This window comes from Rana temporaria, chromosome 1, assembly GCF_905171775.1.
Source record: "Rana temporaria chromosome 1, aRanTem1.1, whole genome shotgun sequence".
In the NCBI taxonomy this organism is placed as follows: Eukaryota; Metazoa; Chordata; class Amphibia; order Anura; family Ranidae; genus Rana; species Rana temporaria.
In genome coordinates, this window is record NC_053489.1 from 70,401,586 (window position 1) to 70,545,764 (window position 144,179).

Here is a 144,179-nt window from a genome sequence, read left to right on the forward strand (position 1 = left end):
GGTTGTTACAGCATTTAGACACTTTATAAAATTGAAATTGACTGGGGCCATCTTAAGTGTGGGCATCATGAAGCCAGACTGTATGACTTCCTGGATTTCAGCTTTGCAGATCTCGCACATGCTCAGTGCTGCACAAGCAGTGTAATAGGTTTCAGATCAGGTTTCAGCACCTGTACTGTCCAAGTCACATGATTCTTCGAGACTGGGGAGTGCACAGACTCCTGGAAAGATACACCCACTACATTCCCAGGAGTCTGTGCGGTGTAGGTTAGGAAGCTTAAGCACCTAGGTGCAGGAAGTGGGAAGATTAACTATTCTGCCTAGCAACAACACTTTGAAGGCATCTAAACAAAGTTTTTTTTTCTTAAAGGACTAATGACATTTTTTTAAAACTACTGATGTAATGTTATATTTATGGGTGGAACTCCACTTTAAGTGTTCAGTGATGTGAAGTGTCTGTGCCCCTCAAACATCCAATCAACTGCAAGGGAATTTGAAAAAAAAAAATAGCTTTTCTTGCATGGTTGTATGCTTGAGCACAGATGCACTTTAAAGGCAGACATGTAAAACACACCAGCTTTGCATCTATTAAAGGAATAAATAAATATATTGCAAATGCAACCATTATAATGTATATGTTTACATTTATCTAGATTTCAACCTCCAGTAATCCCCTAATCCCCTGCACAACAGCACTTAGACGGAGACAAAGAGGGGCAGTATTTGGAGCCAATCAGTTGCCATCCAGTCACATGTGCTGCCAAGGAGTATGCTGACAGAAGGAGAGAGCAGAGAGATGTCCTTATCAGTCTATTACTGTTCCTTCACTGTCCAGGCTGTGTGTGCTTATCTTTATTTCACGGTACTTCACACTTTAGTATACCGGGCTTTTAAAAATACTTTGTGAAGTGATCCTAAAATGAACATGTGCTGAAGTGTTTGGCACTCCGTTGTGCATGCCCTTTACGTGTTTTTTAACATTAATGGATGTAAAAGTTCCAGGAACTTGTCAGAATCTGCAGGTTTTTAAGCGAGAATATTTTCTAACATAACTGACTCTTGTTTGGATTATCCCATAGAGGAATACTGCCAAATGTCACCTGCAAGCCCCATGATGCATTTCCTTTGCAGTGAATTCTATATACTAGTTATGAATGTGACAAGCGGCGGCGGCGGCGGCCATAACGTAGGCTCTCTACATTCCACTCCACAGACATCCCCTTCATTCATAAGCTATTTCCACATTTGATTTCTCTTTTTCTAAAACAATCCACAAAGTCTGATATCAAACAGCACAACTAATGTCGGCGGATTCTTCCATACAACCTGCCTTTGTGAAGGGCTAACCGCAATTAAATACCAACGCAAATTCAGCAGGTGTCAGATTCAAACCTCGCCAAAACAATGACATGGTGTCTGACTTTATCATTTTTTAGCAAAATTAATTGTATAACATAAAAACAGTGACTGGATCAAACATTGCACTTTGTAAAGCCCAATTCCAGCCAAAACTCAACCCTCTGTAGAGCTTTTATTGCTCGCTGCGTCCCCATTGAGGAGACCAGGAAATATCAATTCAACTTCCCCAACAGATACACAGCTATATATAGATATATACAGTGGAACCTTGGATTACGAGCATAATCCGTTCCAGGAGAATGCTTGTAATCCAAAGCACTCGCATATCAAAGCGTGTTTCTCCATAGAAGTTAATGGAAACTAAGCTAATACATTTCTATGGCATGCAATACCGCATGTGGCCAGAGGTGGGGGGGGGGGGCGCTGAAGAGCCTCTGAAATACTCTCGGACAGCTTGGCTTATCTCTGAAACCTTCGGAAAGGTTCGGGAACTGAGTATTTCCAAGTGATTGCGAGTATTTCCAAATGGCTCCGAAATGTTCCGAGTGTCACCGGCACCCCCACGCCTCTGGCCAAATGTGGTACTGCACCCCCCATTAGCTTGAATTTTTTTTGTTTTGCGAGACAACACTCGCAAACCGATTCAGAATAAAAAAAAATAAAAAGTTGCTTGTTATTCAAAACGCTTGTTAACCGCGTTACTCGTAAACCAAGGTTCCACTATATCTATCTATAGATCTATAGATATAGATCTATCTATATATATATCTATATCTATATATATATATATATATAGTATAGTATTTTATAGTATAGTATAGTATTTTATATATATCTATATATATATATATATATATATATATATATATCTATATATAGATATATATCTATATATATATATATCTATATATATATATATATATATATATATATATATATATATATATATATATATATATATATATATATAGATAGATATATATATATATATAGATATATATCTATATAGATATATATATATATATATATATATATATATATATATATATATATATATATATATATATATATATATATATATATATATATATATATATATATATAGAGAGAGAGAGAGAGAGAGAGAGATATAGAGATATATATATATATATATATATATATATATATATATATATAGATATATAGATATATATAAAATACTAGGTGTGTATATATATATATATATATATATAGATATATCTATAGATATATCTATATATAGATATAGATCTATATCTATATATAGATATATATACTGTATTTACACACTATATTACCAAAAGTATTGGGACACCTGTCTCATTATTCCCACATGAACGTTAATGGCATCCCAGTCTTAGTCCGTAGGGTTCAATATTCAGTTGGCCCAACCTTTGCAGCTATAACAGCTATAGGAGGGTGTCTATGGGAACGTATGACCATTCTTTCAGAAGCGCATTTGTGAGGTCAGGCACTGATGTTGGACAAGAAGGCCTGGCTCACAATCTCCGCTCTAATTTATCCGAAAAGTGTTCTATTGAGTTGAGGTCAGGACTCTGTGCCGACCAGTCAAGTTCTTTCACCCCAAACTTGCTCATTCATGTCTTTAGGGACCTTGCTTTGTGCACTGGTACGCAGTCATGTTGGAACAGGAAGGGTTATCCTCAAACTGTTCCCACAAAGTTGGGAGCATAAAATTGTCCAAAATGTCTTGGTATTCTGATGCCTTAGGAGTTCCCTTCACTGGAACTAAAGGGCCAAGCCCAACCCCTGAAAAACAACCCCACACCATAATCCCCCCTCCACCAAATGATTTGGACCGGTGCATAAAATAAGGTCCATAAAGACATGGATGAGCGAGTTTGGGGTGGAGGAACTTGACTGGCCTGTGCAGAGTCCTGATATCAACCCGATAGAACACCTTTGGGGTGAATTAGAGAGGAGATTGCGAGCCAGGCCTTCTTGTTATACATCAATGCCTGATACCACAAATGCACTTCTGGAAGAATGGTCAAATATCCCATAGACACACTCCTAAACCTTGCAGACAGCCTTCCCAGAAGAGTTGAAGGGAGGGCCAACTCAATATTGAACCCTACAGACTAAAGCCCCATACACACTATCAGTTTTCCTGCAGGTTTTCTCTTCAGATTTACCAAAACCATGTAGTGCAAGGGCCTGCCTGATTGCATACAAATTGAAACTCTTGAGGTTTGACCTCATATTAGATGGTTTTGGTAAACCTCAAGAGAAAACCTGCAGGAAAACTGACTGGCCCGGATTCAGAAAGGAGTTGGGTCGGCGTATCTCCAGATACGCCGTCGTAACTCCGAATGCGGTCCGTCGCATCTCGGCGCCTGATTTATAGAATCAGATACGCCTCAATGTTGCCTAGATACGAGCGGTGTAAGTCTCCTACGCCGTCATATCTAAGGGTGCATATTTACGCTGTCCGCTAGGTGGCGCTTCCGTTGATTTCCGCGTAGAATATGCAAATGAGCTAGATATGCCGATTCAGAAACGTATGTGCGCCTGGCGCATTTATTTACGTCGTTTACATAAGGCTTTTTCCGGCGTAAAGTTACCCCTGCTATATGAGGCGTAGCCAATGTTAAGTATGGACGTCAGGCCAGCGTCGAATTTTGCGTTGTTTACGTCGTTTGCGTAAGCCGTACGCGAATAGGGCTGTGGGTAAGTTACGTTCACGTCTAAAGCAATGACTATTTGCGGCGTAATTTGGAGCATGCACACTGGGATACTTTCACGGACGTAACGTCAATTACGTGGGGTCACGACTGTTCAGCATACAACACGCCCCCTACCAGCCTATTTTGAATTAGGCAAGCTTACGCCGGCCCATATACGCTACGCCGCCGTAACTTTGGCCGCAAGTTCTTTCTGAATACAGGACTTGCCTCTCAAAGTTACGGCGGCGTGGCGTATATTAGATACGCTACGCCCGCCTAAAGATAGGCATTTGTTTCTGAATCTGGGCCACAGTGTGTATGGGTCTTAAGACTGGGATGCCATTAAAGTTCATTTATATAAGTTAAGTTATTTATTTATGAATGTATTTATTTATTTTCAGCAGGGGGGGAGGAATTACAACATGTCATTTGTCTTATTGCTTGTATGAGATCCCCTGTAAAGTTCTGTCCAGATGTCGGATAGAATAGTAAATGATAAAAATGTCCCCAAAAAGGATTCAGACTGGATTTAAAACCCCCATGAGAGTTTTACAACTCCTGCAAGGAAAAAGAAGTAAATTAATTATCGATGTCCCTGCCCTCGATTAATAGCTGTCCAATAGACAGGAAGAAAGGGGAAATCTCCCCAATGGGGACACGAGCACTAAAAATAGTTTTGGTTAAAATTGGGCCTTAAGTCCAGTTAAATGGCATCAGATGTGTATGTTTGTATGAAGCCTAAGATTAGCATGGCAATAATAACATTGAATAAAAAAAGTATGTAAAATATGGTAGTGAATGGACACAAATGTATTAACAGCTGTCTTACAATATTGATGCCACAAGATATGTTAAACTTAGGTCTGCAACTAGTAAATTCTCTCTCCAGTCTTAATAGCCATGTATGATAATGGTCTGCTCTAAAGTATTTTATGGCAATTCATTTAAGTATTCCAGACTTTTGATACATGTATTTTTCTGATTCAAACTCTTTGCTGATACTGTATGATAGCAATTTTAATTTTATAGTTATTGGTACAATAAGTGAACCTGTTAAACAAAGCTAAGCTTATACATTTCCTCTTAAAGTTGTTAAAATGACAAACTGTGTGCTTACGGTCAAATGTAACACATTTGTAACCTTTTTTTGTACTATAATGGTATTCTCTTCTCCTTGTTTTGTTATATTCAGGGATGGAGGGCATATGGGAATAAAATGGAGGATTTGAAAAGAAAGTGGCTTTCAGATTATTTCTTGTGCATTTTATAAATTGTTTGCGGTTTAGGAGCAGAGAAATGTACCATGGGCTATGGGTGCTGTAACCACAGGTAGGAGCAGAGATACATTGCCCACGTCCCTTTTGAAGATCTCCACTCAATCATAGAGTTAGTACAACCCACCTGTGTACAGAAAAAATATAAGGTGGTCTACAATTATCTACTGTTGTTTAAAGGGGAGTTCCACCCACAATTTCACTTTTTAAACATAAATACCCCTGTAATACACAAGCTTAATGTAGTCTAGTAAAGTTAGTCTGTAAACTAAGGTCCGTTTTGTTAGGTTGTTAAAGCATTTAGTTAGTTTATAATCAAGAAATAGACCATGGCCATCTTAAGTGTGGGCATCATGAAGCCAGACTGTATGACTTTCTGGATTTTAGCCTTGCAGATCTTGCACATGCTCAGTGCTGCACAAGCGATGTAATAGGTTTCAGTCAAGTTTCCATAGCAACGGGAGTGTCAGAGGAAGTTGCCGCCCCTTTTCTATGCAAATAGGCTATTTGCAAGGACTACTGGGATACACGATGCCTATCCCAGAAACCCTTGCGAATAGCCTTGTGACTTAATAGCCTAGGCTAATAAGGAGGAGGAAGTAATGAAGGACTACAAAATAAAAGTATTTACAAGCAACAAAATAAATAAAAATTGTCCATTCTGAACACTATGAGATTAGGGCATGCAGCACAGACAAACATAAAAAAATGGGTGGAACTCCACTTTAAGAAAATATGGTATAATAACAACTGCAGCCTGACACTATCCATCCTTGGGTGTCAGAGAGAGCTCCGCCACCTGCATACACCATAGTCTGGTGTGGATTTTAGCAGCCACTATGGAACAGACTTCTATGGCCTATAGTTCTCTTTTTCCTCGACGGGAGTCTCAATTTCCTCCTCGTGTTCCTCGTCGGGCTGGTTTTCGACGAGAAACTCAAGCGTGTGTATGCTAAGAAACCCGAGCTTGCTCAGAATAAAGTATGAGACGGGAGTAAAAGTAGCGTTTGTAATGTAGATAACACTTTTTTCACGCTGTAACAGACTGAAAAGTGCAAATCGTCTCTAACCAAACTTTCACTTAACACGCAGTAACATGAGATTAGCAAAAGCAGCCTCAAGGGTTGTGCCAGTGGAATCGAACTTCCCCTGCCGTTGTATGTGTTGTACGTCACTGCGTTTGAGAACGAGGAGATTTTGTCTTGACCGTGTGTACGCAAGGCAAGCTTGTCGAGTTCCTCGACAAGCCTAACAAGGAACTCGTCGAGGAAAACGATGTGTCTTTTCCGACGAGGTCCTCAGTCGTGTGTACGAGGCCTTGGAAAACTGAAGGCCAGCTGTACATCCAGGCACAGATACAGCCTAATATTGTACAGCCATGCTAAATGTGACAGCTGCCCTCTCAAGCCTCGTACACACGACCAGTTTTCCAGCCAGGAAAACTGCCAAGAGAGCTTTTGGCCAGGGAAAACCAGCTGTGTGTATGCGCCCTCGCAGTTTTCCCGACAGGAAAACTGCCAGGAATCCTGGCGGGAAAATAGAGAACCTGCTCTCTATTATCCCGCCGGATTCCCGGCAGTTTTAAACCCGGCAGTTTTCCTATGGGGAAACACTGAGAGGGAGCATATACATGGACGGGATTCCCGGCCAACGCTCTCCCCGCAGTTTTCCAGACAGGAAAACCTCTCGTTTGTACACAGGGAAAGTTACAGAGAAGGTTCTCGGTTTTCCCGTCGGGATTCCCGGTCGTGTGTACAGGGCTTTAGGCTGGTTGATTAAAAAACAGTAGCCACCAGCTTTTAAACCATCAGTGACGTATCTACACACAGCCAGTATAAACAAAGGGACAGGGATGGTGGCTAACACATAAAAAAAAAAACAGGCTCTTCATGTCTGGTATGGGTTTCAACGGGTTCCCCATGCAAAAAAAAAAAAAAATTGCCAAACCTTCATCTAAGCATATATCCTGGCTGGCCAGTAAAGGATAAAGGATGAGTGTATGACCCCCACCCCCCGAACCATACTAGGTCAGGTCCTCAACATAGGGGAGATTTGTTCCTGGGGGGAACCCCCTTGGAAAAGCACCATGTCCCTATATTGATTAGGACAAAAGCCTCTTCCACACAACTCTAGCCTGGTTGTTGTAGGGTCTGTGGGGATTCGGTGTGGGGAGGGGGGGGGGCTTAATAGAATCTGGAAGCCCTGTTAAAAAATAAGGGGGCCCCAGAAATAGTGTTTGCTCCCGAAATCTATACCAAACCCACCTCTGAGCATGCATCCTGGCTGACCAGTAATGGGTAGGGGATGAGTGTGTTCCCCCCTTCCTCCTGAACCATACTAAACCACATGCCCTCAACATGGGGGAGCAGGCCGGTGCAAGGATTTTTGCCAACTCAGGCAAAGGTGTATTTTGCTGCCCCCCGGCACGCACATGCGCACACACACACCATACATTATGGGCTAGATTCAGTAAGAAGTTACGTCGGCGTATCTGTTGATACACCGCGTAACTTCTAGGATGCGCCGGCGTATCTTTTTTCTGTATTCAGAAAGCAAGATACGCCGGAATTTTGCTAAGATACGACCGACGTAAGTCTCTTACGCCGTCGTATCTTAGGTGGCGCTTTCATTGATTTCGGCATAGAATATGCAAATGAGCTAGATATGCCGATTCAGAAACGTACGTGCACCCGGCGGATTTTTTTACGTCGTTTACGCAAGGCTTTTTCCAGCGTAAGGTTACTCCTGCTATATGAGGAGTATCCAATGTTAAGTATGGACGTCGGGACAGCGTCAAATTTTGCGTCGTTTACGTCGTTTGCGTAAGTCGTTCGCGAATAGGGCTTTGCATAAATTACGTTCACGTCGAAAGCATTGACTATTTGCGACGTGATTAGGAGCATGCGCACTGGGATACGTTCACGGACGGCGCATGCGCCGTTCGTTAGAGACATCATTTACGTGGGGTCATATTTTATTTACATAAAACACGCCCACCTCTTCACAATTTGAATTTGGCGCACTTACGCCGGCAGATTTACGCTACGCCGCCGTAACTTAAGGAGCAGGTTTTTTGTGAATCCAGCCCCAGCCTCACTAAATTACGGCGGCGTAGCGTATCTGAGATACGCTACGCCCGCACAAACTTACGGCGGGCTATCTGAATCTAGCCCTATATATGTATATATATATCTTCCTCTATAGATGCCGTTATTCTGCATTGCGCTGTATAATGTACTATTGCTGGGATTTGTAGTCCTCTATAGCTGGTGGTATTCTCCATTGCGCTGTATAATGATTATACTGCGTAATGCAGATTACCACTGACCAGTTAAAGAGGAACTACAAATCTCAGCAATAATAAATTATACAGCGCAATGGAGAATACCAGCAGCTATAGAGGAGCAACAAATCCCAGCAATACATTATATAAAATGTAATACAGAAAACCAGCAGTTACAGAGGACTACAAATCCCAGCAGTGCAGTGTGCCATTTTCATTGCCGTCGCCTCCAGCTGCCTGCTGGTGTGGGTCCGGTCCGTCCGTTGCTCCGCCTCCTGCAACCCTGGATCCTTCACATCATGCGACTGAGCGGCCAGGGGAACCAGGGGTGGAGCAACTTACGTCACTCACTGATGCAGGACGTAGCAGAGTATGTCTTCTGTTCTGTCCCCATCTCCTATGCTCTGTCTCTGTGTAGATTCTCTGACAGCCCCCCCCCCCATCATATCTCTTTACCCCTTGCTCTATCTCTCCTTCTCTGTCTTCTTTTCCCCATGTGTTCACCCTACAGAGGATCTCCATATAAATGCAGCAAGCAGTATAATAAGCAGCACACACAGTCACACATAAATAGGTATTTAATAAATGCCCTCCTACCTTACACAGAGCTTCTTCACCTGTAACCTTCCAGTTCCTGTGTCTGCTGGCCCTGCCCCCTGCTCTTACTTGGCTCCTCCCATCGGTCCCCTCATGTAGGCGTTGCCGCCGCATAGCCAAGGACGAGACAGACAGTGAGACTGTCTGTCAGTGTCCACACACTGAGATCGACAGAGTGACTCACTGCACAGGTCAGCGCTGCTGCCGGGACCAGGGGGGGGGGGACTCGTCATGACTCCTTCAGATGCCGCCCGCAGCGGCAGCACACAGACACACTCTACGATCGGGCGGGCGACTGCAGAGGCATATCTGGTGAAAATTGCACCTATGGCAAGCACTAAATCTGCGCCCTGTCAAAACATTTGAAACCCATCTTTCAGATAGTACTGTCAGTATATACGGGTATATAGGGAGAACAGTAGGTTAGTGGTTGGCACTTGCCTCACTTGATTTGAATCTGGACCAGGAAGCTATCTGCATAGAGTTTGCATGTTCTCTTGGTGTGGGTATGCTTCAGGTACCCCAGTTTCCTGGCATACTCCAAAGCTATGTTAGTAGGTGATGGTCCCCTGTCTGTATGAGGTCTTTATGTACATGTGTGATCACATTCTGCATGCCACCCCCCATGTCCGAAAAATGATCCAAGATGAGCGTTGGCCCAAAATCCGCCAAGAGCTGGACAGGACTGAATGGTTACTGCTTATCATAATCACTCACTGGTTGTTAGAGGTTACTGCACATTATTACTGCTCACTGATTGGTTGTTAGAGGTTACTGCACATTATTACTGCTCACTGATGGGTTGCTATGGGTTACTGCTCATTATCCAGGGGGTGGGGTGGTTGGAAGCTGGCAGAGGGGTACAAGTGGGATGAAGATGACAGGGGGATTGGAAGCTGGCAGAGGGGTACAGGAGGGATGAAGATGACAGTGGGGTGGTAAGAAGCTGGCAGAGGGGTACAGGTGGGATGAAGAGGACCGGCCGGGGGGAAGCTGGCAGAGGGACACAGGTGGGATGAAGAGGACAGGGGAGGGTTGGAAGCTGGCAGGGGGGTACAGGTGGGATACAGATGACAGGGGGGTGGTAGGAAGCTGGCAGAGGGGTACAGGTGGGATGAAGAGGACCGGCCGGGGGGAAGCTGGCAGAGGGACACAGGTGGGATGAAGAGGACAGGGGAGGGTTGGAAGCTGGCAGGGGGGTACAGGTGGGATACAGATGACAGGGGGGTGGTAGGAAGCTGGCAGAGGGATACAGGTGGGATAAAGATGACAGGGGGAATTGGAAGCTGGCAGAGAGGTACAGGAGGGATGAAGATGACAGGGGGTGGTAGGAATCTGGCAGAGGGGTACAAGAGGGATGAAGATGACAGGGGTGGTAGAAAGATGGCAGAGGGGTACAGGAGGGATGAAGATGACAGGGGGTTTAGGAAGCTTGCAGAGGGGTACAGGTGGAATGAAGATGACCAGGCGGTGGTAGGAAGCTGACAGAGGGGTACAGGCGGGATGAAAATGAGAGGAGGGTTTTAGGAAGCTTGCAGAGGGGTACAGATGAAGATGACCGAGGGGGTTGTAGAAAGCTGGCAGAGGTGTACAGGTGGGATGAAGATGACCGGGGGTGGTAGAAAGCTGGCAGAGGTGTACAGGTGGGATGAAGATGATCGGGGGGGTGGTAGGAAGCTGGCAGAGGGGTACAGGTGGGATAAAGATGACAAGATGACAGGGGGGTGAAAGCTGGCAGAGAGGTACAGGTGGGATGAAGATGATGGGGGGGAAGCTGGCAGAGGGGTACAGGTGGGATTAAGATGACAGGGGGGTGGTAGGAAGCTGGCAGAGGTGTAAAGGTCGGATGAAGATGACCGGAGGGTGGTAGGAAGCTGGCAGAGCGGTACAGGTGGGATGAAGATGACAAGGGGGGTTGGAAGCTGGCAGAGGTGTATACGTGGTGGGATGAAGATGACATGAGGGGGTGGAAGCTGGCAGAGGGGTACAGGTGGGATGAAGATGATGGGGGGTTAGTTGGCAGAGAGGGGTACAGGTGGGGTGAAGATGACAGGAGGGGTTGGAAGCTGGCAGAGGGTTATAGGTGGTGGGATGAAGATGACAGAGGGGGTGGAAGCTGGCAGAGGGGTACAGGTGGGATGAAGATGATTGGGGTTAGAAGCTGGCAGAGGAAGATGACCGGGGGAGGGGGTGGTGGAATGCCAGTAACAGGGGGATGATAATGATGATGACTGGTGGTCAGTAGGTGGCATCATGTACATATCAGGGCTGTGTGTGTGGGGGCAGCTGGCATCTGTGATTTTTTAGGGCGCCCTCGGTCAGGAAGGTGACGTCACAGGATGTGTCTGGGTCGGGCAGCACCATTCGTCATGCTGTACCTTAGCTACAGACAGGCTCTCCGATGATCGGCAGGCACCAGCTCTGTCAGGATCCTCCGATACAGAGACCATCCGGCGTCCGTCCTGGAGAGTGGATAAGGGAGGTGTTCAGCCGCCATTCTCTGCACATTGCAGGAGATCCGTAGAGCCCCTCAGAAGGGGAGGAGCCGGAGGAGGGGAGTACATGGAGCCACGCTGTGACCCTAGGACCTCGGGAAGTGAATAACTGGTCAGTCGGCCCCCTCTCTGGGGAAAACTATTTGCAGGTATAAACACGGCCCTGGGGACAATGACCAGGGGACATTCGCTCCCACTCCTCCTGTGCTGTCATTAGACTGTGAGCCACTCACGAGCGGTGCACCCCCTTCATTTTTTGCCCATGGCACTTGCCATATGTGCCATACCCTGAATACGCCACTGGGCGACTGTCCTGGCCTATTTTCCACCCTGTTCCCTGGCGCCGCTGGCACCGTAAGGCAAGTGCCCATGTTGCCTTGTGCTAGCGCCGGCCCTGTGGGGGAGTACATTGCTGGGGGATCCCAACTCCCAAGACCAACTGCATGCGACAACAGAAATCCACTGCATTTATAGAAAATTACAGCGGCTGCAGATTGAAAAGGAAATGTAATTTTTAATAACATTCAATTACAATATGACTTGTTTCGCAATTGTACACGCTATATTATTTTTTCTTTATTTGTTATTTTGTTTTACCGGCTGTGTATATACATATATATATATAGATATATCTATATATATACAGTTGCAATAAAAAGTATGTGAACCCTTTTGGAATGATATGGCATTCTGCACAAATTGGTCATAAAATGTGATCTGATCTTCATCTAAGTCACAATAGACAATCACAGTCTGCTTAAACTAATAACACACAAAGAATTAAATGTTATCATGTTTTTATTGAACACACCATGTTAACATTTACAGTGCAGGTGGAAAAAGTATGTGAACCCTTGGATTTAATAACTGGTTGAACTTCCTTTGGCAGCAATACCTTTAACCAAACGTTTCCTGTAGTTGCAGATCAGACGTGCCCAACGGTCAGGAGTAATTCTTGACCATTCCTCTTTACAGAACTGTTTCAGTTCAGCAATATTCTTGGGATGTCTGGTGTGAATCGCTTTCTTGAGGTCATGCCACAGCATCTCAATTGGGTTGAGGTCAGGACTCTGAGTGGGCCACTCCAGAAGGCGTATTTTCTTCTGTTTAAGCCATTCTGTTGTTGATTTACTTCTATGCTTTGGGTTGTTGTCCTGTTGCAACACCCATCTTATGTTGAGCTTCAGCTGGTGGATAGGTGGCCTTGGATGTCTGGTGGATGTCAAGGCTGAGTTGACAAGAGGGCTTCCCCTACACGTCTTGACCTGTTTACTTTGGGTTGAGGACAGTGTATAACAGGGCATAAAGTGTCATGGGTGCCTGAAGGAAATCCATGTAGGGAGTTATAGAATCAGAAACCAGGTTTGGATTCAGGGACTCGCCAAGGTCAGTATCGGGCAAGCAGAGCAGATATACCAGAATAGCAAGCAGGAGGCAAGGTTGGGTCACAAGCTGGAGTCAGCAATAGGGGTTCAGAAACAAGCAGAGTAAACAAGCCAGGCCAGGATACAGACATAAGCATGGAATCAGGTCACAGGCGACCACTCTGCAATGATACTGAGTCCTGCAAAGCTTTAAATAGGCTGCTCGGTGCCAAACTTCATTCAAATGTGCATGCAAGCTCAAGAGCATGCTAATGCGCACGTGCATGTGCATGTACAGATGCACGCACAGTCCTAATTCTGTGAATTGTTCTGCACAAATGCACATTTCTTTGAGTATGGGCGTGAACTCGGTTTTCCTGACACTTTCCCTATCAACACTAGCCCTACTCTACCAAATTCAATTTCACCTCCAAAAGGTAATGGACTAGAAGTTAATATACAGTATATATATATATATATATATATATATATATATATATATATATTATATATATATATATATATATATATATATATATATATATATATATATATATATATATTTTCAGTAACAGAATCTCACAAAAGTGAGTATACCCCTTACATTTTTGTAAATATTTTATTACATCTTTTCATGTGATAACACTGAAGTTATTACACTTTTCTACAATGTAAAGTAGTAAGGGTACAGCTTGTATAACAGTGTAAATGTGCTGTCCCCTCAAAATAACTCAACACACAGCCATTAATGTCTAAACTGCTGGCAACAAAAGTGAGTACATCCCTAAGTGAAAATATTTTGTGTGGCCACCATTATTTTTCCAGCACTGCCTTAACCCTCTTGGGCATGGAGTTAACCAGAGCTTCACAGGTTGCCACTGGAGTCCTCTTCCACTGCTCCATGATGATATCACAGAGCTGGTGGGTGTTAGAGACCTTGTGCTTTCCCCCCTTCCATTTGAGGATGCCCCACAGATGCTCAATAGGGTTTAGGTCTGGAAACATTCTTGGCCAGTCCATCACCTTTACCCTCAGCTTCTTTAGCAAGACAGTGGTCATCTTGAAGGTGTGTTTGGGGTTGTTATCATGTTGGAATACTGCCCTGTGGCCCAGTCTCTGAAGGGAGAGGATCATGCTCTGCTTCAGTATGTCACAGTACATGTTGGCATTCATCATTCCCTCAATGAACTGTAGCTCCCCAGTGTCGGCAGCACTCATGCAGTCCCAGACCATGACACTCCCACCACCATGCTTGACTGTAGGCAAAACCTGCTTTTCTTTGTACTCCTCACCTGGTTGCAGCCACACACGCTTGACATGATCTGAACCAAATACATTTATCTTGGTCTCATCAGACCACATGGCATGTTTCCAGTAATCCATGTCCTTAGTCTGCTAGTCTTCAGCAAACTGTTTGCGGGCTTTCTTGTGCATCATCTTTAGAAGAGGCAACCATGCAGACTAATTTGATGCAGTGTGCGGCGTATGGTCTGAGCACTGACAGGCTGACCCCCAACCACTTCAACCTCTGCAGCAATGCTGGCAGCACTCGTACGTCTATTTCCCAAAGACAACCTCTGGATATGATGCTGAGCACGTGCACTCAATTTCTTTGGTCAACCATGGCGAGACCTGTTCTTAGTGGAACATGTCCTGTTAAACCGCTGTATGATCTTGGCCATCGTGCTGCAGCTCAGTTTCAGGGTCTTGGCAATCTTCTGATAGCGTAGGCCATCTTTGTGTAGAGCGACAATTCTTTTTCAGACCTTTGGGGAATTGTAGTAGCCCATTGAGTTTTGAAAATAACCATGCTCCCTGATATTCGCATGGTTGCAATTTGTGTAACTCAGGGAACATGCTTTGGTTAAAAGTTTATTATCCATGTAAATGTTTAGATTATGATGCAGTATCACTTGTGATATACAATGTAAATCTTTTGAAAGTTTGTAAACTTTTCGATAAAAATGTATAAAAAGAAAGTTCTGGTAGGTAATACAACCTAGGGTCCAACGAAATAATGACTTGTATGTACTTGGCCTGTAAAATTAATATCTTCTATGTGGAATGAACTGCATATTGCAGCAGGTGTTACCTAAATAACAGAAGGTTAAGGTCGCCCACCACTTCGTCCCAAACTAATCTCATTATTAAATCTCATTATCATAACAATACAGTATTCTCTGTTCCTGCTCTAACATCAGTTTTTTTTTTAAGATCCTGAGCAAATACTGAGGATATGAACTAGTTTATTATTACTCCTGCAATAACTCTAGAATTAAATTGAATTTCTTTTTTACTGGAATTGTGGGTTTTCTGGGTCAAAAACTATAAAACTTATTCCTGGTTTATCACAGCTGCATACATTTAAAGATATGATTCCTGCCACTTCTCTGCCTCCAAATCATATAAATTTACAACCTTTTATATGATTGTTTCTCTTGCTACATATTGCTAAGGCCGCATTTCTCACTTGGGTCATAAAATGTTGAAAGGTATAGTAGCGATATGCAGTGTGGATTTCCTTGCACCTTCTTGTTGATAGATGCTAGCAAAGAAGAGGTGAAGTAATTTCCTGCAGCTGTTAATCAAGCTAATGCGGCCATGTCATAGTGCTATCTATAGGCTTTTCCCTACCAGCCACAATCTCACTGGCTGAGCTGGCTGCTATGAAACCGCTTACGTACGTGTTGTGACTCCAGCCTTATCATAAGTCACCGGGAAGGGTATATTTCATGCTGGCTCACTTTATCCGGCTTATGTGCAATACATCATTTTGCAATAAGGCAAAGCCAGGATTTCACTCATCCGCGGGATGTCTGCAGAATCAACTTTGTTGTATTTATTACCTTTGGGCCTTTAAATCTAAAACAATACGTTGCTTAATGTATGTGAACATTTTCAGCTAGCCATGCATGGATTTAGTCCTTACCTATGCAGCTTTTTAGCCACAAGCCCCAGCATGCCCCACTGGCCAGAGACTCTGGACCCCCCCACTGGCCAGGGACTCCGGGCCCCCCCACTGACCAGGGACTCCGGGCCCCCCCACTGGCCAGGGACTCCGGGCCCCCCCACTGATCAGGGACTCCGGGCCCCCCCACTGGCCAGAGACTCTGGGCCCCCCACTGGCCAAAGACGTCGGGACCCCCCATTGGCCAGAGACTCCGGGCCTTATTTAATAAACCATATGTGTATATGCCATCATATTAATGCATCCATGGTGCAAATGTTTTTCTCACATATGAAACCAAGCAAAAAGAATAGTAAGTTGCCTAGCTTATGTTAAAATAAAAACAACTTTCACTCAAATGTTTACCTTCTCTTTCAGCATTGACGCACTGCTCTGCATCCCCTCTTCTAGGTTGAACCATGCCCTGCTAATGTAGGAATTATTTTCCTAGTGAGTTCTACCTGCCTTTGTGTCTTTCATTTTAGTAAATCAAGCTCAATGAACAATTTCTATAAAGCCATGCATGCTCCTAATAGAAAAACAGTACGAAAAAAAAACCCCTATTTACCCCATTCCTGACCAGGCCATTTTGTATGATACTGCACTGCGTCATTTTAATAGACAATTACACAGTCATGTGACACAAATAAATAAATACAAATATATGTATTCACCTGGAATCCACTCCGTCAGAGTGGATTCCAGGTGAGACGCTTTACTATAAGTTAGGGGGGTGATGCAGTGGCCGCCCGTGCCCCTTGATGAAGTGAGTCTTTCACGAAACTAGTCGGGCAGAACGAGCGGCACACTGGCATTACCCCCTGGACTGCTCAACAATTTCCCAACTGACGGGTCTGTTTGTCTGTATCCGGCCGGTACAGCGGACTTAAGGCTTCTTTTTTACTGCAAAAGTAGTCTGGGGTCCCCTGTAATAAGGGACCAACGAGATCTGAGAAGGAGATCGGTGTGCTCTTTCGGTGGAGGTCTTTTTCTGTTGGATGGTCACTCAACATCAATACCATATATGTACATCACTCAAGATTACACCATTTAAGATTTTCTTTCACATGGGTGGAGGAGAATTGTTTTTTCTTCCTCTTTTTTCTACAGACAATTTTGTTTCATTTTACTTTTTTGTGTTTTGCTTTTTGATTGTTTGATTCATGGGCCCTCTTTTGTTGTAAAGTGTTTGGCTTCGCATTTTTGAGGACTTGTGTAACATCATACAACATTGTATCACGTGACATAAGGACTTCCATATGTTTTTAGGAATTCATCACTGTTTATTTCAGAATTTATATATAAATGTTTATTTGTCAATTATCACACTATTCATGCACAGTGTTTTATGAGTTTTAGCGCGATTCTTTCTTTTTCTCTATGTGTCAGTGTTAACCAGGGAACGCACACCCTGTGCGTCCCCTGGTTAACTATTTGGAAGCCGATTAGAGCCAACAGGCTGGCTCTGATAGACACTTCCAAAAACCAACCAACTGCTGTTATTCAGATGACTGGCGCTCACCAGGGGGCCGCCATCTGAATAGTGGGTGGCAGCTGCGCTGGCGACAATACATAGATTCATGCAATGCATGAATCTGTGTATTGTTGACTTCAGTGACGGTGCAGAAGAGAAGAAGGGAGCTTATTGGAAAGGTTGCTGACCATGTTTGTTGCATTTCAAGGAGAGTGCCTATTGAACTTTGAGGCTCCAAGGACAATGGGATATTTGGTTGGTTAGGTAGACTGTGCTGTGTCAAAGGAAAAAATTAATCTTATGGTCTCAAGACCCCTTTCACACTAGGGCCGCCTCCACGTTAGCGCTAAAGCGCCACTCATTTTAGCGGTGCTTTACCGCTGTTTAGGGGGCGCTTTTTGGATGCTAGTGGGGCGCTTTTAACCCCAAAGAAGGGGTTTAAAGTGCCTGTGTTGCAGTGCTTCCGAATCGCTTTTCATGCGATTTGAAAGCACTGCCACGTTATTTCAATGGGCATGAAGTTTTGGGAGTGCTAAATACAGTGCTCCCAAACCACCCAAAGATGCTCTTGCAGACTTTTCCTAAAGTCCCGCAAGCGCACCGCCCCAGTGTGAAAAGACACACTGAAATGAATGGTAGTCGGTTTTCAGGTGGTATATAGAGGCTATTTCTACCGCTAAAATGCTTTTATCATGTAAATATTAGATAGATAGCTAGTTAGGATATAGAATGATTACTCATTGCATTTAAAAAAAATTCACTACTATTGTGTTTGGTATGACACATAATTGTAAATACAGCCTCATCTTTGTTTCTCTCATGTGAAGTATTACTTGTAATTGTACATCTGTTATGTTCACCCACATTTGTTATTAAATGTTCATCTTTCCCCCTCCCTATACACTTTTGCCAGGACATCCACTCTCAGGATTGAGAATATATATGTTTTTTGTTTGCAAACTCAGAGACATAGTTTCCTTGGCAGGGGGAAATTGTAGCACCCTGGTTCTAAATAGGGCTGCTGATAAATTATTGTGCTAGGTGATAATAACTAGCCTGGGTCATTAATAGTTTGAGCCACTGATCTCTGTCCTAAGTCTGAGTTTAATTGGTAGTCTTTTTCTTCTGTAAATAGGTGGCACTGTTGCCTTTGGCATTAACATGGTCTCTGGTTCCATTTGTACGCGGACGACGTCCAGTTGGTAGCCGATGATCTAACTTACCCTGACATGCCCTTAAGATTGGCCAATTGTCTGCGCGACATTTACCACTGGATGACCATCAACAAACTGTGCCTCAATGGTAACAAAACAGAGGTCATGATAGTTGGAAAAGGCAAGACCGACTTTCTTCAAAATTGGCCCACTGAGTTGGGCTTGACACCAAATCCGAAAGATAAGGTGACGGTCCTGGGGGTTATCCTGGACGAAAAACTAAGTATGATTCCCCAGGTTAGACAATCGGTTTCGAGAGCCTCCCATTTTCTACGACTTATCCGCAAGGCAAAACATCTCCTGACCCAAGACCAGAGGAAAGACTTAGTCCAGGCACTAATTATTTCTCGCCTTGACTTTTCAAATGGAGTCCTACTAGGCATTCCAATGAAATGGTCTAAGAAACTGCAGCTGGTGCAGAATCAAGCAGCCAGGCTTATCTACAATCTCCAAAAGCAAGACCATATCAGCCCTGTGCTCAAAGAACTTCACTGGCTCCCTGTTACAAAACGGGCGGATTTTAAAATCCTTTGTCTGATCTACAGGGGCTACCACCGGCTGGGCCCACAGTTCCTATCAGATCTGACTCCACACTATATACCTAGACGCTGTCTTCGCTCAGCCGACAAAGCTCTACTCATTTGCAATACTGACAGGCTAATTTCTATAGGAGGAAAACGGATTGGCTCCGCGGGGGCGACTCTCTGGAACCAAATCCCGCTTAACATTCGCATCTCCCGAAGCCTATATGCGTTCAGGAAGAAGCTGAAGACCTGGCTATTCTGCCAAGCATTTCAATCCTAGGCCAATTTTTCTTCGCTGATTTCTTTTTTTTTTTTTGTTTCTCTCCCTTCTCTTTTATTTATGCTCCCCTCGCCAGAACATCCGGGCTATTTTGTCACAAAGCGCTTTGGCACCACTGACCGGTGGTATATGCGCGCTTCCCAAATAAATAGTAATAAATAATAAATAGGAGGCTGGATTACAGAGAATTCAGGTGATGGGTAAATAAGTTGTCTCAGCCAATTAGCAGGAGTTTCTTTTGGCCGCTGTTCAGGCTATTTATTTTGGAGGAGTCAGGTGATCAGGGTTCTTCTGCACTGACTGTCTTTGAAATTGCCCCAGCCCCTGTTCAAATCCAATCCGGGGACAGACTTGGTCCGGTGACAGTGTCCTCAATCTGGGGACTGTCCCCCGGAAACCGGGGATGTCTGGTCACCCTACTCTTGGCTGTTCCTGTTCTCCTGGAGACTTGCCTGGCAGTGTTCTCCTGCTGTCCTCCTTTCTCCCAGTGCCACCTGGCCAAGACACCTCCATGAGTTTTGAGAAGGTCCCATCTGCACTCGACCCCAACCCCAGGGTTATTGGGGAGCTCCCTCAAAGGCCACGACAGCCTAACACTCCATCTCCAGCTTCCACCCCTACTCTCCTCCCCAGCTGGGCTGACGCAGCGTATTTGAGGGGGGCCTGCCTATTGCCAACCCAAGTTGGGGATTGGTCAGGGCCCTCAGAATACTTCAGCCAGCTCCTTACTTCCCCTCCTATTTTTCTACAAGGTTCCATTACATTCTAGAAATAGGGGGGTCTCAGTCAGTGGTGGCCCATACATTAGGAGCACCCGGGCGCCCTCTATCTACGGACCCGGGCACCCTATCCACGCCACCCATATATGTATAATAGATAGATTCATGCATAATATAAATCTATTCACAGCCGCCGTGGCCATTTCCTATTCATTCGTTCAGGCCCTCTCAGGATGCCAGGCGCCTGAATTACAGCAGAGGTGTTTTTTTTTTTAAGTGCCTGATTAGAGTCATAGGCTCTAATAGGCTTCAAAATAAGGTGAGCTTGTGGTGCAGAGCATTGTGCCATGAGCCCACGCAGGTTTTACAACAATGAAAATTCACTGTTGAAACACTGATCCTCAAATCAGAAGCGGGTGTAAGACCAGTTTTCCGATTGGCCGAAAAAAGAAGACTCCCAATTGGCTACCGAGGAGGAGAGAGGAAACGGAAGCCGCCGCTACCATGATGACCCATCAAGAGCAGAGGAACGGGAGGCTGTCGCTAAGCGGTGAAGCCACTGGTGAAGCGATGGGGTGAGGGCTACTAACGGGGGTGTCGGTGGCATTCTTTTTGCCACCCCTGCCCCCCCCCCAAAAAAAATACCACTGGTCTCAGTGATGCTGCCTGTGAGTCATCCAGCTCTCCCTAGATTTCTGTCAAAACCCAGGGATGACACAGACAGGCTTGACTGCTTAACCAAGCCTACATAAAGTTACTGGGGTAGATTCAGGTACCGCTGCGCACTCCTTACGGAGGCGCAGCGTCCCGTTTTTGCCCTGCGCCCCCGCAAATTAACTGCGCTACGCTTCATTCACGAAGCAGTAGCCACGTAATTTGCGTGGGCGCTCCTCAAAAATGCCTGGCGTAAGGGCGCCTAATGTAAATGATCCCGTAGGGGGCGGGAATCATTTAAATTAGGCGCGTTCCCGCGCCGAGCGTAGCGCGCATGCTCCGTCGGGAAGCTTTCCCGAAGTGCATTGCGGCAAATGACGTCGCAAGGACGTCATTTGCTTCAAAGTGAACGTGAATGGCGTCCAGCGCCATTCACGATTCACTTACGCAAACAACGTAAATTTCAATTTTCGCGACGCGGGAACGATGGGTATGCGTAAAACCCGACGTACGCAAGCGACGTAAACTGCGTACGCAGGGCTCGCGTAGGGTTGTGAATCGGCGTTAGTATGCCATTTGCATACTATACGCCATGGGTCTTCAAACTATGGCCCTCCAGGTGTTCAGGAACTACAATTCCCATCATGCCTAGTTATGTCTGTGAATGTCAGAGTTTTACAATGCCTCATGGGAAGTGTAGTTCCGTAACAGCTGGAGGGCCGTAGTTTGAGGATCCCTGCTATACGCTGACCACAACGGGAACGCCCCCTAGCGGCCAACGTAAGAATGCAGCCTACGATATGACTGGCATAAGAGCCTTATGCTAGTCATATCTTAGGCTGCCGTCGGCGTAACGAGGTTCCTGAATCAGGAGCATTCGTAACGCCGGCGCAAGTAAGCAATTGCGCTGTGTAACTATGGTTACGCAGACGCAATTGCTTCTTGAATCTAGGCCTCTTACTCTAAACACACCAAAACTATCTTCAGTTCTAGCACTAGAGGGTGCTACATATTTTTTTAATATAGTTGCAAACTGAAATCCACAATCGGACTCAGAGACCCAGCTCATACAGCCTTCCTAGCTAAAGAGGTCTACATATTCAGGGCAGGCGACAAGTCAAATTGCTGACTTTATGTGTGTCGCCATAATTAGTATAATAGAGCTCTGGGCGATCAGACGACAGAGTTATAATACACAAGAGAAAATCATAGAGTTTAATACTCATCACAATGTAAAATAATGACGATGGCATTGAGGGACAGGGCAAAGGAGATCATTATAGTGTTAAACTATGAAGAAACAGCAAGCACACCTTGTTGAGCTGGAGAACGCCAATTCACACAACATCGTTTATGCTGATTCCGATAAGGCTGCGGCAACGCGCTTTAAGAGCAAACGTTTTACATTAGAGCAGAAGCCGGCAGGGTGTTGATAGCAGAGGAAGGATTGAAGTAGGCTCCTTTCTTTTCATTCTTCTGCATCATGTTACCCACCTGCAGCTTCGAAACCTCTAGCCTCTCACTACCAGCCACTTGCATTACCAAAGGCAGTAATTGGACAGCTATGTGATCAATAGTGTCTGAACAGCTTGGCCCGTTCACAGGCTGCATTGTGTCTGATTCAGCTAAATCCCCAGTAATCAATATACTATTTCTTTCTCCTTTTTTTTATTTTAGTATGAATTCTTAACAACATGATTGCAGGCATAATCATGAAACGTCAAAATATTTCCTGGTTGTTACGACCTTATGTAAGTTATGTCTGATTGCGATAAAAGTATTATTTTATTGGTATGCCATTAAAGCACATAGAACATTGTGAACACATTCACATAATAGTTTATAGTGTGTTTTAGGCATTATTTCACAGTTAAGTACTATGGCGTTTTCAAAAATGTTTTTGATAAATAAAGACCAACCTAAGTATATGCACATCTCATAACTGAGGGGTCGCTGTGGTTCTGAAACCACTGTAGTCATGCCAATTCTAATCCTAACTACTCTTAAAAATGCTCACTCCCCCCTTGTAACACCTATGGTGGGTGCAGTGGTGTATATTGGTTTTGTGCTGCCCTATGAAAGATCAAAAACTGGCACCCCCCCCCCCCCCAGCCGCTCTTTAATATTACACACGCCTGTGCAATGGCGACAAACAATGTCAATTTTACTCTACTACTATTTACTATTTAAAAGTCTTTACAGGTTATCACTTTAACCACTTAAGACCTGGACCTAAAGGACCTGGCCGGTTTTTGCGATTCGGCACTGCGTCGTTTTAACTGACAGTTGCGCGGTCGTGCGACGTGGCTCCCAAACAAAATTGGCGTCCTTTTTTTCCCACAAATAGAGCTTTCTTTTGGTGGTATTTGATCACCTCTGCGGTTTTTATTTTTTGCGCTATAAACAAAAATAGAGCGACAATTTTGAAAAAAAAATCAATATTTTTTACTTTTTGCTATAATAAATATCCCCCAAAAAAATATAAAAAAAATGTTTTCCTCACTTTAGGCCGATACGTATTCTTCTACCTATTTTTGTTAAAAAAAAATCGCAATAAGCGTTTATCGATTGGTTTGTGCAAACATTTTTTTTTTCTTTTTTTTTTTTTCTTTAAAGTGTATTTTGTGCGTGTACTCGAGAGAGGAGCCGGACTTGGGAGTAGGCAGGCCTCCCCCAGAGGCAATCTGCCACCTTTCTCCATGCCCCAGGTGGCAATGGCGGGTGTATGAGGGGGTCCTCCCACACAGCCCGCCCTACCTGCTCCACTTTGAAACCCAACGGGGCAGAGGGACTCCCTATAAGGGAGTGAGAGGATCTAGCCCGCTCAACCAGCCACGTTAGTCCTTCGCCTCCCTTTTTTTTTTGAGACCGCGTGGTCAAAGTGCATGCATGTTAACCCAATTTCGAGTGCGTGTAAATGTGGTGGTTTTTGTGGGAGGGGGGTGGGCGTACTAAGCGCAGGCTTACCTCGCATAGCACACCCACCGGGAGCCGGGCTGAAACCACCAAACTCAATTCACATGTAGCCGAGACCGGGATCCGAACCCCTAGCTGCAGAGGTGAATGGCTTGTCAGCGCAATCGCGTTGAGCCACCGCAGCTCCCTGTGTGAAAAATGTATAGCGTTTACAAAATAGGAGATAGTTTTATTGCATTTTTATATATATATATATTTTTTTTACTACTAATGGCGGCGATCAGCGATTTTTTGCGCGACTGCGACATTATGGCGGACACTTCGGACAATTATGACACATTTTTGGGACCATTGTCATTTTCACAGCAAAAGATGCATTAAAAATCCATTGTTTACTGTGAAAATGACAATTGCAGTTTGGGAGTTAACCACAAGGGGGCGCTGAAGGAGTTAAGTGTGACCTCATTTGTGTTTCTAACTGGGAACACACGATCGATGACGGAGCCACAGTGAAAACGAGGAAGGTGTGTTTACACACAGCTCTCCCCGTTTTTCAGCTCCGGGGACCGATCGCGGGACTCCAGCGGCGATCAGGTCCGTGGGTCCCGCGGTCACAGAGCTTCGGACCGGGCAGTGGGCGCACGCCCGCGACCCACGGCTGGGCACTTAAAGGGGATGTACCTGTACGTGCTTGTGCCCAGCCGTGCCATTCTGCCGACGTATATGTGCAGGAGGCGGTCCTTAAGCGGTTAAATTTACAAAGGAGGTCTGGTGCTAGAATTACTGCCCAAGATCTGACATTCGCAGTGATACCTCACATGCGTGGGACAATCGCTATTTGCGTGCGTGCGTGATGATCGACGTGCGCATTCGGACGGGAGCACTTTACTTTTTTTTTGTTATTCATTTATACATTTTTTTTTACACTGTTGCTTTAATTATTTTTATCACTTTTATTGCTGTCACAAGGAATGTAAACATTATTGTGACAGGTACTCTTTATGGAGGGATCTGGGGTCCAAAAGACCCCAAAACCCTCCTCTGCCCTTAAAAGCATTGAAAGCACCAAGATCAGTATTTTTGAATGCTTTTTCGATTTTTCAAAACTGGCGCAGATGGTTCCTGAATAAACCGGACTTGATGTCATGTCATTGTTTCGAGTTTACTGTTTCGAACAGCCAAGAAAAGTCAATCCCGGAAGACGTGCCGGCTGGTTGCTTGGGTCTACTGAGAGCTGCAGAAGGTGACGGGAGGGGGGGAACATCCCCTCCTGCTGTTTGTAATAGCAATTGAGCAGCTAGAAAGCCGCTCTGATTGCTATTACAATAGGGCTGACTACCGGCTCTAAAAAAAAATGATACTAGGGTGATACCTGCAGCTGCAGCTATCACCTCAGTATAGACACCCCCCTTAAAAATTCCGCCTCAGGCAAACGCCTGGTTTGCCTTGTAATAAATACGCTGACTAACTTATGTAGGAAAGATGTATATATCTACTGTATATTCACATGATCCAGCTCCCCTGTTTCAGCCAGAGGTGGCTGCAGGGGAGAGCAGGGAGAGCCGACAGTGGTGGGTTAATAAAGCCTATGATTGACATTACTGCTCCAGGCTTTACTAGTGTTTTCCTGAATCCCCCCCTGCAGCCGGTCGCTGGTTGACACAGGGGAAGACAAATAGGTTACATGTCTTTCTTACACAGGTTAGCCAGCCCCTGTGCTAAGAGGAGTAGGGAGCATTATTAAGAGTAGTAAGGGCTATCTCACAATTCTACTTTAAGGGTCTCAATAGGCTTCCCCTCTGCACCCTGATCAGAGGGTCCCTTGCTCGGCACTGCCACCATGCACTAAATGCCTTTTTTTCCTACTCTGATTGGACAAAGTGGAGATTGGAATGTCACCATCCCTCCTCTTCACCTTGTCCAATCAGAGAATTATTTTTGTTCATTAACAAAACACAGGACAGGACCTTATTGGGATTTTTTTTACCAAAAATATGTTGCAGAATACATATTGGCCTAAATTTATGAAGAAATGTGTGTGTTTTTTTGTTTATAGCACAAAAAAGTGATCAAAAAGAAAGCTCTATTTGTTGGAAAAAAGTGACCCAAACTTTATTTGGGTACAGTGTTGCATGACTGCGCAAATGTCAGCCGCTCACTGTATCACTCTGCCCCTCGGCCCGCGTCACTGGATGTGATCGACAGCGGTGCCAGCTGCGCTGCTCTCAATCCATCCGCTCTAGCCAATCAGCGGCGAAGAGGATCTCAGGATTTTCGAGGGGTCAGGTAAGTAAAACGGGGGCTCAGGGGGGGCCGGCATCATCAGATGTTTTTTCACCTTAATGCATAGATTGCATTAAGGTGAAAACATTTTTTCCTTTTAACTCCTTTAACCACTTAAGGACCGCCTAATGCCGATATACATCGGCAGAATGGCACGGCTGGGCACAAGCACGTACCTGTACGTCCTCTTTAAGTGCCCAGCCGTGGGTCGCGCGCCCACGACCCGGTCCAAAGCTCCGTGAGCTGTGAGCTGTAAAAATGTGTCAAAATTGTCCGATGTGTCCGCCATAATGTCGCAGTCACGAAAAAAATCGCTGGTCGCCGCCATTAGTCGTAAAAAAATAATTATTAATAAAAATGCAATAAAACTATCCCCTATTTTGTAAACGCTATAAATTTTGCGTAAACCAATCGATAAACGCTTATTGCAATTTTTTTAACCAAAAATAGGTAGAAGAATACATATCAGCCTAAACTGAGGAAAAAAATAAGTTTTTTTATATATTTTTGGGGGATATTTATTGTAGCAAAAAGTAAAAAATGTTGCATTCTTTTCAAAATTGTCGCTCTATTTTTGTTTATAGCGCAAACAAAAAAAAACGCAGAGGTGATCAAATACCACCAAAAGAAAGCTCTATTTGTGGGGAAAAAAGGACGCCAATTTTGTTTGGGAGCCACGTCGCACGACCGCGCAATTGTCAGTTAAAATGACGCAGTGCCGAATCCCAAAAAGGGGCCTGGTCCTTTACCTGCATATTGGTCCGGGTCTTAAGTGGTTAAACTTGTCACACACAGCTTGATTTTCTCTGGTTCAGCCCTAAGAGCATGGTTGGAAAAATATGCACTGCTGGTTACTGTATTTAGACAGCCATTACCAATACAATGGTGCTGCCAAACAATGACTGCATCAGATAGGATCATCCATTTAGAGTTTTCAACCCAACTTTACCACCCAACCAACTTTGACAGGCTAGGTGGCTCTTGCAGGGCCACCAACTGTTTGCATTCCCTAGCTGATTCAGCAGGAATTGACAAAAATGTGAACCAGTTATAGCCAGCCTTAAAGCAGAAGTAAACCCATCCATAAAACAGTTTAATTCTCGGCACGTGCAGGAAATGTAACACTCCCATTGGTTGTGTTCTCAAATAAACTGTCAAACCATCCAATGGCTGTTGTCATAACTGATCACATGTGCAGCATCATGGCAGTTGTAGATTAACTACTTAAGCCCCGGAAGATTTGGCTGCCCAATGACTGGGCCATTGTTTGCGATTCGTCACTGCGTCGCTTTAACTGACAATTGCGTGGCCGTGCGACGTTGTACCCAAACAATTTTTTTTTTACCACAAATAGAGCTTTCTTTTGGTGGTATTTGATAATCTCTGCGGTTTTTATTTTTTGCTCTATAAACAAAAAAAGAGCGACAATTTCGAAAAAAAATGCAATATTTTCTACTTTTTGCTATAATAAATATTCCCAAAAAATATATATAAAAACGATTTTTTTCCTCAGTTTAGGCCGATATGTATTCTTCTACATATTTTTGGTAAAAAAAATATCGCAATAAGCGTATATTAATTGGTTTGCGCAAAAGTTATAGCGTCTACAAAATAGGGGATAGATTTATGGCATTTTTTAAATATTTTTTTTACTAGTAATGGCGGCGATCTGCAATTTTTATTGTGACTGCGACATTATGGCAGACACATCACACACTTTTGATGCTATTTTGGGACCATTGTCATTTATATAGCGATCGGTGCTATAATAATGCACTGATTACTGTGTAAATCGCACTGGCAGGGAAGGTATTAAACACTAGGGGGTGATGAAGAAAAAAAAAAGAGTATCTCCCCCTATATGGGACTTTAAAGGCCAAAGAAAGTGTTGAAATATAAAAAGGTTTAATAGAAACAGGTACACACAATGGCACTTGGTAGTAGTACACGTCACAAGCGCCTAATGTACATAAAAAAAGACAAGTAAACAAATACAAAACAGTAAAACAGCACATACGCCACACTAGGTGTTACAACTAGACAGAAAACTCTCCTATTGGATGATAGATAAATGCCCGAGGCGTTTCTGGAAATAGACCGTCAGGGGCCACAAATGAAGAGTAGTACAGTCGTGGTTCTTTTTTTCACACGAACCAAGTCATTTCATGGGTATAGACCCTCCCTGGCTGCCTGCATATACAAAGAAAGGATGTGCGTCTGAGTGTTCCTCAAGCCCAGAGGGACGGGGAATCAGTGGGCCCAGGTCCTTCCGGGGTTCACGTCCTGCCCAGGTCCCGGTCCAAAAGACCCTGGATCCCTATCGGAGTCTAAATAGACCTATTTGGATCTTTTTTTTTTTAAAGTGTATTTTTGGGCGTGTACTCGAGAGAGGAGCCGGACTGCAGGAGTTGGGAGTAGGCAGGCCTCCCCCAGAGGCAATCTGCCACCTTTCTCCATGCCCCGGGTGGCAATGGGCGGGTGTGTGAGGGGGTCCTCCCACACAGCCCGCCCTACCTGCTCCGCTTTGAAGCCCAACGGGGCAGAGGGACTCCCTAGAAGGGAGTGAGAGGATTTGCCTGCTCAACCAGCCCCGTTAGTCCTTCGCCTCTCTTTTTTAGAGACCGCGTGGTCAAAGTGCGTGCATGTTAACCCAATTTCGAGTGCGTGTAAGTGTGGTGGTTTTTGTGGGAGGGGGGTGGGCGTACTAAGCACAGGCTTACCTCGCATAGCACACCCACCGGGAGCCAGGCTGAGACCACCAAACTCAATTCACATGTAGCCGAGACCGGGATCCGAACCCCTAGCTGCAGAGGTGAATGGCTTGTCAGCGCAGTGCCAATCGCGTTGAGCCACCGCAGCTCCGACCTATTAGGATCTTAAGGTTCAAAGCAGCAGGGTCAAGGTGTGGCGTTTCCCTCAGTGTATAGGTGCCTGCGGGGGATGAAGGGGTTAAATGTGTCCTAGGCAGTGATTCTAACTGTGGGGGGCTGGGCTACAAGTGACAGTAATCACTGCTCCCAATGACAGGGAGCAGTAGATCTCTGTCCTGTCACTAGGCAGAACAGGGAAATGCCTTGTTTACATAGGCATCTCCCTGTTCTCCAGCTCCATGACATGATCGCGGGACACCGGCGGACATCTAGTCCGCTGGACCCGCGGTCACACTCACAGAGCACGCGGCGATGGCCCGCTATGCCGCAATTTAAAGGGGACATACAGGTATATCTCTTTTCTCAGCCGCGCCATTCTGCCGACGTATATCGGTCGGCAAGCGGTTAAACAGAGGCAAAGATGGCAGCTTCCTTGACTGAAAACGATAGGGGGGGTTACCACTGCATGTAGACAAAAACAATAACATTTAACAAAGGTAAAAACCTATATTTTATGGAAAAACTCACAAGCTTTCTATGATGCACATTGCTTCAACAAATGAAATATCATCCCTTTAGAGTTTATATCTACTTTATCTATGCCCAGAGACCTCCACCAATGCTGTGTATGTCAGGTCATTACAGATAAGCAGACAATTTATTTAGTACCTATAAGAAAATATGTGGCTTGTATATTGAAACATGTTTCTATAAGTTTTTCCATTCACAAAGTATTGTAGTAGGAAGCAGTACTCATAGCATGCAGTGATTTGTAGCGTACGGTTCCAATCACACGTATTATATATACACCTTTCATGTGATTTCATGCTCTTTTTTTTTATCTTTCATCTGTGTTCTTGTGATGAAATAATCTATAAGAATAGGGAGATGATGAAGCTGAATAGAAGAGCTCAGTGATTGACCATTGCAGTGGCCAAAATTTTAGAGTATCAATCAACTAACTGCGGCGAGGTTTTGTGCGCGGGACCAACTGTTGATTGATGAGCACTCACTGACCCCGCGATGCGACACAGCACACTGCGCATCTACCAGCCGCTGCACTGGAAACAGAAGACTTGAGAATAAAGTCTATCTATCTTTTGTTCTATATCTCCGATGATTCTATTCAGTTATTAGTCATATTTATTCCGTGACTATGGAAGTTATTTTAAACCACAAATTTCTTTATTTAAAATTTTACATTTTTCACACTCAAGTTAAAATCAGCTTTTTTTTATCAGAAAATACATCAGAACCCCCAAAGATTATATATATATTTTTTAAAGCAGATTTCTCATAAGCACAAATTTTGGAGAGCTGGAGTCTGATAAATGTCGTTCACACTGCTTTATTTGGTAAATAATAGGCAATCTGGGTCATTAAAATGGATGTAAACCCAAATTTTTCTTTTCCTGCTGTCACAATGTAGAGTAAAAAATTTCCTATCATCTGTGCCCAGTCTTGCCACAAAGAGTTAATCCAGCTCTGAGCAATCCTCTTTTATTTTTTCAGTGAAATAAACAGACAAACAGGAGAAAAGCTTTGTCCGTTCCTCCCCTTTGCTGTGAATGACAGGTTATTTACATATCTCCTGCACTAGCCTGGAGACAGGCATTATTTTTAATTCCCATCCCCACTCCTTTTCTAAAGTCATGTGGTTACTTTTCTGGATTTTGACTGGATGTTAGTGATCCTAGCAGAATTTAGTGTAAGGAATACACAGGGCAAAATGCACGTTGACAATGGGAGTGTAGAGGTGGGCGGAGAGCCTACTGACATCACGACTCCACCCACCGAGCTCCATACAACAACAGACCCACCCACAGAATCTGCAGTTTTTTAGTTCTTATAACAGACAGAGGGGAGACATTTGACAGGTAAGGATACATGCAGGAGCCATCTATATCCTTATAGATCAGCACTATTAGGTGGATTCAGATAGGTTTACGCCGGCGTATCAGTAGTCGTAACTCTGAATCTACGCCGTCGTAAATTTAAGCGTATTCTGGAAACCAGATGCGCTTAAATTAGGCTAAGATACGAGCGGCGTAAGTCTCCTACGCCATCATATCTTAGGGTGCATATTTACGCTGGCCGCTAGGTGGCGCTTCCGTTGAGTTCGGCGTAGAATATGCAAATGACTAGATACGCCGATTCACGAACGTACGTGCGCCCGTCGCAATTAGTTACAGCGTTTACGTTAGAGATACGCCGGTGTAAAGATAAAGCTGCTCCCTAGGTGGCACAGCCCATGCAAGGTATGGACGTCGGAACAGGCCTATCTTTTTACGTTGTTTGCGTAAGTCATATGCGAATCGGGCTGGACGTAATTTACGTTCACGTCAAAACAGTGTACTTTGGAGCAATGCACACTGGGATATGTCCACGGACGGCGCATGCGCCGCTCGTAAAAAACGTCAATCACGTCGGGTCACGAGTAATTTACATAAAACACGCCCCCTCATCCTCATTTAAATTAGGCGCGCTTACGCCGGACCATTTACGCTACGCCGCCGTAACTTAGGAGGCAAGTGCTTTGTGAATACAGCACTTGCCTCTCTGACTTACGTCGGCGTAACGTATATGCGATACGCTATGCCGCCGCAAAAGTGAGCCGCCCTACCTGAATCCAGCTATATGGCAGTAGTTTAGAAAAGATGAGAGTGGCTTTACATCCACTTTAAAAAAGTTCTTTGATTGGAGAAAGTGGAAAGGTGGGGTGGTGATGTCATGCTCTCCACCTTGACCAATCAGAGAACGCTTGTTTGCTTATTTATACTTTAAAGCGGAGGTTCACCCAAATAACATCTATATCAGACCAACTTCTTTATACTTCTAACATGTGCAGTCCGCATTTTATTTTATTTTTTTACGCTGTACATACCGTATAATCTATATTTGCAATCTGGCTTCCGGGTACTTCTCCCAGCGGGAGTAGGCGTTTCTATGCTGAGGAGGCATGTCACCTGGGAGGTCGCCCAGATGATTGACGTCCTTTCAGAAAAAGTTCTCCCCGGCGGATAAGGCCCCGCCCCCCGTATTGCGTAGGCACGTCACGAGTCACGCCGTTTCCGAAAGAAGCCGAACATGAAGAAGCTCTATACCGTGCCTGCACAGTCAGCTCTACACGGCTCCTAGTCGGTGCGCAGGCACCGTATAGAGCCGACTCGCAGCTCTGCGTGTTCGGCTTGTTTCGGAAACGCCGTGACTCGTGACGCGCCTACGCAATACGGGGGGCCGGGCCTTATCCACCTCCCAGAGGACATTCCTCCTCAGCATAGAAATGCCTACTCCCGCGGGGAGAAGTACCCAGAAGTCAGATTACAAATAGAGATTATACGGTATGTACAGCGTAAAAAAAAAAAATGCGGACTGTACATGTTAGAAGTATAAAGAAGTTGATCTAATATAGATGTTATTTGGGTGAACCTCCGCTTTAACAACGATTAATTCCTTTTCAACATTGGATCTTAACCCACCTGGCGGTATTCCCAAGTCTGACTCGGGGTGAGATTTTTGGGCTGCGATTGGTAACCCCAAGTCAGACTCGGGCTCGCCTCGCTGAATCCACAGGCTTGGTTTACTTACCTTGTCCCTGGATCCAGCGATGCCACCGCGCTGTGTGAGCGAGCGGGACCTCGCTCGATTCACACAGTGCCTCTGTGTGCCGCCGATCTCCGTTCCCTGCGACGTTACGACGCACGGGAGCGGAGAACGGCGCCAAATTCAAAAAGGTAAACAAACACATTACATACAGTATACTGTAATCTTATAGATTACAGTACTGTATGTAAAAAATACACACCCCCCTTGTCCCTAGTGGTCTGCCCAGTGTCCTACATGTACTTTTATATAATAAAAACTGTTCTTTCTGCCTGCAAACTGTAGATTGTCCATAGCAACCAAAAGTGTTCCTTTATGTCAAAAATGGTTTTAGAGCAGCTAGAAAACAGCGATAATAAATTATAATCACTTGCAGAATAGAGCGATAGTGATTTGTGGGGAAATTCGTCATAAAAGTAATGACAGCGACAATTCTGCAACTGAGCAAATTTCAGTGTTTTTGAGTTGATTACATTATTGAATAATTTTTATTATAATTATATTATTATTTGTTATAATTATTTATAATTATTTATTATATTATAATTTATCATTTTGTTTTAAAAAAAATTCATACCCGGGATGCCTACTAGACTCTTGTTTGGTCAGATTTAAGTGAGTTATTCCTAAGAATTACAGGCCTACAGTATAAAACGCCAAATTTCCTTGCAAATAATGGTACCGCTTTCAGCACCTTTTTTCTGAAATAATCATACCGCCAGGGAGGTTAAAGTAATTTTGAAATGATACAAAAGAAACAGTATCATAAAACAGTAAGGACATATGGGACAATGGTGCATTAGTAGTTAAATGGTCATAAAAGGATGTACAAGTCATCAAAGGTACAGAGCAAACAAACGTCAGGACATTAACAATTGAATATCATGTCATGAGGGGTACAGACGGCTGCAGGAACTCCATCATATGTCCTCGGATGGGAAGGGTGATATCTCAGTCATGTGCAAAAAACAACAAGGATATGGACAGCCGCACTCCAGTAACTTGAAAAAGACGTGCCCTTTATTGGGTACAGGAAAAAATACACTACAGGTATCAGCACACAGTGGGATAAACAGCTGACGCGTTTCGCATTGAGTGTCAATGCTTAATCATAGCTATAGCTATGATTAAGCATTGACACTCAATGCGAAACGCGTCAGCTGTTTATCCCACTGTGTGCTGATACCTGTAGTGTATTTTTTCCTGTACCCAATAAAGGGCACGTCTTTTTCAAGTTACTGGAGTGCGGCTGTCCATATCCTTGTTGTTTTTTGCACATCCAGTGCATTGCCAGCACCCATCTGCTTCTGAGTGGACATCAATTACCCTAGTGAGCTCACCTGGAGCGGCAGCTTTCTTACCTGTTTGATATCTCAGTCATCTCTGCAGGTCCCACCCGTATCCCACTGCTCCCGTCTTTACCTCACGCTCTCCCGTGCGATTACAGAGTCCAGTATGAATGCGACCGACAGCATCCAGATCCTGGAACACAGTGGGAGGAACTGATGTTGTTTCTCCCACATGTGACATCAGAAACTGGAAGTGACCAGGATTGAGTAATCCAGTACTGGCTTGTGAAAGCATCAGATCTCTGGAGGCCAAAGGAGAGATATGGGGGGTTATTTATGAAAGGCAAATCCACTTTGCTCTACAAGTGCACTTGGAAGTGCAGTCGTTGTAGATCTGAGGGGAAGATCTGAAATGAGGGGAAGCTCTGCAGATTTTATCATCCAATCATGTGCAAGCTAAAATGCTGTTTTTTTTTTTTCCTTGCATGTCCCTCTCAGATCTACAGCGACTGCACTTCCAAGTGCACTTGCAATGCACTTGTAGTGCAAAGTGGATTTGCCTTTAGTAAATAACCATGGTGTCTCATAGACCTCAGATCTTGTGGTAAAGAGGACCTGTCACGGCCCATGCAATCACAAGGGATGTTGTTGATCCCTTGTAAGAGCAATGAAGTTGATAAAACAAAATTAAAGGTACAGGGCCCAGATTCACGTAGGAGATACGACGGCGTATCTCCAGATACGCCGTCGTATCTCTGAGTCTGAGCCGTCGTATCTTGGCGCCTGATTCAAATAATTTAGATACGCCAGAATTTGTATAAGATATGACCAGCGTAAGTCTCCTACGCCGTCGTATCTTAACTGCATATTTACGCTGGCCGCCAGGGGCGTGTACGCTGATTTACGCTTAGAAATATGTAAATCAGCTAGATATGCCAATTCACGAACGTACGCCCGGCCGTCGCATTACAGACACACCGTTTACGTTAGGCTTTTCCCGGCGTAAAGTTACCCCTGCTATATGAGGCATAGATGAGGCGTACCAATGTTAAGTATGGACGTCAGAACAGTGTCGAATTTTTCACGTTTTACGTAGTTTGCGTAAGTCGTTCGCGAATAGGGCTGTGCGTCGAAAGCATTGGCTTCTTGCGGGTTAATTTGGAGCATGCGCACTGGGATACTTCATGGACGGCGCATGCGCCGTTCGTAAAAAGCGTCATTTACGTGGGGTCGCATTAAATTTACATAACACACACCCACATCTTCCACATTTGAATTAGGTGGGCTTACGCCAGCCTATTTACGCTACGCCGCCGCAACTTTGGTTTGAGAATACTGCACTTGCCTGTCAAAGTTGCGGAGGTGTAACGTAAATAGGATACGTTACGCCCGCACAAAAATACGCGCTTCTACGTGAATCCGGGCCACAGTGTTAAAAAAAATGTAAATGAAATAAATAATAAAAGAAAAAAAAAACATTTAAAGCACTCTCGTTCCTGTGCTCATGTGCAAACCCTGGGGCGTATACTGTAGGTCCCACACGCATATGTAAATGGCAACTGTACCACACATGTGAATATCACTGTGAACGTCAGAGCAAGAGCAATCATTTTAGTGCCAGACCTCCTGTGTAACTCTAAACTGGTAACCTGTAAAAGCTTTTAAAACGTCACCTATGGAAATTGTTAGGTAAATAAATAATCCTACAGAATTACTATATGAATTACTGATGTGAAGGTAATAACTAAAGGAGGAGAATGGAAGAATAATAAGCAAATACATGCCTCTAAAATTTCAAATAGTAGTATAAACCTAACTCTATACAACTGCCTCCTATTTGCCCCTACCATTGGGCTTCCCACCCATAATATGAGGCTAATCCACACAATTTGTGTAGCAATTCATTGGTTGATAGCATTCCACTGGAAATCTCCATCAGTTCCTCTAGCACATTTGAAAACTAAAATTAACAATATAAATCTTATGGAAAAAATATTTCACACACTACAGAATACTAATCATTTATATGATAAAAAATGGGACTCTTGGTTTAAACCAGGCATGTCCAAAGTCTGTCCCGTGGGCCAAATGCAGCCCATGTTTTGGTTTAATGCGACCCCACTGGTAATTTGGACATATACATATCTTGTGTGGCCCCCAACGAATCCCAGAGCACCGCATGGCACTCTGGGATTCGTTGGGGGGGCCACAAAAGATATATACCATATTTACCATTCTGGCAGCCTCGGAGGGGACAGGGAGGGGGGTGGGACAAGTGCTGTCAGATAACATACAGGAGAATCTCCTGTTTACTTGGCGGCCTCTGTAATAGGAAGGCCACCAAGAAAACAGGAGATTCTTCTGTATGTAATCCGTTGGCACTCGTCCCACCCTCCTCCCTGTCCCCTCTGAGGCTGTAGATGGGCATTGATCCAGCTGTACTGATGGCAATAGTGAGGCTGCATTCAAAGGATGCATTCATGGCAATGGTGAGGCTGCATTCATGGCAATGGTGAGGCTGCATTCATGGCAATGGTGAGGCTGCATTCATGGGTACTGACCCTTATTTTGCTTCACAGTTCATTATTTAAAATTGTATTTTTTTCCTGAAACTTCCCTCTTAAAATGAAGGCAAAAGTGAGGCTGCATTCAGAGGATGCATTTATGGCAATGGTGAAGCTGCATTCATGGCAATGGTGAGGCTGCATTCAGGCAATGGTGAGGCTGCATTCATGGGCACTGACCCTTATTTTGCTTCACAGTTCATTATTTAAAATTGTATTTTTTTCCTGAAACGTCCCTCTTAAAATGAAGGTGCGTGTTATACTGTACGCTGATAAATACGGTATATCCAAATAACACGCCTGAGCTCATCCTTAGACTCTTCACCACACACAGCCACAAAGGCAAGAGAATTCTCGTTGGGCAGCGTATTCGTTAATTTGCATTTAATTTTAATGGTTCAAAAAATGTCAGGCAAAATAGTCAGCCCTCACGCATGTTCACTTCATCAAATCTGGCCCTCTTTGAAAAAAGTTTGGACACCCCTGGTTTAAACATTCCAAACTCTTTTTTAATCCTGATTGATATTACTAGTTACAGAAGACTGACGAGTATTATATGTTGTGTTAATGTATAACAAGCAGCATAATGGTTATATTTATTGTGTTCATAGACTAAAACAAAGTATATCTACCTTATGTTATTACATAATATCTTTTGATTTTTCTTAGGCTGCATTCACACCTGAGCGTTTTGTCGCCTGAAGCGCGACGCTCAAATATGCTAGAGGGGAAAAAATACATTATACCCTATGGAGATGGTTCACATCTGCACGCCGATACGCCTGGCGCCGAACGACTGAAGCTCAAACAAGTTCCGGACCCTTTTTTGTCGCGCGTATCGGGCGGTTTGGGCGTATTTGAGCGTTTCCATCTCCCATAGAAAGTAATGGAAACGCTTGATTCAAGCGACTTGCGCGACAACGAGCGTTTGCGTTTTGTCGCTTTAATCAATAGAACTTTTCACCCAGGCAGAAGATTAAAAAAATCTACCAACATAGCAACAAGTGATGAAAAGATTATCATTTTTCCTATTGGCTAAAATAAAAAACGTCGAAGTACAAAAACGTTGGACGACGCTGTATGCAAAAGCGCAAATAAGCATGAATACGCGTGACAAAACGCCAGAAAAAAACGCCCGAAAAAACGACCGACGCTCAGGTGTGAATGCAGCCTTATATGCAAATTGCTTGTATTATATTTATCTAAGCATATGTCAACTCTTTTTGTACCACCTTTTTGTACGCAATAAAAATAGTTTGTAAACAAAAACAAAAATAGAATAATAAGCGAATACAAAAATGCAAGATTGAGATTAATTCGTTAACGGTGTAACGAATGCTGACTTTACAAAGTAAACGTTCAATTAGCTTAGTAAATAATGTGAAGCTGCGTTCATTTTAATTATTCAATCATAAGCAAGCAACAATTCTATTTATTTTATTTCCCTAACACATGATTGGGCATGCAAAGTAAAAAGCTTCACCAAGCTGAACAACCTTGCAATATAAACATTCTCTACCTTAAATATATCAAACCCATGGATTGAATCGTTGAAGTTGAAGTTCATTCGCTGATTCTTCAAGTTTGATTATGAAATACCTAATAAATAAATACACATTTAATTTTTTTACCCTCATGTGATGTTTTGCCCAAAACATGTTGTGAGCAGACATGCACTGCACAGGGAGCTGAATTGGCACTTGTTGTTCTTTGGCAGTAAAGAATTCTTCACTTTATTGCCCTGCTACGTATATTACCCAATGAAGGTGACATGTCTTTTTCTGTCCAGAAGAACAGTCAAACAAAAGGAATGACCAGCCTTTTTGACCCTGTAAAAGGAAAACAGCTCTGGGTCAAGATCCCCTTCTCCATCTGCCAGGATCTGGCCTTATAATACAAGGTCTGACCTTTTGTGCATTTCTTAACCTCCATCTGATCAGATTGTTTTCCAAATCCTTTCTAGGACAACTGTTCTCCTACTAGTGACAAATGCCATTCCTTCAGTCCTGGATAGGGTTCAAGGACCTTTTATTGATATGTGGAAGACATTTGACCTTGTGAACTGCCAACTGCTCCTGGGATGCATAACACCTAATGAAAGTCTATGATATAGGAGAGCCTGTTTGCCACTGAGGTCAGCCAACATAAAGACACCTAATGAACAGGGATGGTCTACTACATCACACATACAATAGGGGATTTAATCATATCAGATGTCACCCACTTATGTGCTATACTGATCTCAGCCTGAAGCCTCAGCCTTCCAAACCTGTGCAATTCACATTGAGTATACGATGACACCAAATCCAAAGTCAGAGGGAATCTTCAGGGGAAAAAAACTGCATATGAAACACATCAGATCCAGTTATCTAGAAAGATAAAGTTATAAGCAGTTACAAGGTAGGGAAGGGTTTAAAAGGATTATAACGGTGCCAGGCAAACTACACAGTAGAAGCAATACAAAAGAAGACAATAGTTTATTAATTGCAATTAGTTAGACAGAAACATAATAAGGAGTGTACATCAGAAGAGGATTATAACAAGTTTTCCCGACATGTTTCGCCAAGTCTTTGGCTTCTTCAGGGGAGTAAGGTTCTTAAAGCGGAGGTTCGCCGGTAATATGCTGTTTTTACCCTTAGATGTATGCTCATTTAGTCTAGGGGAATCGGCTAGTTGTTTTAAAATCCGAGCATTACTTACCGTTGTAGAGGGCGATCTTCTCTGCCACTTCCAGGTATGGGCTGCGGGACTGGGCGTTCCTTCTTGATTGACAGTCTTCCGACAGGCTTCCGAAAGGCTTCCAATGGTCGAATCCATCGCGTCACGATTTTCCGAAAGTAGCCGAACGTCGGTGCGCAGGCGCAGTATAGAGCCGCACCGACGTTCGGCTTCTTTCGGCTACTCGTGACGCGATGGATGCGACCGTCGGAAGCCTTTCAGAAGCCTGTCGGAAGACTGTCAATCAAGAAGGAACGCCCACTCCCGAAGACCCATACCCGGAAGTGGCGGAGAAGATCGCCCTCTACAACGGTAAGTAATGCTCGGATTTTAAAACAACTAGCCGATTTCCCTAGACTAAATGAGCATACATCTAAGGGTAAAAGAGCAAAAACAGCATTTATGGGTGAACTCCCGCTTTAAGTAAGTAAGAAGTAAGTAAGAACCTTACTCCCCTGAAGAAGCCAAAGACTTGGCGAAACATGTCGGGAAAACTTGTTATAATCCTCTTCTGATGTACACTCCTTATTATGTTTATGTCTAACTAATTGCAATTAATAAACTATTGTCTTCTTTTATATTGCTTCTACTGTGTAATTTGCATGGCACCGTTATAATCCCTCTAAAACCTTCCCTACCTTGTAACTACTGTATGGGATGAGGTGCCGTATCCCCTAGAGGACGCACCAAACACTCCCACTATAAAGTTATAAGAAATTGCCACTTCTCCTCTAAAACTCACAAATGGCCCCTCCTTATACTGCCTTCCAAACCTCCCTGTTAGCCAGTAAAGCAAAACAGCACATGCAAGGACCAATAAGCAAGATGGGAAGGCTGGAAGAGGTGGGTCCAAGCTTGAATTTTACAGGAAATGTCCAGTTGTACATATAACCTCAGCTGCTTGTATCTCTTTTCAAATGATTGCAATGGCATTTGATAAATAAAGTTAAAATGTTGATTAGCTTTGTATAGAATGTGGAAGCCAGCACGCATTGTAACAATAATGGCAATATCAAGAGTTTCCTTGACTGAAAATATGGATAGTTTGTTGAATTGTATACTCAACCCAAGGTTGCATTATTCAGCTCCATACTAGCTTGTATGTGTCTCCTACATCCAGGATCATGCCATGTTATACTTCGCAAGAAAGTGGTTACAGATCTGATCATGTGATGGATGAAATTACTCTATTGCCAAAAAAAGAGATCCTTGCAATCAAGGAAGTAGTGGTGAAATGCATCAAGGAGAGGCAATATGAATGCAGTTGTATAATTTACAGCTAGATGAAAACGTTTTTGGAAGAGTAGATATTGGTGTGTGGCTTCCATTCCTCAGTGTCCTTCAATGGAGACGGGCTTATTGACCTTGCACCCTGGTCATCCCATGACTGAGAGAGGCGCTGATTGGGAGCGGAGCTGTGTGTTTGGGATGGTTTAACAATGCATTGTAAAACACACATCAATGTATTTGTGATACTGCTCCCAAAAGGTACTCTTTGGAGTGAGTGGGTCATCTTCATAGTTCATAGCCTAGCAACCCAACAGCTGATTTCATTAATGACTCATTAATGAAATCAGCTGTTGGGTTGCTAGGCTATGAACTATGAAGATAAATGGATATCTGCTTGCAGCAGACATTTTTTCCCAACCGGGCAGCCTGTAAGGCTGTAATACAGTGTTCCAATTGTCTGGTATTCTTGATTGCTCTACATGGGGCATGAGCATACAGATAATCCATTCAGGAGGGCAATTTAAGGTAATTTATAATGGTTTGTAAGGGTGCAATGGCCTCCTTTCTTTACTTGAGCCTGTTATTACACCAAAGAAACAGTCCCTTATTGCAGGAGGGTAACTACCATGAGGCAAACAAGGTGTTTGCCTTGAGCGAGATTTTTCAGGGGGGTGCCGCCGCCCTCAGGCAGGAGGACAGAGGAGGATCTTTAACCAACTCCCATTATTTCTGTGGTTGTACCGGAATAATGCTTGCAGCTGCAGATATAACCCCAGTACTATTTTATAGAGCCGGTGGTTGGTTCTTTTGTAATAGCAGTCGGAGTTACTAGCCTCTCGATTGCTATTACAAACAGCAGGAAGGGACTTCCCCCCTCTTTCCGCCTTCCGCGGCTCTCTAGGGCTCTCTCGTTCCACCGGTAGACCGAGCGATCAGCTGGCTGGACAGCCCAGCAAAGCCGGGATCGGCTGTTCATAACAGTAAACCATAAGCAATAACATGACATCACTTCCTGTTTACTTGGAAACCATCTGCACCAGTTTTTTTTAAATGTAAAGCATTCAAAAATACAGATCTTTGAGTTGTAAATGCTTTTAAATGCTTTAAGGGCTCGTATAGATCCCAGGTCTCTCCATAAAGAGTACCTGTCACATGTTTACATTCCTTGTGACAGCAATAAAAGTGGCAAAAAAAAATTAAAGCAACAGTGTAAAAGAAAAAAAATATATATATTTAAAAAAAAAATGCAAGTGCCCCCGTCCTCCCGTGCTCACACGCTAAGGCGAACGCACGTGTCAGTCAGGTACGCAATCAAACACCGATCATCCCACACACTGCAAATCTTAGATCATGGGCAGCATTCACTGTGAATGGCTGCAGCTTTCCTATGAGACCCTGAGACAAGAATGATATACTGTGATCTGAGTAGGACAATTTTAGAGTGGGGGGGTGCCCGAATTTAGTCTTGCCTAGTGCAGCACAAAACCAAATACACCACTGCCTCAGAGCCCATTCACATAGGGGCAACACGACTACTAGCATGACTTTGGGAGGCAACTTGGACACGACTTGAGTATGAATCATCAGGCAACTTACAAGGCAACTTCAAGTCGCCTCCAGGACAGGAGGCTTCCCAGTGGCCAATCAAACAATAATCAGCTCTGTGGGAGGGAGGGGGAGGGAGGAGTTTGCCTGAGAAATGTATGTTATCTTCCTGTATTGTTGCTTCAGTTAAGACAGTGATCCGACTCCTGAGGCGGTTTCCATTGAAATCAATGGGTACAAGTTGCCTAGAAGTCAGATTGAAGTGGTACAGGAACCTTTTCTGAAGTCCGAGCGACTTCAGTAGTGTACATTAAGAAGGCTCCCATTCACTTCCATTCATTTTCTCAACCGCACGACTTGGGGCAACTTGGGGCGACTTGAAGTCGGATCCCAGGTCGCCCCAGTGTGAACCGGCTCTCACTGGCCTTATTATTGTATAAATAGATAAAACACACACCTAAATAACGGTGCACAAACAACAACCAAACACACAGATTTAAAAAAAAAACACAACTATAATAAATGTGCTAAACTACCCTTAATACACCCCTCAGAAAACCTTTAAATCAAGAAAAAAAGTAGACTTTTTTCTAAGCAAAACTGAGATTTCCACTTTGGCGAAATGGTGAAAATTGGTAGCGTCAAGATAAAATAAATTTAGCTAAAATCAATCTGCTCATCCCTAGTATAAATAGCTACTCTGTTCAGTGCCATTCCAAACTCCGCTCTTCCTTCTCGTTCTAGAGTTTGACAGGTGCCAGATTAAAGAGCCCATCCTCACTCTGTTGTAACACAATGGGGTTGATTTACTACAGACAAATCCACTTGGAAGTGCAGTCGCTGTAGATTCGAAGGGGACATGCAAGGAAGATAAAAAACTGCATTTTAGCTTGTACATGTGTAGCACTACCCTCGAAGGAGCTGCTGGTTTAGATTTGGGCCTGCACTCTGCCTGTCAACTCCAGAAATTTGGCTCTAGCCCCCACTGGTACAACTGCACAAAATATGGATGCGGAACTCAATGGCAAAGGAACCACAGCAATACCACACTGCAATATGTAAATTATTATTACCTTGGCATTGGTCACCTGGTTTTCAGCTGCAACAGATAGAGTCCCACACAAGGTATAACTTAACCAATTGTAAGAAGGTTTACTGTACTTCAGAAAAGTTGAACAATGGTTATACAAATACAGTAAACTTTACAGTTACACAGATCCCTGCATAAGTCAATAGAACATGACTGGTTCCAAACCTCTATATCACAAACCTAATTTCTATAACCTGGGTCAAATGTAAAGGAGTGTATGGTGGAGGAATCTCCCAATGCTATGATACCGGCACTTGCACACCTCTCCGCCAAGTCACACACACACTTATTAAAACAGCAGAATAACAGGTACAATGTGAACAATCACATCAACATTAAAACCCGTATAGCTATATGGCTCCCTCTAATGGACAGTTCGACCTGGTGAGTGTCCCCCTGCAATGAACTTTCAAAAAGGAGCAAGAAAGATGGTGACTGTTCCTTTAAGTCTCTTGGTCTTCTGCTAGCTCAGTTGGTGCATGTGATTGTATTCCAACAATGGGTAAAGGAAAAAAGTGATCATTGTAAATGTACGGAAGAACCGCTAGGTCTCTCAGGCCGCTATACAACTCTCAGGTGCAATGGTTCCCTGACTATAGTGCTCAGGGCCGCCATCAGGCGGGTACAGGCACTACACCTGTAAGGGGCCCGGAGGTCCGGTAGGCCTCCTTCCAGCTGGAAAATGGCATCCCGAGAGAGCGAGCTGAGGCCTTCCTTCCCCTTATATCAGGTCACCCAGCAGGCTGTGTGTGGCTCATTGCATTCTGGTAGCACAGTAGCATTATGGGTTTATAGTCTTGCCTGTGTACCAGTCTATGGGGCCGTTTGGTAGTTAAAGGAAATCTGTATCTTTAGTATAATGAAAAAAAAAATGGTTCTTTACTTAACGCTCCCATCAGAGAGCACCCTGTTTAGTAAAATACTTACCTTTCATTGCTCTTTTGATAATCTTCACTGTGCAACCCTGCCTGGCATCACACAACCTGTGCAACCAAACATCCTCATTGGTCCTCTTCTTTTCTGTGCATGTGTACTGTAGCACTATTCATTACTAGGAGTAAGTCATACACCTCTAGATGACTGAAGGTTGTTATGAGTATGGCTCACCCATAGGAATAAATGGAGTCATGGTACGTATACACAGTAAGGCCTGGTACACACGATAGGATTGATCCGCGGATACGGTCCGCCGGACCGTATCCGCGGATAAATCCTCTGAGGATTTTGATCCGATGGAGTGTACACACCATCGGATCAAAATCTGCGCCGAATTCCCATCGCGGTGACGTGTCGCGCCGTCGCCACGATGATGACGCGGCGACGTGCGCGACGCTGTCATATAAGGATATCCACGCATGCGTCGAATCATTACGACGCATGCGAGGGATGGGTTCGGACGGATCGTTCCGGTGAGTCTGTACAGACCACCGGATCGATCCGCTGGAGCCGATTCCAGCGGATAGATTTGTTAGCATGTCTACAAATTTTTATCTGCTGGAAATCGGAAATATCCGCGGATAAATATCCGCTGGAACGTACACACCAGGGGATCTATCCGCTGAAACCGATCCGCTGAGATTTTTCAGCGGATGGATCCTCTCGTGTGTATGGGGCCTTAGAAGAAGATTGGAGGGGACAGGGCTGTCTTAATAAAAGGGCACACCTGGGCACTGCCCAGGGGCCCCAGCTGCATGGGGGCCCCTGCACTTTCCCCAAAGTAGCTGGTCCTTGAGCCCATGCTGCCCCGAAATTGGGGGCCCCGTGATGGCACTGAGAGTGAATGATACACAGGGGAGGCAGGCTGGCAGTGGTGCACCGTGCTGTGCAGAACGATACCTATTATTTCACAGCCAGCAGGAAGGGGCAGGGCCAGAGCGCCAGTGATGCTCTGACCTTCCCCCCCCCCCCCCATGCAGCTTGAATAATCGAGACTCGAAGGAAGGGATGTAGAGAGGCCACAGTGTAGAGGGTATCAGGGATGTAGTGGGGTCACAATACAAGGAGTATCTTATGGTATATGGTTACAGTGCTGGGGGGAATATCTAGGGTGTAGAGGGGTCAGAGTGCTGGGGGGATATCTGGGGTGTAGAGGGGTCAGAGTGCTGGGGGGATATCTGGGGTGTAGAGGGGTCAGAGTGCTGGGGGGGGGATATCAGGGGTGTAGAGGGGTCAGAGTGCTGGGGGGATATCAGGGGTGTAGAGGGGTCAGAGTGCTGGGGGGGGGGGGATATCAGGGGTGTAGAGGGGTCAGAGTGCTGGGGGGATATCTGGGGTGTAGAGGGGTCAGAGTGCTGGGGGGATATCTGGGGTGTAGAGGGGTCAGAGTGCATTTAAAATAACCAGGATGTCTTCCTGTCACTCCTCATCCACTTGCTGAGAATGTAATGCAATGTAATGTAAAGCAAGAAAACAACCTCTTATAGCACAATATGCTTAAAAAATCTGTATCTTACGTATTTTCCACAATAAAATCGCATTAAAAGATGCACAGAGCGGTTTCCTGAGCAGGCAATCTCCAATCACCAGTGTCTCGGCAATCAGGTTTATCCCACCCCTCATGACATTATTGACCCAAAATGGCCACATACCCAGCTCATCACTAACCACCACCAATATAAGGATCAACCTCCCAGTGACCCTCAATAGACTGATATTAGCAGGGGGTCCCTGAGACCTGAAAATTAGTTCATGGGTTCCCCTGGGGTTAAAAGGTTGAGAAAGGTTGATCTAAACTGTGTATGTCAGAAGGCTGTGGAGGAGAGAGGGGGGCAGATAAACAGGTACAGCTTATGTATGATAATTGAATTAATCCTTATATCTCCTGAGGCTAGTCACTTCAGTGAGCTTATGTCAGGGTTTATTATCAATTTAGTTACTGAGGGCCAGATTCACAAAGGATTTACGACGGCGTATCTCCATGTACGCCGTCGTAAGTCCGAATGTGCGCCGTCGTATCTATGCGACTGATTCATAGAATCATATACGCCTCACTGTTGCCAAGATACGAGCGGCGTAAGTTTCCTACACCGTCGTATCTTGGGGTGCATATTTACGCTGGCTGCTAGGGGCGCTTCCGTATATTTCCGCGTCGAATATGCAAATGAGCTAGATACGCCGATTCACGAACGTACTTACGCCCGGCGTATTAAAATACGCTGTTTACGTAAGGCGTACGACCGGCGTAACTTTACCCCTCATAAAGCAGGGGTAAGTCATGTTAAGGTATGGACGTCGGATACGTCGGAACAGCGTCGTATTTTACGTCGTTTGCGTAAGTCGTACGTAAATGGGGATGGGCGTAGGTTACGTTCACGTCGACTAAGCATTGAGCCGGCGTAATTTACGGAGAAAATTTGACGTGATACTGATCATGCGCACGCATTCGCCATTCGTTAGGCGCGTCATTTACGTGGGGTCACGATTCATTTCCATACAACACGCCCCCTACCAGCCTAGTTTGAATTACGCGAGCTTACGCCGGCCCATTTACGCTACGCCGCTGCAACTTACGGAGCAAGTGCTTTGTGCATACTGCACTTGCCTGTCTAAGTTGCGGCGGCGTAGCGTAAATAGGATACGCTATGCCCAACTAAAGATACGCCATTGTATCTGAATCTGGCCCTATGATTGTTAGTTCCATCTAGTGGCTATGATGTGGTATTTTCCTAATTCACTTTATACTTATGAATGCACATTTTCGCAGGATGAATAGCTCAGCAATTTTTTTTATAAATACACCCCATCTTTATGATTCTACAATGTCGTACGGATTATTTATTTAATTACAGGCCTGACAAACCCAAGCCAGAAGCATTTGTTTAATTCTTTTATATGTGGTTTAAAAAGCGAAAAAAGGCTCTGGTAACAGAAGGTGAATATACACAGAAGACTTGCGTTCCCCGGTGGCATGTTGCAATATCCCATGAACGCCGCCGCCGCGCTGGTTACATCTGCACAGAGTCGGACATTGTATGTGAGCTGAGAACAGCTGGCTGATACTATAAAATAAACATATCAGACTTTTCTACATTCTCACTCACCAGTGCGCTAAAACAACGTTTTCTGTGCCAAGTGAGAATCTGTTCTTTCATACATTCTAATTCCGACTATCTTTAATTATTCTAAATATTTATCAGAACTGGGGCTGACCATAAAGATAATTCCGAGTGCTTTTTGTTTTCAGTGCTTTCTCCATATGTGGATGGCTTTTCTGGGCATAGTGGACTAGTCATCATGGCTTCCTGGCAGATCTCAGATAAGCATTAAAGGGGTTGTAAGGGAATTATTTTTCCTAAATAGTTTCCTTTACCTCAGTGCAGTCCTCCTTCACTTACCTCATCCTTCCATTTCGCTTTTAAATGTCTTATTACTTCTGAGAAATCCTCACTTCCTGTTCTTCTGTCTGTAACTACACACCGTAATGCGAGGCTTTCTCCCTGGTGTGGAGTGTCGTGCTCGCCCCCTCCCTTGGACTACAGGAGAGTCAGGACGCCCACTAACACACAGCTCCTTTCTCTACCTGCAACGTAGAGAGCGTCCTGACTCTCCTGTAGTCCAAGGGAGGGGGCGAGCACGACACTCCACACCAGGGAGAAAGCCTTGCATTACGGTGTGTAGTTACAGACAGAAGAAAAGGAAGTGAGGATTTCTCAGAAGAAATAAGACATTTAAAAGCGAAATCGAAGGATGAGGTAAGTGAAGGAGGACTGCACTAAGGTAAAGGAAGCTATTTAGGGGAAAAAAATTGTACCTTTACAACCCCTTTAACATGTTAAAGTGTAGGCAAACCCATAATGAGTTTTTTGTTCAGTTTAAAAAAAAGTGATAGTAAACCCTTATTATTTTTATTTCTATTATTATTATTATTATTATTATTATTATTATTATTATTAGGGTTGTCCCGATACCACTTTTTTAGGACTGAGTACAAGTACCGATACTTTTTTTCATGTACTCGCCGATACCGAATACCGATACTTTTTTTAAAATGTGTTCCCAAATCCAGCCATGTCCCCCCACATATGCAGCCATGTCCCCCCACATATGCAGCCATGTCCCCCCACATATGCAGCCATGTCCCCCACATATTGCAGCCATGTCCCCCACATATTGCAGCCATGTCCCCCCCACATATTGCAGCCATGTCCCCCCATATATCCAGCCATGTCCCCCACATATCCAGCCATGTCCCCCACATATCCAGCCATGTCCCCCCATATATCCAGCCATATCCCCCCATATATCCAGCCATGTCCCCCACATATATTCAGCCATGTCCCCCACATATATCCAGCCATGTCCCCCCCATATATCCAGCCATGTCCCCCATATATGTCCCCCCATATATCCCCCATGTCCCCCATACCTAGATGATGCCGCCGCCGCTGCCGCGCTAATCATCGTGCAGGGAACATTACAGCTTTTGTTTGAATAGCTGTGTTCCCCGCCGCGCCGTGTATAGACACTCCCCCTTGCTCGGGATTGGACAGATTACCGGTCCAATCCCGAGCAAGGGGGAGTGTCTATACGGGGCGCGGCGGGGAACACAGCTATTCAAACGAAAGCTGTAATGTTCCCCGCACGCAGATTAGCGCGGCAGCGGCGGCGGCAGCTTTGCGGTATGCAGCGGCGGCGGTGGTGGGTTTGCGGCGTGTTTCCGCGGCGGGGGGGGGGGAACAAGTATTCGGCCAGGCATCGGGGGCATTTGCGGGAGTATAAGTACTCCCGCAAATACTCGGTATCGGTCCCGATACCGATACTGGTATCGGTATCGGGACAACCCTAATTATTATTATAATTTTTTAATATTTTTTAACTTTCTTTTCCTATGGCTGGTCCTCCAGGTCCCTCTTCCAACCAGTGCCGGGACAAGACCATCCAGCGCTCAGGGCAAAAGTACCAAACTACCCCCACTTCCCTTAGGCCTCGTACACACGACCGAGTTTCTCGGCAAAAACCAGCAAGAAACTTGCTGGGAGATATTTTTTTGCCGAGGAAACCGGTCGTGTGTACATTTTCGTCGAGGAAACTGTCGAGAAACTCGACGAGCCAAAAAGAGAGCATGTTCTCTATTTCCTTGACTGGAATGGAGAAAATTGGCTCGTCGAGTTCCTCGACAGCCTAACAAGGAACTCGACGAGGAAAACGATGTGTTTCGCCCGTCGAGTTCCTCGGTCGTGTGTACGAGGCTTGAGGGTTAGGATCAGGGCACCAATCTTCCTGCAATATACCATTGCGCCCAGGGCCGTTGTTCCTCCTGCCCACCCCTTGTCCCAGCCCTGCTTCCCACTGCCTGTTTGTGCTTGTAGAACACATGCATGGGTGTCTCCTTGGCAGATAGCTATCTATAGAGACACCCATGCGTACTCCTCGCTGCCAGTGCTGTGTGCGTTCATAGACACACACAGTGCTGGCAGTGGCAAGTCACACCCCTGCTCTTTCATTTTCCAGCAATTTGACTGACTGCAGCAGAAGCCTAATGCCGCGTACACACGATCAGTCCATCCGATGAAAACGGACCGATGGACCGTTTTCATTGGTTAACCGATGAAGCTAACTGATGGTTCGTCACGCCTACACACCATAGGTTAAAAAAACTATCGCGTCAGAACGCGGTCACGTAAAACACAACGATGTGATGTGCTGAAAAAAAAGAAGTTCAATGCTTCCAAGCATGCGTCGACTTGATTCTGAGCATGCGCAGATTTTTAACCGATGGTTGTGCCTACTAACGATCGGTTTTTAACTATCGGTTAGGAATCCATTGGTTAAATTTAAAGCAAGTTGGCTTTTTTTTAACCGATGGTTAAATAACCGATGGCGCCCACACATGATCGGTTTTGACCGATGAAAACGGTCCATCAGACCATTCTCATTGGTTTAACTGATCGTGTGTACGCGGCATTACACTCAATTGTTCTTGATACCCTCCCCCTTCGAACATTCCAATAAAACAATAACAATCTCCTGCGATTGGGTGTTTTAGCTATACACGGGTGGTGTAATCCACTCTTTGGATTCAGGCAAAGCCTATAGAGTCTTGCAGCCCTCCTTGGAACAATGGTTATTCTTTGGAACTAGAAAAAGGAAAAAGGAGGGCGCACCGACCTAGTGCAATACCAGTGGTAAAATATTTTCTTTACAAACATAAAAGCAATATATATACTCACAAACAAGCAAGAAACAAGGCTTATCAATTGATCGGACTGTGTCCCTTGGCACCTGCAGACTGGACCTGATGTTGAGGGGATCTGATGGCACCCCAAACAGCTGACGCGTTTCAAGTGCGTACCCTTTTCCTCAGAGCTTAGAGGGTCAATGATTCCCATAGACACACTCCTAAACCTTGTGGACAGCCTTCCCAGAAGAGTTGAAGCTGTTGTAGCTGCAAAATGTGGGCCAACTCAATATTGAACCCTACGGACTTAGGCTGGGATGTCATTAAAGTTCATGTGTGTATAAAGGCAGGCGTCCCAATACTTTGGGTAACATAGTGTATGCATAGGTGTGCTCAGCCCATTGCATTAGGGTGTGCACCCCAAAGCTCAAACCTATTTGCATGTGTATATACAGTATACTGATGGTGTCAGCAGAGCGGTGGACGGTGTCAGTAGGGCAGAGATTGGTGTCAGTAGGGCAGTGGACAGTGTTAGTAGTTTTTTATTTTTATTATATATTTATTTTATTTTAGGAGCCCCATTAGGGAGCTTTGGTGTATTTCTGTGCATTACTGCATGTTTAAAGCAGTATATTCCAGTGTGTTACTGCACATTTAATGCAGCATATTTCTGTGCATTAGTGCATGTTTAACGTTGTATATTTCGGTGTGTTATGTGCCATTTAATGCTGTATTTTTCTGTGCGTTACTGCATGTTTAACACAGCATATTTTGATGCAATCTGCACCACACAGGGTGATTAGGGTGTGCCCAGGCACACCTGGCACACCCTGTGCGCACGCCTATGAGTGTATGTGAAATGCTCCATAAATTGACAGCGCTATATAAGTAATATAAGAATAATGCACTATCCCTGTACCAGGCTCAATCCTGCCTTATCATCCTGTTAATAAACTTTGGATTAGAGACTGCAATTGGCCATTTCATCATTATGCAGGTATGGGCAGATGATGTCACCATCAGAAAATAGCATGCAGTTATTGTACATGGAGACAGAAAGAGGCTGCAGGAGATCACAATACTGGGATGCAGCAAGAGATAATAAAAAGGGAAAAAAAATGTATTTATTTAAATAAAAAATATTTAAAAAGTAAAAAAAAAAACAAATGGCAAATGCTTATAATAACACTGCTTTAATCAAATTTAATGTTCTTTCATTTGCGTTTTATATCTGCTGTCAAGTCTTTTTTTTTTCAACTACTGAAAATGCATGAACTAATGCATAGTGTACAATGTTTAACCACTTACCCCCCAGACCATATTGCTGCCCAAAGACCAGAGTACTTTTTGCAATTCGGGACTGCGTCGCTTTAACAGACAATTGCGTGGTCGTGCGACGTGGCTCCCAAACAAAATTGGCGTCCTTTTTTTCCCACAAATAGAGCTTACTTTTGGTGGTATTTGATCACCTCTGCGGTTTTTAGTTTTTGCGCTATAAACAAAAATAGAGAGCCAATTTTGAAAAAAATGAATATTTTTTACATTTTGCTATAATAAATATCCCCCAAAAATATATAAAAAAACATTTTTTTTCCTCAGTTTAGGCCGATACGCTTTCTTCTACATATTTTTCGTAAAAAAAAATCGCAATAAGCGTTTATTGATTGGTTTGCGCAAAAGTTATAGCGTTTACAAAATAGGGGGTATTTTTATGTCATTTTTATTATATTTTTTTTTACTAGTAATGGCGGCGATCAGCGATTTTTTTTCCGGTATTGCGACATTATGGCGGACACTTCGGACACTTTTGACACATTTTTGGGACCATTGGCATTTTTATAGCGATCAGTGCTATAAAAATGCATTGGATTACTATAAAAATGCCACTGGCAGTGAAGGGGTTAACACTAGGGGGCGGGGAAGGGGTTAAGTATGCCTGGGTGTGTTCTTACTGTGGGGGGGGGTGGCCTCACTAGGGGAAACACTGATCCTCGGTTCATACATTGTATGAACCGAAGATCAGCATTTCCCCTGCTGACAGGACCAGGAGCTGTGTGTTTACACACACCGCTCCCCGCTCTGTAACGAGCGATCGCGTGTGCCCGGCGGCGATCGCGCCCGCCGGGCACACGCACGGGAGTCGGGGGCGAGCGGGGGGCGCGCGCGCACCCCTAGTGGCGGCTGGGAGAGAGGACGTCATATTACGTGCTCTCGCCCAGCAGAGCCACCTTGTGGACGTATAACGACGGTGCGCGGTCGGCAAGTGGTTAAGCAACCTCCTATAGATTAACTAACAATGTAGTCTAAGCACCTACCTAAACAGTGCATTCAATGGGCCAGATTCACAGAAGAAATACGCCGGAGTATCTACTGATACTCCGGCGTATTTTCAAATTTGCCGCGTCGTATCTTAATTTGTAATTCACAAACAAGATACGACGGCTTTTGGCTAGGATCCGACAGGCTTACGGCTTCGCCGGACGCCTTTACGTTACACCGCCGTAAGTTTACACGCAAGTGCTTGGTGAATCAGGCACTTGCGCTGAAAACTTGCGGCGGTGTAACGTATAGACGATACGTTACGCCGCCGCAGTTATATGTGAATCTGGCCCAATGTATTTACAATCAGTTAGGCCTCATACACATGATAGGTTAACCAGAGGACAACGGTCTGAAGGACAGGTTTCATCGGTCAAAACCGATCGTGTGTGGGCCCCATCGGTTATTTATCCATAGGTTAAAAAAAGCCAACTTGCTTTAAATTTAACCGATGGATTCCTAACCGATGGGAAAAAAACTATCGTTAGTAGGCACAACCATCGGTTAAAAATCCACGCATGCTCAGAATCAAGTCGACGCATGCTTGGAAGCATTGAACTTCATTTTTTTCAGCACGTCGTTGTGTTTTACGTCACCGCGTTCTGACATGATCGGTTTTTTAACCGATGGTGTGTAGGCGCGACGGACCATCAGTCAGCTTCATCGGTTAACCGATGAAAACGGTCCATCAGACCTTTCTCATCGGATGGACTGATCGTGTGTACAAGGCTTTAGGCTCTTTCACTACCATAGGCATGCGCATAGGGTGTGCCAGGTGTGCCGGGGGGCACACCCTAATCACCCACTGTGGCACAGATACCCCCGTTTGGACCCCTGATTTTTCCCCAGAGCCCCCTAATAGGGATCCTAAAAACTATTGTAAAAAAAAAATAAAAAATAAAAAATAAACAAACAATAGAAATAAAAACGACTGACAACGTCCACTGCCCTACTGACACAAATTTCTGCCCTACTGACACTGTCGGTATACAGTATATACAAACACACACACACACACACACACACACACACACACACACACACGTGTTTGAGTTTTGGGGTGCACACCCTAATGCCATAGGCTGTACACCTATGCTCACTGCACAGTCAATCTAAGGAGGATTGTACAGACTCCATTGTGTGTGATCAGCTTATACTGCAATAACTGGATTGCTGAGTAGGACGGAGGAACCTTTAAATGCACAAAATAAAATCAGAAAATGTTCGCTGTTCTGTCTCTGAAAAGCCACAAGGGACACCATGAGACCACGTGAAGCCTTTGCAGCAATTACCTGCACAGCGCTCTAAGCCACTTTTGTCCACTAGGTGGCGCTCTTGCACTGGGTTTAAAGCTGCTGTGCTAATACTGGTTTTAATCTGTATTAATAAATATATTTTCAATTAATATTTTCATAAAAGCAAAGAAAGAGAACACATGGGTTACCTTTTTGCACTCAAAACCTGTCTGTGCCGTATCTTATTTTATTTATTTATTTTTGCATTTAATAGTCTAATGTTTTGTTTTTAAACTTGTATTTTACCCACAAGTGCCAGAGTGCCTTATAATTCACAGAGGAGGCAGCCATGCCCCTTAATGAAGATGGCACTTCAAACAAATGAGATAATTCTGATAATCTCTAGCTACATTCCTTCTGATAAATACATATAGAAAAAGCAGGGTATACCTCTGGAAGTATGCAAATAATGGACACTCCAAGAGAATTATTACATAGCTCTTGACAGATCTCCTTTCAAGAGTCTGTATATAAATATATACTAGCTATTGACAGCAAAAAAAAATATATAAATAAATAAAAGATATTTTCCTCCTAAGCTAATTCTGTCCTCTGCAATTCTGAAATGAAAAAAAAAAGGAAATAAAAAAAAAAAAAGAGGAAAGGATAAAACAGTGTTTAAATGAATTTGAATAAGCCTTGGAGGACCTTCTCCACATTAATCTTGTGTAATTAGAGATATCACACTTGGCAATGTAACAATCAGCAAAGTAGAAAGCTGTATGCAAATTGGGCTCCTCTCAGTCGTTGCATCCAGCTTGTATCTGACGCTGTTTGGACTGCATCTATTTTCCCCCTTCCTTTTTAATGATATGGTGCAATGGGTAACTTAAAATTAATTACAAGGTTCTTCACTAAAAATGGGGGAGGCAGTGCTATTAAAAGTGGTTAGGGTTCAGAGAGCCACCTGCGTTTGGCACTACTCCTCTGTAAATGGCAAAGCAACAATGCGTCCCCCTTCTCATGGAAGAGGCACTTCTAGCCCCAGGCACATTGGAGTCTACTGTATACTGTATGGAGAGGGGGCATGAAACCAAGTCCCTGGACTGGCACAACCAGCCACTGCAAGGTACAGTATGATGGGCACTGAATGAAGCCATTGTGCAGAAATATTTTTTATAAGCCAGAAATATGAACAAATAAATGTCTTGTCTTTTTTCAGTTTTTTTTCCTTTTTTTAAATAATTTACTTTACGTTTTTTTTTTTATTATTATTTATTGTTATCTCTACTATTATATTGTTCATTTTTTTGTATACAATGTATCATATAGTCAAAATAAATGCATAAAACGTTATAGTTTCTCTTTCATATTTAGTTACATAGTTGGTAAGGATGAATAAAGACAACAGCCCATCCAGTTCAACCTGTGTAGGCGTGTGTATATTTTTATTTCTTCTTATTATTTTATATTTGTATGTACCCATTTAACAAAAAAATCAAATGGTTGCAAACAACCTGTTCTTCTCTTTTTTTTTTGCAGTTTGTCTTTTTCATTTATTTATTTTTTGCACTGTTTGTCTTTTACATTTTATTTTGTTTTCATTTTATATAGCTGCAAATAAGATTATACTTTTAAGACTTATTTTTCTTTTAAGCATTACTATAATTATTTATTTTTTGTTATTATTATTGTTGTGGTTATTATTTTGATTATTATCATTAGTAGTAGTAGTGGTAGCATTGCTGCAAACAAATAATTATTATTATAATAATAGCAAAACACAAATGATTACTATTCTTCTTCGTGTTCCCTTTCTTCTCCTTCTTCTGCTTCTTCAGTTATCATCATCATTATTATTATATTATCACAAAAAAAATATTATTATTGGTGGTAGTTGTAGCAGCAACAGTATAGTTCTTGGTGTTACTGTTATTATTTCTTCGTTTTCCCTTTCTTCTCCTTCTTCTGCTTCTTCTTCAGTTATCATCATCATCATCATTATTATATTATCACAAAAAATATTATTATTATTGGTGGTAGTTGTAGCAGCAGTATAGTTCTTGGTGTTACTGTTATTATTTCTTCGTTTTCCCTTTCTTCTCCTTCTTCAGTTATCATCATCATCACCATCATCATCATCATCATCATCATCATCATCATTATTATATTATCACAAAAAATATTATTATTATTATTGGTGGTAGTTGTAGCAGCAGTATAGTTCTTGGTGTTACTGTTATTATTTGTATTATTGTAACTATTATTATTTTAACCTAACCCCCCCCCCCCCCCATAAAAAAAAACAACAACAACAAAAACCCCCATCAGATTACAGTTTAAATAAATTATTAGTGCATAACTTAATGCACCCTGAAGGTGATGATAGAATAAATTGTGATTGAACGTGCTTATACAAATGAAGGCATATTTTTGAGATACTGGCCATAAAGAAATTTCCCAGTAAATGAAGGAAAGCACTTAAACTTTAATGACATGTATACAAAGAATATTCATTTTTTTTTTAAAACTGAAGTGGATAGGGTTTACTTTGCAGTCAGTTAATTTAAACAGTATCTATCTGTTTGAGATAGTTGCTAGGTATATCTGAACTGGTGAGTTTGAAAGTTGGAACAAAGCTTTTGATTTATTCCCCCCTCTATCAGTGATTAATGTACGTTAATTAGCTAATCTGAAATCTATTATTTACAGCTAAGGCAGACAAGGGGAGAGCTCAGCACCCATCTCTGGGGTCAACTTTAAAATCACCAAACCTGTAGAAATCTTAAATGACCCGTTTTTTTTTACATAAATATAAATCGACATTTATTGATGTTGGTATTAAAAAAAATAATAATAATGTTTTAGCAGGTCTCTACCAATTCTTATTAAAATGTTAAAAACAGGCACATATAATATTGTAATGTCACAAGAATAATGAATTAAAACAAAATAAGTAGGATACTGTCTGTACATTTTGCACAAAGAAAATTGACTAATATTATGATATATATATATATTATTATTATTAATAAACAGGATTTATATAGCGCCAACAGTTTGCGCAGCGCTTTACACATATATATATATATATATATATATATATATATATATATATATATATATATATATATATATCATAATATTAGTCAATTTTCTTTGACATCTAAATTTGGAACAAAAACTATATATATATATATATATATATATATATATATATATATATATAAAGCGCTGCGCAAACTGTTGGCGCTACATAAATCCTGTTTAATAATAATAATAATAATAATATATATATATATATATATATATATATATATATATATATATATATATATATATATATATATATATATATATATAAAAACTATATATATATATATATATATATATATATATATATATATATATCATATTAGTAAATTTTCTTTGACATCTAAATTTAGAACAAAAACTATATATATATATATATATATATATATATATATATATATATATATATATATATATATATATATATATAGTTTTTGTTCTAAATTTAGTTGTTAATATTTAACGCATTATATCTAACAGCAAGCTTTTATTAAATCATATTTTTAAATAAATTATTAAAGGCTTGTATGTAAACAGTGGCGTTTGCAAGACATATAATACATTTTTTAGTAGAGGCAGAAAGTGTGTGCCTAAGTGTCATTTTATTCCCTCAAATCAACAAATAAAATAAAAATAAAAATTGCAATCTTGGGTTTTTTTTTTTTATGTACTATACAGTGTTCCTCTGAATACCCTTCAGTGACCCCTGCCAACTCAGCAGATGCTATAAATTAACCCTTGAGCCGTATATTAGGAGCCCATTCTCTGCTTACTGTAACCCTCCCAACTGTCACAAACCCATAAAACCCCCCATACAGAAAAAGGGGCCCTTTTCACATTTTCAAACAAGCACTCTGGCCCTGAATTAATACATTTGGGGGGGGGGGGGGGGCTGTTAAATATGGATTACCCCAGAGAGGGACACCTATGAAATCTGCCAGAATTTAAATATGGTCAAACTTGAGGAGCTTAAGAATTTCCCTGGAATGTTAAGAAATACACGAAAAATAAATAAATAAATAAATAAAATAAAATAAATGGCATCTGTTTAATTTGTGCAATAAATACACCGGATCGTTGGGATTTTGCCTGAACAGAATAGTAATAATAATCTCTTCTTATTTCAGTGAAGAGAAATAGATTAGGAATGTTATCAGGGATTATTTATTGATGTCAGACAGATGGAGCTGTACTGTAAAAATACACACATTTGTTAAGAAGTCTTTGTAAAGGCTCTGAAAAAAAAAAGACGGTATTTATGAAAAATAATCTGTTCTAAATAAAGTCTAATAAAGTACAAAAATCGTATTTTATTTGTGAACGTTTATTTTTTTATGGCATTTTTTTCTGGGACTCTATTGTTATCAATATATTATTATTATTATTATTATTATTATTATTATTATTATTATTAATAATAATAATAATTTACTGCTGTAAACCAAAATATTTTTTTTATCAATTGAATGCTTTTCAACCAAAATATTTAAAAAAAAGAATACAGCGTATTTAAAAACAAAAATATATTTGAAGTAATTAAATGCTTTCCCAACAAACATTATTTTATTGAAAGAATGTAATGCCTTTTAGCTTGCCTTCCAAAAAAAAACCTTGAATAGGCAGAAGTTGATTTGTCTGATGACGTCATTATCTGATGATGTCACATAAGGAGGTGACTCTAGAACCCAGTGATGTATTTACTGTTATTGACACGATTACAGATGGATTGTTGATATACTAGGAAGGGGTGTACACATGAGACACACACAATACACACTCACACACACACACTGCGACACTTTGTGCATCAGATGTTGCTCATAAAAATGGTCTATCGATTGAAATAATAGAAGCATTATTTTGATTTGTCATGACACCGGGGCTTGATTTATAGATCGGCTCCCTATTGATCCCCACACTTGCTGTCCACTCACATGGAAATGATAGAATTTCAGACCGATGTGCCCTTGTGTTCATCAGAAAAGTCTACATTCACTATAGTTAAAAAAAAAAAAAAATGAAACAAAAAGCAAAAAAGGAAAAAAAATAAAAGAAGAAAGCTGACATATAATTTACAGTCTGAGCTGGGCAGGAAGGTTACTGGAGGTATTATTGTGTGTGCCTTGGATGGGCTTTTTCCTGCATGTGTTTCCACTTTACACGTTGCACAGAGTGCAGGGACAATAGTGCCAGAGACATTTGGAAATATAAGGAGACGGAGCAGCATATGTGTTTCATTTCTGCGGCTCAGACTGGGAAGGGAAATCAGAGGAGATGCTCACATTCACTCATACACAGCATTCAGCTTCAATCCTTCCAGGTAGACACAAAGGGAGGAAGAGCAGTCCTGCAGCGTTGGTGGTCATCTGGCAGGACATGCAGGACACCAAATCCATGGAGCAGTGACTGCAGGTAGGTAGCAGGCAACCAATGAGAGTCCATCATCACTATGACATACTCAAGATGAGTCTGGGAGGTAAGAGTTAATCTGTGCTGTCCTCCTTTTCTCTACTCCTACCTCTGTCTTCCCCCCATTTCCCCTTCCTCTGATTCTGCCTGTCCCTCATCTCTTCTTACCTTCCTCCCACTTATCTCTCCTTTATTATTCCCACTTTATTCATCTGGCTCCTGAATCCACCATTCCCCCTCTTCTCTCACTGGCTGCTGTCACTGTCCCTCTTTTTATATTTTGATTGCTCTCTTCTCTTCTCTTCTCTTCTCTTCTCTTCTTTTCTCTTCTCTTCTCTCTCTCTCTTCTCTCTCTCCTCTCCTCTCTCTTCTCTTCTCTTCTCTTCTCTTCTCTTCTCTTCTCTTCTCTTCTCTCTCTCTCTCTCTCCTCTCTCTTCTCTTCTCTTCTCTTCTCTTCTCTTCTCTTCTCTTCTCTTCTCTTCTCTTCTCTCTCTCTCTCTTCTCTCTCTCCTCTCCTCTCTCTTCTCTTCTCTTCTCTTCTCTTCTCTTCTCTTCTCTTCTCTTCTCTTCTCTTCTCTTCTCTTCTCTCTCTCTCTCTCTCTCTCTTCTCTCTCTCCTCTCCTCTCCTCTCTCTTCTCTTCTCTTCTCTTCTCTTCTCTTCTCTTCTCTTTCTCTCTCTCTCTCTCTCTCTCTCTCTCTCTCTCTCTTTCTTTCTTTTTCTCTCTCTTCTCTCTCTCTTCTCTCTCCCATTTCCCTTTATTTATGTATTCTCATTACACTGTCCTTCCTTTTCTCGAACTATTCTCTCTCCCCAATTTTCTCTCCCCCTGTATCTATATCTATAATATCTCCTTTTCCATCTCCCTCTTTACCCTTTTCTTTCCCTTTTTATCTCTCTTTTTTCTTTCTATTATTATTTTATTTATATATTTGTTTTTTTTACTTTTTTCGCTCTGTTTTTCCTATCTCTCTAACATCTCTCTCTCTCTCTCTCTCTCTCTCTCTCTCTCTCTCTCTCTCTCTCTCTCTCTCTCAGTCGTTTGCATACTTTTACCCCCTCTGTCTCTCTCTCTCTCTCTCTCCCCCCTTCTCTCTCTTTTTTCACCCCTCTCTGCCCTTCTATCCCCCCCTCTCTCGTCGCCTTCTCTCTTTTTCACCCATCTCTGCCCTTATCTTTCCATCTCTCTGTTTTGTCTTTCTCCCTCTCTTTCTCTCTCTCTTTCTCTCTAGCAATCGTTTTCATTCCTTTTTTCCTCTCTCTTAATTTCTCTCTCCTTTTCCTCGCTCTCTCCCATTATCTCTCTTCTCTCTCTCCCCCTCCCATTCTCTCTCTTCTCTCTCATTCGCTTTTTTTCCCTCTCACCCTCTCTCTTTTTTCCCTCTCTTTCTCTGTCCCCCCTCTCTCTCCCCTCCTCTCTCTTTTTTTCCTCTCTCTCCCCTTCTCTCTCTTTTTTCCTCTCTCTCCCCTCCTCTCTCTTTTTTTCCTCTCTCTCCCCTTCTCTCTCCTTTTTCCTCTGTCTCCCCCTCTCTCTTTTTTTCATCCATCTCTGCTTTTCTCTTTCCCTCTATCTCTCTTCTTTTTCATCCCTCTCTGCACTTGTATTTCTCTATCTGTGTTTTGCCCCCCCCCCCCCCCTCTCTCTCTCTCTCTCTCTCTCTCTCTCTCTCTCTTTCCCTGTTTCACTCTACCCTTCCTGCACGTTCTCTCATCTTTTCTCCCTCCCTCTCTTCTTGATCCCACGTCTCTCCTCTCTTTCTTGTCCCTTTCTTTTACATTCTCTCTCCTCTACCCCTCCACCCCCCTCTCTCTCTCTCCCTCCTGTTCCCCTCCTCTACTAATTTGGCATGTTGATACCAGGCAGCAGCTCACACTAAGATTGACCGGGCGGTGTATATGAAGGCCCCTGTGTGTGTGTGTGCGGCTCCTCCATCTCTCCGCTCCTCCACCCTCTCCACTCCTCTATCACTCTGCTCCTCCATCCTCTCCTCCACCCTCTCCACTCCTCAATCTCTCCGCTCCTCCATCCTCTCCGCTCCTCCATCCTCCACTCCTCAATCTCCCCGCTCCTCTATCTCTCCGCTCCTCCACCCTCTCCTCTGCTCCACCCTCTCCGCTCCTCCATCCCTCCACGCCTTCACCCCCTCTGCTCCTCTAACTCTCCGCTCCTCCATCCTTCCACTCCTCTATCCCTCCGCTCTTCCATCCCTCCACTCCTCCATCTCCTCGCTCCTCACCACTCTGACAGATTGCAGGAAAAGTAAAAGGAGTGGATTTTGGATGTAATGCCAGTGAAAGTATTACCGGGGATCAGAGATACACACAGCCCAACATCTGTCTAATGCAGCCAATACAAGCCACATTAGTGATATTGGAGAGAGAGGCGGCCGCACCGGGGGCCGGATTACGGAGAGACGCAATCCGATTATGTCCCCTACTACTGCCAGCAACACCGACCACTACATTCTAATATCCCACACAGCGGGGGAGGGGCACTAACCCCTTCACTGCACTATATGAGAGAGAGAGATAATTGATCAATTGATAGGTAGATAGATAGACAGAAAGATAGACAGAGAGAGAATACATGATTAATTAATACATCATTGATTAATTGATAGGTAGATAGAAAGAAAGATAGATAGATAGATAGATAGATAGATAGATAGATAGATAGATAGACAGATGGATATATAGATAGATAGACAGATAGATAGAAATATGATACATTAATAGATAATAGATAGATAGATAGATAGATAGATAGATAGATAGATAGAAATATGATACATTAATAGATAGATAGATAGATAGTAGATAGATAGATAGTTGATAGATAGATAGATAGATAGATAGATAGATAGATAGATAGATATATAGATAGATAGTTGATAGACAGTAGATAGATAGATAGATAGATAGTTGATAGATCGATAGATAGATAGATAGATAGATAGATAGATAGATAGATAGATAGATAGATAGATAGATAGTTGATAGATCGATAGATAGATAGATAGATAGATAGATAGATAGATAGATAGATAGAAGATAGATAGATAGATAGTTGATAGATAGATAGATAGATAGTAGATAGATAGTAGATAGATAGATAGATAGATAGATAGCTAGTTGATAGATAGATAGATAGTAGATAGATAGATAGATAGATAGGTAGATAGATAGATAGATAGATAGATAGAGACATAGATAGATAGAGACATAGAGCTATGGATAGAGAGATAGATAGATAGATAGATAGATAGATAGATAGATAGATAGATAGATAGATAGATAGATAGATAGTTGATAGATTGGGTAGACTGATAAGTAGGTTACAGACTGAATGGCTGAAGGCCGATGGACATTTAGGCTGCATTCACACCTCCGCGACAAGATACGCCGCGTACGCGGCATATTTTGCCGCGAGTGTGTAACTTTTTTTTTTTCAACAAAGCCTTCCCATTGCTTTGAATGGCCGAACGCCAATGCCGCCTGAAAAAAAGGGTCCGGGACTTTTTTTCAGGCGGCAGGCGTACGGCATCTATGAGATGTGAACCATCTCATAGACAGCAATGGGAATTCACCCCTCCAGCGGCACGAGCGTCCGGCGTCGGGCGTTTTGTCGCGGAGGTGTGAATGGGCTCTAAGGTTGATGGGTGGATTATTCCTGTGACTCTGATAGTGGGAGTGGGGCCCTCTCTGTAGGTAAGTACACAGTCTGTGGACATGGACAGGTAAGTGTCAGGGATGACATTGTACTTGTGTTTGGATGGAAGTTAGTTCTTTTTGACATAACAGGGAATAATATAAGCAGGTTGCATTTGAGTGATTATTGGACCTCCCCTGAGGATCATTGGCATTCATGTGAATGAAGAGAGAGAGCCAAGCAGCTCCTCTGGAGAATACAAGGGAGGGATCAAATACTTCTGAGACCCAAATTATGTAAATGAATTCCCCTGCAGTTAGTGTATCCCAGTGAAGCTGTGCAGCCTGAAAAAGATCCAATCATGTGCCAAGGGAATCCATATTGTTTCAGTTCTCCTTCATCTGGTGAGCTATGTGAGGTGAACACACATTCACTGGTATAAGGAACCTTCTACAGAGTCCTATTATCACCAAATCCTCACCGTCTACCTTCTTGTGGACATGTCTGCTGTGTTATTTGTTTTTCTCTTATATAGCTGTAGGCTTTATATCAGGAGTCTCCAAACTTTCTACACAAAGGGCCTGTTTGCTGATTTTCTTGTTTGCCTTCTCCCACTCTCCGCTGCTACATTTGGCACTTTTTTGGGTACCTGGTTTTGACAGGTACCCACTCCCACTTCCAGGTGATCTTGCTGCAGTGAAGTCAACCGGAAGTTCGACCCCCCCTCCTCCTATCCCTGCCGCTGGGCCATTTAATACCATAAAATAACGAACATATCATACTTACCTAGTCTGTGTAATGGTTTTGTACAGGGCAGCCTGGATCCTTCTCATCCTCTTCTTGGGTCCCTCTTCTGTGCTCCTGGCCCCTCCCTCCTGTTGAGTGCCCCACAGCAAGCAGCTTGCTTCGGGGCATCGGAGCCGGGCCGCAGTTCTGTGTATCCAGAGCCATGGTTCGGACCCGCCCTCTCTCTCTCCTGATTGGCTAACTGAGTTTAATTGACAGCAGCAGAAGCCAATGGCCAGGTAAAAAGCAGGCGAAGGGCTGAATCTGACCCCAAGGCCGCAGTTTGGAGACTACTACTCTTTATCTTAGTACTTTGGAAGAAAAATCTGAAATAAGTAACAAAAGAGGATTTTATAGTGTAAAGTAAAAAAAAAAATTTGGGCATAGTCTGGAAAGGTTAAAACCTTTGCTGGCTTTTTATTGTTCTCTTTGAATTTATCCTGGTGACCAATGTCACTGGGACAGAGGTGGGCAAACTACGGCCCGCGGGCCGTATACGGCCCGGCGGACCTTTTAATCTGGCCCCCCGAGCGCTGACTAACAAGCAGGGGCGTCGGGAGGCCTGGGCTTGGGTCCCCGAAAAGCCCCGAGTCTCGGCATGCAGGCTCTCTATTGTGAGCCCCGAGCCAAGCGGCGACCGCCGGGAACGATCTGTTCCCGAGCGCCGCCGAACCAAGTCCTGTCGAGTACGACTGAGTGCCATAGCAGCAGGTCCCACTGCTCCAATACAGCGCCGCAGGACGTGTGACGTCCATCACAGGCGCCGCAGGCGGGATTTACAAATACTCAGCGCTCGGGCGGGCGGCTCTCCTTTCCTCAGGCTCCTCGGCTCTCCTACCCCCTACCCTCCAGGCTCCAGTCCTCATTTCTGCTACCCGCTCCTCCACTGATGCCGGAATGCCCCCCTCGGGGGTCCAGCCAGTAGCCCGGGCCTCCCGATGCCCCTGCAAATGTACAGAAGAAATCTATAAAATCACAGGTAGATTGTGCAGTTCTACTTCTTGTCTGTTCCCTTTTTTCATGTTGTGCACAGTATCAAAGGCCAAATGCATTATCAACAGCACTTTACTAAGAATAAGAGTACATTTTCATAAAAGCAATGTATGTCCTCATTTCAGACCTCTATAAAGCTGCAGTAGCTTCCTATTTTTCTAGTGAGCTTCCTTATAGGAACAAGTGGGAAACTGACTGTGATGCACAGTTTACTCCAGAAGATTGGGATATACTGTAATGCTGAGTTGTGAGCATTCATATGTTTACATACACAAAATGCGATAAGAGAAGCTGCAAATGTCCAGAGTCCCTTGTTTTCTTTTGATCAGCACATCCACATGTTTCCTTAGACAGCCAGTTGTGAACAATACAATCCTCATGCTTGGAAGTAAAATTATGTTTGTTATAGCTGGAAGCAAGTGCATCTTCTGGAAGGAGCATAAAAGAATGCAAATCTTTTTTTTAATTTTTCGATTCACATTAAAGTGGTCCTTCAGTTCTTCATCAATATACAAAGAAAGAAATACATTGCATAAAAGTTACTCGTACCAGTTGTCCAACAATAATATTTACTGCTTTTTATAAAGAAATACAATTGATTTTATGCAGTATTGAGTTTAGCCTTTTGGCCCGGCCCTCCAAAATATTTTTAGTTTCTCATGTGGCCCCATCGAAAAAATAATTGCCCACCCCTGCACTGGGACAATCCAGAAAGTGATGGGAAATCCAAAATTTTACAGCCCAATTTCAGACTACAGACAAAAAAATACCCTTGCAGGAAAAAACAAAGCAAAAAAAAAAAAAAAGATTGCAGTGACCCGCTCTGTTCTTCAAGGGTTTAATTGCTCATTAGGTCTAGGAGTAATGGATAAGGGTGTAATACTTACCTTATTCCTTGCTCTGACAGGATCCCACCATCTGTATGATTGGCCCTACCCAACCTCTTCTCTTAAAGCGGATGTGCCACTAAAATTTTTTTATTAAAAGCCAGCAGCTACAAATACTGCAGCTGCTGACTTTTAATATTAGGACACTTACCTGTCCTGGAGTCCAGCGCCGTCCGCAGCAGAGGACAAGCGATCGCTCGTCACTCTGCTGCTCCCCCCACCATCCTCAGTGAGGGAACCAGGAAGTGAAGCGCTCCGGCTTCACTACCCGGTTCCCTACGGCGCATGCGCGAGCTGCGCTGCGCCGCTGATTTGCTCCCGCTGTGCTCTGGGAACCGAGTGTTCCCAGAGCACAACGGGAGGTGACGTTCTGCCCGCAGAAAACCCAAAACTGTGTGGCCGTAAGTGGGTGCAAATACCTGTCTTTAGACAGGTATCTGCACCCCACTCCCCCCTGAAAGGTGTCAAATGTGACACCAGAGGGGGGGAGTGTTCCGATCAGCGTGAGTTCCACTTTAAGGTGGAGCTCCGCTTTAAAGAGGAAGTAAACCCTCTGAAACTTTTCCTAAAAAAAAAAAAAAAACCTGCAAGAGAAAAGCATAATGAGCTAGTATGCATAGCAACTTTTTTGAAAATATCTCCTTAAACGTGAAGGTTAAGGAGATATTTCTTGGACCTACAGGTAAGCCTTAATCTAGGATTACCTGTAGGGCCAAGTGGTCTGTAATGCCGCGTACACACGATCATTTTTCGGCATGAAAAAACCCAACGTTTTTCGGCATGTAGAAAAAACGAAGTTTTTCCAACTTCATCATTAAAACGACGTTGCCCACACACCATCGTTATTAAAAAATTCTCTAGCAAAGCGCGGTGACGTACAACACATACACGGCACTATAAAGGGGAAGTTCCATTCGGATGACGCCACCCTTTGGGCTGCTTTAGCTGATTCCGTGTTAGTAAAAGACGATTTACGCTTTTCTGTCTGTTACAGCGTGATGAATGTGCTTACTCCATTATGAATGGTAGTTTTACCAGAACGAGCGCTCCCATCTCATAACTTGCTTCTGAGCATGCGTGGGTTTTAAACGTCGTTTTAGCCCACACACGATAATTTTTTACAACCCAAAAAACGACATTGTTTAAAACGTCGTTAAAAATGCAGTATGTTCGAAAAAAATTGGCGTTTTTCAGAAGCCGAAAAATCATGTGAAGCCCACATACGATCATTTTAAATGAATTTTTTTTAAAACAACGTTTTTTTAATGCCGAAAAATTATCGTGTGTACACGGCATAAGGGTTAACAACCACTTTAAGCCTTGTACACACGATCGGATTTTCATTGGACAATACCGTGAAATTTTGTGTGAAGGGCGTTGGCCGTGAACTTGGTATGCATACAGACGGCAGAACTTTTTTTACACAAAACTACAATGTTTTTTAGCTCTTTAGCGCCATCCTTTATGCAAATTCTACTAATGTTGTGCTATGGTTAGCATTGGTTCAGAGCATGTGTGTTTGTACTTTGGATTTTTTTCCGACGGACTTGTGTACACATGATCAGATAATCCGACAAGACACATTTGACACCAACAATGGGGTACCATTGTTCCCACTGACACCAGAGATGGGGCACCATTCCTCCAACTGACATCAATGCTGGGGCCCCATTCCTCCCACTGACGCCAATGCCCAGATAGCAAACAATTGTGCTGCAAGTTTGAAAATGACTTATTCAGCTATTGCTAGACTTGCCAGGCTTCACAAGTTTGTTGCACAATTGAAGCAAGTCCGCATTGCATGACTCCAGATCAACTTTCTTTGTAAACATTCTGCAAGTCTGCTGCAATTCATGGTTCAGTCATATTGTGCAATAGTCATCCCACCACAGGGGTCACTGTGACTGAATTTTCATGCTGTAGACTTGCAGAGCTCATGCTGTAGACTCAGCACTGCAACTTTGCTCTTGCTAGAGACTTGCCACACACATGTGCTACAAATTTGAAAAGTGTTAGAACTTGTGCTTCAAGTGCTCGGCAAATGTACAATGTGAAAAATGTGTAGCAAGTTTGGAGCCCCCTGTCCTAGACTAAAGCAAGAAATTAACCATTGCAGTGCAGGTACAGCCCCACTGCAAGGGGTCATTTTTTAGTTGCCCAGGCTTTAGGACTGACCATATAGGCCTCAAATTTCGTCTGATTCTGGCTAAATTTGCTCTACTCCATTGGTTTCTAAAACCCGACTTTAGGCACCAGAAAAAAAATGACCCCCTGCTGTGCAGTGAGTGCGGCTAAATGCTCATTAAACCCACATAAACACTGGTGTGCTGTCCTTAATTACACATTGTGAAGAGAAATTTAACCTAAACATAGGGGATGTCCATGTAAATGAAAAAAATATATATGGTGGTGGTGGGTGGACTCCAATAATCCACTTGTTGAAGCCCCTCTTCGAGATGAAGAAGATAATAGTTGAATATAAATGATAGTTTCCCGTACAGGGGCTGAAAGTAAAATGGACTAAGGTGGATGTGGGGTAAGATCATAAGGGAAAGGTCAAGTAACTAAAGTGTAAAACTCCACATTCTGCAGGTGGTGGGGAGAGGAAGGGAAAAAATCAAGGGCCAGATCCACAAAAGGGATACGCAGGCGTATCTACTGATACGCCGTCGTATCCCTGTTTCTATCTATGCGACTGATTCATAGAATCAGTTACGCATAGATATTCCTAAGATCCGGCAGGTGTAATAGTTTTACACTGTCGGATCTTAGGATGCAGTACCTCGGCCGCCGCTGGGGGCATTTCTCGTCGAAATTCCGCGTCGGGTATGCAAATTAGCACTTACGGAGATCCACGAATCGGTTTCCCTTCGTGAAGTCTCCGTAAGTTGCAAACGCAAAATTAGGGCTGCTTTTACAAAGTGTAAAGTCAGTACACCATGTAAAAGTAGACCCTTCTTTCCCGCGACGCTGTCAAATTTTTTTTTCCATTTTTTTTTTCCGCCGCATCTCTTTTTTTCCCCGACGCAACTTTTTTTCCCCGGCGCGATTCACAAAACTCGGCGCAACGTAACTTCACGCAAAGCACGTCGGGAAAATCGCGTCGGGAGCATGCGCAGTACGTCCGGCGCGGGAGCGCACCTAATTTAAATGGGACTCGCCCCATTAGATTGGGCACGCCTTGCGCCGGACGGATTTAAGTTACACCGCTAAAAATTTCTAGGTAAGTGCTTTGTGGATCGGGCACTTAGGTAGAAATTTTGCGGCGGTGTAACTTAAATCCCAAAAATTAAGTTGAGCCCGCTGTACGTGGATCTGGCCCCAAGTCTTTGACAATTGGTTACAATTAGGTAGATTCACAAAGAGTTAGGCCGGCTTATCAGTAGATAAGCCGACCTAACTCTGAATCTACGCCGGCGTTTGTTTAAGTGTATTCTCAAACAGAGATACACTTAAACAAAAGCTAAGATAGGCCGGCTTGCGCCGTTCTATCTTAGCTTGCAATGTTTCTGATGGCCGCTAGATGGCGCTTCCATTGCGGCCGGCGTAGATTATGTAAATGAGGGGATACGCCGATTCACGAACGTACGCCAGGCTTACACCGTCGCATTACGTCGTTTCCGTAAGGCCTTAGGCAGCCTAAAGTTATTCCACCTATGAGGTGGAATAACAATGTTAAAGTATGGCCGCCGTTCCCGCCGAGAGGTTCGAATTTTTTACGTCGTTTGCGTAAGTTGTCCGCGAATCGGGAGTTACGTCGTTTACGTCCGCGTCGAAATCAATAGGCCCGTACGGCCTACTTAGCCGCAATGCGCACTGGGAAACGTAGTCGCCCGGCACAAGCGCAGTGTCAAAAAACTTCAAAAAACGTGAGGTCAAGCCTCATTTCCATACAACACGCCCCCCTCCAAGTCATTTAAATTAGGCGCCCTTACGCCCACTTGTTTTAGGCTACACCGCCGTAGATTAGCAGGTAAGTGGTTTGTGAATCACTACTAGCCTAACTAATTTACGGCGGTGTAGCCTAAACAGGCTAGGCCGCCCTAAAGTTAGGGCAATGTTTGTGAATCTACCTAAATAAGGCTAATCTATGGCCTATGAGTCAATACGTATACATAAATGCCTTATGATAAATATCAGTATTTGTCATTCATGTTTTTCTCTAGTCTGTGAAATACCATGGCGGTTTTGGTACTGTTATATATGTTTGATTTTTTTTTTATTTTTGTTATCTGAATTTTTTTTTGTGATACGCTTATGTTAGAGCGTGTTTGCATTTTTTTGTCCAAAAAATTACTTGATTAAAAAGTGGTATTAAACCCAAAATGTAATATATTGCAGCTTACAAATCATTAGATGTAGTAGCTGCATTAGTTTTCCTTTTTAAGGTTTGTCTTCCACTATTTTCATCTGGTGATCTGGTCAGTAACACCCCTCCTGTATTAGAGTGTCCCTACTCTGGATGAAGGAGAACAGGGACATCTTTGGGCAGCAGCATTGTCAGTCTGGGTAGGTGGGTGTTACAGTTAGGTCCATATATATTTGAACACAGGCACAATTATAGTTTTTTTTACAGGTATTTACCAAAGTATATTCAAGCTACAGGTTAAAGGTCTGGAATGGGTTCTAAGAGTGGGATTTGCATTTGGAATCTATTGCTGTGAACCTACATCATGCGTTCAAAGGAGCTGTCCATGCAAGTGAAACAGGTCATTGTTAGGCCTCGTACATGCGACCGTTTTCATCGGCAAAATCCATCAAGATAAATGCTGGCAGAGCATTTTTGCAGAGAAAAACGGTCGTGTGTAGGAATGGGGGAAAACTGTCGTGGATCTCGACGAGAAAAAAGAGAACATGCTCTCTTTTTCTCGTCGGGAGTCTCAATTTCCTCGTCGTTTTCCTTTTCGGGATGGTTTACGACGAGAAACACGTTTGTGTGTATGCTTAGAAACCCGCGCATGCTCAGAATAAAGTATGAGACGGGAGCGCACCTTCGGTAAAGGTAGCGTTCGTAATGGAGATAGCACATTCGTCACGCTCTAACAGACTGAAAATGCGCAAATCATCTCTCACCAAACTTTTACTTAACACGCAGTAACATGAGATTAGCAAAAGCAGCCCCAAGGGTGGAGCCAGTGGAATCAAACTTCCCCTTTATAGTGCCGTTGTACGTGTTGTACGTCACCGAGTTTGAGAACGACGAGATTTTGTCTTGGCAGTGTGTATGCAAGAAAAGCTTGACAAGATTCTCGTCAAGCCTGATAAAGAAACTTGTCGAGGAAAGCAACGTTTAATTTAAAATGAGATTCTCGGTCATGTGTACGAGGCCTGAGGCTTCAAAAATGAAACAAATCCAACAGAGAGATAGCAGCAAAATTAGGAGTGGCCAAATCAACAGTTTGGTACATTCTGAGGAAAGAAGAACGCACTGGTGAGTAGGGATAATACAGTAGATAGTATATAGTGCAGTCAGTGTAGTATATATAATACAGTGGAGAGTATATCATGCATTCAGTGTAGTATATATAATACAGTGGAGAGTATATAGTGCAGTCATTGTAGTATATATAATACAGTGAAGAGTGTATAGTGCAGTCATCGTAGTGTTTATAATACAGTGGGTAGTAAATAGTGTAGTCAATGTAGTATATATAATACAGTGAAGAGTATATAGTGCAGTCAGTGTAGTATATATAATACAGTTCAGAGTATATAGTGCAGTCAGTGTAGTGTATATAATACAGTTCAGGGTATATAGTGGAGTCAGTGTAGTATATTTAATACAGTGCAGAGTAAATAGTGCCATCAGTTTAGTATATATAATACATTACAGAGTATATAGTGCAGTCAGTGTACTATATATAATACAGTGCAGAGTTTATAATACAGTGTGTTGAAGTTGTTAAGGGGAATCCTATGACAGAATTAAGAAAAAGACAGCGTGAAGTCCCTCCCAAAATTCCTACCAAATCCTTCGGGTCCGGTATAGATTTTAAGGGAAACTCCACACCATTTTTTTTAAACAGTGTGGGGTCCCCCCCCCCAAATCCATACCAGGCCCTTTGGGTCTGGCATAGATTTTAAGGGGAACTCCATGCCAAAATAAAAAAAAGTAGCAGACCCTTATCCAAGCATGCAGCCTGGCAGGCCAGAAACAGGAGGGGATGAGCAAACCCCCCTCCTGAACCATGCCAGGCCACTTGCCCTCAACATGGGGAGGGTGCTTTGGGGTGCCCCCCCAAAGCACCTTGTGCCCATGTGAATAGGGACAAGGGATTCTTCCTGACAACCCTGGCCAGTGGTTGTCGGGGTCTGCAGGTAGGGAGCTTATTGGAATCCGGAAGCCCCCTTTAACTAGGGGGCCCCATCAACATGGGAACAAGGTGCTTTGGGGTAGGTGGGCAGAACCCCCCTGTCCCAAAGCACCCCCTTCATGTTGAGGGCATGTAGGCTGGGTCAGTTCAAGGGAGCGGGGCGCTTGTCCTCACTTTCTAGGCTTCATGTTCAGATAAGGGTCTGGTATGGAATTCGGGGGGACCCCACGCCAATAAAAAAAAAAAAAATTGTTGTGGAGTTACAAATATCATTCTTGCTGCGGCATGTTCTACACATGGCACATATGCATCACTTTACAGGCAGACTGTAACCCCCCCAGGCATGATATTTAAAGGAATATTTCATTTTTATTTGTTTCACTTTAAGCATCATTAAAATCACTGCTCCTGAAAAAACAATTGTTTTAAAACTGTTTTTTTACATATACACTTCTCATGGCAATAACCTGCATTTAAGCCTTTAAAATTAGGACTTTTGATTTTTCATGCTCATGTCCCAAAGACTTTAATATCATTTGCATGTTCGCTAGAACTTTTTGCCCGTTTCGAGATGTTCTCATAAAAAGGCCTGGACGTCCATGGAAGACAACAGTGGTGAATGAGCGTAGGATCCTCTCTATGTTAAAGAAGGACACTCTCTAGGAGGTGGGCTTATCATTGTCAAAGTACAATCAAGTGAAGACTTCTTGAGAGCAAATACAGAGGGTTCCCTACAAGGTGCCAACCATTCATAAATCCAAAGAATAGAAAAAACAGATTAGGCTTTGCCAAAAAACATCTAAAACAGCCAGACTAGCTCTGGAAAAGCATTCTTTGGACAGATGAAACTAAGATTAATCTGTACCAGAATGACGGGAAGAAAAAAGTGTGAAGAAGACTTGGAACAGCTCATGATCCAAAGCACACAACGTCATCAGTAAAACATGGTGGAGCTTGCAGTGTGATGGCATGGGCATGCATGGCTTCCAGTGGCACTGGGTCTTTGGTGTTTATTGATGATGTGACAGAAGAAAGAAGCAGCTGGATGAATTCTGCAGTGTTTAGAGATATACTGTCAGCCTAGTTTCTGCCAAATGAAGCAAAGTTGATTGGACGGCACTTCACAGTACAGATGGACAATGATCCAAAACACACTGCAAAAACAATCCCAGGAGCTTTTGAAGGAAAAGAAGTGGAATATTCTGCAATTGCCGAGTCAATCACCTGATCTCAACCCAATTGAGCATGCATTTCACTTGCTGAAGGCAAAACTAAAGGCAGAAAGACCCACAAACAAAGAAAAACCGAAGACTGCTGCAGTTAGAGCCTGGCAAAGCATCAGAAAGGAGAAAAGCCAGTCTTTGATAATGCCCATGGGTTCCAGACTTCAGACAGTAAAGAATTCTCAAAAAAATATTAAAAATTAACATTTTATTTATGATCACATTCATTTGTCCAATTACATTTGAGCCCCTGAAAATTGGGGGACTGTGTATAAAAATGGTTGCAGTTCCTAAAATATGTACTTGATATTTATGTTCAACTTGTTGAATTAAAGCTGAAAGTCTGTACTTCAAATTCATTTGGATTGTTTAATTTTCATTTTATTCTGGGGGCATACAGAGCCAAAAGTATGAAAATTGTGCCCGTGTCCAAATATACTGTATATGGACCTAACTGTATATGTAATAGAAGATTTAAACACACTAACAAACTTCAGCTAATGCTTTATAAGTACTGTATTTGCCGGCATATAAGACGACCCCCTAATATACTGCTGAAAACTGTATTTTTGTGGTCTACTCACCGTATTAGACAACCCCCTTCTGCGGTAGTAATGCCTTTTATAACGAAGAGGAGGAGGCCGCCGCCGGGTGCTTTGTAAGGCTGTAATGCCTTTTAAAAACAAAAATGCCGCCGGGTGCTTTGTAAGGCTTTATGTAGTCTGTATTTGCGCTGCTCAGCCAATCTCGATTCACTGTGTCGCTGACAGAGCATGCTAAACCTGCTCGGATTGGCAGAGGTTATTACTCCAACCCAAGCAGGCTTAGCATGCTCTGTCATCAACAGAGTGCATCGGGATTGGCTGAGCGGCGCAGAATACAGATCACATACAGCGTTACAGAGCGCCTGGCGGGCTGATATCGAGCGAGCAGCTGCTTAACCCGGCGTATAAGACGACCCCCGGTTTTTGGCTGTGTAATTCCGATGTAAAAGGTCGTCTTATACGCCGGAAAATACGGTAGTTAAAGCAGACGTTCTTTTCCTGTTTCAGATAAAGGTTTCACATAAATAAATAAATAAAGGATGATCATTGTATGCACCCCCGTCACTGCTAAATGGTTTGTCACCTCTATTTACCTATATTCTGCCAGAGAGCTTGTTCTTTGGAAAGACAAAAGACATACTGGTTCGATCACTAGGTATAAATAGAAGAAAAAAAGACAAAAAAATTTAATAAATGCAGCCTTCACATGTAAAAATTGGTAAGCTGCAATATAATAAATGTTTGCTTTTGGGTGTAATACCACTTTAAGTTTAAGGGCAGAGGAATAAGTTGCAATACTTACCTTACTTCCCATTCTATCAGGCGCCTTCAATCTGTGTGACCGATCCCCACGCACTGAAATCATCAAGTACAAAGCCGTTCGATAAGAGCCCACACTGAGTATGGCTAAAAACTGACTGAGCCGGGTGGAAAAAAATGGATCAACTGTGATCTGCGGGATCATCCTATCATATGTGAGCTCATCCTGCAGCGGCAGTCACTGTTTGGTAGCACCCATTGTAATGAGGCATCCAAGAGTACTGCTGCCTTAATACAATAACATGGATGGGGAAATCAGATGATTTTCTCTCATTTAGCTGAGTTAAATGAGAGAAAATTAAGTCAGACATGAAATATGAAGAAAGCTTATCACTCTATAGTGTGTACTTGTCTCTTGAGCACTAAGTGTAATTTCTGTCCGATGGTTCATTCCTCTGCTATCAGCATGAATCACTTCTGACAAGTGTTCCTGACACCAAGAGAAAAAACGTGACTGGGGAGGGAGCTCCAGCACACAGCCTTTGATTGGCAGCCTCAGCTCTGTTCCCATGTTCTGTTTGAAGAGGGTGTGTGTCAAGGGCTGCCGATAGGGGCCTGGGCACACAAGGGGGCCCAGCCAGCAAGGGGGTCGGTACGGTGGGACAGGAAGACAATTACAGAACAATGCACTGTGTCTGTGTCTCTCCCTCCAGCAGCAGAAAGCCACCGATAAAGGGGCAGAACTGACTTTCAGCTGCTGGAGGGAGAGACACAGACACAGTGCATCATTCTGTAATTCTCCTCCTGTCCCGCCGCACCAATCCTCCTCCCTGTTCTACCCACTTCTGATTCCCTCCTGTGAGACCGGGCCCTCCTCACCCTGTCAGGTAGGCAGTACGGGGCCCCTGTGATTTATAACGGCAGCCCTGGGTATGTCCCTTTTCTCCAATCAACTTTCAGAGTTCTCCTGACTGGGATCCGCCAACTGTAACTTTAGCTCTCCATCCCCTGTTTTCTGACAGCTTAGACAAGCTTTATACATGATGGAGTTTGATTGGTTGTAGAGAAGAGAGGACTACAGATCAGTGGCGGCTGGTGCTCAATTTTCTTGGGGGGATGGCGCACGGCCCACAGCCAACCAACCACCCTCCACCCACAAAGCACTTGCCTGTAAAGTTGCGGCGGCGTAGCGTAAATCACCCGGCGGAATTCAAATTTGGCGGGTAGGGGGCGTGTATCATTTAAATGATGCGCGTCCCCGCGCCGAATGAACTGCGCATGCGCCTCTGTGGAATTTCCCAGTGTGCATTGCTCCAAATGACATCGCAAGGATGTCATTGGTTTCGTCGTGAACGTAAATTGCGTCCAGCCCCATTCAGGAACGAGTTACGCAAACGACGTAAAATTTTCAAATTGCGACTCGGGAACGACGGCCATACTTAACATAGGATACGCCACCTAGGGGGCATGTTTATCTTTACGCTGCGTATCTCTTACGGAAACGGCGTATCTTTACTGCGACGGGCAAGCGTACGTTCGTGAATCACCGTATCTACTCATTTGCATATTCTACGCCAAACTTAATGGAAGCGCCACCTAGCGGCCATCGTAAATATTGCACCCTAAGATACGACGGAGCAGGCCATCGTATCTTAGGCAGGTTTAAGTGTATCTCAGTTTGACCATACACTTAAACATACGACGGGCTTAGATTCCGAATTACGTCGGCGTAACTCTTTGTGAATCTGGCCCTATAAATTTTGCGCAAACCAATCGATAAACGCTTATTGCGATTTTTTTTACCAAAAATAGGTAGAAGAATACGTATCGGCCTAAACTGAGGAAATTTTTTTTTTTTATATGTTTTTGGGGGATATTTATTATAGCAAAAAGTTAAAAATATTGAATTTTTTTTCAAAATTGTCGCTCTATTTTTGTTTATAGCGCAAAAATTAAGAACCGCAGAGGTGATCACATACCACCAAAAGAAAGCCCTATTTGTGGGAAAAAAAGGACGCCAATTTTGTTTGGGAGCCATGTCGCACGACCGCGTAATTCTCAGTTAAAGCGACGCAGTGTCGAATCGCAAAAAGGGGCCTGGTCATTTACCTGCATTTTGGTCTGGGGCTTAAGTGGTTAAAAAAAAAAAAAACATTGAAATCCATGTATCCAGCACCCTGTATGTAGATTAGAGGCGGGGCGCATGGATTAGGGGGGCCCCTGCACCCCGCAAGAGCATCAGGTACAACTTATGTAGAAAGATTTGTTTCATCTCTGTGTATCACCTGAGACCAGTCACTTCACTAGGTTTTTCAAATACTTTAACACAGCAGCCAGGCAATTAGTATTTTCAAAAGAAGGGATAAGCAAAATCTATTATTCTCATGATGTTTACATTAAGAAATTGTTTTGTTATCTGCACTTACTTCTGTTTTATCTTGTCTTTTGCCTTCTCTTTCTTTTGTATGGTTTGTTTCTACAATTTGAAATGTTTAATAAAAATAATAAAAAGATAAAGGTTTGCTCTGAAAGGTGTTCCTCTTTTCCATGCCAATCAGTTTTCCTGATCGATATCCACCTGGAAGGGGGAAGTCTGCCGTGACGGAGGATGTAGAGGGGCCGAACGGCTTCATGTGTGTATGTTCCCGTGTTGACTCACATGACCCAAGCTTTTGGCAGGGGTGCAGGACATCTGTCTTGGCAGTCCCTGTGAATGTTTACTCATGTGTAAGCAAAAATTCGAGGAGCTCATCACACTTCAGAAAAAATGTTCCACTTTATTTTACAGTATACAATACATAACAAACATAACAGGTAAAAAGAAAACGGCGCCTTTGCAGTCCTCAGAAAATGCTGTTTGTCTGGCTGTTACTTCAAACCATTAACTTTAGTATATTCATATCAGGCATTGTGACTTCTTCCTTACCAGCTTGCTTGTTCTGGGTCAGTAAATCGGTAAGTAGTAAAATACAGACAGAGGACCTGGCTAGTCAGTAAATCAGTAAGAATATATTACCAGTGACAGCCAGAGGACCAGCATTTTCTGAAGGAGCCTAGCAATTTATTTCAATAGAAGTTTTATGTAAAGAAGAATATTTTCTGCCCAATGTTGCATTCCAAAAATGAAGCATATCTAAACTCAAGAACAAAAATACCGGCTGCCAGCCTTTAGGATTCATTCATACTAGCAACAGTGGCCCGGATTCAGAAAGATTTGCGCTCTATTTGCAGAGGCGCAGGGCAACGATTTTGCCCTGCGCCCCCGCAAATATTTTGCGCTGCCCTCGATTCACGGAGCAGTAGCTCCGTAAATTGCGAGGGCGCGCCGGCAAAATTGCCCGGCGTAAGCGCGCGCAATGTAAATGATCCCGCCGGGGGCGGGAATCATTTAAATTAGGCGCGCTCTCGCACCGAGCATACAGCGCATGCTCCGTCGGGAAACTTTCCCAACGTGCATTGCGGCAAATGACGTCGCAAGGACGTCATTTGCTTCAAAGTGAACGTGAATGCCGTCCAGCGCCATTCACGAATCACTTACGCAAACAACGTCAAATTCGAACGGCGCGACGCGGGATCAACGGGTATCCTTTAGCATTGGCTGCCCCTGCTTTTAGCATGGGCAGCCTTACGCTAAAGACGCCGTACACAACCGACGTAACTTGCGTACGCAGGGGGCGCGCAACATTGTGAATTGGAGTAAGTATGCAATTTGCATACTATACGCTGACCACAATGGGAGCGCCCCCTAGCGGTCATCGCAAGAATGCAGCCTAAAATCTGCGTGGCATAAGAGCCTTATGCCACGCAGATTTTAGGCTGCAGTCGGCGTAACAAGTTCTCTGAATCAGGAGAACTCGTTACGCCGGCGCAAGTCAGCAATTGCGCTGCGTAACTATGGTTACGCAGGCACAATTGCTTTCTGAATCCGGGCCAGTGTTTACCACCCCTAATAAAAAAAAAAAAGATCCAAAGTGGATTTCTTTTCAGAGGACGTGCGTGGGTGTTCAGGAGGTATATGGCTGCCTCGCGATGCCTTTTTGTGTTTCTTTTTCTACCGCTGAATGTCAATTTTTCATTGTGGGATCATGCCGCCAATGCAAGCTATGCATTTGGCTAGTGGTTGCAGCACAGTCCCATTCAACTTCATGGGAAAGTTGGACAGGCGGTGCCAGTGCCAGGACAAGGTCATCTAGTGCCCAGAACGAACATGCCAAACTGCCCTCCAAGATGTATGAGTATTATGTGTCAGTAAAGATCCCCCACCAGTAGTCAGTAAAGATCCACACTGTGCAAGGACCGCCCTGTCTTTTCTCCGCTCTCCCCTATGCGGGGATCGGATGAACATGGACCGTATGTCCGTGTTCATCCGATCCGCTCTGCAGACGGAAGAAAAAATAGGGTTTTCTTCCGTCTGCAAAATCGGATGTTTGCGGAGGCGGACGATGTTTATCCTCTGACACCCGCAATCTCATTGGGACCAATGTATGTCCCTTTTTCGTCCGCAAACGGATGGATGAAAAAGCGGACATACGGTCCGCTCGTGTGAAAAGGGCCTTAGCACACTTTTCCCTAGCTTCCCACTCCTAGAACAATACCTACCCCTGCTGCCCCCCAAATTCACCCTATACCCCAAAAATGCAGCCACCACATCTAAGGACTGATATGCAGAGGAGTAACTATCGGGGTTGCAGGGATCGCAATTGCAACTCAGTTCCAGTGCTTTAGGGAGCCCGTGCAGCTCCCTTGTCATATTTGATTCTACACCTAGATGGGAGAGGCGGTGGGGCGGCATATAGAGGAACCGATGCTGTCAATTGGAGGCATGGAGGAAAATTGAGGCATCAGTTCCTCTATATGCTGTCCCTGCCGCACCTCCTATGCAGGTTACTTGTTTCCTGGGCCACTGTGTGGTCCCCTGGTACCCCCCCACTCCCCCTGCAGTGCTGGCAGCTTCCCCTCTCTCCTCTCTTGCGTCTGTGGGGGATGTGTCAGGATGGGGAAGGGGCTGGTAAAAGACATATTCCTTTTCTGAATGGGCATAGTGAATGATCGCTTGTGTGTCCATTCATAACTACAGCATAGTGAACTGTGTTTACTATGCTTCAGTTTGTGAATGAACAGGGAAGCTATGTACAGAGCTATTTCCATCCATTCATTCTGTGCAGCCGAGGCTGCAGAGATGGAGATTGAGGGCTGTTTCCTCAGTCTTCTTTTTCTGTCTCAAAGGTGAAACTTCAGAGGTCTGTTTAGACCCCTGATACCTCATCAAACGGGGTCCTAATTATTTTTTTATAAATTAATAAAAAATAAAATGACAAAAATAAGACTACTGACCCCGTCCACTGCATTACTGACAGACACTAATCACCAGGGGCGGAAATACCATGGTCGCAAAGGTCGCACTTGTGACCGGGCCCTAGAGTTCCATCACTGTGGGAGGGCTCCAATATGGCAGGAAGGGGGCCCACTGTGGGATTATAAAAAAGGACCTGGCATGGTTCTTTGCACCTGAGCCCTGAATGTTCTAGTTAACCGCTTGCCGACCGCCCACCGTAGTTTTACGGTGGCAGGTCGGCTCGGCTGTGCAAAATCGCGTAATATTACATGATTTCGCATTTCAGCCATTAGGGGCCTGCTCGCCCCTGGTGCCGATGCGCGTGCCCGGTGGGCGCGATCACCGCCGGACACCCTCCATCGCTCGTTACAGAGCGAGAACCGGGGGCTGTGTGTGTAAACACACAGCTCCCGGTCCTTTCAGGGGGAGAAATGACTGATCGCATGTTCATACAATGTATGAACAGCGTTCTATCATTTCCCCTAGTCAGTCCCACCCCCCTTCAGTTAGAACACGCCTAGGGAACATAATTAACCCCTTCCTCGCCCCCTAGTGTTAACCCCTTCCCCGCCAGTGACATTTTTACAGTAATCAATGCATTTTTATAGCACTGTGTCAAAAGTGTCCGAAGTGTCCGCCATAAGGTCGCACCACAGATCGCTGCCATTACTAGTAAAAAAAAAAAATATTAATAAAAATGCCATAAAACTATCCCCTATTTTGTAAACGCTATAACTTTTGCGCAAACCAATCAATAAACGCTTATTTTTAATGAAAAATATGTAGAAGAATACATATCGGACTAAACTGTGGAAAAACATAGTGGTTTTTTTTTATATATTTTTGGGGGATATTTATTACAGCAAAAAGTAAAAAATATTCTTTTTTTTTCAAAATTGTCGCTCTATTTTTGTTTATAGCGCAAAAAAGAAAAACCGCAGAGGTGATCAAATACCACCAAAAGAAAGCTCTATTTGTGGGAAAAGAAGGACGCCAATTTTGTTTGGGAGCCACGTCGCATGACAAAGCAATTGTCAGTTAAAGTGACGCAGTGCCGAATCGCAAAAAGTGGCCCGGTCATTGACAAGCAAAATGGTCCGGGGCTGAAGTGGTTAAGCCCCTGCTGATAACCTGCAGCATAATACATTTTTGTTCTTGGGGTTAGATATGTTTTCAATGACACCCCATACAAGCAGCCTTTTAATTAAATTATTATAGGTACTTACGTCTATTTATTCAGTGCTTAAAATATATGTATATTATACATTTACATGAGTCCCTGATCTTAAGGAGCTTACAATCTAAGGTGCCTTTCACATGGGCTGCCCAATCAGGTCCACCTGTCAGTTTTTCAGGCAGACCTTATCAGACCCCCCTGTCTTTTCTATGGAGCGACGGATGTCAGCGGACACATGTCTACTGACATCCAGCCCCATCCAACCCAAAAACAGACAGATGGTGGTCCTATTCCCCATCCGTCCGGTAGATCAGATGGAAACAGATAGGGGGTCCGTTTCCATTGGATTGCCCCATAGAAGAGAGCGGGACTGTGAGATCCCGAGAGATCCCCCGCTGAGCAAGGGGGCCTAATTCACATTCATACATACACATAGTAGGGCTAATTTAGACAGGAGCCAAGTAGATTGCTAGCATGTCTTTGAAATGTGGAGGAAACTCACACAGGCACAAAGAGAACATGCCAACTCTGTGAAGGTTGTTCCATGGTTGGGATTTGAATCGAAGACCCTAATGCTGTCAGGTGAAAGCGCTGACCACTTAGCCAATATGCATGGACACCTTTATTACTGAAATATGTGCCCCCCCCCCCCCCCGACAGATCTTTTTTTTTTAACCACTTCAATACCGGCCCATTGTCATATGACGTCCACAAAGGACCTCTAACGATCCGGGTGGACGTCATATGACGTCCTGGGCTTTGCGAGTGGATATCTGAATGATGCCTGCAGCTAGAGGCATCATTCAGATATCCTTCTCTTCTGCTGGCGATTCTGCACAACGTAAGAATGATCATAGCGGCGGTTCCGCCGCTAGATCGTTCTTACAGGCGGCGGGAGGGGACATCCCCCCTCCCGCCGCCATCCGGTGCTTCTCCGGGCTCTCCCGTGCCATCGGGGGCCCGGAGAACGAATCGTCCGGCGCTGGCAGGAAGCATAGAGATGACTGGTGACCAGATGGTCACCAGTCATCTCTATGACCGTCGGAGGACCCGGGCACGATGTGATGACGTCACGCCCGGGTCTCCATAAGTAAACAAAGCCGCAATTTCGGCTGCTAAGCAACAGTAATCATGAGATCAGTGAATTTTTTTTCACCGATTTCATGCTTTCCAGCCTGGAGGAGAGATGTGGGGTCTTATTGACACTGCATCTCTCCATAAAGAGGACCTGTCACACACATTCCTATTACAAGGGATGTTTTCATTCCTTGTAAGAGGAATAAAAGTGATAATAAAAAAAATAAAATAAAAAAAAAGTGTAAAAAAATAAATAAATATGTAAAAAACAAAAAACAAAAAAAAAACGCCCCTGTGCCCAGTAGCTCACGCGCAGAAGCAAACGCATGCTCAAGTCCAGCCGACATATGTAAACACCGTTTAAACCACATATGTGAGGTATCGCCGCGTGCGTTAGAGTGCCAGCAACAATTCTAGCACTAGACCTCCTCTGTAAATCTAAACTGGTAACCTGTAAAAATGTTGAAAGCGTTGCCTATGGAGATTTTTAAGTACAGAAGTTTGGCGCCATTCCATGAGTGTGCACAATTTTAAAGATTGACATGTTAGGTATCTATTTACTCGGTGTAATATCATCTTTCATATTTTACAAAAAAATTGGGCTAACTTTACTGTTTTGTTATTTTTTTAATTCATGAAACAATTTTTTTCCAAAAAAAGGCGTTTGAAAAATTATTGCGCAAATACCGTGCAAGATAAAACGTTTCGATGACCGTCGTTTTATTCCCTAGGGTGTTTGCTAAAAAAACATATATAATGTTTGGGGGTTCTGCGTAATTTTCTAGCAAAAAAAATATGATTTGTACATGTAGGAGAGAAGTGCCAGAATAGGCCCGGTATGGATGTGTGTATAAAAGCCCTGTATGGAAGTGGTTAATACCATAATTTAACCAGAAGCATGTATTCAAAGTGCTGTAAAAAAGTATCAAAAGCTATCAAAACACTGTGGGCCAGATTCACGTAGGAGAGCGCATCTTTGTGCGGGCATAACGTATCCTATTTATGTTACGCCTCCGCAACTTTGACAGGCAAGTGCAGTATTCACAAAGCAAAGTTGCGGCGGTGTAGCGTAAATAGGCCGACGTAAGCCCGCCTAATTCAAATGTGGAAGATGTGGGCGTGTGTTATGTAAATTTATTGTGACCCCATGTAAATGACGCTTTTTACGAACGGCGCATGCGCCGTCCGTGAAAGTATCCCAGTGCGCATGCTCCAAATTAACCCGCAAAAAGCCAATGCTTTCGACGTGAACGTAAATGACGCCCAGCCCTATTCGCGAACGACTTACGCAAACGAGGTAAAACGTGAAAAATTCGACGCTGTTCCGACGTCCATACCTAACATTGGTACGCCTCATCTACGCCTCATAGAGCAGGGGTAACTTTACGCCGGAAAAAGCCTTACGCAAACAGCGTATCTGTACTGCGACGACCGGGCGTACATTCGTGAATATGCGTATCTAGCTGATATACATATTTCTAGGCGTAAATCAGCGTACACGCCCCTAGCGGCCAGTGTAAATATGCAGTTAAGATACGACGGCGTAGGAGACTTACGCTGGTCGTATCTTATACAAATTCTGGCGTATCTGATTCTTTGAATCAGGCGCCAAGATACGACGCCTCAGACTCAGAGATACAACGGCGTATCTGGAGATACGCCGTCGTATCTCCTACGTGAATCTGGGCCTGTAGGTGTAACTACTCAGCTTTATTGGAAGATAAATAACAATGTACAAAGTATTACAACCTCCACAGACTACATTACTCATCTCACTGATCAGTAGAAGGGTCTGGCCAATGTTCTACTAATCACTCTATTGTACTGATGAGAATGGATCAAAAACTTACTGAAGTGCAGAGGCACTTACCAGAGATATTGAAACCGAATCCTCAAATAAATCAAAAAGGATACATGTATCAAATGAAGGAGAGGCAGCATTAGAAGAGAAGAAAAAAAGAACAAAAAGTTTTTATTATCACTGCACTAAATGCAACAACATCTCAATGAAACTCTGAAAACGGTGCCTTAAAAGTAGGGTCAGGGCTTTTTTTCAGCTTAAGCTTGGTGGAATTCAGTTCCACCACCTCTGGTTCAGGCCTTCTGCTCTCTGCTCATCACTATCGCTGGTAAATATCGAAGTCCGGCTTCTGTGTTTACCAGTGAGGCCCCGTACACACGACCGAGGAACTCGACATGCCAAACACATCGAGTTCCTCGTCGAGTTCAGTGTGGAAGCCGCTGAGGAGCTCGGCGGGCCGACTTTCCTCATTGAACAACGAGGAAATAGAGAACATGTTCTCTTTTCAGCCCGACGAGTTCCTCAACGGGTTCCTTCCTGAAAAGTGTACACACGACCGAGTTTCTCGGCAGAATCCAGCTCCGACCGAGTTTCTGGCTGAATTCTGCCGAGAAACTCGGTCGTGTGTACGGGGCCTGATAGGTTGTCTCCCAACAGCTCCCACAGATCTGATCTCCAGAGCAGCTCCCGCTGAGAGCAGGATGGGAACAAGGGAGATGCAGATTCCTGCTTGCATTGTGGATGCCGACACCCCCACTAGATGATCTCCCTGCAAGTGAGAAAGGAGGAGTCACCTACATTGTGCGGGGAGGTACTAGAGCCAGCTGGGTGCTTTAGCTTAATTATAGCATCAAAAGTAAGATATGTGGAAGATAGCGGAGCCTTTAAGGGGCAAGGATGGGTAAAGTGGAGCGGTAGTCATATGCAGAGGTCAGTGCTGTACAGGGGTGAAGGTAAGATGTGGATGGGAGATGCAGAGGTAAGCAGCTGTGGAAGAAGGCTGAACTCTGGGCTCTGTGTAGTGCACCCCTAAACTCTGCTCTTTGTATGTAGCACAGCCCCTGAACTCTGCACTATGTACATAGCACACCCCCAAACTCTGCATGCAGTGCATCCCTAAACCCTGTACAGGCATACCCCACTTTTAAGTACACAATGGGGTTTATTTACTAAAGCTGGAAAGCGCATAATCAGGCTCACTTCTGCATAGAAATCAATGAGCTTCTAACCCCAGCTTGTTCAATTAAGCTTTGGTAATAAAACCTGGAAGCTCATTGGTTTCTGTGCAGAACTGAGCCAGCTTTAGTAAATAAACCCCATTGTGTAGTTAAACGTGGAGTATGCCTGTACTATGTACCAAGCGCACCCCTGGGGGAGCTGTTTTGGGGGATTGTGGTTCAGTTCCTTCACCTATTTTCTGAGAAAAAAAGCCCTGAGTAGGGTTAATAAAAAAAAAAAAAAACATCTAGACTTACCAAGGTGTATGCAACATTGGTCCAATGCTGCGTCTGTCCCCCGCTGGCTCTAACACTAAAGCCCCATACACACTATCAGTTTTCCTGAAGGTTTTTCTCTTCAGGTTTACCAAAACCATGTAGTGTAAGGGCCTGCCTGATTGCACAAGAATTGAAACTCTTAAGGTTTGACCTCATATTAGATGGTTTTGGTAAACCTGAAGAGAAAAACCTGCAGGAAAACTGATAGTGTGTATGGGGCTTGAGAGCTGAGCGATCAAACACAGCTGTTCACTCAGTTTTCTCCTCCACTCAGCAAAGAATCATGATTGCCAGTCAACGGGTCTCTTCTCTCCCCTCCAGAGCTCACTGGAGCACAGGGCTGTGTAGGGGGTGGGAACGGCTGGCTCAGGCTCTCAGCAAATCTCTGAGAGGCTGAGCCAGCTCCTAGGTCCATAAGACACCTCACCAGTTCATTCACAGAGCCCACACTTCACTCCAGAGCATCTTTCCATCTATCAACTCTGGATCCAGCAAGTAAGTATAGTACATTTTTTTTGTGTAATGACATTACAATTGTCAGGAATTCCCATCTCCATAAACTTTTCTTCACTGGGTACCCATAAGTGAGTGATCCAAGGAGGGGCTGTCTCATAGAGCCAATGACCCCATTACTAGTTCACTATATGATGCTTTTTATTTTAGATATTTTCATCACTGACACATAAATAATTGAAATATACATATGAGGATATGATTGCCTGCCAAAATATTTGTATTTCTGTCCAGCTGCTCCTGTTATTTACATAGTATTTACAGTACTGTTTATTTAAGACACTGCTATTCATTTGCCTGGTCTGCTCCCTGTGCTTCCCACTTCCTTAAGATGTCTAAATACTAAAATCTTCCGTCAAGCCCCCAGTGCTTGAATCTATTAAATTGTACAGTGTAATATTGATTTTCTAAAGGCTCCAACGAGCAGGGCCCTCTGATTCCTCCTGTATTGAATTGTATTGTAACTGTGCTGTTTTCCCTAAAATTGCTATATGAATCCTGTATAATAATAATGATAATAAACACAGCACACCTCAACAGAAAGCATCTTCAAAATTCACTTTGCTGAAGTCAAACTAGTAAAATATGTATTTTAACATCTTTGCCTGGTCTTCTTACTTGGGTCTCTTCACTCTGGCTTTTTCTTGGTTTAATGTCTTCGCCTGGTCTTCTTCAGGGGTTTGGTGTCTTTACCTGGTCTTATTCTGGGTTCAGTGTCTTTGCCTGGTCGTCTTCTGGGTTTGATGTCTTCGCCTGGTCTTCTGGGTTCGGTGTCTTTGCCCAGTCTTCTTCTGGGTTCAGTGTCTTTGAACGGTCCTCCTCTTGGTTCAATATCTTTGCCTGGTCTTCTTCTGGGTTCAATGTCTTTGCATGGTCTTTTTCTGGGTTTGGTGTCTTCACCCGGTCGTCTTCTTCTAGGTTCAGTGTCTTCGACCGGTCCTCTTCTTGGTTCAGTGTCTTCGACCGGTCCTCTTCTTGGTTCAGTGTCTTCACCTGGTCTTCTTCTTGGTTCAGTGTTTTTGCATGGTCTTTTTCTGGGTTCAGTGTGTTCACCTGGTTTCTTCTAGCCATGACTACGCAACAATGATGTTGTGAAACGCGTTAATTGTTTTCCTGCTTCTGTTGTCACATGAATGTTGACTATCCATTACAATAAAGGCTTTTATCGGAGTGCGGCTGTCCAGAATCCATTTATTCAAAATGGTTTTCTTCTAGGTTTGGCATCTTCAGCATTCTTGAAGTATAACTAAAAACGTTTTTTTCATGGATTGGAGAGAGATTACAATGCTTGTCAGTTTTTATTGCAATCTGTGCCCCTGTTATGGAGATTTACCCTCTCTATTTGTACTGTTTAACATTATCATTAAAAGTGAAAGTAAAAGAAGAAAATCTCAAACTTTGGGCTGTCCCATGAAAAGTAATAGAGGGGAAATCCTCCAATGTGGACAGTAGTTCTGGTGTCCTGATGGTCCCCAAGGAATTCCCTTAATTTGTAGTGATTTCCTCTCACTTCCTGTTAGGCTATAGAACAAGAAGTGAAGGGAAATCTCCACAATGGGACACAGATGGTGAAAAAAATATGACAGGGGATATAACCCTCCCTTGCTCTATCCAAAATGAACTAATATGTTTTGCCTATAGTTCTATTTTAATTGGTGCCCCAGGATAACAAAACTCTCACACTCTCACACATACCAGCAACAAGGCATGTTGAGAATGAACCCCAAGCTGCACATGTGTGGTTTAGTGTATATATAGACAAGACATTGCTGGCAGGTAAGTAACAAACATTTTTCACAAAATAGATATATAGAGTTTCTTCTGCCATAAAAAAGCTAGTGATGTTTCACATTAGTTATATATGCAATATTTAGAACTAGTATGGCTCAAACAAGAAAAATGTGCAAAGTGCAGTAGATTGCATACAATTGGATCCCATTACAGTAAATTATCAACCAGCTTCAATCATTTAATTTCTCTATGTATATTTGGATAATTTTCAGGAATGAGTGAAAAATGACACATACAATGCATCACAAAAAATTGTTTTGCATACAAAAGTCAACAGTTAGAGATTTTCAGTAGTAGTGTGTTTAACCACACACATTAAAATAGGCATTATAGTACATAGTTCAACAGTAGGCAGCAGATGAGAATCATAAACGTTATCGGTATTAATGAGTGTCCAAGTGAGTTGTACAGGACGCATTTGTGTAAGAAAATGGAGTGGGTGAAACTAAATAAGAAGAGAGAAAAAAGAAAGGGGGAAGGGAAGTACGGTAATGGTAGGAGAATCGGCTTGCAGTGGACCCAAGGCCCATGTATCCAAGAACACATGGGTGCAAGCTGTCACAGCAAATGGCAGTCAAAATCTCATGAAAGATAGGTAGAGATCCAAGGATCCCCAACCCAATGGAATTTGGCCATGTTGCACTGGAGCCGACCTGCCGGCTTTTCATTAAATATGGTCCAATAGACTTGAGATTTAATCTCACAAATAATATGTTTCAACAACCACGCCTTCGCTGTAACTTGTTTCTGAGCAGTGAGGACATGGATCATAAGGGTGAATTAAAATTTAGAAATCTCCTCTAGATTTTGGTTAAGGAGGACTTGAATTATTATTTATTGAAAAATTAAAATTTGACATGGTTCCCATATGAATAATCAATCATACAGTATAATTTGAAGAGTGCAAACTGGATCATTCTCTACATGTTTCGCCACAGGCACTGTAAATACTGAAGATAAAAAATCTTAGAAAGATATAAACAAAGCATGACAAAACAACGTTAAACAATTATTACAACAAAATCATAATATCTTGGCGAAAAATTTAGAGAATGATCCAGTTTGCACTCTTCAAATTATACTGTATGATTGATTATTCATATGTAAACCATGTCAATTTTAAATTTTTCAATAAATATTTTTTTATCTTTATAAATTGTTGCAATATTTGCACCTTTAAAATCCTGAATTTCTTGATTTTTGCCTACTAAACTTATATAGGTGTGATGTACCGTATATTCTGTCAATGAATCTACTGTGTGCCAGATTCCCTGAAACAGGCAAAGCACAGTTAAACTGTAATAGCTTATTTAAGTGAATTCCACAATGTTACTGTGTGTGAGGCAAGCTCTAGATAAGTACATTCACATACATCTGTATGTGAGGGACAAGATCTTTGGCATGACACCCACGGGCAATTTTTGGTAATGTGAAATTGCCTGTAATCACTTCAATTAAAGTTACTCTCTCAGCTGTAGCCCAGCCTCCCTTCCCCCCTCTCACAAATTTTTACCGTAAAAAGAAACAAAACCCTACCTAAATGTCCTTTTTACTTACCTAAATCTGTGGTCATGTGCTGATGTCCCTCTCCTGAGCCTCTGGGATGACCAAAACTCTCATTGTTTTAAATTGAAGGTAAGGGATGGTTTTGGGCGATGCATAGCAAACACCATATCCTTTGCTACTTTAGGATGTTTGTACCCTTTGTCTCCTGATAAAGAGGTCTGGTGGAATGCTTTAAGCTTTCTCCATCCTTCACAACCAATTTAGGAGGGTAATAATTTGTTATAAAGGGGGCTGTCCCCCGATGTTTTGATGCACTCCAAGTAAGTGGGTGATTTGGATATATGCAAAAAAGGAAAACAAATGTATGTTGAAATTTTGCCTAGAGATAGGCTTTAATTACTAGTCATCAACAATTGATTACTACACATAAGAAATTTGATGCCAATTGCCCCTTAACCCTGCTACTAGCAATTATACAATAAATAGGGGATATTGCTATTATATCCATACTAAGAGTGGTAGAGCATTAGAAAGCCACTGGCTGTGGGCACTTAGGGCCAAATCCTCAAAAGAGATACGACGGAGTAACTGCTGTTACTCCGTCGTATCCCTGGTCCTAACTATGGAACTGATCCACAGAATCAGTTTTCCATAGTTAGGGAGAAGATCCGGCATGTGTAATTGAATTACACTGTCGGATCTTAAGGATGCAATTCTAGGCCGGCCGCTAGGTGGCGAGGCCATTGCGGCCGGCCAAGAATATGCAAATGAACACTTACCGCGATCCACGAACGTTCCGACGGGCCCGTCGCGCTAATTCTACGTCGTTTACGTCGAGTTACGCCGCGTAAAACTAGGGCTCAGCCCTAGCTCTCTTAAGCCATGTTAAGTATGGCCGTCGTTCCCGTGTCGAAATTGAAATTCTACGTCGTTTGCGTAAGACGTTCGTGAATGGCGCTGGACGCCATTTACATTAACGTCTAAGCAAATGATGTCGGAGCGACGTCAGTTAGCGCAATGCACGTCGGGTAAGTTACCCGACGGAGCATGCGCAGTACGTCCGGCGCGGGAGCGCGCCTAATTTAAATGGGAATCGCCCATTTGTACTAGGAACGCCTTGCGCCGGACGGAGTTAAGTTACACCGCCGCAAATTTCCAGGTAAGTGCTTTGTGGATCGGCACCTAACTTGGGAGATTTGCGGCAGTGTAACTTAACTCTGAAAAGTTAAGTTGCGCTCGACGGCTGTGGATCAGGCCCTTAGATATTAAATTAGTCATTATATGTAACTGAATCTAGTCAGGCCAGCCAATTATTTTGTAATATTTGTGGATCCCCTCTCCCAGCATATATCAGTTTTCACTTAGCTAAAGCCCTGTTTTTATTTGGAAAAGTAGAGTTACAGTAGGAGAATTTCTGTCTTTCAATTGCAAGAGTATCACCCGGTAAGCATAGAAAAATATTGTAAGGAACATGGAGCTTTTATACACACAGGGAATAAATTCATTTAAAGCCCAAAAAGTAAAGGCCAAGGCATAAACTAGTCTAAAATATGTGTAGATTGTGAGCTGCAAAAGAGATCACAACTGTGCCAAGAGGCTGCAGTGAACACTGCCAGGCTATGTAGCCACTCTTGACTGTAGTGGAGGCAGTGTATGAACTTAAACTGTAAAAATTGGTCCGCTGTTCTTATAACATCAGCAAAGTCAGTTGTCGACATCTTATCCTTTTGTCCTTGGCATAGGTCTGCGCACAGGGTGTGCCAGGTGTGCTCAGGCACACCCTAATTACCCTGTGGAGCACAGATTTCCCCTAATGTCCTGGTTCCCCCCCCCCTTCCCCCCACAGCGCTTCCCTCCTCTCCTCTCCCGCCGGATGCTCCTGCTGGGATTTTTTAGGATAAGTGGGGGAAGGGGCCGGTAAATATTTAACTTTAAATACACAAAGATCCAAACTCACTTGAAAAGTATGCTGCAGAACTAATCTTATAAAGTAACTTTGTCTGATCACACTGATGTATGTAACTCCTCAAAGCTTTTAAACGTAATAGTGTCAAAAAGTTGGGAAAAGTTTTTGATGCCATGAGATGTCCACCTCATGACCACAGTAAGTGTGGATGGTTATACAGTTAGGATTAGGATTTATCATACAGTAATACTTTTTAATTATTATGCCAAGCTTGAATTGAGCTATGAATGGGGAATAGGGATGTCCATCTCCTTTGTGAACTTCTATGTATTAATCTACGAAAGCTCTCATAGAAGCCAACAATTGACAAAGCTGTGTTCATAGTGGCTGCATTTTCACATGTAAAGCTAAGCCATTTGTTATGAATGTGGGTTGGGAAGCTAGGGAGTAAAAATAAAAATTATGAAGGGCCTATCCTACAAAAGCTTTGAGGACCTGTAAAGCAGTCTTGGCTATTCTAGTTTTGGACGTTACTCCATACACAAGGCTTGTTTTGCATTTGTGTCATAATAGGTTGTACATTCAATGGAACAAATGTAGCAGGATTACTGTGGCTGTGTATTCCTTTTTTTTTAAAAAAAACGTTGTTTATTGGTTTTCTGCAGTTACAGTCAGTGGCTGTGTATTCCTAATATGTATTTAAATTCCTACACTACCTGCAGTGTACAGTGGGACATTTTAAACAGGGCCTATTGAAAAGGCAATTACTTTTTCCCAACTCACCCTTCGGACACCCATTTCTTCAAGTGGTCACAATGGCAAGCCAGTGGCTCCATTGCCAAACGTAAAAAACAAGGGAGAGAAAGGCATTTTTTACAGAAAGAAAACACCCAAGGCAAATCATTTAGTGCACACCGTAGCCACATGGAATCTTTACAGCAGTTGCACCCACTAAAGAAATGTCTCCCCAAAATGCATATTTTGCATTGTAGTCCACAGATACTGGGCGATAAACTTTGACTATAGCAAAAGTTATCACATATCCAAAATGCATTAGATACAGTACATGGAGAAATAATCTTCTATTGGTAATATATGTGTTCTTGCCAGGTATGAAGCCTGATTGATTAGGTTAAATTAAGGATAGTATTACTTTAAAAGGATGAGTCAAGACCATGGACAGCATTTTACCATCCCTATTTAATACGAAGATGGAGCGGTATGAGTCGCAATTCAGTGCATCCACCCTTCTTTCAAAATTACAATGATTAAGCCTTTATTCATGGAAACTAACAGGGTGCTGTTTCCAAAAGCTTCCTGGTACACTCCAACAACTATGGAACCAGCATAGCTTTGTTAGCCTTATACCATTCAAGTGGTATACCATCTGTTCCTGGGGTCTTATTAGCAATGAAAGAGTCAATTGCTTCCTCTATTTCTAAAGCTTTGATGGGGTTATCAAAATAATTTGTCTCCTTTGGTAGAGGAGATTATTCAGTTCCAAAGACTTGTGGATATCCTAACCAGAGAGGCTGCTGTTCATAAAATATGGTTGTTCATATTATTCCTTAAAGCTGTTGTTGATTTGCATGGGATATGTGACAATAAACCCGACAGGACTAGAAATAGTAGTGCTTGTCCTGAGTTAATTAACATTGCGAGTCAATTCATAAATCAGGTCTTTACCATTTTCCTTGCCCAAATAATATACGTTTCTGTCCATTAAATATCTAGATTATACATTCTCCTATGGAAATACAGTGACCATATTTACAGTACTATTACTAGTTCATTACAGTATTTGTAAAAACTAGAATCACGCTATAGCCCAGCATAGTCATTGCTCAGCAGTTCAAAATAAAGACTTCACCAGTGTTCATAACTATGGAATTAAACATGGGATCCATCCACAATTTCGCAAATGAATTCCACCACCGTGCAAATATAGATGTCTCCTTACCAGATACTAATGACCCCCCCATCACAGAGGGTCAAAAGGTGCTCGTAATGGCTTCACGGAACCAGGAACCGGACCATATATCTGACATCGGATCAGCTCGCACCCATTATCTCCACTCCAATCAATGTGTGGATAGTATCATAAAAAATATAGAGGCTCGGGGGGCGTGGCGATCGAGCTCCGAGATGGCCGCTTGACTTAGGAGCTCCGTAGCCCGCCGGAGATACACAGCCACCAACAGCGTCCACCGGTGCCCTACCTGACCAGGACCGTACACTCTGCACAGCAAACCCCCGCTGAACGGATCGGTGATGGGGAGAAGCCGCAAGAAGCCGCTGCAGCCGCAGAAGTTAGACAGCTTCTTCTCCCTCACAGCGCGCGGGGTCTCGCAAAATGGCGGCGGCTCCACTGCACAGCACACAGCTGACGGCCGTGAGTCCTGTCACGCCAGCGGCGGAGAGCCGCTCACCTCATCACACCCGACTGCGATACCCAGCGGATCGTCCTCCGGATCAGCCAGCCCTACTACGAGGAGCCCGGTGAAGTCCAAACCGAGGCGGGAATCCCCTCTCAGGCAGAGGAATGAAAGTACCATGGAGGTGAGCGGTCCCTCGCATGCAGCGGCAGGCTCTCAGGAACAGGGGGGAGATCCCATCACCAACTTCCCCACAGCTGACAGACCAGTGTCAGACACCATGTTGAAGGACATGTTGCTGTCCCTGAGGTCCTCTCTGCAGTCCGATCTGTACAGGGGACTGAATGAGTGCCAAAGAGAAGTGCAGGCTCTGGGTAACAGAGTCCATCAAATTGAGCACAAGATGGAGGAGTATACCTCCTCTTACAACACCATGGTGGAAGCGCATTCGGAACAGAGAGAGGACATAGCATGGCTCAAGGATAAGATAGCTGACCTCGAGGATAGGTCCAGAAGGAATAACCTTAAGCTGAGGGGTATTCCCGAATCAGTGCCTCCCAATCAACTGCTACAGTTCACTCAGTCTCTGTTTTCCACCCTGTTACCGACGGCGACGGCACAGGACTTACTTATCGACCGTATCCACAGAGTCCCCAAACCGTCATTCCTTCCCGATGACACACCCAGGGATGTGCTGCTCAGGGTGCATTTTTTCCACATCAAGGACCAACTGTTGCAAATAGCACGCAAGCCGGGAAGCATGCCTCAGCAATATAGCGGGATCAGGCTTCTGCCGGACCTGTCTCGGCACACATTACAACGTCGCAGGAATCTGCTGTCAGTTACCAAAGCGTTAAGAAATCACAATGTTATCCACAAGTGGAAATACCCGGCCACACTCACGATCACCCACAATGGGAGCACCATCTCGGTTTCCACACTGGAAGACGGCCTGGAAGCACAGCGCCGATGGGGAATCATTCCTGATCAATCCGCTTTGCCTTCTGTCCCTATGACTCCCCAGGGGCTGCAAGACGGCTGGCAGGTAGTATCACGTAGACGGGCCCCCAAGAAAAAGGCCGGTGGCAACGCACCAATCTGAAACTTCTCCAATCTTTGTTATCTCCGGGACCGAGTTGTTACACGTTAACTCTCCTTTCCCTCCATTTGTTCTATAGCAGCTACGACTGCGCTGGGATCAATTGATGGATCCAATTTTTACACATGCCAAGTTGTTCGTTTTTGTTTTGTTTTTCTCTACTTTCCCTTTTTGTTCCCTCAATATACACAGTCTCTTCCGAACCGGCACCTCAGAGGATGCTGCTGCACCTGGGAAACACCGCCCATATCTGAACAAGATGGTCACAAGCAGACTTTGTCCTGCAGGAAAAGTGAGTACCACAGCACTAGTACAGCTCACATCATTACCTTACTACAGCTATGACGATTAAAGTCCTCTCACTTAACGCTAGGGGCCTAAATCACCCTGCAAAGCGGTTCTCCATGTGGAGCGAGGCCTGCAAGTCTGGAGCTGACATACTGTGTGTGCAAGAAACACATTTCCTCAAAGACAAGACTCCATACTGTGCACATAAGGATTTCCCTGTTGTTTACTTGGCCTCAAATCCAGTTGCCAAAAGTGGGGGGGTTCTACTGGCGTTTAAAAACTCGCTCGCTTTCCAACTAAAGGAACTGGTTACGGATGTCAGGGGCAGGTACGTGATAGTTTCGGGTGACATCAATGCCAGGCCATACACTATTGTCACACTATACGCCCCGAACTCTCACCAGCTGCGCTTCCTGCGGAGAGTACTCAAGAGAGCGAACTCCATGAAATATGGCGGCCTATTAGTCTGCGGAGACTTCAACATTACGGTAGACCCATTGTTGGACACTTCTTCAGGCCTGAAGAAAAAGGGGCAGAATCTGCAACCGCTGCTCCACTCCGAGGAACTCTTTGACGCTTGGAGATGCCTCCACTCAAATGAACGCGATTACACATTCTTTTCCGGCAGGCATGGGTCTTATTCCCGTATAGACATGTTCCTAACGGACAAATGGCTGCTACAGAACGTAGAAAGGGCCTCAATACATGACATAACGTGGTCTGACCACGCTAGTATATCCTTGGATTTAGTGGAGAGGGGTGTCTCCTCCTCCTCACCCATCTGGCGATGCAACCCTAAAATCATACAGCATCCACACTATCACAAGGCTATCACTGAGCATCTAACCAATTTTTTTCTGATCAACTCTGAATCTGTAAGGGATCCCTGTGTCATGTGGAATGCCCACAAAGCTTTTTTGAGAGGTATTCTCATACAGTTCGGAGCGATCGAGAAAAGAAAGCAGTCTAAAATTTTTCAAGACGTCCTTACGGAACTACGCACCACTGAATCACAAAATAAACAGTCGCCCTCAGCGGCCCTAGCCACTAGATTACAATCCCTTAGAGAAAGGCTGAGGGAGCTCTTGACTCAGCAGTACGATAGGCACCTACGGCGCCTACGACTTAATCACTACTCCAACGCGAATAGGGCGGGTAAATATTTGGCGAACAGACTAAAAGCTGCACGCACAAAGTCCAGAATAGCCTACCTCAAACATCCGACCTCCTCAACCAAAATAACCAATCCTAAAGATATCGCTGACCACTTTGCGGATTATTACAGCTCCCTGTATAACCTGCGTGACGATGCCAACACCCCTCAACCCAATGTAGACAAGATACAATCGTTCCTACGTAACATTAATCTACCCTCCCTGTCAGCACAACAGCTGGAAGGCCTTAACTCTCCTATAACCGTCCAAGAGATAGAGCGGATTATACGCACAATCCCTGCGGGTAAATCACCGGGCCCCGACGGGTTTTCAAACGAATACTTCAAATCCTTCCAAAAAATTTTAGCACCCCAGATGTCGACAGTTTTCAACGAATTTGTAAAGTCAGCATCGCTTCCTCAGGAAATGTTGAAGGCCCATATAGTGACACTCCCAAAACCAGGTAAGACCCCAGACACACCAGCCAATTTTAGGCACATATCCCTCCTCATTACCGATGTCAAGATTTATGCAAAGTTGATAGCCACCAGACTGACACATATCATTCCATTACTTATCCAGAAAGACCAGATGGGCTTCGTGAGGGGGAGGCAAACCTCGGACGCCACTCGGCGTATTGTCAATGTAATGCACCATGCCGAAACAACTCGGACGCCTTCTCTGTTGTTATCTATTGACGCAGAGAAGGCGTTCGACCGGGTCCACTGGACATATATGGAAATGGTTCTAGATAAATTTGGATTTCGGGGTCCGATCCTGAGGGCTATATTAGCCCTATACTCGTGTCCCTCCGCTCAAGTTTACTCCTCGGGATTCCTCTCTCGGCCATTTGCCATTACAAATGGCACGAGACAGGGGTGCCCCCTATCCCCCTCGGTTTTCAACCTGATGATAGAACCACTGGCGGAAGCAATCAGGTCAAACCCAGGGATTACAGGATTTCGGTTTGGCTCTGTTGAGCACACAATCAACCTCTTCGCTGATGATGTTATTTTACTTCTCTCTAACCCAGCATCATCCTTACAGGAAGCTCACAAAGTCTTGACATCATTTGGGGAGATATCTTATTACAAAATTAACTTTACCAAATCCCTGATTCTGGACCTGGGGGTCCCTCCCCGAATAAAAAGCACTATACAGAAACGTCTACCTTACTCCTGGAGTTCGGGTAAAATAACGTATTTGGGCATAACGCTTACTAATAAGATGTCATCGCTCGCCAAAGCCAACATGGCCCCACTAACTGCCAAACTAGAGTCACAACTTAAGGCTATGTCCACAAAAGAGGTATCTTGGATGGGTAGAATCTCTGCTTACAAAATGTTAATTTTGCCACAGCTACTGTATGTGTTCCGAACCCTGCCGATCCATATACCTCTTCATTATCTCAAAGGTCTAATGAGGATCAGCTGGAGATATATATGGAACGGAAAAAAGGCTAGGTGCTCCAGGAACAACCTAATATCACACAGACGAGTAGGGGGAGCGGGCCTGCCTGACATCCCCGACTACCTTTGGGCGGTTCGTTTAGACCAACTCAAACATTGGTTCCATGACGCTGAATGTCCCCTTTGGGTTGGGATAGAATCGGCGATGTCACCGACCAGGGATTTGAAGCTCCTATTGTTGAGCGACGGGTGGGACCCATGGGACTTGTCCATTCTACCCCCTACCGTGCAGATATCGCTACGGGCCTGGAGATATCTCCTTGAACACAAACGACAAGATGTCCAGGACATCAACTTTGCTCTACCCCTGCAGTTGCTAGAAGCCAAGATCCCGATGTTAAGGGTTGACGACTTGGTCGGCTGTAACGTGACGAGTATAACAGACTTTTATGAAGGCACGGTACTAAAACCGGCCGACCAGGCTATGGCCAGCATGCATCTACCTGGTAATGCTCTATTTAAATGTCTAAGTATCACCCATTTTCTCCGACCGCTGCCGCCTCCTCAGATTTCTCTCCCTAGCACAGTTTGGCATTTTTACTCCACTGTGAAACCAGACACCAAGGGCATCGCAGTCTTCTATAACCTGTTCCAGGATAAGCTAACGCTCTCCAAAACCGCTGCTATGCAAAAATGGGAGATGGACCTGAACTTCACGTTTTCGGTGGAGCAATGGTCGCACGCGTTCCAGGAAATCCACAAAGCCTCTCACTGTATCAAGCACTGGGAGCTGGCAATCAAACTAACTAACAGATGGCACTATACGCCTCTAAGGATTGCCACATTCTTCCCGGGAGCCTCGGCTGGCTGCTGGAGGGAATGTGGACAAACAGGCAACCTCGTACACATGCTGTGGCAATGCCCTAATGTTAAAAGCCTATGGAACCAGGTTTTCCAACTTATCTCTTCCCTGACGGGGGTTCTCACAAAACCGGACCCTGCACTTGCTATTCTCCACTTAAATATTGATAGATTCCCTTGCACCATGAGACCGGTCGTAACACACATACTACTAGAAACAAGAGCACTCATCTTACGACATTGGAAATCCAACAAGTCTATCAACGTTTCTGACGTGATCATTGGGACCCATAGAAACTACACATTTGAAAGACTTCTTGCCATAAATTCTATGAGAACCAAACGATTTGATGAGTGTTGGTCGATATGGCCCAAATACCTCTAAGGCTATCCAGGCTTTGTTAAATTGATTTTGTTAAATTGATTTTGTTAAATTGATTTTGAATGTTGATGTTCCTCTCCGACTTAGTACACTGATATTGATTTTTGATGTTTTCTGATATCGGTAATAAGTGTATGATGGAAGACGTGTATATCATTGCACCTTGTGTGTATATTTTTCCCTTCCCTTTTTTTCCTTTGTTATCCCCTGAAAATCTTCAATAAAAACTATTGATAAAAAAAAAAAAAAATATAGAGGCTCCATATAGTCTAAAACCTTACAAGATATTTAATAAATTAATAAATATTGCACTTACAGCATCCACAAATGTTAACAGCCTTAAGCCTGGTGTGACGGCCGATGCACATCCAGGCAGACCCATCCTTCTGGGATATGATAGTGATACAGCAACGAGGTGACGTCAGCGCGTTGTTCCATCCTACGCGTTTAGTGATATTTCACGTCGTCCAGGGGCTTACAGTATTTGGTCAATATTACAGACCATGCTGTTATCTGCCCCCCTCTCAGTCTATGCAGAGTGAGGTTTGTTGGGCATTTGGACTAGCTGGGCAGCCTTATGGGGGGAAGGGGGGTTGGGGGTTTATACGCACCTTTGGGGACATAATTAACACTTTTATCTGTCCTCTCTAATTGCAAATTTTAACCTACTTGGATTGAATTTTTGGTCATATTTCCCCTCCTTTCTTGAAGTAGTATTGCCTTTCACCATAGAACCTTTGGTAAGTGGAATGGGTCCTTTTGGTTTCATCCTTTGTTACATTTGTGCCTTTGTTATATTTGGTCATCTATACTGTTTATTTACCTCTGTTTTTTAGGATTCTGGGGTAATACTAGTCCAATTTCAGCTCTATATGGATTTTTCATACCATTCCCAAGGTTTAATTCATCTCTGTTTGGGGTTAGCCTATATTTAGTAGGTAGGTGATTTCTATTTATAATACACTCTATTATCAGGCACATACAGTCCAGACAAGTACTACTCTATCACTATTACTTTTTGGTCCCTCCAGTCCCTGCCTCTTTTTACCCTTACATCTGTCCCTGGGGGAGATATTGTGGGACAATGCTCTAGTGTCCTTTTCTGGACTATGTGGACCCTTGGTGTGTATTGGTGAGTTTTGTGCATGGCAATTATTATATTTCTTCCAAATATGTTTCTCTAAATGATTATGTTTACTGTCATTTTCTGTCTTTAATATAAGCTCCCCTGCTCCTCCTGTAGGAGTGGCATTGCCCGTCAAACGCTTTTAGCCATAAGGCCTGTGATGGAAGCCTCCCTCACAAGTACATATCTATCTGGATTTAACTAATTGTGACTAGTGTTGCTCACGAATATTTGCATTGCGAATATTCGTTACGAATATGGCATATTCGAGTATTCGCGAAATAACTCGAATTTCGCGGCCAAAATTCGCTATTCCGAATATTCATATTTTTTCACATTTATTTTTAAAACAGATCACATCCTAGTGATCTCCATCGACGTCTAAAAGCATTGCTGGTATGATTAGAGACCCTGGGCCGAGTAGCTAAGCTGAGGCGATCCTTTTATGTTGCCGAATATTCACAATCGCGAATATTCGTATTACGAATATTCGCGAATACTTTCTCCGCCCTTCTTTTGCATCAGAGCCAATCAGAGTTCTCCTACCACAGTTGTCAGAGGTTAGCAACCTCCATAGCAACCAATAGGAACCTGCCTGCACGACCAGTATATAAGATCACTCCCAGCAGTATTTCAGTGCAGATTCACAAGGTGGCTAGAGAGAGCGGAGTGTTTCTGTGCGTTTTTCCAGTGTATCACATCTTCAAAGAATTTTCCATCTTTTGTCCCGTGTCATCATTTGCATTTCACCTCTTTAATGAGAATAATAACTGTTTAACATAAAGACATTTAAGAGATGTCAACGTAAACGGTTTACTTGGCTTTTTTTTAACTCAACAGAATCAGGGGCCCCAGTGTGCGGTTGATCTTTACCTAACTCAATACAGGTCAGTCTAGAGGAGAGATCTGTATTTTCCAAATCTATGGTTATTCAATATTTATTAAACTAATCAATATACAAATTGGTCAAAGTAAACCCTCAAATCTATATAATAATGTATTTATTTTATTAATACCTTGTTGTTAGTTGCAGGGTCTATTACGTAAAACCACACTTTTTCCAAAGGGCAGGTGAAATTGAATGTTTCAGAATTTCGCAATCAATTTCGCATTCGCATTAGCGAAATTTCTCCCAAAAATTTTTTGGGTAAAATATCACGAATATTCGATTTTAGCGAATATTTCACGAATATTCGTCTATATATTCGTGATATATCGCGAAATCGAATATGGCGTATTCCGCTCAACATTAATTGTGACTGTAATCGCTTGAAGCACTGTATGAGGTCATTGGCTCTCACAGCAATATCTAAAGGGGGGTTGCTGTTATGTTTTAGCTTGTTCTTATGTTAATAGATTTGTGTTAAAAAAAAGCTTTTAGTACCTCTTTTACATACGGTTGTTGCCTTTTAACCAACTGTATTTTTCCTTAAGATACAGTATACAAAGTTACAGAAAGGAAATAAATTATCTTTTGTTTGGTATGCTAGAGCTGCCAGTATGTCATAGACCCATTTCTCTGTAACCAAGTAGATTTAAGAGATCTGAACCACAATTAGATAGTGTATGTGTCAGTACAGATAACCATAGACACCACAAATGTAATGAAAATACCAAAGCAACCAAACATTGCTGGCCTGTTTCAAAGATGTATAAATATCCTTACTTTCAAAAATGCTGCACAATCAAAGCAAACCGAATGTTGATATTTCTTAGTTCACGCACAAGTAGAACTCTGCAGCGGGTAAAAAGGTTATAAAAAAAAGGAAACAAAGAAAGTATAAAAATTTTGTTTTTTAGCCTAAGTTGTATTTGCATTTAAATCACTCCAAGCTGAACTCCAGGCAAATGGAAGTATAAAAATTGTGTTTTTTAACCTTTAGGTTTATTTGCATTTAAATCACTCCAAGCTGAACGTCAGGCAAACTGAATGCAGCAGAAATACATGAACCTTTTTCCTGCCAAAAGAAGATTAATTCTGTTCAGACAATATTTTGATCCATTTCAATGGATTCATTTCATGTGATGAGGGCCACAAGAAGTTAGAACAGATTTTCATGTAGAAAATGTATCTTTTTTTTAAGGTGACAACATACCCCCTTACTTGGGGCTGATTGGAAACTGTAGTTATTTTTTGGACATCTGGCATACAGAGTGCAGAGCACCAGACACAGAGAATGTCCTACAATGTCCAACCAGCCCTGATGAAGGAGGTATGTTCTAATCCTTTATAACTCCCGGCTTATTTTAAAGAGTAAAACCGTCTTTTTTACTTGGAATTTTGTTTAAACTTCTTGTGGCTTTGGGATAGTCATAGAGTAGAATTTTTTACTCTGTGACATGGTGACATTGCCTTCAGAGCTGCTTCAGTTATAACTACCAATGATCTTGGCCTAGACATAACTTACTGCAACAGCTACAACTGATCTGGTCCTGTTGCTTACCTATATTGAAAGTGGTGATCTAGGCATCCTTGATGGACAACACAGCAGGATGTTGGACTTGTCTGCAGGCTGCATTGCAGTCTCATTGCGGTAAGCTGCTTGTTGGCCTGGTGGCCTCCTTCTTTATTTGAATTACAAACAATGATCCAATATGTCAAATGGAGAGAATATCTCCCACATCACTATATGGTACCCTAAATCAGCCTTTCTCAACCTTTTTAACATTTTTGAAGCCTTGAAATAACTTTCCGGTGTCAGGGAACCCCTGCTAATATTTACTATATCTACAGCTCATGGTACATTAGTGTGATGATCACTGGGAAGCATGCTCCCTACATTTGTAGTGATTGTGAAAAAACCCCACCCTTACAGAATGCTAAAAGATCATTGGTGTCAGTGCTTACATATCAGCGAGGCAGACGCTACTCATTGTGCAAGGAACCCCTAGACACCCCTGGAGGAACCCTAGGGATCAATGGAATTCTGGTTGAGAAAGGATGCCCTAGATACATATAACACAGTCTGGGTGTTATGACACCTTACACCTTGTGGTATCTTCTTCTTCTTTCTCTTCTTAGTCTCTACCCCCTCACTGTACCTTCCTTCTTGCTTTCTCTGCCCTTTTTCGAGTTGTCAAGTTTTGTCAACCTATATCCATCTCTATGAGAGAGTGGGTAACCGCTCAAAGAGAACCAGGTAATCTAATTCCTGTGGTCCGAGCCAAGGGTGCAGGCAGTGCAATCAAAATGCAGGTTAGGATGAAGGAAAAAAGCTGGGACAGCCGCACTCCAAAAAAACTCCTCCTTTAATTAAAAATCACAAAATACATGCCACAGCAAAAAACAGCACAACAAAAGAAAAGCTGACGTTTCGCACTATGCCTTAGTGCTTCTTCATAGCTAGTGTGTAAACAGTAAAATTAGTGAATATATACCTTACAACCCAATGAGTGGGAGGGGGCTCTGGAAACAATTAAGTTAAACAGGGTCCCCTGTGAAGTTTGGGTGTGTCTCGACAGACAATCAGAGAGTGTCTCATGTGGACTATGTCTCATGCAAATTCATAGTGAATAGTGAACATTGGATAAAATGATGTGTTGACCCAATAGAGAAGTGGGGTGCAGAAAAGTGTGAAAGAGAGTGTAGGAGTATGTGTAAGTGTAAAGAAATATATTTGAGTGTAAGAGAAGTGAATCCATCTCTACTTGCCCCTTTGTTCCTCCTAAAGAATGACTCTACTTTTGTTGAGAGAAAAAAAAATTCCCTTGTGTGATCAATGTAAAGGGCAGGGATTTTAACAAACCTTGCAGCAGTTTCCTACCTTTTGCTGCTTTGAAGAAATAGTTGATTGTTTGACCAGATTAATTGCATACTCATGCTGAATGGGAGTGACTGGCTTATTATAATCAGCTGGTAGAGTTTTCTGAGTTCTAATTTAAAAAGCTGCAGTGTCTGCATTTCTTTAAAAGTAATTTCTGTTACAAGGGGTGCCTACAATCTGACTTGCATCTTGGTGCGGACTTCTAGGACTATCAATGAGCCAATCAAAGAAGCAGGAAATTACATTTTTTGTAGGCAATCTGTACGCCAATGATACACAGAAAGCCTCCAGGTTGTCATACTGTATTTTTCGTATTACAACCCACAAATGTTACCTTTTATTAATGTAGAGCCAGTAGTGTATTTAGGTTTTGTGCTGCCCTAGGCCTGACTAAGCTCGTACATCCCCTAATTTAAATATGGCCCACCCCTTCCTGTCAAGGACACATGCCTTGCTGTTTAAGACCCGCCCTGAAATTTTCGAGTGGGGACACTAGTTCTGAGAGCCTGGGGGGCAATGGATTCCCTTAATTTACATAGATTTCCTCTCAATTCCTGTTTGGCTGTGGGACAGGAAGTGAAGGGAAATCTCTGCAATGGGACAGGAATGGTTAAAAAGAAACTGACCGGGGCTATAACCTTCCCTTACTCTAGCCAAAAGGAAAAAAAAGTGTTGCCTATAGTTCTACTTTAAGCACAAATTTCTGATAATTTTATGGAGAGGTCTAAGAAGATATAACCATGCCAATGGTGCAGCAGAAAACATATAGCACAGAGAGGAAGGTTTGTGGTCCAGGCTGATAGGACAGTCAAAATCAGATTCAGCACCCCCCCCCTCACAGTTGCAGAATGCCGACTGTCCACATACCGGAAGCAGTGTGGCTGCTTTATGGGGGCGCTAAACTAATTTACCTCTCAGCCCATAAAGTGTTGCGCAAGCCAGCGGGCACTCTTTCTGTGCTGCCCCCCCCCCCTGCAAAGTGCTGCCCTAGGCCTGGGCCTTGTTGGCCTAGGCCAGTATACAGCATTGTGTAGAGGTCTATACTGTGATGGATCTGGATAAAATTTCTATTTTGAATTCTTTTATTAGAACCACTAAAATGTTTAATGTCTTTTATATTTTCGTATTGTTTCTATATTGTTGTTTTTTATATTTCTTTTTATATATGCATGTGTGAAAAGATGTCACAATAAGTGTTTATTTTCCTTGATAAGATTTGTCAGATATGAAATTAAGTTTTAAAGTAATGAACTCAGCATTCATAGAACACCTGGAGTAGACTCAAGGGGTGCAGGAGAGGTCACTGGGTTCAGCGACCGGGGGGCAGTTACCCCAGAAGAAGAACAGACAGGGGAAAGTCCGAGCCCCACCAATCTTCAGGAAGAAGGCCGAAATAATAAGGACACCACCATAGAAACAACTAATGGGCAAACAGAGTTGAAATTGGACTGGGACTTAAGAGAACATATAAAGGCCCTACCAACAAAAAACGACATAATGCAACTTATAAATGCTGTAGAGTCTTCCTGTAAACAGGCGGTGGAGGAGATCAGAGAAGAAGTGGGAGCCCTGGGGAACAGAGTGGAAGAGTGGGAGATGGACCAGGAGGATACCAGACAGGCGGTTGTGGATCTTCAAGAAACAACAAAAAAACATGAAGAAGTGTTGAATTCAATGCTGGATCAAATGGACAATTATGAAAACCGCGAGCGTAGGCAAAATATACGCATTAGGGGCCTACCAGAAATAGAGCAACGGAACGAACTTCAATCATTAGTCACCAGGCTATTCCGGTTAATTCTGGGGACATCTGCTCCCGAAATGATCGAAATAGATAGAGTACATCGGGCGCTTTTTCCAGCGCCTCAGGGTACAGAAAGACCAAGGGATGTAATTTGTAAAATGCACAGATACCCGGTAAAGGAAGCAATTATGAGAGCAGCACGAGAGGGAGCAGGATTGGAATTCGAGGGGGGTCAAATCGCTCTATTTCCAGATATATCACGTAGAACACTCATGCAGCGAAGAACTATTAAGCCTCTGTTGGAAGCGTTAAGAGCGGTTGATGTGAGATATCGTTGGGGGTACCCTTTCAAGGTCACAGCAACAAGAAATGGGAAGACAGCATCACTCCAAAACAAAGACGACCTACAACATTTTTTAGATGTATTGGAACTACCACAGGTGGACTTTCCAGATTGGAGATTAAAAAACCAGGGGTCAACCATGCAAAGACAAGGAAGGTGGCAGCAAGTGCCGGGTGGGGACAAATAGGGAAGGCAAAGGGAAATATTGGAAATGTATTCTGATGGGAGGGGGGGGGGGTTGGTGTCTTGGTTCTAATATAGGTGCCAATCTGAGAGGGGGGGAGAGGGAGGGGGGGAGACGGGAGAGGGGGGACTAGTGGTGTTCTTTTTTTTTTTTTTTTTTTTAAGGGGTTGTTTTATTTTTTCCCCCTGTGTTTCCCCCGTTATCCTCTCCCCTCCCCCCACCTTCCCTTTTTTTTTTCTTTTTTTCTCTCCTTCCCGGGGAAATTGGTTGGATATCTCTGAGGTAAATATTTAAAACTTAAGTAAAATGTAAAGGTAAAATAAAATGTAGAAGGTCAATATAGTTAAAGGATAAAATGTATGGGATTAATAGAAGGGGAAGCTTGGGGAGTGGGAGGGGACCACTATATGTTGGTGGGAGAATTCTTCCCCCGTTAGGTAGGTCCCGAGGTAAGGGACTTGGTTCTCCGTTAGGGAGTGGAGGGGGTGGGGAGTCTGGACGGGGTTGTAAGGTCTCGAACAGACAGAACATCCTCTTAGGGGGTTACCCATACGTAGATATGGTGGCTTATATGTTATTCGTGGGGTTAAGTGTATGGTCCTTTTGCTTTTTTTTTATTATTTTTTTTATTTTTTTCCCCGTTTTTTTTTATTTTTATTTTTTTGTGTGGGCTTTTTTTTTTTTTTTTTTTTTTTTCTTTTTCTCTCGCCCGCCCGCCGCCGGTCCTGTTTCAGGGCCTGTCCGCTCTTATTTCCCTCGGCCTACCGTCCCCTTCCCTCTATTTGGGGGGCTGGGGCTGGTGGGAGGAGGGAATAGAGTTTAGGGGGTAAGGACTAAAAAGATAAAGATGTCAGATAAAATGAAAATTATATCATATAATATAAGGGGTCTCTGTTCAGGTTGTAAGAGGGGGCGTCTCTGGCATGAACTGCGCCATCTTGGGGCGGAAATTGTTCTTCTACAGGAGACGCACTTCGTGGAAGGGTCGATCCCCCGTATGCCCCTTTTTGTATACAATCAGTGGTTCCATGCTCCTTCGCCTATTTCTGGGGCAAGAGGGGTTACAATGGGAATACATAAACAATGCCCTTTGGTACCTACAGAAGTACAAAAGGACCCGGAAGGGCGATATCTTTTTGTGAAAGGAAAAATCCAGGGCCAGTGTTATACTATAGCAACGATTTATGCCCCAAATAGTCAAACGGTTAAGTTTTTAATTAAAACCCTAGATAGGTTGGAGAAATTCAGAGAAGGTCTGTTGATCTTGGGGGGAGACTTTAATATTACTATGGACCCGAGTTTAGATACCTCATCTGGGAAAACTTTTTTGTCAAAAAAAGCGCTAAGATGTGTTAAAAAGCGCCTACGTTCCCTACATTTGGTCGACAGCTGGAGGGTATTACATGAGCGGGATAGAGATTACAGCTATTTCTCCAAAACACATAATATGTATTCAAGGATCGATATGTTAATGATCGACCAATATTATTTGAGTCTGGTGGACTTTGCGACTATTGAGTCGATCACCATATCGGATCATGCACCGATAAGTTTAGGGATCAGACCAGCTTTGGTTGGGAGTAGGGAAAGAACTTGGAGATTGAATGAAGCGATATTGGACGATAAGCAAAATGTAGAATCCTTAACTGGCAAGTTGACCTCATATTTTGAGATGAATACGTCAGAAGAGGTGTCAGACCAGGTGGTCTGGGAGGCCCATAAGGCGGTAATGAGAGGGGAGTTAATTTCAATGGGATCACGTATTAAAAGAGATAGACAGAAGGAACTGACAACTCTTTTAGAGGAGATACATAAAATAGAAATTAAACATAAAACCCATTTAAAGCCAGGAGATGCGCAAAATTTAGAGAAGCTTCGGGCGGATCTCAAACAGCTTCTGGATCGAAAAACTCAGAATAAAAATAGATATTTTGCCCATCGCTTTTATGAGCAGGGAAATAAGAGCGGGAGGTTGATGGCCAGACAACTGAAGAAACAACAGGAGGCGCGTCATGTACATACAATAAAGGTAGGGAGTAAACAGATAGTAGATTCTCAAGCGATAGCAGCTGAATTCCATCGGTTCTATACTTCTTTATACAATCTAGATCCAAGTGTGGGGGAGGCAGACGGGGGGGGGGCAGGAGGAAGGGATTCGGGAATATTTAAAGGCCTCGGGACTACAAGCAATACCAACAGCAGCCCTGGAGGAAATGGAAAAACCCATCTCCATAGAGGAGCTAGAGAGAGTGATACTGGAGGCAGCGCAGGGCAAAAGTCCAGGACCAGATGGATTTACTAATACGTATTATAAAAAGTTCTCCTCTATAATCCTGACCCCCCTCTGTAGGTATCTCAACTCGGTGTCGATCTTGAGTCCATTATCGCCAGATGCTTTAACTGCTTATGTGACTGTCCTCCCGAAAGCGGGGAAGGATCCGCAGTGCTGTGCTAGTTACAGGCCCATCTCCCTCTTGAACTCCGATGTTAAGTTCCTATCTAAAATTCTGGCTTTGAGGCTACAGGATCACATTGTTAAGCTGATCCATCCGGACCAGACAGGATTTATGAAAGGCCGAGAGGCCAGAGATAATACAATAAGAGCCCTCCATGTGTTACACTGGATACATAAAGGCCCAAATCAAACTCCGGCAGTTGTGATCTCAATGGACGCTGAAAAGGCCTTTGATAGGGTGGGGTGGGGATTTATGGTCGGAGTTCTGAGGGAGATGGGCCGGAGGGAAAGAATGATGGGATGGGTGATGGCATTGTATGCAGAACCCAGAGCAAGGGTTAAAGTCAACGGGAGACTATCAGATTACTTTGAAATAAAAAACGGGACTAGGCAGGGGTGCCCACTGTCCCCATTACTATTCGCTATGGTATTGGAACCTTTTTTGTGTATGATTAGAGGGAATAGGGGGATCAAAGGGATAGTTATAGGATCGATGGAACACAAGATATCTGCATATGCGGATGACTTGTTGCTATATCTTTCTTCACCTCAAGAGTCTCTGACGGAATTGATGAGAGAGATAGACAGGTTTGGCTGCATTTCCAACTTTAAAATAAATATAGAGAAATCGTTGCTGATGCCGAATCGACTGCCTGCGGGGATGAAGAATAAGCTGCAAAGATCCTTCCCCTTTGTATGGCGTTCAGACTCTATATTTTACCTGGGAACACATATAGCCCCAGATGTTAAACGTTTATATGAGTTGAATTATATACCCCTGCTCTCGTCAATACTAAGAGATTTACAGAGATGGAGAAGTTATACACTGACCTGGTTTGGGAGAGTAAGTGCCCTTAAAATGAGTATAATTCCAAGGCTTATCTATGTCCTGTATGCCATCCCTATAGCTCTCCCACAAATATTTTTTAAACAAATAAAGAAAGCTTTTAGGACTTTTGTCTGGGGGGATAAACATCCCAGGCTGGCATATGATATTTTGAAAAGATCAAAGAAGGAAGGAGGGGTAGGACTCCCAGACATGGTACTTTACTATAGAGCCATGGCCCTGGTTCGTATTATGAACTGGAGACATGACTCAAAAGGTAAAATATGGGTTTCCCTGGAGAAAACACTGGCAGGAAGGGATCTGGCGGGAGCACCCTGGATCCCGACCGTATATAGGGGGTTATCGGAATATGTGTCCCCATTAACTACAACAACGTTATCTATCTGGGATAGAATGAATAAGTCGGGAAAGTTTGCCCCTCCAATATCGCCTATTACTCCTTTGGAGGGATTTCCATGGTTCCCTCCTGGGGAAGAGAAGGGTAGTTTTGAGGGGTGGGGAGGAAATTGTTCAGAGGTGGCCCCATTTGGGGAACTGCTCCCCTTAAGGGAGTTGGTACAAAAGCAGGGGGAGGTATCAATGAGGGAATGGAAATACCGGCAGTTGACAGACCTGTTTAATAAATGGAAACACCAAATTAGATCAGTAAATACCATGACTACTTTTGAGGAGTGGTGTGTTAACCGCTTGGAACCAGGCCATATGTTATCTCGGATGCACAGAATGGTCCAGAGTGCCCAAGATAAGACAATCCCATATTACATGCGTGAATGGGAAAGGGAGTTGGGCCTTAAATTTACAGTGGAACAATCAAATAGGTTGATGGAAATAACACACCGGTCCTCAATAAGTTCATATATACAGGAGATGTCGTATAAGTTTCTGACTAGATGGTACCATACGCCGACCCGTTTGGCTCAGATCTACCCATTAATGAATGCCAACTGCTGGAGGGGGTGCAATCAAAGAGGTTCATTTCTTCATATATGGTGGCAGTGTCCCAGGATCAGGAGATTTTGGGAGGAGATATCCCCGTGGATAAAGAAACTGACATTAAGACCTATTGAGCAATCCCCATTGCATTTCCTGTTTCATGGAAGGCCAGCATCCATAAAGTTCTACAAAAGAAGTGTTACACCACACCTATTAAATGCAGCGAAGGCACTGATACCTAGATACTGGAAACAACCTAAAGTCCCCAATATAGTGGAATGGAAAATCGAGGTAGAGAGGATAATGGAGGCAGAGAGATGGGTATACATGGTCAAGGACCAACAGGACAAATTTAAGGATATATGGGCAGGGTGGATATACTACTCTCCTGAAGTAGGGAAGGATTAGTTTGGGGCGGAGAGGCTAGGAGGCGGGTGGGGGGGAGTGGTGAGACGGCGAATAATCTTTTTTCCTTTTTTTTTTTTTTTTTTTCTGTCTCCCTACCCTGCGGGCGCCGGAGGGGGGAGGGGGGAGGCGCGGCCCCCCCCCCTCCTATTTTTTCACCCTTTTTTTTTTTTTCTCCCCTCCTCTTTTTCACAGCACTAATTTGGATCACTAAAGAGGAAGAAATAAATAATCAACTAAATCACATAGGAGGATAAGTATAGAGGCTCCCCTTAAGGAATTTTATTTGGGAGTCATAAGAATGGGAACGGGGGTGTTAAAGGAAGGTTATAGTCACAAAAGAAAGACCACTAATAAGGGAAAGGAGAAGAACACACTCAATATTGTTTTTTTTTTTATTTATTTATTCATTTATTTACTTATTTTTTTTTCCTCTCCTCTTTTTTGAGGTGGGTATGAAACTTCTCCCCTTCGCATGGTAGGGGGGGGAGATAAGGTGATGGGGAGTTAATGAGGCACGAAACAAATGAAACATTTTTTTTTTTTTTTTCTCTCACTAAAGTCACGAAATTAAGGACTATTAAGCCCTGCACAAATACCTCTGCTTTTTTTTCTTTTATTATTAGGGTGGTATTGAGCTCCTCCTTTTTGTGCCATAGGGAGGTCATAAGGTGATGGGGTCTAGGGGGTCACGAGGGAGGGGGGGGGGTCTCGTCTCTCCTTTCTCCCCCTCTTTCTCTCTCTCCCTGGCGTCCCTCCCACCTCTTGTAGGTGGGGAGTGGGACGGGGGATTGGAGGAGAGGGAGGGGGAGGCCGAGGGTGCCCATGGGGGGGATAATGTAATGTATGAAAGTAATTTTTTTTTTTTTTTTAAGTTGTTTGTTGTTTTGTTATGGTGATTTGTTTGTTGTATGTGATGTAATTTGGAAAATAAAGAAAATAAGTAATTATAAAAAAAAAATGAACTCAGCATTGAAAATACAAAGGAAAGTTCAGCTTCCATTTTCTCCTTCTGCTTCTCATCTTTCGAATGTGTGCTCCGGCCCATCCCCCCTTCCTGTCTTCAGCCCACCAAAGGGATTTGGTGTCTCGTGAAAAGCAGAACTGTTTTCCAAATAAGGACTTCCATCTCCTCGCTCCTAGCCCAAACCACCGTCTGAAATCAAGATGGCTCCTGGACTTTAGCAATATGTGCCATGTACTACAGAGTCACAGAGGGGGTGGGTGAGTGGGAGGGTAATAAGGGGCTGAAATGTATAGTGTGAACCTATCAAATGTGCTTGTGTGTGTGATGTCATATTGTTTATAAAAAGACCAATAAATGGGTTTGGCCTCTCTGTTGGGACTGAGCTGAGAAAAGGTGAGGATGTGAAATCTTTTTGTCTGTAGATTGCACTGTCACCATAGTAATTTGAATCAGGCGGCAGAAATGGGTTAGTCCTGAGATTGTCAGGAAATCAATTAATTAGTCCATATCAATACTTTGCAATATATATTTAAAAAAAGGCAATGTACAATACATGAGTATTAAAGCTGAACTTCCATATTATTGTTTACTGGTCCTTATGTTTAATCTGAATAGTTTGATTGCATTTTTATTAAAATCAACTGAAAACTCTGTACTTTGTGTACGGCTTGTCTTCTTGGAATGTTTTATTGTTCTGGTTCTTTAGTAAATTCTAGTTTAAAAAGTAGTAGTAAAGTTTAAAAAGTCTAGTAGAAAAATAAATACAGACTGGACCTAGATGCTCCCCAACCTGTGAATGGACCATAAATGAGCAGATGCATACTGATGAGATCATCTTAATACTACCCCTTCTTGTAAGTATTTTCCATGCAAGTAATGAAACCCTAATTGACTCAAAACAAAAGCTCTCCCTCTCCCAGAGTGCTGCTGTGCAGGGGATTACAGTAATTTTCAGGTACTTATGCTAGTCTCCTGTGAAAATATATTTAACATTTTTGCCATGAATGCTCTACATTGATAATGTATTACATATGTGTTTCATAGCTGCCTGGAGTTTAGCTTTAACATCTGATGGTTAAATGGTTATCATACAAACAATATACGAATAAACAAATATATTAGGCTTCAATCATGATATGCAAAATCGTAAATCCTGTGATGATTAATTATCCAGTAACACAACCAAAAACAATATTCACTAAAAGATCAACACGAAAAAAAAAAAAGTTGTGGTGTTTTCATTGCATGTTTTTCTTTTCTGGTTCAATACATTTTTTTTTTCAAGTACATTTTTTTTTTTAAATTAAACCATTGTACAAATATAAGATCTCACATACTTCCAAAAACAATTATACATTTCATTCATAAAAACACAGTTTCTCAGAATGAAAAAAGAGAAAAGACCATAGAGCAGAAACAACAACACCAAAAACACTTCAATGGAGATGAGAGTGAGAACAACCCCGCCATCTCGGCACATCCATTGGTTCAACCATTTTTAATGAATTTGTAGAGTAGGTAGATATTGTTTATGGTTATAATATCAGGAAATATATATTAGATAGAAAAGAAAGTATAACAAAATTAAATTGTTGATTTTTATGAAGATTGTTTTTGATTCTATTTGTCGATAATTATTCAACACAGGGTTTTTGATTTTTCATTAAAGCGGAGCTCCACCCTAAAGTGGAACTCACGCTGATCGGAACCCTCCCCCCCTTTGGTGTCACATTTGACACCTTTCAGGGGGAGGGGGTGCAGATACCTGTCTAAAGACAGGTATTTGCACTCACTTCCGGCCACACAGTTTCGGGTAAACTGCGGGCAGAACGTCACCTCCCGTCCTCCCCCCGTTGTGCTCTGGGAACACTCGGCTCCCAGAGCACAGCGGGGGCCAATCAGTGGCGCAGCGCAACTCGCGCATGCGCCGTAGGGAACCGGGTAGTGAAGCTGGAGCGCTTCACTTCCTGGTTCCCTCACTGAGGATGGCGGGGGGAGCAGCAGAGTGATGAGCGAATGCTCGTCCTCTGCTGCGGACGGCGCTGGACTCCAGTGTCCTAATTTTAAAAGTCAGCAGCTGCAGTATTTGTAGCTGCTGGCTTTTAATATTTTTTTTCATGGCACATCCGCTTTAAAGTGTTACTAAACCTACAACAGTAAAATCAGTCTGTATATGCAGTAAAGCATGCCTGTTATACTCACTGTGGAACCTAAGGGGTTAATCCTCTGTATTGTGTAAAAAGGCTGTTTGATCCTGTTTTCTCTGATCCTCCCATTTTTCCACAGTCCCCAATCCATCTCCTGATAGTACAGAGCCTTGGGGCACTCTGCTAAAGCTCAGTTTGGCGTGTAATGTATTTTTTTTTATCAGCACAGGGCCAATCAGCACTGTCTAGATGGAGGTTTAGGGGTCCTTCAGCCTAATAGGACAGTCAGAGTAGAATGAAAACTACTCCTATAAGCTTTAACCACAAACTGATAGAAGTCACAAGACTGCTGAAGAGAAAAGCTATTTTGCAGTTTATCTTTACTAACATAATTGCATTTCCATGTTCTGTGGGAGACCAGATATAGTGAATGCAGGGTCGTTTAGTAACACTTTAAAATTGAAGCACTGCACAATTTAATATATATTTAAGGCCTCATGCACACTGCCACTGGACATTAAAAAAAGGTTATGAAAATGGCAGACGCTTTGCAGTGAGTTTTTCAACAATTTTGCAATAGCGTTTTTTAACGTTTATTAGCGGTTTTCTTTGCTATTGTTTTTTTTTTTTCGTTTTTTAAAACAACATTTTTTTCAATAGATCAAAAACTTCCAAAATTGCTGGTGAGCTGCGTTTTTTTAGCGGCATCGACGTTTATCAGCGTTAGAGCGTTTTTACAGCTAAAAAACATTTCTCAGAAGCCACTAGTTTTTTTTTTTTTTTACTGCTCAAAAAAACGCCACTGCCCAAAACTGCTGATAACAGCCTATGTGTGCATGAACACATAGGATAACATGATGGAGAGTTTAATGGCTGTGAGGCCTCATGCACACTGGATGTTTTTGGACATTATTACAGCAGCTGTCTTTGGCTGTAGACGTTTTTTTCTACAGTCAATAAACTCTCCATCATGTTATCCTATGTGTCCATGCACACATACTGTAGGCTGTTATCAGCAGTTTTGGGCAGTAGGGTTTTTTGAGCAGTAAAAAAACTAGTGGGTTCTGTGAGACGTTTTTCAGCTGTAAAAATGCTGTATAAATACCAATAAACGTTCAAAAACGTCACTCACCAAAGTTTTTTAACGTTTTTGATCCATTGAAAAGAAAAAAAAAGAAGAAAACAATATTTATTCTCCTTAAAAAAACGCTAACGTGGAAAAACGCTAAAAACGTGAATAAACGCAAAAAAACGGAATGGAAAGAATGTTAAAAAAAGCTGAAAAAAGTTGAAAAAAGTTGAAAAACTCACTGCAAAGCTACTGGCGTTTTTATAACGTTATTTTAACGTCCAGAGTGCATGAGGCTTAAAACAGCTGCTGTAAAAACGTCACAAAACGTTCAGTGTGCCCCGAGGCCTTAATAGTTGGGCTGTGAGTGATACACAGTCATGTGCCAGCCAGCTTCACATAATTTACTTTTATAATTAATTATTTTTTTTATACAAAATATGACCAAAAATATTAGTATTTGCTTCTTAAATGCATCATATGTAAAAGCATGAAGTCACTTACTATGAACAGCTCCATTCATTACTATTACTTTTATTTTAGTACACTGTACACTAGTGTATGTGTGTATGTGCATGCTACCAGCATGAATGAAGCCTGCAGGCTAAATGTTGGGAGTGAAGAGACAAGTAATGTTTACCTCCATTATATCTCAAAGACCTACATGAAGATTTTCTTAAAAAAGTAAGAGAAATCAATGTGCAAGTAAAACAGTAATTTAAGTTCTCTTGATTGGTTTCCGCTTGAGATGAAGAGTCACATGTTTGCCTTGAGGGCTCCTGGAGGTGATCTTGGAGTTGTACATTTCCTAAGGCCATTATTCTGTTCTTTACAGGACAAGGCTGCTTTATTTTTGCTTGTCTTTAAATCATACTGCAGGCTCATCAGACTCTCACACCATGTAAAGCTAAGGCCTCATGTACACTGCTGCTGGTAAACGGACGTTTAGGAGCAGTTGGGAGTTTTTTTCAACTGCCCATGAACTCTCCTCTATGTTATCTTATCAGTACATGTACACTGGGTCATTTATAGTAGTTTCTAGGCAGTTTAGTTTAGAGGCATTTTTGGAACGCAAAAAAAGATGGGTTCAGAAGCTGAGTTTACAGGCATTTCAATCGCCAAACGCTTCTAAACGCGGCTAAACGCGGTAACTCGGGTTTAGCCACATTTTGTTTAAATGCCTCTAAATGCAAATGCTGTAAAACGCAGCTGAACACGGCATGTGAATGCGGCACAACTATCTGTCAAGTTAAAGGCAAATATGTATTAATTGCTTTTCAACAGATTGATATAAAACATACACACGTCAGATGTCCACAATACAAGAAGGTACATAACAAAACATACCGTCTGAGATAGTGCATAATATGAGCCCATCACAAGTCCACTGTCACAATGTGTGACATGGAAAAACAAGGAGGGCAAATAAGTTAAAGGTCAGTAGGACAACATCTAGGAAGAGAAAAAAGGAGAGAAAAAATAAGTAAGGAGAGAAAAAAAAACAGAGGAAAAAAGAAGAGAGGGAAGAGAAGACAGGTGGGGGGGAGAGAGGGATGAACCGAGCGGGCCACGACATGCCATCTGTAGAAAATATTTGTGGAGTGAGTATCAGGGCTAATCTCGAGGTGCTAGCAACGCCTTCAAGGAATCTGAGGTAGAGTAGTCAATCCACAGGAGCCACAAGGTCTTAAATTTATCATAGGTGTCAGTATCCAAGGCCAACATCTCCTCCATGCGCATAATGTCATTGACTACAGAGACCCACAAGGATAACGGAGGGGTAGTAGTAGTTTTCCAAAATTGGGGGATAAGCTGCCTTGGGGCTGACAGAAAGAAACGCAGGAAGGTACCCATCTGGGAAGCAATGGAGCCGGGTAACATGGACAACAAAGCTATTTCCGGTGAGGGCGTCAGGGGTTGATCATAGAGTTTGCTGTATATGGTAAAAACCTAAGACCAAAGGGGCTGAACGGCCGGACACTTCCACCAAATATGGAGGTAGCTACCATCTACCGAGCCGCATCTCCAACACACAGGGGGCACAGATGGAAATATTTTATGTAGAGAGTGAGGATACCTGTACCATCGAGAGAGGAGCTTAAAGTTTTTCTCCTGGGAGTAGCAGGAAATAGGGGACTTATGAGTGAAGTAATACAACTTTTGCCATTCCGTCATATGGAATTCCTTTGCCAGATCCGTGGACCACTTCCTTGTGTAATAGGGAGGTTGATCATGTAGCAATGTGTGTTGCAGTGTGTACATAGAGGAGAGTAAATGTCTCAGTGTTTCTGAGAGAGAGCACAGCTGTTCAAAACCCGTTAGGGGTCTGTGAGTCTGGGACAAGGAAAAAAGGTCAGAGCAAAAGGAGGATATGCGTAGAGCCATGAGCCAGTTGCCTCGGTCCCCGGGCATAACAGGAGAGCCGGAAACAGGATGTATAAATGAGCTCGCTACAGGCCAAGTATGGCGGGAATATGGTCCCACTACATGTGAGCCTAGTCCCTGAGGTAACGCAGGATGTTCGAAAAGGGATGTGAGCGGCGAGGGGTCAGTGGACAATAGGGAAAGCAATCCCTTCTTGTACTATAACTGTAGGGCAGCTGTCGTCCACGAAGAAGCATCAGAAAGTAACTGTAATTCATGCCCATATCCCCAAAGCAAGGCCCAAAGATCATAAACGGATAAATCCTGTTCCACCATTGTGGACGCTTTAGGAAAGGGGCGAGGGAACCATTCCAAAACCCTGGATAATAATGCTGCCCTATGATATAATTCAAAGTCGGGCAGTCCCACCCCGCCCTGGGTCTTGGGGTATGTGAGTAAGGTGTGAAGGATGCGGGACATGCCATGGTGCCAAATGAAACGTATGGACAATGGAACGTAGGGAAGAAAAAAATTGTTTAGGAATAGAGATGGGTACTGTTTGGAACAAATAGAGTAATTTAGGAAGTGTGTCCATTTTCAATGTGTTAATACGTCCAAACCAGGGTATTGGGGAGGAGTTCCAGGCTTCCAGTTTTCTCCGAAGCTGGGCCAAAAGAGGAAGATAATTGAGAGCATAGAGCTGTGACAAATTGGAGGGGATCGTTATACCCAAGTAAGAGATGCCCTTAGGGCTCCACTGGAAGGAAAAGTTTGCCTGTAATCTAGTGAGGGTTGTACGGGGGAGGGATATGTTCAGGGCTTCAGTTTTGGATATGTTTAATTTAAAGTTACTAAAGTCTCCGAACCTATGAAATTCACTCATTAAAGAGGGGAGAGACGTGTGAGGTTGTTGAATGTATTCCAGTAGGTCGTCCGCATAAAGGTAGAGCTTGTGTTCGGCAGAGGGTGTCTGAATTCTCATTATGGACGGGTTCTGCCTAATGGCCTGGGCCAGGTGTTCAATCACTAAAACAAAAAGTAGAGGCGACAGGGGACAGCCCTGACACGTACCATTTGTTATCTGAAAGGGCTTGGAAGAAGAGCCATTGACCAGGACAGACACAGAGGGGCGAGAGTATAGACCCATAGCCTTGGAAATAAAAGCAGGGCCCAAACAAAGCTGCTGCAAGGAGAGACGCAAAAATTGCCAGTTGACTCGGTCAAAGGCCTTCTCGCATTGAATGACAGCAAACAGGCCTTCAGACTATGGTGTTGAATGTAGGATAGCAGGTGGATGGTTTTAGTCATGTTGTCCCTGGCCTCACGACCAGGGACAAAGCCTACCTGATCTTTATGAACAATTGAGGGTAACAAGGGGGAGAGGCGGTTGGCCAGAACCATGGCATAGAGCTTAATTGTGATGGATCTCTGCCAGGTTTGGGTATGACTGAGATGTTAGCGGCTAGGAGATTACCGGAGGGTAGATGAGTGTCGTCAATAGAATTAAATGCAGTGGACATGAAAGGGGCTAAGGATTGGGCCAATAATTTATAAAACATAGGAGAAAACCCATCTGGGCCCGGACATTTGCCGGATTTCAAACCCTTAATAGCGGTAAGGAATTCCTCAACCGTTAGGGGGTTATCCAGGACAGTGGCCTGCTCGGTGGTTATCTGGGGCAGGGCTGTCTCCGATACAAACGTCTTCATGGCGGACAGACCGGAGTCTCCCGTCTGGGTTAGCATAGTCTGCAAGGGTAAGTTATAGAGGTTGGAATAATAACCCCGGAAGGCATCTAGGATACCCTGTGTGTTGCTAATTTTTTGTTGGTCAGTAGTACAGATATGTTGTATGGGACTTCGCATGGGGCAGGGGTGAAGGACTTTCGCTAAATGTTGGCCACATTTTTTGGCGAGCAGATAGTGTCGGTTATGTCCCAGAACCCTAGCAATTAGGGAGTTGGCATCGAGAAGGCGGAGAAGCATTGGAGAGGTCAACGTATGTAACTGGATCTACATTACGTTTGTGTGTCGTCTCAAGTGTGTTTATAAGGGACAGGAGTCTGAGGGTTAGTGTCATCCGAACGGTGGTCTGTATCGCTAGCTCAATGTCCGCGACACATAGGGGGTCAGTTAATAGGTTGTCATTCATCACCATGAGAACGTTCTATTCAAGGTCGGAGGATGGGCCAAGCTAAGGTGAACGGGGGCATGATCAGACCAGAGTATGTTGCCTAGAGAGGCCTTAAGTGGGGTGTCAAGCAGGGATTGGGAGATTAATCAATAATCAATTAGTCAATACGACTATAGGAATTATGGGCCACGGAATAACAGCAGTAATCTCTCTCAAAAGGATGCTGTACTCTTCAGACATCCACCAATTGTGCAGAATGTAGAAGTGATTTTATGTGCGTGAGGGTAGTGTGGGATATGGAGGACTTACCTAAGAAAGTGTCCACGGACGGAGAAAGAGCCACATTGAGGTCGCCACCAAGAATGAAACAGGGACCGCCAAATCCCTATTCGCGACCGACTTACGCAAACAACGTAAAAAAATCAAAATTGTACGCGGGAACGCCAGCCATACTTAACATTGAGTACGCCTCATAACAGCAGCTTTAACTATACGCCGGAAAAAGCCGAACGAAAACGACGTAAAAAAATGCGCCGGCCGGACGTACGTTCGTGGATCGCCGTAACTAGCTAATTTGCATATTCAACGCGGAATTCGACGGAAACGCCACCTAGCGGCCGCCTAAATTTTGCAGCTTAGATCCGATGGCGTACTAAGACGTACACCAGTCGGATCTAGCCGAGATGCCTTCGTATCTTGTTTTGAGGATACAAAACAAAGATACGAGGCGCAAAATTTGAAATTACACGGCGTATCAAGAGATACGCCGGCGTAATATCTTTGTGGATCTGCCCCACAATCTTTTGCTAATTAATGCTTGTTAACCTTTTTTTAAGGTGAATAGCTTCATTCAATGTCCTGAAGAAACTGAAGAAATGGAAGAAATGCGTAAACAGACGCTTATGTGTCCAGATTATACCTCATATTTGTGATACTGTTTTTAACATTGTATTTTATATTCTCTGCATGGCAACAATTTTAATATTTATGGGATTTTCTGTTGATATTATTTATACATAACACCTGTAAATGTAAAGTCCCAGTTATATTTCCCCTATTGGGGTTTTTGGTTTGATTATCTAGATTTCGGGTTGTTACCTACCAGTATTATTACTCGATCTTTTCTTATTTGGGCACAAATTCCCACTGACACACTTTTGTGGAAAGTCTATAGTGAATAGTATAGGTTGTTTGGCTGCTAATGCCTGGTACACACAATGAGATTATCGGATGAACGATCGTCCGTTTTTTTTTTTGCATGCTAATCTCATTTAAAAAAATAAGAATTTACTAAAGTTATAAAAATTCTCGTATGACAGAATAAAAATTCGGAAGTAATGTAATAGGTTGTAGTGTATTAATATTGTATTTTCAAACTACAACTGTACTGATACAATCTGGTAACATAAGAGAAAAGTTTTCATGCTTGTCCCATTGGATAATATCGGATGAACTGTTGTGATAGGCTCTCGAAAGCTGTGTACTAATGATCCGATTATCGCGCGATCGCTTCGAAATCGGTGTATTTCGGACGATTTTCTGCTTTTGTGTATGGGTCATTAGGAGAGTCATCTGCATATTGATGATGGTGGTTGTAAAATGTCTAACAAGTTCATATGGGTTTGATGGTAGGTGTCCTTTGGCTACATAGTGTAGCTAACAATAGAATGTTGTAGTGGTATGGTTAAAGATTTATTCTGGAATTTTGGTAGGAAAAAAAATCTTACTGTTGTTCTTCCCAAATATTTTGGAACCACAAGAGACCACCCAGAACTGAACTAACATCTATAAGTGGGCCTTCTTACATTTTTTGTTCATTTTGTGCAGGTGGACTGTTATTATGTATGACCCTTTTCTTTAAGTTATCAGAAATTTAAACCTTGTTGATGTACTAAGGGTACTGAAAGTGAAGTAAAATTTTCACAATAACATACACATCCTTTGAATTTTTTTTTTTTTTTCAAAATACAACGTTCAACATAACAATTTTCTTCTGTTCTCATATTTAAGAATGCTATTCATATAGCTAAAAGAAAATTTGTCATGCTTTAGTTTTTGATTGCTTCACTCAGTGTTTCACTGTAGTACATTCCCAGGAGCTTTACTCTATATTATTTAGAAAAATGAAGTTGTGTACAGCTTTTATAGAGTGCGAGGAAAGATGGTGCTGCCAACACTTCCAAACCACATGGGAGGAGCAGTTGGTTTCCTGAATTAACCACTGGTTTTATGAATCACCACTGTAGTTTATGTGGACCACATAGATTGTGAATAATCCGATTTTTATTATTTATATGACAAAAGAGATCTATGTAATTAAAGGCACTAAAAAAATTCCTTTCTTATATGTGTCCCATACAGGAGGAGTAATTTGTAGTGTGCAATTTATGCACAAATTCATGATTTTTACTCTTTTTCACAATACTTTCCACATGTTTCAACTGAAACGGCTATACCTAAAATAATGCTATTTTTCATCCCCAGTGATATTACATTTTAAAAGAAAACCACTGAGGAAGCCAGGTTTTGGAACATCAAAGAGCAGTGTCCCCAATCAATTTCCTGATAAGATAGAGCCTTTGGAGTCACTCTGCACATGCTCCGTTTGTTATGTATTGCTAGAGAGTTTTTTTTTTCTTGGGAGTGTGCATATGATCAGCACTGACAGTCAGAGTAGAACGAAGACTCTTCCTACAAGCACTACCCTCTCAGGAGCTGCTGGTTTGTTTTGGGTGGCACGTTACCTCTTTTCTCACTGTCCAGGGTGAAGGGAGAGTCCAAAGAACTCCAATGTCCACACACAATGTACCTCTTTTCACTTTGGGTTTATTTTGGAAAACTTTAGTAGAAAAGAGGAGTAAGGGGTGGAAGGGTAGATAGATTCAGGTGCATAGTCACAAAGTAAGGAAACACTCCTGTTTCCAGCAAACAGTTCTCGTCGCCACTCTAGCCAGAGTGGGCATTGCTCACCCGGATAGGTCCCTCTCACTGGCCTAGCAGCTGGGATGGCGCACGGAATAAAGTACAGTCTCTGCCACAGACCTTCCTTTCTCGGTGAGATGTTTCAGTCCGGAATCCTCTGCAACAGGATTCAGCACCCGGATCTCTTTAGCCTTTTTCACTAGAACCTTTAGACCCGACAGGCGACACTGTCAAGCCTCTCAGTGTACGGTGCATCCTTGAATGAAGCTTCCAGGCCTTCTCCTAAGGTACCAGCCTCTTGCATGGTTGTTCCCGGGATAGGTCCTCCCCTGGTCTCCTTCCTCCAGTGGATTCCTCCCGCAGGACGGACAGCACAGGATCACCTCTGCAGTACGGGCCCCAGACAGACAACTGGGCCCAGCAAACGAAGCCGCAGCCCTGGGCCAACGTGGTCCCGAAGCTAGGATTCACAACGCGCACCCCCAGCCAGGCGGGCCAGGAGGCGCAGATGGACGAAACCCACACCCATGGCATCTGTCCCTTAAGTACCTCTCCCCAGCATGCACAGTGGGGTAACCACTCCCACTAGTTCATTGTTGAGGGGGACACTCAATATACCATGGCCTGGCTGCTGTCACCCTTGGCCTGGGGTGCTAATAACACTCCCAGGCGATCAATGGTGGATCACTCCTAGCACAGCCATGGCTGGAACAGAGGCTAAATTGCCTTTAATCACACTGGTCTGAGCCAAATAACAGCTCAGACCCCCATTAAATTTAAAGCAGCGCCTGTTCATCAGAAGCAGGACACTACAGTTGGTAAGTGCACATTTTTTCTGCACGTGATGGAGCACTTTTTGAAATTTGATTGAAAGTTCACCTCGCAAGAATTTTTAAAGACAATGGGGCAGATCCACGTACCTCTGCGCCGGGCGCAGCGTATCTAAGATACACTACGCCGCCGTAACTTTGTTCTTTTTTTTCGAATCCTCAAAGAATTTGCACCGTAAGTTACAGCGGCGTAGTGTATCTTTGGCGGCGTAATGGCGCGCCATTCAAATCTCTGTGATGGGGGCGTGTTTTATGTTAATACGTCGTGACCCGACGTAAACAACGTTTTTTTTAACTGCGCATGCGCCGTCCGTGGGGGTATCCCAGTGTGCATGCTCGAAACTAACCCGGAACAAGCCAATGCTTCCGACGGTGACGTCATTCTACGCAAATCCCTATTGGCAAACGACTTAAGCAAACGACGTAAAAAATTCAAAATTGTACTCGGGAACGACGGCCATACGTAACATTGAGTATGCCTCATAACAGCAGCTTTAACTATACGCTGGAAAAAGCCGAACGCAAATGACGTAAAAAAATGCGCCAGCCGGACGTACGTTCGTGGATCGCCGTAACTAGCTAATTTGCATACTCGATGCGGAATTCGACGGAAACGCCACCTAGCGACCACCAAAAAATTGCAGCTTAGATCCGACGGCGTACTAAGACGTACGCCTGTCGGATCTAGCCGAGATGCCATCGTATCTTGTTTTGAGGATACAAAACAAAGACACGACGCACAAAATTTGAAATTACGCGGCGTATCAAGAGATACGCCGGCGTAATACCTTTGTGGATCTGCCCCAACGTGTTTTGGGACTTTTATTGCTGTGGATTAGAAGTGGAGAATATGGGGGGCGTGGCTACCGCGCGAAGCTGCATGGACGTGTAATCCAACAGCTCCGCTCCAGGCACGGGAACCGCCGACGATAGAGGCACCACCACGACTCGCACCCACTCAGATTCTCCGCGTATCAGACCCCGGACGGCAGCGGTATGACCCGCAAGCGTAAGGAATCAAGGGAGCCGCGGAAATTGGAGGACTTTTATCCTCCGAAGGGCCGCGGCCTACACCAAGATGGCGCCGCTCCGGAGACTGTCTCCCCGGCCTCCTCACGCGGCTCACACTCGACCGCATCCAGCCCAGGAGACCAAGCAGGCCTGCCACGGAGGTCTCCAGCAACACTCGCTCCAGCATCTACTCCTCTCTCCAGAAGCCCTGGCAAATCTAAGCCCCGCTTGGAGGGAGACGCAGGGACACTGGGCCCTGGACAGGACTCCATGGAGGACACGAGGGAACTGATTGATCCATTCACTGCCTTTCCTACCTCAGGTAAGGCGGTTTCAGATACAACTTTAAAGGACATGTTAGTTTCCCTGCGTAGCTCCATGCACGCTGATATGATGCAATGCATGCGTAACTTCAAGGCTGAGATGGGAGAAATGGGGGAGCGAGTCACACATGTAGAGGAAAAAATGGGTGAATTTGCCAGCTCTCATAATACCCTGATTGATGCCCATGCTGACCACTCAGAAGAACTAGCTTGGCTTAGGCAAAGGTGGCTGACCTCGAGGACAGATCGAGGAGGAACAATGTAAAAATTAGGGGGGTCCCTGAGTCAGTCCTCCCAGCGCAACTTCATCACTATGCTCGGGACTTGATTCACCAAATCCTCCCCTCTGTCCCGGAGTCCGAACTGCAAATAGATCGCATCCACAGATTGCCCAAGCCAGCCCACCTTCCTGACAATATCCCCCGGGATGTTTTAATGCGGGTGCATTTTTATCATGTGAAGGACCAGCTCATGATAACTTTCCGCAAAACGCAGCAACTTCCTGAGCAATTTGAACGCATCCAACTCTATGCGGACTTATCTCAATTTACGATGCAAAAGCGTAAGTCTCTGATCCCTGTAACCAAAGCGTTACGGAACCATAATATCCCCTACCGCTGGGGTTTCCCAGTAAAGCTCACTATCACTCATGACGGAAAAAACTCTGTAGTGACGAGTATAGATGAGGGCCTTGCTCTACTCAGATCTATGGACATCCTTCCGGAACAATCACAACCAAGTGCCTCGTCTCCGGAGAAAATAGGAGCTCAATCTAAATGGCAAACAGTGGTGAGGAAGAAGAGTGGCAAAAACAAATCCAGCTTATAATATGCCTATATGGATAGCTTTTTTTTGAACCTCAAGGTTCCCACCTTGACCTGGCGTACGTGTACGCACGTTATGTTTACTCCCTCAGTTGTGGGTAGAAACCCTACCCTCTGGTTCTTGCATGGACAAGTCGCATTTTTACTGCATTATTTGCTTTTTTCTTCTCTTTCTTTGACTTTCTTTTTGTTCCCCGTCCTCCCTCCCTCTTCCTGGAATGGTCTGCTCTCCGTGGATGCTGCTCTCCCTGCACCGCTCCGAACTGGATCGTCCATCTTCCCCCTGCCTGTCAGTGATGCCGAAGGCCCGGAGCCTCTGATGTTTATGGAAATAAGGTACTGTTATCATCCGCACCCACACTGTGACCATGGCGCTTAAAATAGTGTCCCTCAATGTCAACGGCCTTAACCACCCAGCCAAGCGGGCCTTGGTCTGGAGGGAAGCGCTTAAACTCCAGGCCGATGTTCTTTGCACACAAGAAACGCACTTTCGGGCTTCTGAGCCTCCTCGCTTCCAACACAGGAACTTTCCACATATCCTCATGGCTTCAGCCCCCACTAAACAAAAAGGGGTTCTCATTGCTTTCAGAGACACGGTGGCCCTTACGTTGTTGGAAACCCACGCTGACCCAGAGGGGAGATATCTTATTCTACTTCTGGAACTCAACAACAAACCCTTCACTCTGGTCAGCTTGTATGCTCCAAACTCCCACCAAATCCGGTTTCTGAAGAGACTTTATAGTAAAATAGCTGCCCTCAAAAGGGGATCCCTGGTAATATGTGGGGATCACAATTTGACAGCAGACCACGCTCTGGACTCATCGTCTGGTACGAGACGAACCCCACCCCAGCTTCAACCCCTGTTTCACGCTGAAGACATTTTTGATGTTTGGAGGTGCCAACACGCTGATGAGCGTGATTATACTTTTCATTCTGCCAGACACAACTCCTACTCCAGGATTGACCTGATTTTGGTGGATAAAATGCTCCTGCAGGCGGTGTCCTCCTCCACCATCCACGACATCTCTTGGTCTGACCATGCACCTGTGTCGATTACGGTGGTGGAGGGGCACACCCCGAGCCCTGCATATGTGTGGCGGGCTAACTCCCGTGTCTTCCAGTCATCATCCCATGTGTCTTTGTTATCCAAGAGTTTGTCCCATTTTTTTGCTGAGAATGCAGGTTCGGTCTCGGATCCTGCAATACTATGGTGTGCCCATAAGGCTTTTGTTAGAGGAATCATTTTGCAGATATGTGCGAGGGAGAAAAGGCTGAGGACACAGAAAGTGGACAGGCTCCTTAGGGACATTCAACTCTTAGAAGCCCAGAATAAGCTCAAAGCTACAGATCAACTTGCACAAAAATTATCACAGAGCCGCTCTGATCTCAGACTTCTATTAATCCACCACTATGACAAACACCTGCGGGCCCTGAAACTGACCCATTACTCCTCGGGTAACCATGCTGGTAAATTCCTGGCCCAAAGGCTTAAAGCCGCTAGGGTTAAATCTAAAATCCCATACCTCCTCCACTCATCCAACAACTCTAAAATTGTGAACCCCAAGGAAATAGCGAACTCCTTTGCGGAGTATTACTCCTCCTTATACAACCTAAAAAGAGACCCTAAAACGCCCCAACCCTCAGAAGATGCCATCCAGGCCTTTTTTGCTAAGATTAATCTCCCCTCCCTCTCGGAGGATCAACTCACATCACTGAACGCGCCCATAGGAGAATCTGAGATCAGAAGCGCCATTAAATCACTCCCACTGGGTAAATCCCCGGGACCGGATGGGCTGCCGGGTGATTATTATAAGGTCCTTCAGGACAGTCTGACACCCACACTACAGGCTGTGTTTTCTAAAGCTGTGTCCTCTGCCTCGTTCCCCTCCGAGATGCTGAAGGCTTATGTGGTTACAATTCCCAAACCAGGCAAGGATCCCACTACCCCGGCTAACTTCAGACCCATATCTTTGCTCAACACTGACATTAAGCTGTACGCAAAGATCCTGGCCCATAGACTTCTCCCTGTCCTCCCGACCCTCATCAGCCCTGATCAATCTGGTTTCACCCCGGGGAGACAGGCGTCAGATGCGACTAGAAGGGTGCTCGGGGTGGTGCAGTGTGCTAAGTCCTGTCGGACGCCTTCTCTGCTGTTGTCCTTGGACGCGGAGAAGGCGTTCGACAGGATACATTGGGGGTACATGAGATATACTCTACAGAGGTTTGGCTTCACGGGACCCATCCTTTCGGCCATACTTGCCTTGTATTCCTCCCCTTGTGCTCAGGTGTATACATCAAACCTGCTGTCGGATGCATTTACTATTTCTAATGGCACAAGACAGGGGTGCCCCCTCTCCCCCTCAATTTTCAATCTCTTGATAGAACCCCTAGCGGAGAGGATTAGATCCCATCCGGATATCAAAGGTTTCCCTGTTCAAGGTAGATCCCACACTATTAATCTCTTTGCCGACGATATAATCATCTTCCTCACCTCTCCCTCGACCTCACTGCCGCATGCCCATGACGGACTAGCAGCATTCAGTGACATCTCTTACTACAAGGTGAACTTCTCAAAGTCAATCATTCTTGACCTGGGCATTCCACCTCCTACAAAAGCTCATCTCCAAAAATCCTTCCCCTACACTTGGAGCAAATCCCTTATATCCTATCTAGGAATTAAAATAATGGCGGACCCATCCAAACTTGCGGATGCCAACTACTTACCTTTGATCGACAAACTGACTAAAGACACCAATAGATTCGCTAATACGGAGCTATCTTGGACTGGACGTTTAGCCACATTTAAAATGATGATCCTACCTCAGATGCTTTACATCTTTAGAACGCTTCCCATCCCCATTCCCAGGGTGCACCTTAAAGCCCTCAATGGCATCCTGTCCAAATTTATTTGGAAATCAAAAAGACCCCGTTGTGCCAGAACCTTATTGGTCAGACATAGGTCGGTAGGAGGGATGGGGCTTGTGGACATTCAAGACTATTTTCGGGCGTCGATTCTGACACAACTTAGACCATGGCTGACCTCCCCGAACGACTCTAACTCTATCTGGACCGACATTGAGATGTCCCTTAGCCCGACTAAAAATCTCAAGCTCCTGCTACTACTAGACAAGTGGAAACCATTACCGCTAAGTACTTTACCGTTCACACTTCGGGCCTCTCTTGTGGCCTGGAGGGAGCTGCGTGATGCGCCTCCCCTGCCCTCTGGACGCGTAGACCTTTCAGTTCCCATAGAGATCCTTTCTCTGGCTATCCCGAACCTTTCGATGTCGGTCTGGCGGGACAAAGGTATCCTGTACATAGAGGACCTCTACCACAATAATGTCCTTCGCCCGTTCGCTTCTCTTCAGGGTCGATTTGCATTGTCCCATAGGGATCACTATGCTTATCTTAGGATTGCCCACTTTTTGAAATCCCTAACCTCTCATCGAATGTGCTTCCACAGGGAGGCCTGGGACTTTTACACTTCTGATCCAGCGCCACCCAAGGGTATCGCATTTTTCTACAACTTTTTCCAACACAAAATGTATTTTAAGAAATCCCAGCCGTTTAGGAAGTGGGAGGAGGACATGGGAGTGACTTTTACAGAACAACAGTGGAAGCAAGCATTCCGCTCAATCTACAAAGCGTCTAGCTGTATAAATCACTGGGAACTGGCCCAAAAAATTGCCCTCAGGTGGTATCTCACCCCCTACAGGCTCTCCAAGTTTGTCCATCTCGGCTCACCACTGTGTTGGAGGAACTATGGGGAGTCAGGTAACCTGCTCCACATGTTCTGGACGTGCAAACACCTGAGGAGTTTCTGGAACTCTATATTTATGTACATCTCTAGGATTACTGGATTTTTGACCCGCCCGAACCCTGCCCTTGCGGTGCTGCATATAGGCATTGAGAGGTTTCCACCAGATCTTAGAGTGGTGATCTCTCATATCCTGTTGGCGGCTAGAAATCTCATTGCGAGACACTGGAAGGCAGACAGGGCCCCCAATGCATCAGAGGTTCTGATAATCACCCGGTCGCATTATGTCTATGAGTCCCTAATAGCAAATAGGAGGGGCAACAGGCAGAGGTTTGATGTTGTTTGGAGGGTGTGGACCACACACTTTCCGGGTGATGTATAGGTGAACTTTTCGAGTGACTGATATGATTTGTTTCTAAGTGATTGCTGTACTGAGGGCGGGCAGACCCTTCCTTCCTTCCTTCCTTCCTTCCTTCCTTCCTTCCTTCCTTCCTTCCTTCCTTTCCCTTCCCCTCCCTTTACCCCCTCCTCCCCTCCTCCCCCCTCCTTCCTTTCTCTCCTTCATCTTAGTTTATTTCCATGACTGGCTAATGTTCTACTTATGGGCATATGTTAAAGGACTAATGATGTTCCTGATTTTCTTTGATCTTTGATCTGTCTGTGGACTTATGCTCCTGTAGACCCTATATGGAATGTCACCGTGAAATTGGTCTGTTATATCTTTATACCCTTTTGTATTCTCTTGTTCTTTATTTCTGATCCTTGGTTGTATACCATAACCTGTTTTGTAAAACTTTTCAAAAAAAACGAATTGATAAAAAAAAGAAGTGGAGAATATGTGTTATAAGAATTCTTATGTATTATTATATTCATGGAAATGTGTAGATAGAATTTAATTACTATCACTTTGGGTTTATGAATTATTTTAACATTATTGTTATTTAATAATGGAGTTTTCTTTTAGCATCAAAAGGTCAGCTTAGGGGCTGTATTTGCTGGATTGGTCAATCCTGGACAAAATAGCAGTCATCTGAAATCTACACCACTTGTGATCATTTTCTATACAGCGAAATTATTGATTTCAAATTATTGGTGATTTTTTTCAGTCCCCTGCCAGGCTCAAGGGTATCCACAACCTTCATTCTAAAGGTCTTAGTGAGCACTTTTGATCTTGCCATGATGACATTACATACTTCTATTAGGCCCCTTTCAAACTGGGGTGGGAGGCGCGGTGGCTTTCACATTTCACAGTTTTTCAGGCGGTATAGCAGCGCTATTTTTAGCGCTGTACCGCCTGAAAAACTCCTCAGTGTGAAAGGGGTCTAACAAAGACAACACCAGACCCTACATATCTGAAACACCTGATTCTATTTCCATGGATTTGAAGTGGTGGTAAATGTAGGTGTGTGCTTACTTTTAACACATTGTAAATTAGCATTTTCGTTCATTCTGATTAAAATTCATAGAAATAAAGACACCACGTCAATTTATATGTAGGCTATTAAGTATATTACATTTATCTATAGGCACTATTCATTGAAAGATCTAGGGCCAGATTCACAAAGAGATACGACGGCGTATCTCCTGATACGCCGTCGTATCTCTGAGATCCGACGGTCGGATCTATGCGACTGATTCATAAGAATCAGTTACGCATAGATCACCCTTAGATCCGACTGGTGTAAGTGACTTACACCGTCAGATCTTAGGCTGCAATATCCCGCCGGCCGCTAGGTTTCGCTTTGTTTTTTTACGCAAGGAATATGCAAATTCCGATTTCAACCGATTCAGAAACGAACGCCCGCCCGTTGTTTTTTTTTACGTCGTTTGCATTCGGCTTTTTCCTGCGGATAGTTACCCCTGCTATATGAGGGGTAGCTAATGTTAAGTATGGCCGTCGTTCCCACGCCGAGTTTCAAATTTTTACGTCGTTTGCGTAAGTCGGTCGGGAATACGGATGGCCGGAATTTACGTTGCTGACGAAAACAATGACGTTCTAGCGACGTCATTTGGAGCATGCGCACTGGGAAATATCGCCGGCGGCGCATGCGCAGTTAAATCGGCGTGGGAACGCGCCTGATTTAAATTGTACACTCCCCCTAGCCGCGGAATTTGAACTCCGCTGGGGGAATTACGATCCGCCGGCGCAAGTTTGGAGGTAAGTGCTTTGTGAATACTGCACTAGCCTCGCAAAAGTGCGCAGGCGGATCGTAAATCACATAGATTACGCAGATCTAAAGATCCGCTAATCTATGTGAATCTGGCCCCTAATGTTTTTCTGTTCAAATATGTCAAACCAGTCAACAATGTTCATAGGGTTTATTTACATATTTAAATGACTATATCAATTTAGCAGCAATTTTTGTTGTAACTGGAGATCCCTTTTATTGGTAGATTTTTTTAATGTTACATAACGTATACTTTAATGTAGTTGTAGTGGATTTAAGACAGCAGGGGATGAGCTTTGACAAGACAGCACATGTCTGAACAATTTCCATATGAGGTCTTATTGGGATTATATTACAGCCATGTTGTTTAGCTATCAGGCAGTGTAGATTTTCCAGGTGTCTGCTCACGGTAAAGTTTCCACTCAAATCCTAAATAGAATTGAAGTGCGTGAGAATTTATTTTTTAAACACATTTGCTTATTTAAATATTAGTTCCCAAGGTTCTATATTCCCTATTAAAATGTTTAAATTACCTCACCTTTCTGTTCTATATTCAGATTGTAAGGTCGAGGAAAAATTCCAGAACTTAAGTGTATGCACCATGACACTAGGCAGAGGATACCTGTGTGTCCTGTGTAATCCCCATGCATATCATAAAATCACACTTATGAGCTCCACTGTAATACCATTGTAGATAGTTACTAAAAACAGGTAGTCTTTGACTTATTTGGTTCTACAGTTGGACAATAAGTACAGCTGCTTTGACTCCCTTTGGTGTAATGTACAATGAATAAAATTTTTAGTACACAAACCACAAACTCACTTTTGATAATAATAAAATTTAGCAGTCTTTATAGTGCAGCTCAAATTTACTAAGGAGCTGGCTGGAAAAATAAATGATGCATATTATTTCAAGACTGTGCTGAAACGATGGTGTCTAAAAGCCTTGCCTCCTTCTGGAATCCCTGCTTTCTGCTACAAAACCGTGTCCACTTCTAGATGTCCATGGCTCCTTCAAGAAAACCCAATTTTCGGAGAAGGAAGAAATATGTACATCCATAGTATAATCTAGAGCACATGACTATATTGATGTTCCTACTGAAAGATCCTCAGCCAGATTGAGGTAGCTTGGCGCATCTTTGTGCCGGCGTAGCGCATCTCATATGCGCTATGCCAACGTAACTCTGAGAGGCAAGAGCAGTATTCACAAAGCACTCGCTCCCTACGTTGCGCCAGCGTAACATAAATTGGCTGGCGTTAGCCCGCCTAATTCAAAGTAGGAAGGTAGTGGGCGTGATACATTTACAGTGCCTTGCGAAAGTATTCGGCCCCCTTGAACTTTGCGACCTTTTGCCACATTTCAGGCTTCAAACATAAAGATATAAAACTGTAATTTTTTTTGAAGAATCAACAACAAGTGGGACACAATCATGAAGTGGAACGAAATTTATTGGATATTTCAAACTTTTCTAAAAATAAAAAATGGAAAAATTGGGCGTGCAAAATTATTCAGCCCCTTTACTTTCAGTGCAGCAAACTCTCTCCGGAAGTTCAGTGAGGATCTCTGAATGATCCAATGTTGACCTAAATGACTAATGATGATAATTAGAATCCACCTGTGTGTAATCAAGTCTCTGTATAAATGCACCTGCACTGTGATAGTCTCAGAGGTCCGTTTAAAGCGCAGAGAGCATCATGAAGAACAAGGAACATACCAGGTAGGTCCGAGATACTGTTGTGGAGAAGTTTAAAGCCGGATTTGGATACAAAAAGATTTCCCAAGCTTTAAACATCCCAAGGAGCACTGTGCAAGAGATAATATTGAAATGGAAGGAGTATCAGACCACTGCAAATCTACGACGACCTGGCCGTCCCTCTAAACTTTCAGCTCATACAAGGAGAAGAATGATCAGAAATGCAGCCAAGAGGCCCATGATCACTCTGGATGAACTTCAGAGATCTACAGCTGAGGTGGGAGACTCTGTCCATAGGACAACAATCAGTCGTATACTGCACAAATCTGGCCTTTATGGAAGAGTGGCAAGAAGAAAGCCATTTCTTAAAGATATCCATAAAAATTGTCGTTTAAAGTTTGCCACAGGCCACCTGGGAGACACACCAAACATGTGGAAGAAGGTGCTCTGGTCAGATGAAACCAAAATCGAACTTTTTGGCAACAATGCAAAACGTTATGTTTGTGTAAAAGCAACACAGCTCATCATTCTGAACACACCATCCCCACTGTGAAACATGGTGGTGGAAGCATCATGGTTTGGGCCTGCTTTTCTTCAGCAGGGACAGGGAAGATGGTTAAAATTGATGGGAAGATGGATGGAGCCAAATACAGGACCATTCTGGAAGAAAACCTGATGGAGTCTGCAAAAGACCTGAGACTGGGACGGAGATTTGTCTTCCAACAAGACAATGATCCAAAACATAAAGCAAAATATACAATGGAATGGTTCACAAACAAACATATCCAGGTGTTAGAATGGCCAAGTCAAAGTCCAGACCTGAATCCAATCGAGAATCTGTGGAAAGAACTGAAAACTGCTGTTCACAAACGCTCTCCATCCAACCTCACTGAGATCGAGCTGTTTTGCAAGCCCAATTTTAAAAATTTTTATTTGTCAAAAAAATTTGAAATATCCAATAAATTTCGTTCCACTTCATGATTGTGTCCCACTTGTTGTTGATTCTTCAAAAAAAAATTACAGTTTTATATCTTTATGTTTGAAGCCTGAAATGTGGCAAAAGGTCGCAAAGTTCAAGGGGGCCGAATACTTTTGCAAGGCACTGTAAATTAACCGTGACCCCATGTAAATGAAGGGCTGAACGAACAGGTCATGTGCGCGCATGCTCAGAATCACGTCGCATATACTCCCTAAGATACGACGGCTCAATGCCTACAACGTGAACGTAACCTACGCCCAGCCCCATTCACGTACGGCTTTTGTAAACGACGTAAAATCCGACGACTGTTCCGTCGTCCATACCTTTGCATGGGATGCACCTCCTATAGGTGGAATAACTTTACGCCTTACGTAAACGGTGTATACTACTGCGACTGGCGCAAGTACGTTAGTGAATTGGCATATCTCGGTCATTTGCATATTCGAAGCGTAAATCAATGGAAGCGCCCCTTGCGGCCAGCGTAAATATGCACCCAAGATACGACGGCGTAGGAGACTTACGTCGGTCGCATGGAGCCAAAATTCAGGCGTATCTTATTTCAAGAATCAGGCGCATAGATACGACGGCGCATCAGTGCACTTACGCGGCGTATATAAAGATACGTTAGCGTAAGTGCTTTCTGAATCCGGGCCCCTATCTATCCCCTCCAGATGCACTAGCATGGTCAGCATTTACGCTTTGCATTACTGGGTTCCTTAGTTTGTACATCAGCCTGGTCACTTTCTGCATGGTGTTTGCAGGCTTGTCCTATGTTAATATGAGTTTCCTCCCATACTCCAAAGGTATGCTGGTAGGTTAGCTGAACCCCATCTAAATTGGCACTAGTATTTGTGGGACAAATTGGGTATGCACATGTATTATCACATTGTACATGCCAGTCCCAAACCAGAGCAATTGGTAAGGGTCAAATAAAAACCTGGCAGCCTACCCTGTAAAACATTCTATGGAAAAAATGTCAAGTCTATTGCCGCATACACACGACCATTTTTAAAGTTTTAGAAAAAAATAGTCAAGCCTGCCTTGCCTACACACGATCGTGAAAAAAACATGCTCGAGCAAAGCGCGGTGACGTACATCACATACGACGGCACTATAAAGGGGAAGTTTCATTCGGATGGCGCCACCCTTGGGGCTGCTTTTGCTGATTTCGTGTTAGTAAAATTTTGGTGAGAGACGATTCGCACTTTTCAGTCTTCGTGCTTTTCAGTCTGTTACAGCGTGACAAATGTGCTTTTTCCATTACGAACGCTAGTTTTACCAGAACAAGCGCTCCTGTCTCATAACTTGCTTCTGAGCATGCGCGTTTTTTTCACGTCGTTAAAGCCTACACACGGCCATTACACACTACTGCTCGGTAGCTTTTTCCCCCTACACACGGTCAGTTTTCCCGACAGGAAAACTGCCATGAGAGCTTTGGTTGGGAAAAACTGCCATGTGTATGCCCCACTGCAATGTTTTCCATAGGGAAACTGCCAGCTTAAAAACCGCCGGGAATCCCGGTGGGAAAAAAGAGAACATGTTTTTCTGTCAGGAAAACTATGATGAAGCATACACACAGCTGGTTTTCCCAGCCAAAAGCTCTCATGGCAGTTTTCCAGACAGGAAAAACGGTCGTGTGTACGAGGCATTAGGGGTTCTTTGAAGATATCGTTTTTGAGGTGGGTCTACAGTGGGTGTATAAAAGAGTCACCCCCTTTAAAATAAACACATTCTGTTGCTTTACAGCCTGAAATGAAGACAGACACGGTTTTTGTTTTATCCAGCTGTATTTACTTCAACTTATGACATCCAAAGTAAAGAAATATAACACCAACATATCATAATTAAAAAAAAAAAAACTAAAACAGAATACACTGAGTTGGAAAAGGGATCAACCCATTATGTCAGTATTTTGTTGAACCACCTTTTGATTTATTTACAGCCTTTATGCCGCGTACACACACGATCGGAAATTCCAACAACAAAAGTTCGATGTGAGCTTTTGGTCAGAAATTCCGACCGTGTGTAGGCTCTCTTGGGCTTTTTCTGTCGGAATTTCTGACAGCAAAAAATTTACGGGAAAAGTTCTTGTTGGAAATTCTGATCGTCTAAATCAATTAGAAAAAGGCTCTGAATCATTGAACTTCATTTTTCTCGGCTCGTTGTAGTGTTGTACGTCACCACGTTCTTGACGGTTGGAATTTCAGACAACATTTGTGTGACTGTGTACATGCAATACAAGTTTGAGCCAAAATTCTGTTGGAAAAAAAATCCACGGTTTTCTTGTCGGTATTTATGATCGTGTGTACACGGCATTAGTCTGTTAAGATATGTTTCTACCAACTTTTCACATCTAGACTTTGCAATATTTGCCCACTCTTCTTTACAGAACTGCTCAAACTCAGTTAAATTTGATGATCGCAGTCTTCTAGTGATTCCACAGATTTTTTTAATTGGGTTTATGTCTAGGCCATGCAAGGACATGCACCCTTTTCTCCTTCAACTACTGTGTGGTCATTTTTGCTGTGTACTTTGGGTCATTCTCATGTTGGAAGGTAAACATTCTTCCCATTGACAACTTTCTGGCAGAGGGCAGCCAATTTTTCTCAAGAATTTAATGCTATTTTGCCCTTTTAATTCTGACAAGTGCTCCAGTCCCTGCTGCAGAGAAACCCCGATAACAGGATATTACCACCTCCATGCTTTACTATAGGAATTGTGTTATCTGGATGGCGAGCTGTATTCGATTTCCACCAGACATATCATTTGGTGTTGTGTCAAATAATTCAATTTTAGTCTTATCAACCCCTACAGTTTCCATAAGGAAAATAGTAACAACTAAAAAGTTGGCTTGGGTACTGGGAACTGGGAAGAGGCTCTTCACTGTTGATTCAGAATGTTATACAAATCAGAAAGTGAAAATATTAAGTTTTTCTTTGGATTTGTAAAAATGTGTGTGTATTGGTACTTTGAAGCAGGGGTGAGTTGCCTGCTTCTGTATTAGTGTGCTGGGGTGCCATTCAAAAATGTTGGCACCACACCACGGTTTATGCATTCCCATACCCCAAATTACCACAATGTGAATATGTGAATGAGTCCTTAAAGTTTGTGAAACATATCATAGCATAAACTATCTGCGGCCTCTTTATTGAACTAAAAGCTAGTAACAGTACCTAACTTAAATTTACATAAAAGGATGGGAACAATCATTATACCATGTATAAACCAAACCAAGGAAACTAATGCAGCCAATACAACTAATAACTGGTTAGCTGCAATATATGTATTCTTGGTTTTAAGCTGGCATACACTAGTAGATTTCTGAATGAACATTTGTACGAATATTCTCAGTACATTAAATGACTTGGCAAATGTCATCCGAAATTACTACAAAATGTAGTTTTCTTTTATAGTCAATTTTTGAACTATGAACTTTACTAAATAAAAACCACATACTCTGTTAGAAATGTGTTCCTTTGATAACATTTTCCATTCTGCTCCTTTGAATATTCTCATCACTGCGGTAAAAAATTTATGGCAATTGGACTCCTTAATAGATTATAAAATCGAATGAAAAAGAAAGATTTAGAACAAAAGTCTACCGGTTTATGGTCCGCTTTAGATATGTTTTAATGGTCCTGTTAAGACATTATAGTGTTAATAATAAATACAATTTAAAAATGTGCTTCTCTAGTGTTTCGGCAACAGGATATTGGTACCGGACCTAAAATTGTATCCTAGGTTTATTATGTTCTGGAAAGCGTAGTGTAGAAGAATAAGGTGTAATGTATCAGCGAAGATTGCTTACTGACCTTCAGTCCACATATAAACACTGTGAAATCCTCCTGTAGCATTCTTTAATTCTTTTATTGTTTCCTAACTAAAGGAAAACAACACGATCAAAATATGTAAAGCCAATTGTGAAAGTCTCTATTAGAAGAGTTTCTATTGTGGAAATGCAGTTCTTTGTTTTCTACAACACACAATACATCCTGCTTTCATCTCAACTCTCTGGAGAACAATGCAGCTGTGGCCCATCAGGTGGCACATTGGCTGACTTGAAATGAATATGAATTTTGACAGGGTGTCCTTACAATCAAGTCTTGTTTAGTATTTTCTTTATCACAGACTGATGAACCCTGACATGAAACAATGCAAGTGAGGTTTTCAGATTCTAAGCCATAACTATGGATGCTAACACCAAGAATCATGCACAACTATTTTATTTCCTTTTTTAGTCAAATTAGATGCTTTAAACATTATCTGAACTTGTTTACAGGAGATAGATTTTTACACAGCAAAGAATAAAGCAAACATTTTTTCTGTAGAGCCAAGTGATATTGGTGATTCACTGAGGAGAGGCACTTACCTTAAAGGAATTGTTCCCTAGTGGGTTGGAAATGCTCCTAAATATCACTGACTAGTAAGAGATCGGTGAGGTAGCATCAACTTGCTGCTCCAGGTAGTGGGGAACAATAAGATGATGCAAAAGATGATTAGTCTGTTAGTGATCCTGTCGCTGAAGAGTTGCCACCAGTCATGGAATCGCTTGTAAGACATTGGCCTTAAGCTGGCAATAGATGGATCAAAATTCAGTCAGTTCAGCAGGAACCGGCCACATTTTGATTCATGTGCGACAGTCGTTGTGGGAACAATCATCAATTCCAGACTCGACTACGCAAATGCCCTCTATCTAGGACTCCCAAAATACCAAATCACTCGTCTGCAAGTCGTTCAAAATACGGCCGCTCGACTAGTGACCGTAAAAAAACCATGGGAATCAATCTCACCTTCACTGAGATCCCTTTATTGGTTGCCAGTAAAATACAGAATCACTTTCAAGGCACTCTGTCTAATACATAAGTGTATTCAAGGCAACGCCCCCCAATATCTATGCGAAAAAATAAAAGCCCATAACCCCAATCGCATTCTGCGATCCACCAATCAAAACCTTCTCCAGATACCCAAAGCCAGATACAAGTCCAAAGGAGATCGAAGATTTGCAGTCCAAGGACCCCGCCTGTGGAATGCACTACCAACCACCATCCGACTGGAGTCGGACCACTTGGCCTTCAGGAGAAAGATTAAAACCCATCTCTTCTGAGGTCAAGGGGTTCCTTACCCATGAAATGGATACAGCGCCCAGAGGCGATTCAGTTCGCATGTGTTGCGCTTTACAAGTCTCTCACTCACTCACTCACTCACAGCTCCTACTTAACAGAAGTTGCTCTAACGATGGAATATTGGAAAATTCTTCTCGATCATACACAATCAGAATACAGTGGCTGTGAAAGATCACCTACAGTACTATGCAGAAGTTTTACTTAGGTGTGAAGAAATGTTGTAAAATAAGAATATTTTCAAAAATATATATTTTAATTGTTTATTTTTTAACAGCTTACAACATGCATAGTGAGCAAATTAATATTTTGGTGTGACTATCCATTGGCTTCAAACCATCATCAATTCTTACACTGCCACACTTTGTACGCTTGCACAAAGTCAGGGATTTTGTAGGATTAGAGTCAGGTGTATGATCAGGGCTGCTGATAGGGGGGGCACCAGTCCTCTTGTAGGGGGCATTAGCACACAGGGGGGCCACGCAGGGAGGGGGATTTATGATGGATGACAATTGTGTCTCTCTTCCTCCAGCAGCTGAAAGCTGGTCGCTCCCCCTCTTTCTGCTGCCAGCTTTTATCTGCTGAGGAAGAGACAGTTCTGTAATTGTTGTATCTCACTTATCTGCCTCCATGTGCGCCCCCCCACCCCCCTCAGGCTGGCTCTAATTTTAACTGTGCTCCTGAGTTTGTTACAGTATCTCTGTAACTTCATACTCTCCTAACACTCCTAAATGTTAATAGAGTTTTTTGAGCTTTTTTCCCCTTTTACTGCAAAAACGCCAATAAAATGCTAATGCTCCTAAAACGCTCCTAAATGTAAGAATGTCAGTACAATAATGAGTGTCTGCAGGCAACAGTGAAGCATGTTGGAGGTTCCTTGCAAGTTCGGGGCTGCATTACTGCAAATGGAGTTGGAGTTTTGGCCAGGATCAATGATGTCCTCAATGTTGAGAAATACGGTAAAGGCAGATACCTATCCATCTTGCCATACCATCAGGGAGGTATTTTATTGGCCCCAAACAGGGCCGGTACAAGGCAGGGGCGGGAGGGGCGAGTGCCCAGGGCGCTACCATTTTGTACAGGAGGGGGGGCGCAGTTCGGACACACAAGCGGCCGCCAGACAAGTAGACAGCGCGGGCAGCAGCAGTGGCACTGTACAAACTGTGTGCCGACTAGCTGCCGAGTGCGCCTCTGCTGTCCCGGTCACGATCACAGCTGTGCTGTCCGTCCTCCCCTGTTTGCTCTCCCGGCCGGGTTAACACAAGCGGCCACACTGACAGGGGAAGAAAACAGCTGTGGGCTGTGTAGTGAGAGCCGACTCGTCCTGCTTCTCCCTCTGACAGGAGCTGCAGGATCGGAGTGGCTGACGCTGACCTGTGACAGGGAGTGAGGCAGAGGCAGAGCGGTCGTCTTTGCTCCCCCGTCCCGTCACCCCCCCTCAGACTTCTATAGCACAGCACAGAGTGAAGTGTTCTTCTGGCTGTATGCTACGGATCTGAGAGCGCGCCGCACACACATTCCAGAAAGGTGCAGGCAGTGTCACGGTGAAGATGAGAAGGAGGGGGAGGAATTTGTGAAAAGTGGTGAGAACTCTTTAAAGGGAGGATTACAATGGTGGCTGTGGACGGACATTGGGGGGTGGGGTTGGATACAGAGGTGGCTATGGAAGGGGGGTATACAGAGGTTTCTATGGAAGGGGGGTATACAGAGGTTGCTATGGAAGGGGGGTATACAGAGGTTGCTATGGAAGGGGGGTATACAGAGGTTGCTGTGGAAGGGGGGGTATACAGAGGTTGCTGTGGAGGAGCGGTATACAGAGGTTGCTGTGGAAGGAGCGGTATACAGAGGTTGCTGTGGAAGGGGGGGTATACAGAGGTTGCTGTGGAAGGGGGGGTATACAGAGGTTGCTGTGGAGGAGCGGTATACAGAGGTTGCTGTGGAAGGGGGGGTATACAGAGGTTGCTATGGAGGAGCGGTATACAGAGGTTGCTGTGGACAGGGGGGGATACAGAGGTGGCCGTGGACAGGAGGGGGATACAGAGGTGGCCGTGGACATGGGGTTCAGAGGTGGACGTGGACAGGGGGGGGATACAGAGGTGGCCGTGGACATGGGGTTCAGAGGTGGACGTGGACAGGGGGGGATACAGAGGTGGCCGTGGACATGGGGTTCAGAGGTGGACGTGGACAGGGGGGGATACAGAGGTGGCCGTGGACATGGGGTTCAGAGGTGGACGTGGACAGGGGGGGATACAGAGGTGGCCGTGGACATGGGGTTCAGAGGTGGACGTGGACAGGGGGGGATACAGAGGTGGCCGTGGACATGGGGTTCAGAGGTGGACGTGGACAGGGGGGGGATACAGAGGTGGCCGTGGACAGGAGGGGGATACAGAGGTGGCCGTGGACATGGGGTTCAGAGGTGGACGTGGACAGGGGGGGGATACAGAGGTGGCCGTGGACATGGGGTTCAGAGGTGGCCGTGGACAGGGGGGGGATACAGAGGTGGCCGTGGACATGGGGTTCAGAGGTGGACGTGGACAGGGGGGGATACAGAGGTGGCAGTGGACGGGAGGTACAGAGGTGGGCATGGACAGGGGGGATACAGAGGTGGACGTGGACATGGGGTACAGAGGTGGACGTGGACATGGGGTACAGAGGTGGCAGTGGACATGGGGTACAGAGGTGGACATGGACAGGGGGTTACACAGTGTGTGTAAATTTTTTGGGATGTTGGGGTGAAGAGCAATATTGCATGGGGGCCCCAGGAAAATGGTTGCCCAGGGTCCAAACAATATTAAAGACAGCCCTGGGCGGGTTGTTAGCAGGCATAAGAGTGTCATTATCCTATGCCGGGCATCACTAAATGGAAATTCTGTGTGGGGGGGTCATGTAAAGGGCGAAATACTGTGTGTGGGGTGATAATTTAATTTGTATTGTTTTAAGTATATTCTTGTTCTGAAACGACGTTGATTCTTTCTTAAAAACGGAGGGGGGGGGGGGGGCGCAGTTTGCCATCTTCGCCCTGGGAACCAAATAGCCTTGTCCCAGCACTGGCCCCAAATGTATTCTGCAGCAGGACAATGACCCCAAAACATACAGCCAATGTCATTAAGAACTATCTTCAATGTAAAGAAGAAAAAGTAGTCCTGGAAGTGATGGTTTGTCCACCACAGAGTCCTGATCTCCACATCATTAAGTTTTTCTAAAATTACAGAGACAGAAGGATCTGAGGCAGCTTACATCCACAAATGATCTGTGGCTAGTTCTCCAGGATATTTGGAACAACCTACCTGCTGAGTTCCTTCAAAAACTGTGTGCCAGTGTACATTGAAGAATTTATGCTGTTTTGAAGGCAAAGGGTGGTCACACCAAATATTGATTTGATTTGGATCTCTCTTCTGTTCATTTACTTTCCATTTTGTTAATTGATAAAGTGACAATTGTCATTCCTGACATGCCTTGAATGTAAGTTTTTTTGGGAAGTCAGGAAATCAATGGGTTTAGTTCCGTTTTAAGGCCATGAACTTGGTGGAGGTCACATGCTCCCACACATGGAAGTAATACTCTGTTAAGGTAACAGGATGAGGGTTCCATTGGAGTGGGTAGGGGGCAAAGAAATGCAGACTGGGGAGGGTGGGGTTTGTTGGCCCACCTAAGGCACTGTCATGTCGCCCTAAATTGAAAATTGACAGTATTACTTTAAGGATATCAGCTAGCTCTAATTTGCATCACCCCACATTGCATGACAAAGTATTAACAGGTTGCATTTAATAATTTCCTGGTCTTCTTTTCTAAAAACAGCATCCTTTATTTGAATCAGACTGTCGTTCTTCCCTAAAATGGCCAATAATAGACTGATAGTGATCTCAGTGTTTAGCAATAGTCTTTCTTCGTCACGAGTCACATCCTGAAGTCCACAGACATTTTCTGATTATAGTAAAATTCACATCCCGTAACACACTCTAATGATTATGATCAGGAGAAGCAAATCTCCAGCCCTTCCTGATTGTCACATTATTGACTGGAACATCTGACTACAATGGTTCTCTCATTCATCTGCAAGGTTCCTGTGGTCTAATGAAATTGCTGGGCATTGGATCAATTTGTTGATAAAGACTAACACAGAAAGATGTGTGCTTTGCTTTATTAGAAATTCATTATTTCATATTAAAGATGAACTACACTATTTCTGTAATAACATCGGTGGGAGTGATGACAGAGAAGGCAGATCATAGTCGGGAAGCTGCATTTACTAAATATAGGGACATGCAGGTGCAAATCCAGTTACTTTCAAATGATGGATTACAGGAATAATGAAACAGACAGTTAACAAGTTTTCTCCAAGGTGCAGAAAATTGCCCACAGAGGTGCGACATAAAGCTATAAAGACTGCATAATCCAGAGCACTTCAGTGCAAAGCAATCATCCACAACCACACAAAAATCAGGTAAACTGTTACACCCTGCTGGGCTATGATTGTTCTCTTGACCTGATTCTGAGAGTATTTGCAACTGGCATGTTCTGCTTCCAAATGCCTGGAAAGGTCCCCATGGCAGTTTTACTGGTGTTCTGGGTTTGGTGCCCTACACAGGAGCAAACTGCATGGCAGACACAGGTGTTTCAAGAGGAAGTAAACCCAAAAATAAATTCCTGTAAAAAAAAACCTGCAAGAAAAAGGTATAATGAGCTAGTATGTATAGCATACTAGCTCATTATGTGGCACTTACCTGAGATTGAAGCCCCCGAAGCGCTCCTCATTCCCCTCTGCCGCTGCCGCGATGTGACTGGCCGTAGCGGCGATGACGTCACTCCTGCGCATGCACGCGGGACGGCACGATTCCCGCACATGCAAGGGTTTCCGGCATTATCCCATTGATAAAATCGGCACGCTCAGTGCACCTGCGCCATTGTCTACGGCGCGCATGCGCCGTAGACATCAGTGCAGTGTTTTCTGCAAAAATCTCCTTAACCGTGTAGGTTAAGGAGATATTTCTTGCACCTACAGGTAAGCCTTAATCTAGGCTTACCTGTAGGTGCACGTTGTCTGGTTGGGTTTACAACCACTATCATTCTTCACATGCATGTTGCAAAAGCTCTTAAAGATGCTTGTAAAGTACAAAGCAGCACCCCTCTATGTAATAGAGATCTGGAAAGGAGGAGGTGTTTTCTCCATCATAAAAGCAGCTTAGGGTGACAGCACTACTCCTCAATTGGGATGAGCCAGACTACCCTGGGTTAGGTTTGAGCAGGGCCATCTTAATAGCATCATGGGCCCCTGGGCAAAGTAATGCTCTGGGGCCCCTACAATGGATACAGTGCAGGTAAAAATAAATCAAGTAGGTAGGAGGTAGGGGATATCTAGTGTGTAGAGGGGTCAGAGTGCTGGGGGAATATCTGGGATGTAGAGGGGCAGCCCGGGCTGCCCAAATTTTCAGGGGCAGCCTGGGCTCAATCATTCTTCATTTACAGCATTTTACAGGACTGAAAAGTGCCGTCTTCTGCTCACAATGCAATGTGAACATACAGCTGGTTTATAAAAGGAAACAGCTATAGCTACTCACCTGATGGACCCAGGAGCA

The 144,179-nt window shown here is 43.6% G+C and overlaps 1 protein-coding gene across 2 annotated transcripts in view; it reads left to right on the top strand.

Moving 5' to 3' along the window:
* The window catches only part of PARP8 (poly(ADP-ribose) polymerase family member 8), a 409,395-nt gene extending 407,832 nt beyond the window's left edge, over positions 1-1,563 (top strand). For both annotated transcript variants that reach the window (XM_040339250.1, XM_040339237.1), the window contains one exon: positions 654-1,563. In XM_040339250.1, the coding sequence (XP_040195184.1) occupies positions 654-678 (25 nt within the window). In that variant the 3' untranslated portion in view covers positions 679-1,563. The remainder of the gene's footprint in view (positions 1-653) is intronic.
* The last annotated feature ends 142,616 nt before the right edge of the window (positions 1,564-144,179 follow it).